Source organism: Bos taurus, chromosome 12 (assembly GCF_002263795.3).
Source record: "Bos taurus isolate L1 Dominette 01449 registration number 42190680 breed Hereford chromosome 12, ARS-UCD2.0, whole genome shotgun sequence".
Lineage (NCBI taxonomy): Eukaryota > Metazoa > Chordata > Mammalia > Artiodactyla > Bovidae > Bos > Bos taurus.
In genome coordinates, this window is record NC_037339.1 from 58,259,133 (window position 1) to 58,403,311 (window position 144,179).

Here is a 144,179-nt window from a genome sequence, read left to right on the forward strand (position 1 = left end):
GATATTTGATTACTCAGTTGCATGAAAATTTATCTTAAACTTATTTTTTAAAAGACTAAAAATAATGAATGCTTACTTAGCGTAGAAAAAATAAACATATATTTCTTATTCCTCATCTTAAAATGATTTGCAGATAATTACTTATTTTATCACTTTATTCTTAAAATTGATTGTAAGTAAAATTAGGAAAGCAACCTTTTAGCTAAACAACTAATATTTTTAGTTTTTTAAGTAATCATAATTTTAAAGTTAAAAATTTTGCTTGTGATTCATTCTGAAGCCTCAGAGACCACTAGGATCAAAAGTTGATGAATATCCAAATGTATAACTACACTAATTGTTTGTAGCCTGCATTATTAGCTCAGATGGGTCAATTATGATGCTCATCAAATCCTAATTTATCATTTTTATCACCCTAGAGACTATTTCTGCACTTCCCTACTGCCTCAGACAGTAAAGAATTTGCCTAAAATGCAGGAGACCCAGGTTCAATCCCTGGGTCAGGAAGATCCCCTGAAGAAGGGAATGGCTACCCATTCCAGTATTCTTGCCTGGGGAATTCCATGGACAGAGGAACCTGGTGGGCTGTGGTCTATGGGGTCTCAGAATTGGACACGGCTGGGCAACTAACACTTTCACTGTATCTATAGAAAGTATACTTATACTGACTGTTACAGATGACTATAACAGCATCTCTACCTCCCCCCAAATTATTTATTCTCTAATCTGACAATGGGATTCCAAAATATAAATATGTGTTATTAAGTATTACAACACTATTAAATTCTCCAAGCCAGGCTTGTGAGCTGTGTACTTCCAGATGTTCAAACTGCATTTAGAAAAGAGAGAGGAACCAGAGATCAAATTGCCAACATGCATTGGATCATCAGAGAAGACAATGGCACCCCACTCCAGTACTCTTGCCTGGAGAATCCATGGACAGAGGAGCCTGGTAGGCTGCTGTTCATGGGGTCGCTAAGAGTCGGACACGACTGAGCGACTTCACTTTCATTTTTCACTTTCATGCATTGGAGAAGGAAATGGCAACCCACTCCAGTATTCTTGCCTGGAGAATCCCAGGGACGACGGAGCCTGGTGGGTTGCCGTCTATGGGGTCGCACAGAGTCAGACACGACTGAAGCGACTTAGCATTGGATCATCAAAAAAGCAAGAGGGTTCAAACATCTACTTCTGTTTTATTGACTATGCCAAAGCCTTTGACTGTGTGGATCACAACAAACTAGAAAATTCTTAAAGAGATGGGAATGCCTGACCACCTGACCTGCCTCCTGAGAAATCTGTATGCAGGTCAAGAAGCAACATTTAGAACTGGACATGGAACAACAGATTGGTTCCAAATTGGGAAAGGAGTACTTCAAGGCTGTATATTGTCACCCTGATTAATTAACTTATATGCAGAGTACATCATGAGAACTCTGGGCTGGATGAAGCACAAGCTGGAAACAAGATTGCTGGGAGAAATATCAATGACCTCAGATATGCAGATGACACCATCCTTATGGCAGAAAGTGAAGAAAGACAAAAGAGCCTCTTGTTGAAAGTGAAAGAAGAGAGTGAAAAAGTTGGCTTAAAGCTCAACATTCAGAAAACCAAGATCATGGCCTCTGGTTCCATTACTTCATGGCAAATAGATGGGGAAACAATGGACACAGTGACAGACTTTATTTTTTGGCCTCCAAAATCACTTCAGATGGTGACTGCAGCCATAAAATTAAAAGACGCTTGCTCCTTGGAAGAAAAGTTATGACCAACCTAGACAGCATATTGAAAAGCAGACATGTTGTTTTGCCAACAAAAGTCCATCTAGTCAAAGCTATGGTTTTTCCATCAGTCATATATGGATGTGAGAGTTGGACTATAAAGAAGGCCGAGCACTGAATAATTGATGCTTTTGAACTGTGATGTTGGAGAAGACTCTTGAGAGTCCCTTGGACTGCAAGGAGATCCAACCAGTCCATCCTAAAGGAAATAAGTCCTAAATATTCACTGGACTGATGCTGAAGCTCCAGTACTTTGACCACCTGATATGAAGAAGGGACTCATTGGAAAAGCCCCTGATGCTGGGAAAGATTGAAAGCGGGAGGAGAAAGGGATGATGGAATTTCATTCCCAAGCACTCCACCCTCATGTCTTAACCATCTCCCCACAGTTTCATCTTCAGATACTATTATATTGGGAATTAAGCTTCAACATTTGGATCTGAGGGGACACAGTCAGTCTAGTCCTAACCTATCTGGAAGAAATATTAAAGACTATGTTGAATTCATTCATACAACCTCTGTACATTCAGTACATCAGTTGTTATATAAGTATTCAGGTAAGTACTGTGGATTCTCAAGCATTCCTGCTGTTATGGAGGAGTTTCTTGAGGAAATCTGTATCTTTAGAATATTCTTTTTTAAAAAGTCTTTATTTATTTATTTGTCTGTGTTGGGTCTTAATTGCAGGACATTGTATCTAGTTTCCTGACCAGGGATTGAACCCAGGCCCCCTGTGGAATCATGGAGTCTTAGCCACTGGGCCACCAGGGAGGTCACTTCTTCGTATTTCTGTAAGACCTCAAATCTAGAACAAAACAATAAGAAAAATATTTCATTTAATATATTCATAAGAATTTCTGTACGTTTATATTCACAGTACATACATATATATAAATATTGCTAAATTCAGTCATAAATGTAGGTTTCTAAAATAATCACATTGGAAGTAATATATTAAGATACCCAGGAAAAATTACATATACATTTATAAAAATTCACTGTATAAAAATAGAGCATTTGAAAAATGTTGAGAATAAATTTTACTTAATGATTCTTAAATTGACAGGTAAAAATATGTCTTAAAATGCTAGAAAAAGTGTGTAGTTTGTCTCTTAAAATTGGCATCAGTTCTACTTTATTCCAGTAATCTGGCAATCAGAGTAACTTTAATATATATAATGTTAAACATTTAAAAACTAAAGGTCAATCAGTTATATATAATGTTAAACATTTAAAAGCTAAAGTTCAGTTATGTTAGTTTTGAAGTAAATATTCCAATAAGTTTTTGAATATTTTATATATTCTTAAAAAACTAAAAAGAAAACAAGTAGAGATTTTTATACTTTTAAACTTAAGAAATAAAATAGGCTTGGCTGTCTTCCCCTATGAATATATATCTATTTTTTCACTTCCCCTTTACTTTTAAGTAAAATATCTATAACTAACCCTCTAATTTCTAGCTTCAATTTATAAAACAGTTATCAAGAATAACCACCTTCATTTTTTAAAACTATATAATAGAAAAATATATTTTCTAAATTACATAGACATTTTCACATAATTAAAATATAAATAAGTACTTAGAGAGAATGAATAACTGCTTTCTCAATGTGGGTCAATATTAAGTCAGGATTTAACACCTGCCTGACATTGTACAGGTTTGCAAATCTGGTGTTATCTGACTTTATAGATCAAACCAGGACTTGTTGTAACTGACAAAGCTTTAATTAGGTTTAGTTTCATGGCCATGTGCCTATTACTCAAATATGTTAACATTTAAAAATTATACCAGTAAGATACTGGCACAACTTCAAGTTCATTTCCCTGCAGTCATTGGAGAGACATAACGAAGAAACAACCAGAATGCTGTCTCAAGTAAAAGTGCATAATACTGTGGGTTGAATATCTACATGAAAATAATAATTTAAGTTTTATTTTGCATGGTAAATGTAAATCAAGAAAATTGCACGTTCAGCAAATGTCAAAGAGATTTGACTTCAGCAAATATTAAAAGAAACAATAACTATCTATGAAGTTACTAAAAGTTAAAAGTACTGGTAAGGAAATATCTAGTTATTTGAATGCAAACTAATATATTAGGAATTATTTCTCAACATTATAGTCATTACAGTTATTATTGTCATGCTATAACGTTTAAAATTAGTAAAAGAAAGAACCTGAATATCTAGAAATATATGATTGAATCAAATATGTATTTGGTCTTCATAGACCAAAGCACTGAAATACTTCTGTCTGTGACAAATGCGCCAAAGCAAAGTATAAAAGGCAATTAGTTAAAAATATGTCTACAAAAAGCAAGTTACTTGTCTTTTGTTTTGTTTTGTTTTATTACATCTTGGTGTCAGCAGACATTTTAGAGGGTAACTGATATTAACTCACTTTTGAGATAAAACCATGCTCCGCAACACCTGTGAAAGATATCTTTCCAGCCTACTTGAGCTTTCCTTCCCTCTTTCACCATCACACCATCATTGCTCCTCTGGGGGATGTTTAATTTTACAAGTCATCAATTCTCATACTACTCTTTGACATCAATACCATGGTGGCATTTCCCTGCACAGATTTGTGAGAAACAATGACTAACATTCATTTACTGGTGTGTACTAATAAACACCTTTTTGGTGGCTTTCTATATCATTACTTTAATTCTTATAACAGTTGCTTGGGAACATAATAATTCCCATTTTTACAGAAAAAGAAGTCTAGGCACAGAGGTGAGACTTGACCAAGGCACAGAACTAGTAAATAGGTGACCTGACTCTGAGCCCAGGCAGACTGTCTCCAATATTTATGTTCTCATAATTTAGATACAGTGTATTTTTATTTAGGTATAACTTTCTATGACCTTAATAAATACTGAATTTTATGAATAATGAGCTGTAATAATATTGGATCTGATACAGAAATACAAAATAAAATGCTCATATTAATTTGATTATTACATGATATGTCTTAAAACAGTGACTGTAAAAAAGATTAATTCTATAAGTAATCTCTTTTTTCCTGATATTAGATCATTTAAACTCAATGTCACTAGGTTATATAGCTCTCAAGTTAAAAAAAATTATGAAATTCACAACTTAAAAAATACATTTGCATATAGAAAATAGTTTATTTGGTCTATGAGTCTTTCAACTTCCACTATGTTAGGGTCAATGGAATATATATATATGAATATATATGTGTATATTTTTTAAAATTTTGATGAATCACTTTTCAAATAAACTAAATGCAAAAATATAAGCAGATTTGTATGAGAAAATATCAGCAAATATCCTAATCAATATAAAAGTTGGATGAACCACATGCTGAAAAAAAAAAATACTGAGGAGTAAATCCATAGGAGGATTGTAATATGCACAGATGGCAGGGGTGGAACTGATTGCTTTCCAGCCAGTACCTGTTCTGGAATGTATGAAGCCATATCTCCAGAATACCTTTAGTATATTAAGTGCTTGCTGCTGGCTGAAAAAAAAATCTATGAATTTCCCTCTTAAAAGAAAATATTACCAGGTACCACTAAGTTAGAGGTTATAGTTGAACAATACAAAGAAAAGTACAGAGACCTTATTTTCGTAAGTAAACTCTATTAATATATGTAAAAAAAAAAAAAAGCTGGAAGCTCTGAATTTAGAATAAGCTGAAGAGGAAGCCAGTGCTTTAGGTTGATGGCCAATAGCCCAGATAGGGAGCGACGTGGGAACATGAACTTCTCTCCCGACTGTTAATTATAATCTATAAACTGGTCCCCTTTGGTTCAAGGTACAGAAACTCAGTCAGGATTGTGTTGGGCACAGATGGTTGAATGATTGACTGCCTACCGTGTTTCTGCCAGTTTGGCGCATCCACCTACTTTTTTGTCCAGGTCTCTCTGAACTGAAAGATTGTATATGAGGAAAAAGACTGTATCACAACATGAAAAATAAAATATTTTTAATACATAGAAAGGGTCACACTGAAAAAAATTGGAAACAGTTTTTAAACTAAATAAAGTAATATATTTTCTTTCTCACATTCTTTATGTTTTAAATCATTATAGATTATGAAAAAAACTAAAGTGTTTATATTCTGAGCTAAGTTTTAACGATTAATCTGTAGACTAACAAACTGCATCCACTTCTGTAATTTTAAAGTTCTGTATTTAAACAAATTCAGGGACATGTAATACCTTTATTAAAATATAGAGTATCCCTTACCAGAAGCAACAGAGATTATGTTTAAAAATTTTATAAATGGTTAAATGTATATATATTTGAATTGATTTAATTTATTCTAGTATAAGGCAATGGCACCCCACTCCAGTACTCTTGCCTGGAAAATCCCATGGACAGAGGAGCCTGGAAGACTGCAGTCCATGGGGTCGCAGAAGGTCGGACACGACTGAGCGACTTCACTTTCACTTTTCACTTTCACGCATTGGAGAAGGAAATGGCAACCCACTCCAGTGTTCTTGCCTGGAGAATCCCAGGGACGGGGGAGCCTGGTGGGCTGCTGTCTATGGGGTCACACAGAGTCAGACACGACTGAAGTGACTTAGCAGCAGTATATTATTTAATGATAGTTTTCCACATAACGTCATAAACCTGAACACAGCATTCTAAGAATATTACTATGAAATTATTAGTCTAATAGTAATGTATTATTTAGAGTAGAATATTGTAATACTTTATAACAAATTAACTTCTATTTATTCAGATGATCAATCAGAATTGAAATTCACTGGCATAGTCTGAATCATATGATAAATAGACCATTTAAATGCAAGTCAAAATCTTGGTTTTGACTGATTTACTTAATGTGGTTGAGAAGAAACTACTGTTAAAAAGATAATGATTATAAAAGCATGTTGAATTTCATGAATGGACAGTGGAATATTATTACCTATATTTTCCAATAAGGATACTGTAGCAGTGAGTTGGTAACCAAAGGTATTTCTATTTCTTGACTGTAATTAGAAAAACATGACTGTTGTGAAATTATTTCACATGTGTGAGCTTTGGCTTACTTTAAGTGTTTAAATACAGCTAACAAGTTGGTTTATAGTGAAAAAAAAAAGTGAAGTCGCTCTGTCGTGTCCGAATCTTTGCGACCCCATGGACAGTGGAGCCTACCAGGCTCCTCTGTCCATGGGATTTTCCAGGCAAGAGTACTGGAGTGGGCTGCCATTTCCTATATCTATATGTTATTTTATAGGATATCATAGTTATGCATTATCTATATTTAATTACATCTCCTTTTATTTATAGACACATTGCAGACTGGGAGTTGGCCTTTTAACTCATTCGTCTATGTATCCAGCCTTTATTTATTGTTCATGGTGTTTTCTCAAATGCATATTGAATTAAGGGCTGAGTGAATATATGTTTTGTAAACTTTGTATTAAAATTATCTTTTATTGTTTTGATGACTTTCCTTACTTTGATGGTACTGCATATTTTTGTCCTTTTATCTTGCATTTCTTGGAGCTTGCTAGTTTATCCTCTGCTGTGGGGATCTTTACAGTACTTCTTAGAGGAGCTGGAACATAGATTGGAAGTCCTGTTCATCTGGAAAGCAGTCTAATTTTCCTCATTTATATGTCACCCTGCATAGTTAAAAAAACAAAAACAAAAAATAGCCTTCAGTATCTTTAGTAAACACTTGTTCAGTATATGGTAAAAAGAACTTCAACACATTAAAATAATTCATAGATCAAAAAAAGGACCCATTAAATTATATTACAACAATTTATTTAACTCCAGTATTGGAGTTCTTCAATATTAGACTGAAGTTCTAACATATTTCTCAATGAAAGTTTTTTTCATACTACTTTTGACTTGAATAGAATATTTAAAATATGGTATTTTGGCTTTTATATCAGTTACTAAGTTTTAATTGATTGACACTACATCTCTTTAAAAAAGAAAAGCGAAGTATGAAAGAAAGTTGCAATGACCTCAGATTCCAGTACTTGCATTTTATCCTCAATCTTGATGACCTAGTTCTTTTTTTATTAACCTTTCAGAATGTCTTTTTAATGCATAAATTAAGAAGATTACATTCAATAATGACTAAAATCTCATCGAGCTAAAAAAATTCAATTAAGCACTCTAACCCTTGATGTTTTAAAATGATCACTGGCATTAAAGTGGTAATATGCTTCTCAGAAATATCATTATGTCCCACTTCAAGCATACAGTGTTCTTTGTAAATTCCAAACTTAGAAGAGTTATGCACGGTAATAAATATGCACTATAAATGAATATACACTGTGAAGACCCAGTAGTAGTATTAAAGTATTGTATATTATTTGTGAGTAGAAAAAATAATTTCTGAAATAGCATTGTCTTCATAATAAAAAATAATTATTCTAAAAGTCATCAGCCTTTCCAAATGTGATACAGGTTATTTTACATGTTTCTACTATGTTCAGATAGGCAAGTATTAATAACTTCAAATATTCAGCTTAATTCCAATATTTTGCTAATTACTAATATAAATCAAACAGTGTTATTTGATTTTCCCTGGATGTAGTCTAAATTTACTTTCTTAAAACACGAATTGAATTATTTGACATGTTGACTATCAATATCACTATGGATGTTTACAATTTTCCTTTTAAATGACCAGTATTGAAACATGTATATTAACATATGTGAAATAGATCACCAGTCCAGGTTCGATGCACGAGACAGGGTGCTCAGGACTGGTGCACTGGGATGACCCTGAGGAATGGGATGGGGAGTGAGGTGGGAGGGGGGTTCAGGATGGGGAACATGTATACACCCATAGCTGATTCATGACAATGTATCCAAAAACCACTACAATATTGTAAAGTAATTAGCCTCCAATTAAATAAATTCATTTTTTAAAGTATTATGAAAGATAATAGTGGCATTTAAACACAAAATAGTCCATGTTAACAATAAACTCACATAGTATATTTAAATTCATATAGAATATTAACAGTAACTATGCAGCTTATATATTTCAGAAAAGTAGAATTCATATTCTACAGAAATAACTCAAATATGTCATGAACTTGTTTTAATAGAAATTCTTTATTGATCAGATGATCAGGTGAATTATCATGATAGATTTTTTAAGTTGAGACACTTGATAAATAATGTTTGTTCTCAGGGAAGGACAGTTAATTTCATTATTATAAATGTTTCCACTGTGTTAAATAAGGGTATATCAAGAATTTCAAAGTGCCCTCTATTTTTTTTAAAGCTCTTACAACATTATGTACTGAACACTTGCATGAAAGCACCCAGATAGTTGTTAAATTCTCGTAAGTCAATCTCACTGAAGATGAACTGTAATAGAGGTACTGTGATTTAAAGAACCAGTGCACCAAGATCATTTTCTAGTCATTGACATATCAGTTATCAAAATATGATAAATCAAGTCAATTTTGGTTTTACAATGGTTGTATATATACATACATTTAGAAACTGAGTTAAAGATTTTGTTGAAAAGCTGATTTGAATTGGCAGTTGCTACCCTTTTAAAACATTCAAACATATTTTGATTTAAAAATCTCAGTAACATATCTCAACAATATGTATCAACTTAGATGCATTATGCTGATCTCTATATCTATTTTCAAACAGTTTCAGTTATTTGGCTTTTTCTTCACCTGTCTCCCTTAACTATTTTTCTAAAACAAAAAATTCAATAAAATAAATCCCAATGAAAGCAGTTATTTTATTTTTTCAGGACTCACTTAGTATGATCTTTAGAAATAACAAGTGCCTTTGAAATCTGATCTAATAAAAGGGTTTCATGCAACATTTGATGTCATCTTTCAAACCACACAGTTCATCTCATGAACATGATATTTCCAATTAAGAACTACATGTTGCAAAAATGATTTGGTTCTCTGCAGCTCTGACTTCCATTAGATATTCAGTTATTAAAATCTGTTGAAGCTTAATTAAATAAACTTAATTAAATTTAGATTAACCCTTTTCAAGAAAGTATTATCTAAGTTACATTAAGTGAAGGGCAAAAGGAACTTTAACATCATCCTAAGGAAGGGTATACTTGAATGCTGCATTTAAGGAGATTACATTATTAAAATTTAAAAGCATACGGTTACAATTAAAAGGTAATCAAGTTCTTAATGTACCTCTCTTAAGAAATTCAGAGCTTCAGGTGGCATTATTATAGAGAGTGCCAAAATGTTTAATTTATTTCTCAGTTAACTCGCTGCCAACAGTTTCAGTGGTGACCTTTGAATACAATATTGGACAGACTTGCATATTCTTTAACACAACATTTAATTGTACAATTGTATGTTCAGAAAGTATTTATTTCAGACTTTTGATCACTATTTAGAAGGAATCATTTCTAACTTTTAGGATTACTGTGTTAAAGGATTATTTTTATTGTTAAAGCAAATAGTTTTGTTGTTAACTGTATTATTCAGATAATGTTGTATTGCCTAAGTACAATAAACTGCAAAGGAACTTTCCATCTTATCATATAGTTATATCCCCAATCATATACAATTTGAGAGAAAGGGTAAAAAATGTAGTTTATAGAAAAACTTGTTAAATAGAAAATACCTGTTAGAAAAAATAGGTCAAACGTATTTGATCTACATACATATTAATCACATCATTTTCTAACATGTATTATATAGACATACTTAGGCCTCTATGAATAATTTCTTTGAGAAAACCAACATAAACATCAGGATAAAAAGAATGCACAGAAAACGTTATTTATTTTATGGTTATTTACTTTAAAGTAAGCAAAGATTTGGACATAACTGAAGCAATGTAGCATGCACACATAATGCATACTCATAGTTAAATAGTTCAAACATTGAATGCAAATTGGGATTAATTGAAAAGTAAATATACCTGTCTTTTATTTACAGACATCATCCAGGGGCAAAAACTGTACCATGTATGTATACCTATGAGGAAAATAATCAAAACTATGAAGACCTAGGGTCTGTCAGGTACTGTAATGTGTAAAAAGGTCAGTTCCAAGGCATTAGGACTATTTGGGGACTGTAGGGAACTAGAAAGTACATGCTTAATCTAGAGAAATAGTGACCGTGATGGACAGATTGCGAGACACATAGCTCATGATGACTTATCTTCTTCTGGTTTTGCAGTTTTCTTTTTCCATCTCATGATAAATCACACAATTTCCTGTTGAAAGAACTCACCAAATTTTTACTGAATATTCATCTCTGTGCAAAAGCATCACTTTGCCAACCAAGGTCTATATAGTCAAAGCTACAGTTTTTCCAGTAGTCATGCACAGATGTGAGAGGTGGATCATAAAGAAGGCTGAGCACCAAAGAATTGATCCTTTTGAACTGTGGTGCTGGAGAAGACTCTTGAGAATCCCTTGGACCGCATGGAGATCAAACCAGTCAATCCTAGAAGAAATCAACCCTAAATATTCATTGGAAGGACTGATGCTGAACTTGAAGCTCCAGTACTTTGGCCACCTGATGCAAAGAGCCGACTCATTGGGAAAGACCCTGAGTCTGGAAAAGATTGAGGGCAGGAGGAGAAGGGGACGACAGAGGATGAGATGGTTTGATGACATCATTGACCCAATGGACATGAATTTGAGCAAACTATGGGAGATAGTGAAGGACAGGGAAACCTGGCATGCTGCAGTTCATGGAGTCACAAAGAGTTGAACACGACTTAGCAACTAAGCAACACAACAACATCTTTGTGCAAGCTTTACTTTAAGAGTTGAGGGTATAGCAGTAACAGAATCTGACCAAGTCTCTTTCCCTCTGGATCTTGAATCTAGTGAGAGAAACATATAATAAATAAAGGAACAATACCAATTATATGATATAATTGGACACATGCCTAACTATTGATAACAATACATTAGGAATATAAAGACTGTATAACAAAATGGTAGGCTTGTTTTAATCAAGGTGGTTTATCATGTAAGAATGCATTGGACACTCAATAATAAAATATTAATTTCAAATTGAATTTGCTAAAAGGGATTTTTTTTTTTTTATTTGCACAAAAAGTGAAATGCAGAATTAAACATTCTGGGTCTGGTGCAAGAATATGTTGCCAACCAAAAGCCATTCTCCATCTCACCTTCTTCCCTGCTTAAATTTCTTGATTTAATCATAAAGTAAATTAAGTTCCCAAAGCCTGAAATCATGAGGAACATTAAGCAATCAAAGGAAATTTTATTCTGGACATTGATTTCATGTAGTTGAGACTATGACTTTTCTTCATGGGGTGTCATTTCAGTGCAAAAGGAGTTGCTCCGAAATGAAACTAGAGCAAAATCTATCTGTTGACAGATCCACATACTTAAAGCTTCTTTCCTCAAAAATGAATGTAAACTAAGAGCCAAAATAGACCAGATATTTAGGAAAAGCACTCAGTATGAAAGACAAAAATATTTTTAAAGGGACAAACTGGAAACAGAAACAATGACATCACAATCTTAAATAACAGTACTGGAATATAGAAGACTATAGATCAATACCTTCAAAATCTGAGAAAAAATCGTTTCCACCTGTGAACTTTAGACACAGTCGAATGATCAAATATGAGGATAAAGTAATTTTCAGTTTTCAAAGTTTTAAAAATTGATTTCTCCTGAATGTTACTCAGGAAACTACTAGAAAATATGCCCCCCAAAATAATGATGTACTTAAAGAATATGGGATATTTTGCTGTTATTCTAGCTATCAAAGTGAAAGCAAAGCGAAAGCAAAAGTTGCTCGGTCATACCTGACTCTTTGTGATCCCATGGACTATACAGTCCATGAAATTCTCCAGGCCAGAATACTGGAGTGGGTAGCCTTTCCCTTCTCCAGGGGATCTTCCCAACACAGGGATTGAATCCAGTCTCTTGCATTGCAGGCAGATTCTTTACCAGCTGAGTCACCAGGGAAGCCCATTCTAGCTATAGTGGAGTTGATTTTTGTGTTTTTTATGATTAATTGATTATCAGGATGGTTTAAATTAAATTTAACTGAATATCTTCTGATGCATATTTAGATATAAGAAAAGGAAATTTGAGAATTACTGGATATATACTACAATTTCTTGTTACTGTTCAGTCACCAAGTTCTGTCCAACTCTTTGTGATGACATGGACTGTAGCAAACCAGGCTCCTCTGTCCTCCATTATCTACCAGAGTTTACTACAACTCATGTTCATACAGTTAGTGATGCTATCTAACCATCTCTTCCTCTGTCACTCCCTTCTTCTTTTGCCTTCAGTCTTTCCCAGCATCAGGGTCCTTTCCAGTGAGTCAGACCTTCACATCAGGTGGCCAAATTATTGGAACTTCAACTCAGCATCGGTTCTTCCAGTGAATAGTCAGGGTTTATTTCCTTTAGGATTAACTTGATTGATCTTACAGTCCAGGGGACTCTCAAGAGTCTTCTCCAACACCACAATTGGAAAGCATCTGTTCTTTGCCACTCAGCTTTCTTTATGGTCCAACTTTCATATCCCTACATGACTATTGGAGAAACCAAGCTTTGATTATACAGACCTTTGTCGGCAAAGTGATATCTCTGGCTTTTAATATGCTGTCTAAGTTTGTCATAGCTTTTCTTCCAAGGAGCAAGTATCTTTACATTTCATGGTTGTAGTCACCAATCACAATGATTTTGGAGCCCAAGAAAATAAAATATGTTCCCACTTCCACTTTCTGCCATGATGTGATGGGACCATGTGACATGATCTTAGTTTTTTTTTAATGTTGAGTTTCAAGCCAATTTATCACTCTCCTATTCTCACCCTCATCAAGAGGCTCTTTAGTTCTCTTCATGCATGCCTTCTAAGTCAACTCAGTTCTGTTTGACTCTTTACAACCCTGTAGACTGCAGCCTTCCAGGCTCCTCTGTCCATGGGACTCCATTCAAGAATGCTGGAGTGGGTTGCATGCCCTCCTCCAGGGGATCTCCCTGACCCAGACATCGAAGCCACATTTCTTAGGTCTCCTACATTGGCAGGTGAGTTCTTTACCATTAGCACCACCTGGAAAGCCCTTAGTTCTCTTCATTTTCTGCCATTAGAGTGGCATCACCTACATATCTGAGGTTGTTGATGTTTTTCTGGGCAATCTTAATTCCAGTTTATGATTCATTCAACGTGGCATTTCACATGATATATAAGTTCACATGCATATAAGTTAAATAAGCAGAATGACAACATACAGCCTTGTCATATTCCTTTAACAATTTTACACAAGTCAGTTGTTCCATATCCAGTTCTAACTGTTGCTACTTGATCTGCATACAGATTTCTCAGGATATAGGTAATTTGGACTGGTATTCCCATCCATTTAAGAATTTTCCACAGTTTGTTGTGATCCACAAAGCCAAAGGTTTAGCATAGTTAATGAAGCAGGAGTAGATGTTTTTCTGGAACTATCTTGCTTTCACTATGACCCAACAAATGTTGGCAGTTTTATCTCTGGTTTCTCTGTTTCTTTGAAACCCAGCTTTTATATCTGGAAGTTCTCGGTTCACATACTGCTGAAGCCTGGCTTGAAAGATTTTGAATATAACCTTGCTAGCATGTGAAATGAGCCCAATTGCAGTTTGAACATTCTTTTGTATTGCCATTCTTTGAAATTGAAATGATAGCTGACCTTTTGAAGTCAGCTCCTGTGTTTTCCAAATGTGGTGATATATTGAGTGCAACACTTTAACAACACAATTTTTAGGATTTGAAATAATTCGGCTAGAATTCCTTCACCTCCACTAACTAGATTTTTTCTTAGTAATGCTTCATAAGACCCACTTGACTTCACATTCCAGGATGTCCAGCTCCAGGTGAATGACCACACCATTTTGGTTTTTTGGTCATTAAAAGTTTTTCTTGTGTAATTCTTCTGTGTATTCTTGTCACCTCTACTGCTTCTGTTAGGTCCTACTGTTTCTATGCTTTTTCATGTCCATCCTTGCATAAAATGCTCACTTGATCTCTCCAGTTTTCTTGAAGAGATCTCTAGTTTTTCTCATTCTATTGTTTTCCTCTATTTCTTTGCATTGTTAATTTATTTTTTTAAATTTTATTTTGTTTTTAACTTTACAATATTGTATTGGTTTTGCCATATATCAAAATGAATCCGCCACAGGTATACATGTATTCCCCATCCTGAACCCTCCTCCCTCCTCCCTCCCCATACCATCCCTCTGGGTCGTCCCAGTGCACCAGCCCCAAGCATCCAGTATTGTACATCAAACCTGGACTGGCGACTCGTTTCATATATGATATACATATTTCAATGCCATTCTCCCAAATCATCCCACCCTCTCCCTCTCCCACAAAGTCCAAAAGACTGTTCTATACATCAGTGTCTCTTTGCATTGTTAATTTAAAAAGGACTTATCTCTCTTTGCTATTCTCTGGAACCTTGCATTCGGTTTGATATCTCTCTCTCTCTCTTTCTTTCACTTCTGTATTCATCAGCTATTTGTAAGTGCTTTGCTTTCTTGCATTTTTTCCCTTTGGAATGGTTTGTTCACTCCCTCTCATCCAGTGTTATAAACCTCTGTCCATAGTTCTTCAGGCACTGTGTCTACCAGATCTAATCCCTTGGACCTCTTCATCACCTCCACTATGTAATAGAAAGGGATTTGACTTAGGTCATACCTGAATGGCCTAGTGGTTTTCCCTGCTTTCTTCCATTTAAGCCTGAATTTTGCATTTGTGGTGGTTTAGTCACTCAGTCGTGTCTGACACTTTGCAACCTCATGTACTGTAGCCCACCAGGCTCCTCTGTCCATGGGATTCTCCAGGCAAGAACATCAGAGTGGGCTGCCCTTTCCTTCTCCAAAATTTTGTATTAAAGGTCTCATTGTCCCAACCACAGTAAACTGTAGGTCTTGTTCTTGCTGACCGTATAGAGCTTCTCCATCTTTGGCTACAAAGAGTGTAATTAATCTGATCTGGATATTGACCATCTGTGATGTCCATGTATATAGTCCTCTCTTGGGTTGTTGGAAAAGGGTGTTTGTTTTGGCTGTGTGTTTCATTTACAAAACTCTGTTAGCCTTGTCCTACTTCATTTTGTACTCCAAGGCCAAACTTGCCTTTTACTCCAGGTATCTCTTGACTTCCTACTTTTGCACTGCAATTTCCTATGATGAAAAGGGCATCTTTTTTGGTGTCAGTTCTATAAAGTCTTGTAGGTCTTCATAGAACCAGTCAACTTTAGCTTCTTCAGCATCAGTGGTTGGGCATAGACTTGGATCACTGTGATGTGAATGAATGGTTTGCCTTGGAAATGGACCGAGATCATCCTGTCATTTGGAAACTGCACACAAGATTGCATTTCAGATTCTTTGTTGACTGTGAGGGTTACTCCATTTCTTCTAAGGGATTCTTGCCCACAGTATTAGATATAATGGTCATCTGCATTAAATTTGTACATTCCTGTCCATTTTTGTTCATTCATTCCTAAGCTATTGATATTTACTCTTGGCATCACCTGCTTGATTATGTCCAATTTATCTTGATTCATAGACCTAATATTCCAGGTTCCTATTGTTCTTTACACCATTGGACTTTACTTTCACCATAAGACACATCCACAACAGAGGGCCGTTTCTGCTTTGGGCCCTCCACTTCATTCTCTTTGAAGCTATTAGTAACTGTTCTCTGCTCTTCCCCAGAAACATATTAGACACATTCTGACCTGGGAGTGGGGGTGGGGCTTGTCTTCAAGTATCATATCTTTTTGCCTTTTCATACTGTACATGGGGTTCTCCAGACAAAATACTGGAGTGAGTTGCCTTTCCCTCCTCCAGTGGACTGCATTTTATCAGAACTCTTCACTAGGCCCCATCCATCTTTTGTGGCCCTGCACCACATGGCTTATATCTTTTGTGGCCCTGCACCACATGGCTTATAGCTTCATTGAGTTATGCAAGCCCCTTTGCCATGACAAAGCTATGATTCATGAAGGGCAGGTTACAATTAGCACTTACTAAATTGAAGGTTCAGTTTATTTCAGGTCAGTGGATACTTATTAAACAAATCATAAATATAATATCCATTTTTGGTAGTTAGAAATGAGAAAACATAAGATAATATTTCTTATATATATGGAGGTCTTCCCCAATGGCTCAGGAGGTAAAGAATCTGCCTGCAATACAGGAGACATAGGAGACATGGGTCAGATACCTGTGTCAGGAAGATCCGCTGGAGGAAGAAAAGGGCAACCCACTCCAGTATTCTTGCCTGAGAAATTGCATGGACAGAAGTTCCTGGTAGGCTATAGTCCACGGGGGTTGCAAAGAGTCAGACACAACTGAATGACTAAGCATGTATATATACATAGAGCTTATTATGATTTGGAGGGATATAAGATATATACATAAAGATATTCAAAACTGGTAATTTTGTAAGCCTTATGTTTTCTAATTTTAAGCAAGAATGAGAATATTTGTGTTGTTTGTTTAAACAGCAATTTCCAAGGCCCACAGTCAAAGATTCTGATTGAGCAAATTTGGGAAAGAGCTCAGAGATTTACTTGGTTATTCTAATTCATATGATTTGTAGAGGAAGTTTGAGGAAAACTGTTTTAAACCTTCTAATGACATAATTGGAGAAGGGAATGGCAACCCACTCCAGTATTCTTGCCTGGGAAATCCCATGGACAGAGGAGCCTGTTGGAAGCGACTTAGTGACTGAACACAAAATAAGATTTTAAAATAAATGAGATCATACTTTATGTACCATTCTGTAATCTGCTTTTTTTTTATTATTGGGCTTCAGTACCCTTCCACATTAGCTTATTTATAGACCTATTTCATTCTTCTTAATGATGACAGAGGATTCCACTGAATGGTTTCTCACTGTTACAAGTAATGCTGCAATAATAGTCTTATGCATAATCTTTAAACACATTTGCAAGTATTAGTGTAGGAATAGTACCTCACAGTAGAACTGCAAGGTCATATAGCATATATGTCTAACATGTTTTAACTTTTGATGAATTGTACTTCCCATTCCACAGATCCCTCCTCAAAGGCTGTACCACAGTTTGGGAGTATATTATGGATATATTTCTATGTAAATTTATGGGATCATTTTTAATGGCTGTATGATAGTACATTGTATGTTTATGCCATAGTTAACTTTTAAAATTTCTTATGATGAGTTTGGGTAAACTCTGGGAGTTGGCGATGGACAGGGAGGCCTGGCATGCTGCAGTCCATGGGGTATCAAAGAGTCAGACACGACTGAGCAACTGAACTGAACCAAATGAAATAATTTATTCATTAGAAAGGGATATTACAATTTAGGAAAACAAATAAGGAAAGCTACAAAGAGGAACAGAAACAGGCTGGTCCAAGTACTGTGGCTATTTGATTTTCAATTCACTTGACACACATTTTTCGTTATAATAAATGTATCATCTTTTCATTTCAAGAAACTGCTACTGGATCATTCAAATAATACAACTTATTTTACTTTGATTACATGCTAACTAAACATTCTTCAAGAGATGGGAATACCAGACCACCTAACCTGCTTCCCAAGAAATCTGTATGCAGGTCAAGAAGCAACAGACATGGAACGACAGACTGGTTCCAAATCAGGAAAGGAGTACATCAAGCCTGTATATTGTCACCCTGCTTATTTAACTTATATCTCTAGTACATCATTGGAAATGCTGGGCTAGATGAACCACAAGCTGGAATCAAGATTGCTGGGAGAAATATCAGTAACCTCGAATATGCAGATGGCACCACCCTTATGGCAGAAAGCCAAGAGGACTATCCTCTTGATGTAAATGAAAGAAGACAGTGAAAAGTTGGCCTAAAACTTAACATTCATAAAACTAAGATCATGGCATCTGGTCCCATCACTTCATGGCAAATACATGGGGAAATAATGGAAACAGTGGGAGACCTTATTTCTGGGGGCTCCAAAATTACTGCAGATGGTGACTGCAGCCATGAAATTAAAAGATGCTTGCTCTTTGGAAGAATGGCTCTGACCAAACTAGACAGCATATTATAAAGCAGAGACATTTCTTTGCCAACAATGGTCTGTCTAGTCAAAGTTATGGTTTTTCCAGTAGTCATGTATAGATGTGAAATTTGGACTATAAAGAAAGCTGAGCACCAAATAATTGATGCTTTTGAACTGTGGTGTTGGAGAAGACACTTGAGAGTCCCTTGGACTGCAAGGAGATCCAACCATTCAATCCTAAAGGAAATCAGTCCTAAATATTCATTGGAAGGACTGATGTTGAAGCTGAAATTCCAATACACTGGCCACCTAATGTGAAGAACTAACTCATTTGAAAAGACTCTGATGCTGGAAAAGATTAAATAAAGGCAGGAGGAGAAGGGGACGACAGAAGATGAGATGGTTGGATGTCATTACCAACTTAATAGACATGAGTTTGAGTAAGCTCCGGTAGTTGCTGATAGACAGGGAAGTCTGGTGTGCTGCAGTCCATGGGTTTGCAAAGAGTCAGACACAACTGAGAGACTGAACTGAACTGAAGAATCATTCAGGTCATTCACCTTCACTTGCCATGGCCTACAGGGAAACAGTATATATATATCCACACTAGTATTCAGACTACTCTACACCTGTGTTGAACACAGTAAATTAAACTATAACACCGATTTTTTATATCCATTTTTTGTGCTTTGTTAATATGAGATGATATGCTTGAATCTAATTAACACTGAAATACTGCAAGATTGTGTTTCTGAACCTCTGAGGTCAAATCCTAGACTTCAGTGAATTCAGTGAATTAAATGTTATGTTTTGAGGCTTCTTGTCATTAAACCAGTTGGGCTGAACTAATGACATCCTTATTGTATCGTTGACTTTTCTTTCCTACTTATCTTAGTGCAAGAGAAAATATACTCACCAGGAAAAGTTAAAGAAGGTCAGAGAGGGCATATGATCATGCTTTAGAAAACTGTATAAAAGTCGTTAAGAATACAAGTAACATGGTAAATAAGCATATAATTATGAAGAAAATAAGTTGAGCAAGCCAGAAAAGAAGAATATGGTAGTGAACCATAAATAAAATAAATTTGTTCAGAACATTGGGTTCATTGAAGGAGAAGGAAAAAGAAAAGGGAAAATTGGATTTTGTATTGTGGTTAGTTTATGGAGTCACTCTAGCACAACAGTAAGAAAATTGTATTCGTTATAGGTATACTCAATATTGTCAAATGTAATAGTGTAGAATTGACCAAAATAACCAGCTAGATCTACCAAATATATGTTTTGATTTAAAAAAAAAAACATTAAAATTGTTTATAAATACCTAGGAAGGGATTTCAATATAGGGAAGTGCTTTTATATTATGCATATTTAAAATGTTATTTGAAGTTATACTTATGTCGTCTCTTTGGTTTCATAGAAATGAGCCCCAGTGAATAACAATGATAATTTAGGAGTTATTCTATCTTATTAGGTAGGCTGAACATTAATACCACATTCCAGCCCCTACTTTATGCCATGGGCATTTGTTTCACCTAAACCTATAGGGTCTATAACTTCTACTCCAGTTCTCATCATCAAGGATATGTTAAGCTGATAATTAAATTACATGTTTATAGTTGTTGCAATGAATATCCCTAACCCAAATTTTTCTTATGTTTGTCTGAAGTCAAAATAACTGTTAATTGTAATTAACAGAAATCCTTTTCCCCATAATATATTTTATACTTGTATTTGTCCTTGATTAGAACACCTTTATCATGGAACACTGAATCAGTGGGCCTCTGGTAACCGCATAACTTCCTTTAGAGACTTCATAAAAATAGGCCTTTGCCTTAAAGAATAATGGAATTTATATCTTAGTACTTTGACATCTTGAGTCCAAAGGAGATAAGAATAATCATTTATTAACCATTTTCCTATTAACAAATAGATGCAAAGATATTATTCTCTTATTTTTCCTCCCAGATGACTTTGAAAATTAAAGTCATAAATAAAGTGAGGGGGAGGAAAAAGATCATATTTTCTACAAAATCCAAAAACAACTCATGCAGAATTTTTGATTGAACTTTGTGCTCACTGTAATGGAGAGATTAATAAAATCATTCCTCATTACTAAGACATGTCAATCCTTTAATACATTTAACTTTTCCATAATATGCTTCTCTTTGACTCAACTGACCTTGTGGCAAATGTCCTCTGTGTGCCTTTTCCTGCATAGCAATTATGGATTTGATAATATAACTGAAATCTTCTCTCATTTTTAATAATAAAATGAAGACTAATAGTACATGGATTCTGAAACAAATATTCATACACTTATCTGTAAATGTTTAGATATAATTATATTTTCTTAACAGGTCTGTGAATTATTTCCCAACTGAAATTAAGTTCTTAATAATACTGCCCTTGTAAAGCATATAATGCCACCAAAGACATCTCTAGTCAGAACTGGGTTATGCCCCATTTAGAAAGACAATAAAAGAACTGAAATTAATATAATTGGATTTGTGAAGTCTTTAATTCCACTAATACCTATTTTCTAATATTTCAACAGACTAGATCTCAATTTTCTAACTGAACCTTTATATTTCACTGTTATTTTACCACTTATATTTGTTATTTTTAAATAGAACAAGGTTAGAAAAAAGAATACAAAATACTAATGTATTGGTAGTCAAAAACTATTGAAATATTTGCATATTTGCTTACATTGAGTGGGCTATATGCATAGGTATAGGTATTATAGATTCTACCCTGCATCATTTTTCTGTAAGTAGTAATGAATTGCAATCACTCCACAATATCCTCTGGGGATTGGTTCCAGGAACACAGAGCTAAATCTGTGGATGCTTAGGTCCATTATAAAAGGGTTCAGGATGGATTTTCTTTTAAAAATTTAAAATAAAAAAAAAAAATTCAGTTCAGTTCAGTTAGTTGCTCAATCGTGTCCCACTCATTGCGACCCCATGGACTGCAGCACATGAGGCTTCTCTGTCTATCACCAATTCCAGAGCTTGTTCAAACTCATGTCCATCGAGTTAGTGATGACATCCAGCCATCTCATCCTCTGTCAATCCTTTCTCCTCCTGCCTTTAATCTTTCCCAGCATCAGGGTCTATTCTAATGAGTCAGTTCTTAGCATCAGATTGAAAAATATTGGAACTTCAGCTGCATCATCAGTCCTTCCAATGAATATGCAAGACTGATTTCCTTTATTTTGGCTGGTTTGATCTCCTTGTAGTCAAAGGGACTCTATAACACCACAATTTAAAGGTATTAATTCTTTGGCACTCAGCTTTCTTTATAGTCTAACTCAGACATCCATAAATGATTCCTGGAATAAACTATAGCTTTGACCAGATGGACCTTTGTCAGCAAAGTAATGTCTCTGCTTTTTAGTGTGCTGTCTAGTCAGGTCACAGCTTTTCTTCCAAGGAGCAAGCGACTTTTAATTTCATGGCTGCAGTTACCATCTGCATTGATTTTGGAGCCCAAGAAAATAGTCTGTCACTGTTTCCATTGTTTCCCCTTCTATCTGCCATGAAGTGATGGGACCAAATGCCATCATCTTTATTTTTTGAATGTTGAGCTTTAAGATAGCTTTTTCACTCTCCTCTTTCACTTTTGTCAAAAGGCTTTTTAGTTCTTTTTCTTGGCTTTCTGCCATAAGAGTGGTGCCATCTGCATATCTGAGGTTATTGATATTTCTCCCAGCAATCTTGATTCCAGCTTGTGCTTCATCCAGCCCAGCATTTCATATGATGTACTCTGCATATAAGTTAAATAAGCAGGGTGACAATATACAGCTTTCATGTCCTCCTTTCCTTATTTGGAACCAGCCCATTGTTCCACGTCCAATTCTAACTGTTGCTTCTTGACTTCCATACAGATTTCTCAGGAGGCAGATCAGGTGGACTGGTATTCCCATCTCTTTTAGAATTTTTCAGTTTGTTGTGATCCACACAGTCAAAGGCTTTGGCATAGTCAATGAAGCCAAAAAGGATGTTTTTCTGGAATTACCTTGCTTTTTCTATAATCCAACAGATGTTGGCAATTTGATCTCTTGTTCTGCTGCCTTTTCTAAATCTGTCTTGAACATATGGAAGTTCTTGGTTCACATTTTTTTTTTTGTATATTATTTTACTTTATTTTATTTATTTTGTTGGCTACAAACTGTTTTTATTTTTTTTTACATTTTTTTTTCTCCTTTGGTTTCTTTTTTTTAATTTTTTTATTTTTTTTGCTTTGCAATATTGTATTGGTTTTTCCATACACACATATTGTTGAAGCCTAGCTTGGAGAATTTTGAGCGTTACTTTGCTAGCATATGAGATGAGTGTAACTGTGTGGTAGTTTTAACATTCTTTGGCATTACTTTTCTTTGGGATTGGAATGAAAACTGACCTTTTCCAGTCCTGTGGCCACTGCTGAGTTTTCCAAATTTATTGGAATATTGAGTGCAGCATCATCTTTTAGGATTTGCAATAACTCAGCTAGAGTTCCATCACCTCCACTAGCTTTGTTTGCAGTGATGCTTCCTAAGGCCCACTTGACTTCACACTCCAGGATATCTGGTTGTATGTGAGTGATCACACCATCGTGATTATCTGGGTCATTAAGATCTTTATTGTATAGTTCTTCTGTGTATTCTTGCCACCTCTTCTTAATATCTTTTGCTTCTGTAAGTTCTGAAACATTTCTATCCTTATTTGTGCCCATCTTTGCATGAAATGTTCCCTTGGTATCTCTTATTTTTTTGAAGAGATATCTAGTCTTTCCCATTCTATTGTTTTCCTCTTATTTCTTTGCATTGATCACTGAGGAAGGTTTTCTTATCTCTCCTTGCTAATCTTTGGAACTCTGTATTCAGTTGGGTATATCTTTTCTTAACTCCTTTGCCTTTCACTTCTCTTCATTTCTCAGCTATTTGTAAGGCCTTGTCTGGCAACCAGTTTGCCTTTTTGCATTTCTCTTTTTGGGTATTGCTTTGATCCCCGCCTCCTATACAATGTCATGAACCTCTATCCATAGTTGTTCAGGCACTCTGTCTACCAGATCTAATCCCTTGAATCTATTTATCACTTCCACTGTATAATCATAGGGATTTGATTTAGGTCATACCTGAATGGTCTTGCGGTTTTCCCTACTTTCTTGAATTTCAGTCTGAATTTGGCAATAAGGAGTTCATGATCTGAGTCACAGTCAGGTCCTGGTCTTGTTTTTGCTGACTGTATAGAGCTTCTCCATCTTCAGCTACAAAGAATATAGTCAATCTGATTTTGATATTGACAATCTGGTGATGTCCATGTGTAGAGTCTTGGCTATTGGAAGAGGGTGTTTGTTATGATCAGTGCATTCTCTTGGCAGAACTCTGTTAGCCTTTGCCGTCCTTCCTTTTGTACTCCAAGGCCAAATGTGACTGTTACTCAATGTATCTCTTGACTTCCTACTTTTGCATTCTAGTCCCCAGTGATGACAAGGACATCTTTTTTGGGTGTCAGTTCTAGAAAGGCTTGTAGGTCTTCATAGAACCATTCAACTCCACTTCTTCAGCATTAGTGATTAGAGCATAGACTTGGATAACTATAATATTGAATGGTTTACCTTGAAAATAAACAGAGATCATTCTGTTGTTTTTGAGATTGCCCCCAATTATTGTCTTTCGGACTCTTTTGTTGTCTATGACAGCTATTCTGTTTTTTCTAAGTGATTCTTGACCACAGTAGTAGATATAATGCTCATCTGAATGCTCATTCTGGTCCATTTTAGTCTCTGAGTCCTAAAGTGTCGATGTTCACTCTTGCCATCTTCTATTTGATCACTTCCAATTTACGTTGATACATTGACCTAACGTTCCGGGTCCCTATGCAATATTGTTCTTTACAGCATCAGACTTTACTTCCATCACCAGTCACATCCACAACTGGGTGCTGTTTTTGTTTTGGCTCTGTCTCTTCATTCTTTCTGGAGTTATTTCTTCAGTAGCATATGGGCACTTACCGACCTGGGGAGTTCATCTCTCAGTGTCCTATCTTTTTGCCTTTTCATAATGTTCATGGGGTTCTTTAAGACAAGAATACTGAAGTGGTTTGCCATTCCCTTCTCCAGTGGACCACATTTAGTCAGAACTCTCTGCCATGACCCGTCCATCTTGGGTAAACCTACAGGGCATGGCTCATAATTTCATTGAGTTATACAAGGCTGTGGTCCATGTGATCAGTTTGGTTAGTTGTCTGTGATTGTGGTTTTCATTATGTCTGCCCTCTGATGAATAAGGATTAGAGGCTTGTGGAAGCTGCCTGATGTGAGGGACTGTGTGTGGGGGGGAATCTGAGTCTGGTTCTGATGGGTGGGGTCATGATCAGTAAATCTTTAATCCAATTTTCTGTTGATGGGTGGGGCTGTGTTCCCTCCTTGTTGTTTGGCCTGAAACCAAACTATGGTAGTGGTAATGGCAGTAATGGCGACCTCCTTCAAAAGGCCTTAGGCCAGTGCTGTTGTATTCAGTATCCCTGAGCCTGAGGCAGGCCACTGTGGACCCACACCTCTGCAGGAGACTCCTGGACACTCACAGCCAAGTCTAGCTCAGTCTTGTGGGGTCACTGCTTCTTTCTTCTGGGTCCTGGTGTGCACAAGGTTTGGTCTGTGCCCCCAAGAGTCTGTTTCCTCAGTCCTGTGGAAGTTCTGTAAATCCCACTGGTCTCCAAAGTCAAATCCATGGGGATTCTCATTCCCTTTTCTGGATCCCCAAGTTGGGAAATCTGTAATGGGTCCTAGAACTCTTGTACCAGTGAGAACTTCTTTGGTATAATTGTTCTCCAGTTAGTGGGTCATCTGCTTGGTGGCTCAGTGGTGGGACTCACACACCATGCCTCTCAGGTCTGTTGCAGCCAGAGCCCCTGTCCACGTGGCAGATTACTGCTGGCTTGTGCCTCTGCAGGAGGCACTCAAACACTCAAAGGTAGGTCTGACTCAGTCTCTGTGGGGTCTCTGGGTCCTGGTGTACACAGATTTTTTGAGCCCTCCGAGCATCTCTGGCAGGTATGGGGTTTGATTCTAAATGTTATTTCTCCCCTCCTACCATCTTGTTGGGATTTATCCTTTGCCCTTGGATATGGGGCTTCTGTTTTTGGTGGGATCCAACATTCTCTTATTGATGGTTGTTGAGCCATGAGTTGCAATTGTGGAGTTCTTGCAGTAGAAAATGAGTACATGTCCTTCTACTCTGCCATCTTTTTACCTTTGTAATTATATAAATTGGCTACATTTATATAGATATATATAGTTAGATATAGTTATATACCTTTAGTTATAGATATAACTATGTTAAGTCACTTCAGTCATGTCCGACTCTGTGCGATCCCATAGACGGCAGCCCACCAGGCTCCCCCATCCCTGGGATTCTCCAGGCAAGAGCACTGGAGTGGGTTGCCATTTCCTTCTCCAATTCATGAAAGTGAAAAGTGAAAGTGAAGTCATTCAGTCGTGTCTGACCCTCAGCGACCCCATGGACTGCAGCCTTCCAGGCTTCTCCGTCCATGGGATTTTCCAGGCAAGAGAACTGGAGTGGGGTGCTGTTGCCTTCTCCAGATATAACTACAGATATAGTTATATACCTTTCCAAATTCAATTTCTTTCCAAGTGGGTCTTAATCTCATAACTCTTTGAATATGTTTTGATTCATCACCTTGAAGTCCTAATCTTCTACTTAGTGAATCAGTTTTTGTTTTTTTTTCATATTCATTGTTTCTTCTGTATATGCCATTTGCCACCAAAATATTGAAAGCTTTCTTACTCATTTTCTTGGGTAATTGCAGCATAGCTTATATACTCTCAGAATAAAGCTCTCCACTGAAAGATACCCTCTGTAGTTTCCACCCCATTGAAGGATTAAAAAAAAAAAAAAGCAATTCTGCAGGTTTGCCAGTTACATGCCAAATTATTTTCACAACATCTTAATTTCAACATGTTGACAAAGTTGACTTAAAGAAATGTGACTTTAAAACTTATATATATACGTGGAATTTTATTTTTATGAGATCTTCCTTACAAATTCAGTTTCTATTTAAATAAGTCCATGTACCTCTAAGGATGTGGTTCAAAGGTATTTTTCAGTTTTTATCTCTCCTATAAAACCCTGTCTTTTCTTATAAAAGAAAAAATAAAGTCCTGAAAGGGGTATTAAGAAATCATTTGATCCCTGCCTGCTTGCCTTGGGAAAATGAAATCCTCTCAGATGAATGTCTGCCTTATCCTTAAAACTCTCCAGGGAAGAAGTCCTCTATCAGCAACCTATTTCTGATTAAAAAAAAAAAAATCCGGTGTCAAAATGATGCCTTCTATTTCCATTTAGATGCTCTTAGGATTTTGTAGTTTAGTCACTAAGTCGTGTCTGACTCTTGGTGATCCCATGGACTGCAACATGCCTGTCCTTCACTATCTTCCAGAGTTTGCTCAAACTCACATCCATTGAGTCAGTGATGCTATCCAACCATCTCATCCTCTGTCATCCCTTTCTCTTCCTGCCTTCAATCATTCCCAGACTTGGGGTCTTTTCCAATGAGTCAGTTCTTCGCATTAGGTGGTTAAAGTATTAACACTTCAGCTTCGGCCTCAGTCCTTCTAATGAATATTCAGAGTTTATTTCCTTTAGGATTGGCTACTTTGATCTCATTACAGTCCAATGGACTCTCAAGTGTCTTCTCCAGGATTTAGCTATTAAAAAATTACTCTGGATGAGTTCCTAAGATCATGACACCAATGCTAATTTCTAATAACATTTCCACTAGTGATTTCTTAATTCTTTATAACGTTTTGAAATTTGGAAGATTACAATCAACTGCTTCTTTTGTATACAGATTGCCTGATTGTTATGAAATACAAGAAATGCAGTGGATATATAAACTAGATGGCAAGTGAATTCAACTTAAAAAGTAACAGGTTACATCCTTTTCATTAAACAAGTGCTTTGGTTGTCTTCTGTGGTCATTATGCTTTCTCAGATAAGCTATTGTAAACATTTTGGTTGCATTCTTTATACTTATGTTGATTACATATCACTGATAATATTCTTCTTGAACCACATTGATTGTATGAACCAATAAAACTAGTAATGTGTGTTTTCCCTAAGATAGGAGCATCCTTGACTATAGATATAAATTCTCTAGAGATGTTTATTGAATAAACCTGAAATTTATATAAAGAAAACAAGGAATAATCATTTCATGAGACATGATTTTGAAAGGCATAGATACATACATAAGAATACCGACATGCACACGTACACATTCACACACAAACACACAATAAAAACAGCCAATTACTAAATATTTCAAAAACTGTAGCCACAGGTATCAGCCTAAGAATAGTCCTGAAAAACAACATATCAAAGTCAATACCTTGGGCTCAAATGAATACTTTAGAATATATAGCCATCATCCATTTTTGAAAGATATACTCTATTTTCTATAACACCATAAAGCAACCTGATTTTATGTGCTTGATGCAGTTCATCAATGACATACATGTTGAACACTGTAGAACTTAATTGTCCTCATTACATTTCCTAATATTCTGTCTATAGGTAGCTCAGGAATTTACCTCATTACTAATTTGAATATAGAGTCTAAGAAAAATAAAATTTAAGCTTTAAATTTTAATTCATAAAATTGATCATAAGGTGGGAGAAATTTTATGTAAGAGTGTTCAGTTGCTCAGAGGTGGCTTGAACAAAAATCTGTGTATAATTCTGACTTTAATTTGTGTTTTATTCCAATCGTATGGCCATATTTGGTTGAGCTTCCCAGGTGGCTTTGTGGTAAGCATATGCCTGCCAACACAGGAGCTGCAGGGGACCTGAGTTTGATCCCTGAGTCTGAAAGACACCCTGGAATAGGAAATTCCACCCCACTCCAATATTCTTGTCTGGAAAGTTACATGGACAGAGAAGCCTGGTGGTCTACAGTCGATAGGGTCACAACATGTCAGACATGACTGAGCATGCACGCAGTATGGCCATATTTAGATACCGCCCCTGGACATAGTCTCAGCAAAAATGCCTGAAAGAAATTATGTTTTCCTGTTTATTCACTTTTTGTTTCTGATGTACAGCAAAGTGATTCAGTTTTTTATATATATATAAATAAATATATAAATATATTTATGTATATTTAAATATACAAACATAAACATATATTTATAAATTTATAATATATTATAATATATAATATAAATATGTATTATAATATAATATAAGTATATTTTATATATTCATAAATATAAATATATTTATATACTTATATATTTATATAAATATATAAATATTTATATATATATTCTGTTTCCTATTCTTTTCCATTATGTTTTAATACAGGAAATTATAGTTCTCTGTGCTATACAATAGGAGCTTGTTGTTTTATCCTTTCTATATGTAATACTTTGCATCTTCTGGCCCCAAACTTCTGATTCAACCTGCCCCCTTCCGTCCCATTGGCAACAAGAACTGTGTTCTCTGTGTCATGACTCTGGTTCTATTTCACAGATAAGTTTATTTGTGCCATGTTTTGGATATTTTAGATTCCACATCAGTAATATCATACGGTGTTTGTCTTTCTCTTTCTGACTTACTTAGATTAGTACAGTAACCTCTCAATCCATCCATGTTGCTGCAAATGGCATTATTTTATTCTTTTTTATGACTGAGTAGTATTGCATTTTATGTATGTACACATATATATGTATATATCTTCTATATCCATTCATATATATATATGTGTACATATACACACACATACATGTCTTCTCAATACATATATCTGTTGACATGTACACACACATTTATATATCTTCTCTATCCTTTCATCTGTTGACAGGTATTTAGGTTGTTTCCACACCTTGGCTATCATAAATAGTGCTATAAATATAAGGATGTGTATAACTTTTCAAATTATAGTTTTGTCCAAATATATGCCCAAGAGTGGGATTGTGGGATCACATGGCAACCCTATTTTTATGAACTCCTCTTTTAAAATATCAGTTCAGATCAGTTCAGTCACTCACCGTGTCTGATTCTTTGCGACCCCATGAATCGCAGCACGCCAGGACTCCCTGTCCATCACCAACTCCCAGAGTCCACCCAAACCCATGTCCATCAAGTCAGTAATGCCATCCAACCATCTCATCCTCTGTCGTCCCCTTCTCCTCCTGCCCCCAATCCCTCCCAGTATCAGGGTCTTTTCCAATGAGTAAACTTCTCTCATGAGGTGGCCAAAATATTGGAATTTCAGCTTTAACATCAGTCCTTCCAGTGAACACCCAGGACTGGTCTCCTTCAGAATGGACTGGTTGGATCTCCTTGCAGTCCAAGGGACTCTTAAGAGTCTTCTTCAACACCACGGTGAAAAGCATCAATACTTTGGCGCCCAGCTTTCTTCACAGTCCAACTCTCACATCCATACATGACCACTGGACAAACCATAGCCTTGACTAGACGGATCTTTGTTGGCAAAGTAATGTCTCTGCTTTTTAATTAATATGCTGTCTAGGTTGGTCATAACTTTCCTTCCAAGGAGGAAGCATCTTTAAATTTCATGGCTGCAATCACCATCCGCAGTAATTTTGGAGCCCAGAAAAATAAAGTCTGCCACTGTTTCCACCGTTTTCCAATCTATTTGCCATGAAGTGATGGGACAAGAGGCCATGATCTTAGTTTTCTGAAAGTTAGGCTCTAAGCCAACTTTTTCACTCTCTTTCACTTTCATCAAGAGGCTCTTTAGTTCCTCTTCACTTACTGCTGTAAGGGTGGTATCATCTGCATATCTGAGGTTATTGATATTTCTCGCGGCAATCTTGATTCCAGCTTGTGCTTCTTCCAGCCCAGTGTTTCTCATAATGTGCTCTCATATAAGTTAAATAAGGACAATGACAATATACAGCCTTGATGTACTCCTTTTGCTACTTGGAACCAGTCTGTTGTTCCATGTCCAGTTCTAACTGTTGCTTCCTGACCTGCATACAGGTTTCTCAAGAGGCAGGTCAGGTGGTCTGCTATTCCCATCTCATTCAGAATTTTCCACAGTTTATTGTCATCCACACAGTCAAAGGCTTTGGCACAGGTAATAAAGCAGAAATAGATGTTTTTCTGGAACTCTCTTGCTTTTTTGATGATCCAGAGGATGTTGGCAATTTGATCTCTGGTTCCTCTGCCTTTTCTAAAACCAGCTTGAACATCAGGAAGTTCATGGTTCACTTATTGCTGAAGCCTGGCTTGGAGAATTTTGAGCATTACTTTACTAGCGTGTGAGATGAGTGCAACTGTACGGTAGTTTGATCATTCTTTGGCATTGCCTTTCTTGGGATTGGAATAAAAATTCCTGTGGCCACTGCTGAGTTTTCCACATTTGTTGGCATATTGAGTGCAGCACTTTCACAGAATCATCTTGCAGGATTTGAAATAGCTTAACTGGAATTCTGTCACCTCCACTAGCTTTGTTCATAGTGATGCTTCCTAAGGCCCACTTGGCTTCACATACCAGGATGTCTGGCTCTAGGTGAGTAATCACACCATCATGATTATCTGGGTCATGAAGATCATTTTTGTACAGTTCTTCTCTGTATTCTTGCCACCTCTTCTTAATATCTTCTGCTTCTGTTAGGTCCATACCATTTCTGTCCTTTATCGAGCCCATCTTTGCATGAAATGTTCCTTTGGTATCTCTAATTTTCTTAAAGAGATCTCTAGTCTTTCCCATTCTGTTGCTTTCCTCTATTTCTTTGCATTGATTCCTGAGGGAGCTTTCTTATCTCTCCTTGCTATTCTTTGGAACTCTGCATTCAGATGTTTATATCTTTCCTTTTCTCCTTTGCTTTTCGCTTCTCTTCTTTTTACAGCTATTTGTAAGGCCTCCTCAGACAGCCATTTTGCTTTTTTTCATTTCTTTTCCATGGGGATGTTCTTGATCCCTTTCTTCTGTACAATGTCACAAACCTCATTCCATAGTTCATCAGGCACTCTATCAGATCTAGTCCCTTAAATCTATTTCTCACTTCCACTGTATAATCATAAGGGATTTGATTTAGGTCATACCTGAATGGTCTAGTGGTTTTCCCTACTTTCTTCAATTTCAGTCTAAATGTGGCAATAAGGAGTTCATGATCTGAGCCACAGTCAGCTCCTGGTCTTGTTTTTCTTGACTGTATGGAGTTTCTCCATCTTTGTCTGCAAAGAATATAATCAATCTGATTTCAGTGTTGACCATCTGGTGATGTCCATGTATAGAGTTTTCTCTTGTGTTATTGGAAGAGGGTGTTTGCTATGACCAGTGCGTTCTCTTGGCAAAACTCTATTAGCCTTTGCCCTGCTTCTTTCTGTACTCCAAGGCCAAATTTGCCTGTTACTCCCGGTGATTCTTGACTTCCTACTTTTGCATTCCAGTCCCCTATAATGAAAAGGACATCTTTTTTGGGTGTTGGTTCTAAAAGGTCGTGTAGGTCTTCATAGAACCGTTCAGCTTCAGCTTCTTCAGTGTTACTGTTGGGGCATTGGCTTGGATTACCGTGGTATTGAATGGTTTGCTTTGGAAATGAACAGAGATCATTCTGTCGTTTTTGAGATTGCATCCAAGTACTGTGTTTCGGACTCTTTTGTTGACCACGATGGCTACTCCATTTCTTCTTAAGTGATTCCTGCCCACAGTAGTAGATATTGTGGTCATCTGAGTTAAATTCACCCATTCCGGTCCATTTTATTTTGCTGATTCCTAGAATGTCGTCGTTCACTCTTGCCATCTCCTATGTGACCACTTCCAATTGGCCTTGATTCATCGACCGTACATTCCAGGTTCCTATGCAATATTGCTCTTTACAGCATCAGACCTTGCTTCTATCACCAGTCACATCCACAACTGGGTATTGTTTTTCTTTTGGCCCCATCCCTTCAATCTTTCTGTAGTTATTTCTCCACTGATCTCCAGTAGCATATTGGGTACTTCCCGACTTCGGGAGTTCCTCTTTCAGTATCCTATCATTTTGCCTGTTCATGGGGTTCTCAAGGAAAGAATACTGAAGTGGTTTGCCATTCCCTTCTCCAGTGGACCACATTCTGTCAGACCTCTCCACCACGACCCTCCCATCTTGGGTGGCCCCACATGGCAGGGCTTAGTTTCATTGAGTTAGACACGGCTGTAGTCCGTGTGATTAGATTGGCTAGTTTTCTTTGATTATGGTTTCAGTGTGTCTGCCCTCTGATGCCCTCTCGCAACACCTACCATCTTATTTGGGTTTCTCTTACCCTGGATGTGGGGTATCTCTTCAGGGCTGCTCCAGCAAAGCACAGCTGCTGCTTCTTACCTTGGATGAGGGGTATCTCATCACAGCCGCCCCTCCTGACCTTGAACGTGGAGTAGCTCCTCTCAGACCTCCTGTGCCTGAGCAGCTGCTGCTCCTTGGAGGTAGGGTTGCTCCTCTCAGCCGCCACCCCTGACCTCAGGAGTGTGGTAACTCCTCTCGGCTGCTGCCTCTGACTTCAGATGTGCTATTTGTTAAATGTCTGTTTTTCAACATTTCATGATTTTTTGTGTGTGATATAAAATTAGAATACTTGGACAACAGGACAATATGAAGATATTTAAGCTATAATAAAAAAGCAGAGTATCATTTATTTATTATTGATAATCTCTAATGCATTAAAGGGTTTTGACTTATTTTTAAAATTTAGGACTTGATAAAAATTGTATTTAAGCATGAAATAGCCTTTTATATTAGGCAAATACAGCAAGAAAGGTATGAGAAATGTAAGGTGCTAAGAAATTCTCAATGTTTTTTCATGAAATCAACTTTGAGATTTTACTGATAGCAAAGTTAAGACTGTTTAAGAAAGGAGTCTCAAGAACAGGCAACAATTTCTTCAGTGATAAAAATTCATTGGTGCCTCAGATTTTCACTCAGAAAGGGTCATGTATCATGTGTAACTTTTCATTTTATGATATGTACCTTTCATTTTCAAACAAAGATGCATTTAAGCATTTATAGAAATGCAATTATGAGACTGCCAAAACCTCCAATTACATCGATATTCTTTATAGCTGATGGGCCTTTCATAGTGTCTTAAATTCGTAAAGTATATCAATTGTAAAGGCATTGGATTTTCATAAAAATCTAAATTTTTCCTAGTAATAAAAGAGAATGAAGTACCAATTTATTACTTTTGTTCACTAAAGAGGGAAGAAATCTTTAAAGTGTTAATCACAGCAAGTACAGTATTCAAAATTGGGGGAAAATGGAAAGAGGGGGGTTCCTCACTTCCTAGGAAGTAATAAGATTAAGACATGAAACTTTCATTTTGATATTTGTTTTCCTTTCAACTATGTAAATTCAGAAAATAAATGAGGAACTGGTATATTGCTGAATAAGCCCATTTTCCTGTTCTTTATATATCTAATTACAAAGTAAACATTGCTTTTCAGTTGTTGACCTCTTCTGTTCATCTACTTGCCTTCTTCCTGAAAAAAACTTTTTTTCATGTATATTAAATTTTTCTATCTGATTATTCAGAATGCACAACCAAGACCAAGTCAGTCTTATACTCAATTTATAAAAAGAAATAATATTAAATATAAAAGATTTTCAATAATTCAATTTTTCAACCACAACTTCTGTAAATTTGAATAAATATTAATTAAATTATAAAATCTATAGAAGTTTAAAAAGTACTCCACTAGATCATACAGGTATGACCTAAATCAAATCCCTTATGACTATACAGTAGAAATGAGAAATAGATTTAAGGGCCTAGATCTGATAGACAGAGTGCCTGATGAACTATGGACAGTGGTTCATGACATACAGGAGACAGGAATCAAGACCATCCCCAAGTAAAAGAAATGCAAAAAACCAAAATGACTGTCTGAGGAGGCCTTACAAATAACTGTGAAAAGAAGGGAAGCAAAAAGCAAAGGAGAAAAGGAAAGATATACCCATTGGAATGCAGAGTTCCAAAGAATAGCAAGGAGGGATAAGAAAGCCTTTCTCAGCAATCAGTGCAAAGAAATAGAGGAAAACAGTAGAATGGGAAAGACTAGAGATCTCTTCAAGAAAATTAGAGATACCAAGGGAATATTTCATGCAAAAATGGGCTCGATAAGGGACAGAAATGACATGGATCTAACAGAAGCAAAAGGTATTAAGAAAGGGGGCAAGAACACTTAGAAAAACTGTACAAAAAATCTTCACGACCCAGATAATCACAATGGTGTGGTCACTCACCTAGAGCCAGACATCCTGGCATGTGAAGTCAAGTGGGCCTTAGGAAGCATCACTATGAACAAAGCTAGTGGAGGTGATGGAATTCCAGTTGAGCTATTTCAAATCCTGCAAGATGATTCTGTGAAAGTGTTGCACTCAATATGCCAGCAAATGTGGAAAACTCAGCAGTGGCCACAGGACTGGAAAAGGTCAGTTTTCGTTCCAATCTCAAAGAAAGGCAATGCCAAAGAATGCTCAAACTACCGCACAATTGCACTCATCTCACACGTTAATAAAGTAATGCTCAAAATTCTCCAAGCCAGGCTTCAGCAATACGTGAACCATGAACTTCCTGAAGTTCAAGCTGGTTTTAGAAAAGGCAGAGGAACCAGACATCAAATTGCCAACATCTGCTGGATCATCAAAAAAGCAAGAGAGTTCCAGAAAAACATCTATTTCTGCTGTATTGACTATACCAAAGCCTTTGACTGTGTGGATCACAATAAACTGTGGAAAATTCTGAACGAGATGGGAATAGCAGACCACCTGACCTGCCTCTTGAGAAACCTGTATGCAGGTCAGGAAGCAACAGTTAGAACTGGACATGGAACAACAGACTTGTTCCAAATAGGAAAAGGAGTACATCAAGGCTGTATATTGTCACCCTGCTTATTTAACTTATATGCAGAGTAGATCATGAGAAACGCTGGGCTGGAGGAAGCACAAGCTGGAATCAAGGTTGCCAGGAGAACTATCAATATCCTCAGATATGCAGATGACATCACTCTTATGGCAGAAAGTGAAGAGAAACTAAACAGCCTCTTGATGAAAATGAAAGAGGAGAGTGAAAAAGTTGGCTTAAAGCCTAACTTTCAGAAAACTAAGATCATGGCATCCGGTCCCATCACTTCATTGCAAATAGATGGGGAAACAGTGGAAACAGTGTCAGACTTTATTTTTCTGGGCTCCAAAATCACTGCCGATGGTGATTTCAGCCATGAAATTAAAAGACGTTTACTCCTTGGAAGGAAAGTTATGACCAACCTAGACAGCATATTCAAAAGCAGAAACATTACTTTGCCAACAAAGGTCTGTCTAGTCAAGGCTATGGTTTTTCCAGTCGTCATGTATGGATGTGAGAGTTGAACTATGAAGAAAGCTGAGTGCCGAAGAATTGATGCTTTTGAACTGTGGTGTTGGAGAAGACTGTTGAGAGTCCCTTGGACTGCAAGGGGATCCAACCAGTCCATTCTAAAGGAGATCAGTCCTGGGTGCTCATTGGAAGGACTGATGTTGAAGCTGAAGCTCTAATACTTTGGCCAGTGAAGAGCTGACTCATTTGAAAAGACCCTGATGCTGGGAAAGATTGAGGGCAGGAGGAGAAGGGGATGACAGAGGATGAGATGGTTGGATGGCATCACCGACTTGATGGACATGAGTCTAAGTGAACTCCAGGAGTTTGTGATGGACAGGGAGGCCTGGCATGCTGTGGTTCATGGGGTCACAAACAGTCAGACACAATTGAGCGACTGAACTGAACTGAACTGAAACAAAGATTATCAAAATGTCATTTGTGCCCCATGATGTAAACATATTTTTAAGGACTAATTCCCACAGATTTATCAGTTGTAAAAATTATTTTTAAAATGTACAATATGTGTTTATCCTTTGCAATATTACAGTTAAGCAAGTACTTCAGTTCAATTACAGAAATAACCCAATTTCCCTATGAAATAGTTATATGTTAAGTTTATTATGAAAAGAGGAAGGATCAAATATGTCTATTTCTATAAATCCAAACAGCAATATATTCGGAGGTTTTTTAAAAAAAAATATTATGATCTATAACTTATTATGTACCTGAATATCAACTCAGAACTTTGAAGTGCTAGTTGCTTATGGTTAGACTGAGAATTCTCTGCAATCAGTGTAGTACCTAGGTACTAAGAATCTCTCATCATAGAGCATTCCTGCTAAAGTGTTTAAAGTACAGATTTAATGCATAGAACTTTGCTTAAGGCTTATGAATATGAGAAAAACCCATTAAGTAGATGACATAGCCTCATTTTTTTACTCAGATGTCATTGTACATTTTGCTATTATTATCCTTTCATCTTTTTGTTTACTTATTTCATATCTTGTGTTTTTTTGATTCCACACTATATTTGCCTTTGACTTGATGAATCTGATTCCACAGCTTCCACTTTTGTGCATATATTACTGATTGCAAAATATATATCTTCCCAACATCTATCTCCCCACTTGTATTTTTAACCAGTTGGTTATCTCCACCTGGTGACCCATCAAAGGGATGAAACTTAGCATCTCCATTATTTGCCTTTTTTTTAATTCCCATTCTCCCTTCTCTAGTTAATAGGGAAAGTGTATAGATTCCAGTATCTCTGAATTCTGGGTACTTATCAAGAAAAACAAAATGTCTGTTTCAAAATACTCCAAAATATCTTCTTAGTCTTCCAACATGGAATCAGTAATACATCTGTCCTACCCTTTCTTTGTTCTAAGTACTAAGCTCAATGAAAGTTCTTACTCTTATACTGTCTATGGAAATGAAGTTTCATTTCAATATCTTTGGCTTGCAGTAGTCTAGATTTGGGCTTCCCAGGGGACACTAATGGTAAAGAATCTGCCTGCCAATATAGAATATGTAAAAGATGCATGTTTGATCCCTGGGTTGAAAGATCTCCTGGAGGAGGGCAACGCAACCCACTCCAGTATTCTTGCCTGGAGAATCCCATGGACAGAGGAGCCTGGTGAGCCACAGTCCATGGAGTTGCAAAGAGAAAGACATGACTGACACGACTAAGCACACATGCATGCAATGTATTATTATCTAGTTATTTACCATACCTTCTTTCTGTCTCCTCTTTAATATATTCTTCACATTGCCAATAGACACCACTCTAGTCTTTTCGCTTATATGATTAAATGTTTTCAAGTCCAAATGCCATTTCATGAGATGCAAGTTCTTTCACAATTTTATCCTAACTACTGACCTCTTTTGATTATTTCCTATAAACTTAACCCCAAATAAACACACAACACGCACAGAGGCATATACATATACATCATCATATGCAGATGCATAAATGCATTTCCCTTACTTCATTCATTTTGGTGTGCTCATCATTCATGAATATATTATACCTCACTGTGATCTCTTTGGCTTTCCACATGCTTCGTTAGGGATATACCCTGTTCTGATTTCCTTCTCTTGCCTTTTCTATCAAGTAAGGTTAATACCTAATGTTGTCTTTGCTTTAAACACTCTTCTTATCTCTGAGGCAGGTTTAACTGTACTTTCTTCTATGATCTTTGAGTGCTTTAGAGTATCACTTATTGCATTGTTTTTGTCATTATACCTGCCTTTTTTCCTTTTGTAGACTTCTAGCAAGGCAGAGACCATGTCTTACTAATGACTGTATCATCATAACCAAGGAAATGATACATTTCCAATGAATGTCAGTCACAGAAATAGAAGAATTAATGAGAATAAACTAATGAGAAATATATAGTTTTGTAGGCAAAAAGATGTCCACTGTCTACCTCTTTAAAAAGAAACATTGTTGTGTTTCCTCCTTTATAAACTATAGAGAATTTTCCAACATGAGACTATACTTGCTTGAATTCCCACATGTGAATGAAAGAATAAGCAGCTTGAATTTAAAACACCAAGCTAATTAGCATTTCATTTGCCCAGAGAGGAAATAAAGGTCCTAGTTCATTCACTGCAACACTGATTTGGCACTCTCCTCATCTCAGGAGTTAATAACAGAAGGGCACAGATTATTAAACAAAGTGATCTCTACCCTGTTTCTCCAGCTCTTTCACATTTATTTTTCACATTAATCCTAAAATATGGTTTCTTTCTCAAAAATTCAATGAAGCTTCTGCCTTGATAAATTGTGTATGTCAGAAATCTTAATTGGAATAAAAGTACACTAGCTAGTTCAAAAAATGATTTTTAAAGGATATTAAGTCAGGAAATCTCTAGAGGAGATAGCAAGTTAGGCATGGGGGGCCCTTAAAAGAGGCTCTACAGCCAGACTTAAAGCCCAAACTTCACCAGAAGACTCATCCCTGAATATCACATTGGCCTGCAATTGGAAATAGACACTTGGCCTTATGGACCTGGGACTGAACTCAGCACCATGGCTTTTACCACTTCTGTTTCTGTAGGACAAAGCCTCCTCGTCTAATCTTGCCAGAAAATGAATTCTGAGTACCACCCATTCATCCTGTCACCTTCAAATCACAGTGTTGAGGAAGCTAGTCTATATGCTGGAACCTACATCATGTACCTGACTCCCCACTGCAAGGCTGGGCTGTATGTACTAATTTCCTATGGCAGCTATTAAAAAGTGATCACAGGTTTAGTGGCTTAAATTAGTATAAATTTATTATATTAAAGTTCTGAAGGTAAAGATGTCCAAAATGGGTCATATTTGGCTAAAATTGAGATGTTTGTAGAGTTCCATTCCTTTTGCATGCTCTAAGAGAGAATCTATTTTCTTGGCTTTTCTGGCTTCCAGTGAAAGAAAGAAAGTTAAGTCGCTCAGTCGTGTCCAACTCTTTGCGACCGCATGGACAGCAGCCTGCACCAGGCTCCTCTGTCCACGGGGTTTTCTAGGCAAGAGTACTGGAGTGGGTTGCCATTGGCTTCCAGAGACCACCCTAATTTCTTGATTCAAGGCAGTCTTTCTCCATCTTCAAAACCAGCAGGTTGGGCCTAAGTCCTTCTTACACTTGCATCTCTTTAGTCTTTTTTCCAATCCCTCTTCCATTTCAAAAGACCCTTCTTGATTATACCAGGTCCACGTTGATAATTCTGGCTAATGTCTCTGCTTTGAGACCAACTGATCAGCAACTTAAGTCCCATCTGCAACCCTAATTACCTTTTGTTATCTAATCTAGCATATTACAGGTTCTGGAGATTAGTATATTAAGGTCTTTGGGAAACCATTGCTCTGCTTTCTGGAGTCCTCCTCTGGCCACCAAAGATTCATTCCCTTCCCACATAAGAAATACATTCATCTCATGCCAATATCCACTAAAGTCTCAGAATCCACAGAATCTGCTTAACATTCAAAATGTCATCAGTCTAAATCTCATCACCTATGTCATTTTAGTTGGGGGAAGATGAAGCTCTGGGTATAAACCATAGTGAAGACAATTTCTTTCCATCTGTTTACCTGTGAACACAAGGAATGTTACCTGGTAGCAAAGTGACATGGTGGGATAGGAATAGGACAACAGTTATAGATGTTCCTGTTCAAAGTGGAAGAAAATGAAGGCCAATGGAATCACCAGTCTAGAACAATTTCAAATCCAGTTGGGTGAATTTTATTTAAAGGCCTGGAAATAATCCTCTTTGATTCTTAAGTATATTCTCTGAATCATTCTTCCTTTTTGATCAATGCTAGCATGTACTTGCAGCTGAGAAGTTTTATTCATCTGAATTCTTGCATGGCAGAATTCTTGCATGACAGAATTTGAAGGCTGGGGTCCAACAACCTTCTTTCATTGTGTCCTCTTTCAGCTTCCTTTAATACCAGCTGACAGTGTTCTGATGACACCGTACTCAAGGATTTTCTGTTTGTCTAGTATGTTTCATTTGTTACATAGTGCTTTGTAAGTATATGTGTATGATGTATGCATGAATGTATATATGATATTATTTAGGAGGTTCCTGCAGAGATCATTAGCAGCTTAGGGTGGTTGGCTAGACAAGTTCAAAATTTGAAGAACAGGTAGACTCCAGGGCATAGGCTGAAGTTGCTGTCCACAGATAGAATGTCTTCTTCTTCCATAAGCCTTAGATCTGCTTTTAGACCTTACAACTGATTGAATCAGGCCACATAGATTATCTAGGATAATCCCCCTTACTTAAAGTCAATTGATTATGGAATTGAATGACATCTGCAAAATATCTTCAAAGAGACACCTAGATTAGTGTTTGGATAGGGACTGATAGTGTTCCTGAGTTGACAAAACAAAAAGACAGGCATACTGGGCAGGTATGTTTTCTGGTTTCTACCCTGAGTATCCAGAAACATGAGAGAAGAAAATTCTCTGGAAAGATGTGCAAAAGTTGCTGAGGGCTTAAAAGACATGACATATGACCACTATGAAAATTCACAATTCATGTGATTTCCACCCCCCAGATTTCCTTTGAACCTGTCAAAGACACATTCTTCCCTTACTTGTGTTAATTTTTTATACCAATATTAATGTTATAATCCATTTTACTTTTCAATTTTACTTTCTTTTCACTTTGTTACATTTTAGTCTTAATCAGTTCCTTTCTTCTCTCCCTACCAGCATGTATTCAAAATGCTATTTCTCTATCAAAATTTATTTCCTAGGATGGCACATTTCTTCTTTTTTTTTTTTTTTAAATTGCCCTCTGCCACACATCAGGAGTCCCAAATTCCATTTTTATTGTGTCCATGAGGTATTGAGCTTTATAACTTTAAAATCAATAGAGTCAAATATCATACAAATGACCTCTGCATATCATGATGGAAATGGTCACAGTAGATGAGACACTAATAGCTGGGATCCTGCCAACTAAAATTAGGTTTAATTTGAGAAGAAAAAAGCATGAATCAAAGCAGAACAAAAAATATTTGATCTTGTCTTATTCTTCAATCCAAGTATATTCATCATTGAAAAAGTGCTTCGGATCAATGTAACACTTTATAAAATAATTACACTTTCCTTCAAAGACTAAATACTGTTATTTTGAACACTGTCAAATTTCACATATCTATACTAGATACCTTCATAAGTTTCTTTATAGAGCGTAAGTGAAACGACATTGAATATTTTGAGTTAAGTGGCTTATGTGTGTTCAGCTTTGTTATTCACAAGGTCAAAGGTGACATAGTCTCCTTTATGCTTCCTTGAAACTAGGGTATATATAATTTTTAATATCTGTTCTAGTGGTGAACTTTGTAAGAGAAATAGATTAAAAATTACTATTCTCTAGAAAGAAAGAATGTAAAATGAATAAAAATTATTTAGGTGAAATTGGTTCTATGATTGAATCTTATGAGAGTCTACTAGTGAATCTTAAATTGTATTTTATGAAGCTTGAACTTCCTAATTTCAGAGGTAAGAAGTTATATTCAGAAATTTAAAAATATCTTTCTAAATCCCTCAGCAGAATTCTAGTTCTAGTGGGTACATTCAGCGGTTCATGGAAAGTGTTAAGGAGAACAATAACCACAGTAATAACAACAAATACACAACTTACATTTTCAAGAAAACTAGGATCAGAAAGAACAATCTATAGGCAGCAAATGTATTCCAATGTTGCCCAAAGCAGAGGTCTTGAACAACCCATGAGACGCCTATATGAGAATGTGCACAAAGTGAGTAGAAATCTATAAAAGAGGACTAGACATTCTAAGTCCAGAAATTGTTGGAGATGCAAAAACATCCAAACTCGTGGTATGCACAATATTAAATCACATACGATGTTGGGTTCCATTACTGTGAGATTAATGAGATAACTGAATTGAGACTACACAGTGGCTGTTTGGGCTCTCAGGTGTCTGGGCTAGGCAGTTCAAATCCAACCTGGTGCAGCTGGTTTTAGCGTCATGTGGTGACAATTCTCTACCTTAGTTTAAATATCAATGGGAAAATGTCCAGAGTACTGGTTATTTCAGGAATATTTCCAGTTGCAGGTGTGCTCAGTCACTAAGTCATGTTCTACTCTTTCCAACTCCATGGACTGTAGCCCACCAGGCTCCTCTGCCCATGGGATTTCCCAGACAAGAATACTGAAGTGGGTTCCCATTTACTTCTCCAGGGGATCTTCCTGGCTCAGGAACTGAACCTGTACCTCCTGTGTTTCCTGCATTGGCAGATGGATTCTTTACCACTGAACCATGTGGGAAGCCTATATTTCCAGTTAGTTGATGCCTATTCTGTATACTCAAAATGTAGAAAAACTGAGGAAGAAGAATAATGTGATTACGGCTACACACCCTCCATGTCCCACTTTGAGATGGGAATGACTCCCATGGCCCCATGGATTCTCAGTATGTCCACCATTCTATCTTCTTTCCCATCTAAGAGAATATCAAATATCAGTTATATCCAATTTAGAATAAACATGCATAGCAAGTAGATACTAATATCCCATCATATTATAATTTGCATTATTAGGACATATAATTGCAAGATTTTACTATATCAACTTCCAGAAAGAGAGGGACCTATCAGAAGATGACATTAGAATTAGAATAAATATTGAATAGGGCAGAATTTCTATAGAAACAGAAGATTTAGAAATTGGGATGAGGGTTTATTTCCCAGAGGTAGCAGATATGATGAATTCCAGCAAATAGAACTGCCTTAAATGAGGGCATATACTGCAATACCAATGCTTTGAGATGTAGGAATATCAGAACTATTAGTGCAAGATTTCTTTTAGGAGGTCTTTGAGAGCCAAAAGTGCTGTAATTGTAAACCCTTTGCAGAAACAAAAAGAAAATAGTTAACTATGAAAGCTTGGGAAACCACTCCAGATCAGTCCTATGGCTGCTGCCCAGAACTGTACCAGTAATAGTTCATGAAAATTCATCGAATGAAAATTCACTGGCTGCAGTGACTAACAACACAAATAACAAATTCCACTTTTAAACAGCAATACAGTAAGAAAGCTGAAAATGGTAACCATAATGTCACATAGTTGATAAAATTGTGATTTAATATTCCAACATGAGCTAAAAATACATTTAATAAAGTATTTTCTGTTTTAAAGAAAGAATAAGAACAAAAAATGCAGAAATACAGGAACACAGAGAAAAGATGGCATAAAAGATTAGACTGTGAAATTGGAGCTGTCAAAACCCTAGAAAGATATAAAAGGGAAAAGACTTGACTATATCATAAATAAAGAAGTATATCAAGAATACATTGATACACACTATAACTGGATCCAAAATTTTATGTCAAAATTCTATTTTCTGTATATTAGAAGAAAACACAGATGAATACCTTTGTAACCTCAGAGTATCAAGGTCTTTCCAGCTGTGACTTACAATTCAGGAGCCATAAAAGAACAAATTAATTAGCCAAAACATCTGCAGAAATACCTGAAGCAAAAGCAAAACACAAGAAACATTAATGAAACAGGTTCAAGGTGAGAGGATGACCCCTCCTGCTGGTACATTTGTTTTCTGGAAAACACATGGGGCCCGTGTTTTGTTCTTGTGATACTCTGAAACATGAGCATAACAGAATGTCAGATGTCAGTGCAGGATGAAAAAGAAGTCTTTCCCTGTTTATTAATACAAAACTGTAAGTCACATGGTATTCTTGAGAAGCCATGAGGGTCAAAACAGGTGTGAATCTGGAATGTCAACTGCTCATTGGGCTCGGCTTGGAATCTGCCTGCAATGCAGGAGACACAGAAGACACAGGGTTTGATCCCTGGGTTAGGAAGATCCCCTGGACTGGGAAATGGCAATTCACCAGTGAGGTGCTCAGGATGCCCCCTAGGACTTACAGCATGGGAGAGGAGCATCCTCACACAACCATCTGAAATTCAGTATGTGAGGACTGTAAGATGCAAGCAGTTTAATTGCTGTGCCCCTGTGGTAGAAAACACTGGTGCCTAATAGCCATCAGTTCAGACCACAAGGCTCCTCACTGTCCATGTCTTATCTATTGATGAATCTCAAAATGAGATATCAGGAAGCAACAGAAGTAAAATCTGAGATTATGCTATTAATCAAAAACTCTCCAACATATACTTTCAAGTTGAAAGACAACAGATATTTTCCAACATTGAACTAAAGGGTCAAATGTTGCCCACCTCTATCTCATGATGCTTATCTCACCTGTAAAGAGTGTTTTAGTCACAGAGAAGGGCAAGTTTACTGTGACCTGAGCTTTTTTTTTCTACTTCCACTTGGGGCATTGGAGAGCTTTCAAAATGAAAACTCTCTCAGTTTAGTTTTAAAGAGTCAGAGAGAAGCAAACCTTCTCTTTTCACCATTGACTATTCAGTCTACAGATTTCAGAGTTTCTGTACCCATAACGTGAATAGGATTAAAATCTAAATCTCCTGAGCTCACACACTGCCTATAATATGAGATGGCATCTCAAAAATGCTGGAGTTGGTAGCTGTTAATATCACTTATTCCTCAGTGCCCCCTCCATATTCATTACACAACCCAATATTCATTCAGGATAAAAGTGAGAGGCAGAAACTCCCTCCTTTTTGAGACTTAGCATTGAAAATCATATAGTATAGCTTCTGAGATATGTTAGTCAAAGCCCAGCTTCTAAGAAGAGAACATAAACCCCATTGAGAGACATGTCAGTCATCTTACAAGAAAAGTGTATGTGTGAGATTGAGTGAACATATTAATGCAGCCATCTGTAGAGCATGTAATCTTCAATTTGTCACACTCTCCTTCCAGGCAAGGAGGGCCCAGTCCTTAGAAACATAATGGCTTTTCTCTCCTGTTCAAGGGTAGGGAAAATTATTTTATTCATTCTCTTACAAGAATGAACAAAATGTTTCCTCTTAAGTGAAAATTGTATATTCATATCCAGTTGGAGGTATATAAACTTATTTCTGCCAGATTCGTCAATGGGAATATTTTAACAAGGTTCCTACCAGGAATTCAGATTGTGGATTTAGCATTTCTGATAGGTTTATTATGATATATAGTAAGTATATATTTGGTGTTTAGCCTATCTCTGACAGAGAGCCAATACTGTTGGAATTTCCTAAGTGATGAGAGGTATAAAAGTGTCTTTTGTTACAAAAATAAATAAGTTAAAGAAAAAGAAAGGGAATGGCTGTGAATTTCAGAGATACTGCCACTATTCTCAGAAAGAAGCAGCACAGGCCTGAGTGTGCTCTGGGGAGGACGTGGAAGACGAGAGTTGCTGACAGGCAAATGGGAAGCTGGAAGATCTAGAAATTCACATGAGTTCGAAGGAGGCACATGATGACAAAGGCACCAACAAGATATATTAATGGTTAATCGTTTATCACAGTTCCAGTGGCAAAATGTTATTAGCTAAATTCAGAACTGCATCTACATAAAAGGACTAAACCAAATTTCAGTCCTGCAAACTGTATCTCAGGTCCAACACAGATTCAGATCCTATAACAAGGTGTGTCCAAAATAATATATTACAAAAGGTATTGATATGTAAAGGGTTTCTAAACAATGGAGTACAAAAAGTCCAACAACCCTGTTAAAAGTGTGTGTGTGTGTGTGTGTGAGCCTGTGCTCAGTTGTGTCTGACTCTGCAACCACATGGACTGTAGCCCAGCAGGCTCCTCCATCCATGGGATTCTCCAGGCAAGAATCCTGGAGTGGACTGCCATTTCCTCATCCAGGGGATCTTCCTGACCCAGGGATCAGGGTCTCCTGAGTCTCCTGCATTGTAGGCAGAGTCTTTACTGAGCAACCAGGGAGGCCCGTTAAAAAGGGACTAAAGATAATGGGGAGGGAGGTGGTTGGGGGAGTCAGGATGGGGAACATATGTGCACCCATGGCTGATTCATGCCAACATATGGCAAAAACCACTTCAATATTGTAAAGTGATTAGCCTCCAATTAAAATGAAATAAATAAAAGAGACCAAAGATATACACCAAAACTTAAGAGAAAATGTCATGAAAGTAATTCTTAACCTTATGAAAAAATATTCAGTATTTCTTCTAATCAGAAAATTTTTAAAAATTGGGACATTATTTTTTATTTATAGTCATAAAAATCTAAACATAGCATGTCCTGAGAGGAACTTGAGGCAATAATTTCTTTAATTCACTGCTAATAAGGATGCAAAACACATAATAGAGGGACAATTTGTCAAATCTTGCACATTTACCACCTGACCTAGAAACTCCAACTCCAAAATTCCTTACCAAATGCATTGTACAAAATAAGGGCACATGGCTATTCACTGCAGCAATACAGTGAATAGCAGTGGATGTGAAAATATTCAGATTTCCATCAATAGAGGTCTGAGATGGTTGGAGGGCATTACTGGATCAATGGACATGAGATTGAGCAAATTACGGGAGATGGTGAAGGACAGGGAGGACTGGCATGCTGCAGTCCATGGAGTTACAAAGAGTGGGGCATGATTGAGCAAATAAACAACAAGAGGTCTGTTGGGTTAAATCACAGTACAAAATGGAGTGACTATTTTTGGTCTAAGAAGTGAAATTCTCAAAGATCAACTTTGTGAGGTAAGAAGAGCTTTGACCCACATGATGATTATTTATGAATGAAAATGAAAAATCCCTATCTAAGCATCCAGTTTTTTTCTTTTCTTTACATATAAATCTATTTGTGATTATAGTTAGACACTGATATCTTACACCCTAAACCAAAAATAGATATTAAACCAGAGATAGATTTTTTGATTTCTGGAAGTTGCTTTTGTATTTCAGTACACAGATGTATTTCTAAGTTAATAATAGTCACATAATTTAAGAATTATACAGCATAGCAATGAGGATACTCTCAACTGAGTATTCACATTAGAACAGAAAGGTAAAAAATCAGGACCATTCTTTACTCCTCCCAATATGTAGAAGATGTCTGACTCAATCCTACAGTTTTGACTCCTGGGAACTACCTTTCCACTGACATTTAAAAAAAAGATACTTGGTTTTTAACAAAATATTAGCCATAAATAAACCAAAAGGTTCGATGCACAGTACTAGATGCTTGGGGCTGGTGCACTGGGACGACCCAGAGGGAGGGGAGGGGAGGGAGGAGGGAGGAGGGTTCAGGATGGGGAATGCGGGTATACCTGTGGGGGATTCATTTCAATATTTGGCAAAACTAATACAATATTGTAAAGTTTAAAAATAAAATAAAATTTAAAAATATAAATAAATAAATTAAAAAAGATACTTGGTTTTTAACAAAATATTAGCCATAAATAAACCAAAATTATTTTTCTAAGCTTTTGGATAAAATGGATATTTTTATGGATATATTTTATCCAAATATTCAAATGGATATTTGGATAAAATTATTTATCCAAAATAATTGCATACAATTTACATTTATACAAAACTGGGAACAATAACAGAGAATCACTAACAAAGAAACACATTTCTAATAAACCTCCATAAATCTTATCATGGATATAAATTCAGTCACCTGCTATATTTTAAGTTTAAAATGTTCTAATGTGTGTATCATCATGTATCTGTGGTAGTATATTATTGACTCAAACTCTCTTCCCTGTAAGAGGCCTGAGAGGACACATCCTTTCTGTGACAGACAACTTACAATGCCTTCCGGGAGGTAGGGTAATTCACTATTCCAAGGACTTCACATCGACCATGTGACTAGTTTTGGCCAATGTGAGCAAACATAGTTATGCAATGGCCACACAAGATGTGGATATTATATGCTTATACCAGCTCTTACTCTTCTGTTTGTCTACAGAGTATTCACGTACTATACAGATATTGCTCCTTTTCCTATGTTTCGAAATAAAGAGACATGTCAGTCATACCCAAAATAGAGCAGAGCTGCAGCCTGGAACAGTCTTAGCCCTGAAAACCAGGAATTGCCTGGAGCAAAGCTGTAGCCAACCCACAGCTACATACTGTGCACATGATAATTAAATACTCATTTCAAACTACTGTGATTGGAGGATTCTTCTCCATTATAGGGAAGTTTCAGATTTCCTTGGTGGATCAGACATAAAGAATCTGCCTGTAACGCAGGAGACCCAGAGATCCTTGGGTTCGGAAGATCCCTGGAGATGGAAATGACAACCCACTCTAGTGTTCTTGAATGGAGAATTCCATGGACAGAGGAGGTTAGCAGGCTACAGTCCATGTGGTTGCAGAGTCAGACATGACTGAGCAACTAACACTTTCACTTTTTCATTTTCAACATAGTGAAGTTTAGTAAATACTATACTGCATTCCATGAGAAAAATTAAATACTATTTTAAAAACTATTTTCTTTGAGTTTTATTTCATCATAATAGTTATGCATATTTGCTGCATATTTTAATGTAATTTTTTCCATTTCTCTTAAATTTTAATATGAACCCCATACATTCAATAACCATTTATCAATTAATTTCTGATATGTGATCACTGCATTCTGTTTGAAGTTTTTCATTCTTTTCAATAATATTATTTGGAAAATAAAATAACAATCATAATAATAGTTTGTATACTGGAACAATAAAGGGGTTGTATTAAATAATGAAAAACAACTGCTTAACAAATTCAATTAAATATACTTTACCACCATGCAAGACTTGAGCTGACAAAATTTATTAACTTTTCTAAAAATGACATTGACTCAATTACAAAAGAATGTTGGTCTAATGTGGATTTATACAGAAGCAGAATCATGAAAGGGAATATATTTTAAAACATTATTAACTTTTCTAAAAATGACATTGACTCAATTACAAAAGAATGTTGGTCTAATGTGGATTTATACAGAAGCAGAATCATGAAAGGGAATATATTTTAAAACATTGCCTAGAGAGAAAGAACACTGTAGTTTACGGATGTTCAATATTTCAGTCAATAATTTAGTCCATGTATTTTGTGGAATTGAGTATATTATGCCATTTTGGCTCAAAACCATTAAATAATTAATTGATATAACATATCTGCCCATGGTTCTGATTACTGTACACAGAAAGTCACCTTTATAAAAATATTGGGATCCAGGGTAGGGCCATCTAGAGGGACAGACTTCACTGTATCTGCAGACATATTTTCTGGACCCTGGGTCACTTACAATTATTTTTTTGCTTGTTTTTTTTTTAAAAATCAAATAAAATTGAACTTGGTTAATGTGATTTCTTTATTCTCTCAAAGATAGAACTGTTTTCAGTGGTTAATTCTGAATCCAGTAAATTCAGTAATGCAGTTATTTCAGGTGCTATTTAAGGAACATGGAATAGATTCGTGAGAAAAGCACAAAAATGTCTGCCCATGTCGAATTTGTAAATTCACCATGGTAATGCCATACTCTGGGTTTTCTTGGATATAGCCTATTGGCTTTCTCTTTTTGGCAGTCTCTACACTTTCCATCGGCTATAATTCCCATCTGTGTTGTTAGTGGAAAAATGGTTTTAATCATCCAACTCATCTCATGCCGGGAAGCCTGCTGGAAAGTGTCAATGGATATGCATTTTCCTATAATCCTAAATTTTGTCTTGTACTAGCCAAACACTTCAAAGTTTGAAATCAGATGGTACCAAATCAGTCAGGGATTGTCTCTAAAATATGTTCTGTATCTAGAAAAGCTTGTCCAGTTATTTTTTTATTGTATTTACTCCCAGATTTAGTACTCTTTCTATTTGAACTCGTCATAGAAAAAGGGTAGTGTAAGTGTCCGCATATCCCTGATAATCTGCAATTTGGATATTCGTTGGATTTCTTTTTAATTGTCTTCAGGATCCTTGCAAAAAAAAACAATATGTAGACAGGCATCACTCTGCAAGTATTTACTGAGATTCCATTGTAAGTACTACTAAGTATAGCCTACCAAGAATCAAAATTGTGCAGAAACCATTGAGGGCACTGATGATAAAAAATTAAGTTAAGCAAATGGGCCAAACAGCAATGAAGTTTATAAGAAATGTGTTTTGAATTAAATGGATCTATCTGGAATCCTGGTTCTGATGTTGAAATATCTTTGCAAATCTGCAAGTCACATCAGCTTTCCAAGTTTTGATTTCTGTAGTCAAAGAATGAAATACCATTACCTATAATCCTGAGAATTAGGATTTTAAAATGCATCCAGAATTTTGGTACACGATAGCAGTTTGATAGCTTTAGAAAGCACTTATTATTAGAATAAAAATATCACCTGCTTCTTCACTACACATTCACAAAAGCACTCTGGGTGTGTTTTGGTATGTGTGTGTGTTTTATATGTGTATATGAAAGACATTTACATAGCAAAATAAGAAAACAAGAGATTTAAGTACCATAAAAGTTCAGGATAGAAACCTAAAATAGGGTGAGCTAGTGTCAACTTAAAAAATAGTCACAACCTTAAAGTTGAGAGTTATGTTTGATTCGGTTAGAATTTTTAGGATGTCAAGACTGGGAGATAACACTTCAAGTAACCAGGACAGAACTGCTCTGAGGAGGGGTAGTGAGAAGTCAGATTATGTAGAAGTTTTGTAACAAAGGCCAGGTAGCGGAGAAGGCAATGGCACCCCACTCCAGTACTCTTGCCTGGAAAATCCCATGGACGGTGGAGCCTGGTAGGCTGTAGTCCATGGGGTCGCTAAGAGTCGGACATGACTGAGCGACTTCCCTTTCACTTTTCACTTTCATGCATTGGAGAAGGAAATGGCAACCCACTCCAGTATTCTTGCCTGGAGAATCCCAGGGATGGGGGAGCCTGGTAGGCTTCTGTCTATGGGGTCGCACAGAGTCAGACACGACTGAAGTGACTTAGCAGCAGTAGCAGTAGCAGCCTGAACATCAAAAGATTATTGGTAACTAAAGAAAACCAGATACCCCAAGTTAAGGAATTCAGTGTTTTTCTGTGTGTGGAAGATGCAAGAGTCTGGGCTTATTGAAATCATTCCTTTCCTATATATCTCAACTATCCTGGGTCAGTTTCTTGAGTTTTACACAAACCTGAGCCCCTTGGGGCTCATCATAGGGAGTGGCTACAGTATTCTCCTGATGGCTGGTATTCTTCTCCTTCCTAAGTGCCCTTAGGGCTCACCACCTCACATTGAATTGCTGATTGTGACATTCTTGTTTATTGATATGGCAGGAAATATTTCATTTCTCAGTAGTTAGTGGAAACTGCCCAGAAGTAGTATAGATTTTGAACATGAAAGACACGTCTTTCAGATGAAATTATATACATGAATAACTATTGATTCCAGTTTTAGTAATAGGGTCATATTATAGTGCTATGCATTAGAAGAGAATGTTGAAAGACAAGGGAATCCTTTTTTGAATTTTCTTAATAAATTTAAAGATTCTCTATTCTTCCCCATCCCCAGTGGAGTTGGGATAAAATTGACACATTTTTCTATAAGGTTAAAATGTACACTGTTATGATTTGACTTAAATACATTATGAAATGATTACCACAATTTAGTAAACATCCATCGTTCCATATAGGTACAAAATTAAAGAAATAGAAAGAATATATGTCATTTCCTTGTGATGAGAACAGGCTCCCTGTTCTGATGTAATTGAGGAATACTACTGATTTCTAAGTTTGGAAGGACATGATTGAACAATGACAAAAGCTCAGCTTCTCTGTACACCAGTGCCAAATGGAATTTCAGAGACAAAATTTTGGGTGACATAGAAAAGGATAGCTTTATTACTTTGCCAGGAAAAGGCGGGGCAGAGTGAGCTCTTGCCTCACAAAAACTGTGCGTCCTCACTTGGAGAGGGTATTGGAAAGCTTTATAGTAATGGTTCAGAGAGGGCGTGGTCAGCCCGTGGAGAGTCTTCTGATTGACTGGTGGTGAGGTAAGTAGGAGTCAGCATCATTAACTCTCAGGTGGACGACATAGCCATACCCTTGTTAATTTCTCCCACCTAGAGGGGATTTTGGAGAAGGAAATGGCAACCCACTCCAGTATTCTTGCCTGGAGAATCCCCACGGACAGAGGAGCATGGTAGGGTACAGTCCATGGGGTCGCAAAGAGTTGGACACGACTGAGCGACTTCACGAGAAGGGATTTCGGAGAAGGCAATGGCAACCCACTCCAGTACTCTTGCCTGGAAAATCCCATGGGCGGAAGAGCCTGGTAGGCTGCAGTCCATGGGGTTGCGACGAGTCGGACATGACTGAGCGACTTCACTTTCACTTTTCATTTTCCTGCATTGGAGAAGGAAATGGCAGCCCACTCCAGTGTTCTTGCCTGGAGAATCCCAGGGATGGGGGAGCCTGGTGGACTGCCGTCTATCTGGTCGGACAGAGTTGGACACGACTGAAGCGACTTAGCAGCAGCAGAGGGGATTTCAATATCTGCAAAACAGTGCAAAAATATTGTGTCTCTTATGGGGAACCAGGACCTTATCCCAAGGCTTCTCTTGATTATTTATTTCCCCCTCATCTCTTATCCTCTCCCTTTCCTAATTAACAACTGATTGAATCTCTCCATTGTAGTTCAGGGAAGGTCATGAAGACTGAATGAAGGCTGTTTTCTATAATCATAGGAATGAGGGACACAGAAGAGGTTTGTGCCTGGAACCTCATGGGGCCCTGCTATATATCATGATGACTTCAGAACAAAATATACATCTATGTCTTTGTCCAGATTTTCTACAAGTGGAATGATTTACCTTGTCACTTGTGGACGTCTGTTAGCTTTGTTTGAGATCTTGTCTGCAGGCCCTTATAACTCATCTGATAAACATTTGAAGCAAAAATATGAGGTAGGGAGTGATAAAAGACATCTGAAACACTTAAATTCCTCACTAATATTTTGTACTTTGAAGTGTTAAAATGCACATATCAAGTACACTTCTTTTCCTTGAACAGCCCTGTGAGTCTAGTAAGACAGGTGTCCCTTTGCATTTTTATGGTTTAGGGCAACCAACACACGTGATTAAGTAGGTGGCCCAGCTTTACACATTTTATACTGGGAAGAATACGGGAGAGAATTTTCCTGCTGCACAAAGTGAAAGGCCTCTCTCTGTGGGTAGAAATTAATTGTACTGCTCCTAAAGAAGAGGCATCTCAGAGAGTGCCTGAAATTCTGGCAACAAAACCCAATTCCCACATCCCATTTTCACTTTACAGGGAGGAGATTCCCTTGGGGCAAAGGACAGAGTACTGTTCACATTTTAAAGCTTCTCTCACTGCTATTATAATCCCAGAGTATCTTGTGACTGAGCTATGCACACTAACAGAGCGCTGTTTCGAACCAAAAATTTTAAAAGATGTTATTTTCCATAGTTTTTATAGTTGTTACTTGCTTGCTTTTGTTTTTAAGGAAATCCATGAATGCTATTGCAAGCACAGTCAAGGGAATAATTGTTCTGATATTCTGAAGGGAACTTTATTTTCTTTTTTTTTTTTTTTTTTAGCATCACTGCCACTTTCAAACAAGCTGTAGGGAATAAAACAAACAAAAGAAAAACTTAAATTATAGCTTTTTCACATTATCTCTAATTTGTTATGAAGCAAGAAATGTTCTTGTTTTTTTATATTCTCATTATAAACACACTGAAACATAAAATTTATTGTAGCTCTATCATTTCAATATGTTTGGGAGAAACTCAGTTCAGCGCTTGTTAAGTTTTCTTTTGACCACTTGCTAATATTGCTCCCTTAATAATTTAAAGAAAAGTATTTATAAATTCAGGCTTCCCAGGTGGCGCTAGTGGTAAAGAACCATTCTGCTGATGCAGGAGATACAGGTTCAATCCCTGGATCAGGAAGATCCCTTGGAGGAGAGCAACCCACTCAAGCATTCTTGCTTGGAGAATCCCATGGATAGAGGAACATGGTGGGCTGAGGTCCATGGGGTCACAAAGAGTCAGACACGACTAAAGTGACTTAGCACACAGCATGCATGTGTTAATAAATTCATTAATAAATTCAAATCCATAAATTCAAATGGATTTGGGAAGATCATCTTTGATTTGTGTATACTACTACTAAGTCACTTCAGTCATGTCCAACTCTGTGCCACCCCATAGATGGCAGCCCACCAGGCTGAGAATCCTGGGATTCTCCAGGCAAGAATCCCGTCCCTGGGATTCTCCAGGCAAGAACACTGGAGTGGGTTGCCATTTCCTTCTCCAATGATGAAAGTGAAAAGTGAAAGGGAAGTTGCTCAGTCGTGTCCGACCCTCAGCGACCCCATGGACTGCAGCCTTCCAGGCTCCTCCATCCATGGGATTTTCCAGGCAAGAGTACTGGTGTGGGGTGCCATTGCCTTCTCTGATAGAAAATATTTTTATTCCCTGTATTATAATAAGAAATCATTGGATTAATTTTGAAAAATCGTACTTTAAAACTAGTAAAGGCCAGCAGATACAAAGAAACCTAAAAAGAAACTCTAGTCAGTTAACACTTCCCAGATGAAGCAAAGGATGAGAGGTTTTAATTCTTGAATCTAGAGACTAATCTAGCCTGTCACAAAAAATGACCAAACTTTTGACAACTTCTAGAAGTTTTGTGGTTTCAGCTCTTTCATGTAAGTTATGTTCCATTTTGAGTTCCATATAATTGTGTATTATCAGCATCGTTTACTAAAAGGAGTATTATTTTTCTTCATTTGTTTATCTTGGCACCTGTATTAAAAATCAGCTGACCATATAAATGTGGGTCTATATTGGGAAAGGTCATGGAGAGGATGTGACAGACAGTTGACACAGAAGTTGAGTGAGTGAAGTGGCTCGTTCGTGTCCGACTCTTTGCGACCCCATGGACTGTAGCCTACCAGGCTTCTCTGTCCGTGGGATTTTCCAGGCAAGAGTACTGGAGTGGGTTGCCATTTCCTTCTCCAGGACGATATCACTAAGTTCTGGCAATTTTGCCTGGCCAGTGTCTTTCCAATCCATACAATTCTCTCCTTCTCAGCTGCCACCACCCCAGTCCAAAACATCATCAACCTTCCCTGGACTTATGCAACAGTGTCTTTAATGATCTTCCAGTTTCTACTCTTGCTCCCTCTACAATCTGTTCTCCACATGATAGCCATTGAACTAAAAATGCAAATCTGATCATTTCACTTCCCTCCTTAACCCTTCAAAATGTACCCTGCTTTTATAATAAAACCTGAAAGCCTTATCGTGTCCATGGACACAGAAGTTAGACCCGGGCAATTAGAAGCACATCACCACCTAACCTGTCCTTGGAATGTGCATTCTGCCCACAGTGGGAGCCCTTTTCCAGGAAGCGGCCTTGAAAGAGCAGTGTGCTGTTGTTCAGTCGCTATGTCGTGTGTGACACCTCTTTTGTGACCCCATGGACTATAGCCCACCAGGCTCTTCTATCCTTTGGGATTCTCCAGGAAAGGGTATTGGAGTGGGTTGCCATTTCCTTCTCTGAGTGTGTTGTTGAGACTATCAATTGGTATGCAGGAGTAAACCCAATTAAAGCTCTTGTATAAACTCTTACTCATCAGGGAGATAGGTGGGGTGAAGTGATTGACTCATTTTCTGGCCTCCCAAGACAAACTTGTATGCCAGTTCCTTTGCTTATTAAAACTACCACCCTCCAGTCTGGAGTAATCTGCCTTTTTCTTTGATTTCTCACTGCCCCTCATGCATAAGGATCAGCTTCATATTTTACCTGGGAAGCTTCCCAGATTTCGAACCAACAGTCTATTTTACATGCATTACTGTATTCTATTGATTTTAATGTCTACTCTTTTGTCAGTATCCTCATTTAACATTGCTTTATTGTATAAGTATTGAAATTAGGTAATGCAAATTCCTCAACCAGTATTTCTCCATTTGTTAAGGTCTTCTTTAAATTTCCTTGGCAATGTTTTGCAGGTTTTGGAGTTCAAGTTCTGCACATTTTTCATTAAATTTATTGTGAACTTCTTTTTAAAGTCATTACAGATGGAGGCTCTTATTTTGTTCTGTGTTCAATCTTGTTATTCATTTATCAAATGTGTAGTTCAATCTTCTCTTTCATTCTTGAAATTTTTAGTGATTATATTCTCTGTTTTATTTTAAATAACAAAGCTACATTTTTATCCATCTCTTCACCTTTTTAAGCAGCATATTTGTCTTATTTGATTAATGTCTGCATTTTATTTTATTTCTACTGGCTACATTGTGATTGATTTATTCTTCATGTTATTTCTAGCTTCATGTTCTAGGGACATAGATCACTGAATTTTAAACTTTTCTTTAAATTTAAAAGAACATAAATACCTAATATGAACATTGAAATTTTATCCAAGTATTGCTTTAATAGACCAAAATAATTTGATATGTGCTGTTTTTATCATTGTTCAAAATATTTTTAATGATTTTCTTTGACACATAATTTATTTAGAAATCAGAATGTACTTCTGATTTCAGAATTATTTTATTTTGCTGATATCTAAATTACTATTGTTTTATGTTTAGAGCTCTTTCTCTCTGGTGTATTCTTTAATATACTGAGACTTACTTCATGACTGGCATATATTCTGTCCTACTGCTAGTGCGATGATGTGTGCTTGAAGAGAATGTCAATTTGTAAAGTCTGTAGTTTGGGAGTTTGGTGTTCCATAAATGTTAATTATGGTCTGTGATTGATTGTATCATTCAGATTTTCTGTGTCCATACTGAAATTATGTCAAGTTACTATATCAGTTACTAAGAGGGGGAAGTTAATGTCATTCACTGTGATTTTACTGTCAGTGTTCACTCTATATACTTAAAATTTCTGACATTAAATACAAATACATTTATAATTGTTATAACTTCCTAATATGTTAACCATTTATCAATAGTGAGTATTATTTTTGCATTAATGTTTGTTTTAGTTTGTTTTGTTTTTTGGGCTTTTAGCATTTCAGCCAGACTCTCATGCCTGTGTTTTCCTGAGCATGATATATATTTTATAGCTCATTATTTTTACCTGTCTGTGTCAATATATTGTAAGTTCATTTCTTATAGGCAGTGTATAGTTGCATATTCTTTTTCTTAGGCAGTCTAGCAATTTCTGTCTTTATTAGGGAGTTTAATACATTTAATTAATGTTTGCTGATATGGTTATTTTAAGGTCTGCTGTCTTGTTTGTTTTTTGTTTCTTTCTTTTGTTTTCTTATTCTGTCTTCCTTTGGTTTCTCAGTTTGTCTTTTCCTGTCTACATGTATGCTAATGACTATTTTACTGTCTACATGTATGCTAATGACTATTGTTAATATTCAATTTTTATTAATTAGGTTTCTAGCCATATCTTTTGTAGAAGGCAATGGCACCCCACTCCAGTACTCTTGCCTGGAAAATCCCATGGATGGAGGAGCCTGGTGGGCTGCAGTCCATGGGGTCACTGAGGGTCGGACACGACTGAGCAACTTCCCTTTCACTTTTCACTTTCATCATTGGAGAAGGAAATGGCAACCCACTCCAGTGTTCTTGCCTGGAGAATCCCAGGGATGGGGAAGCATGGTGGGCTGCCGTCTATCGGGTCACACAGAGTTGGACACAACTGAAGCGACTTAGCAGCAGCAGCCACATCTTTTATAATATGTTTTAGTAGTTTCCTTGGATATTAAAATATTTATTGTTGACATCACAATTTATTAGCATTAGTATTAAATTATATTAGGCTATATATTGAAAATTCACAATCATGTATTTCCTTTTTTCTCTCTGAAGTGTTACATAGCGTGTATATATATTTTTCATCATTGTAAACCCATAGGCCTTAATTTTAAAAAGAACTAAATATAACAAAATTATACATAGTCCTTTATATTTATGAGTACATGTATATTGTCATCCAGCTTATTTAATTTATATATAGAGTACATCATGAGATATGCTGGGTTGGATGAAGCACAAGCTGGAATCTAGATTGCTGGGAGAAATATCAATGACCTCAGATATGCAGATGACACCGCCCTTATGGCAAAAAGCGAAGAACTAAAGAATCTCTTAATGAAAGTGAAAGAGGAGAGTCAAAAAGTTGGCTTAAACCTCAACATTCAGAAAACTAAGATCATAGTATCTGGCTCCATCACTTCATGGCAAATAGATGGAGAAACAATGGAAACAGTCAGCAACTTTAATTTTTTGGGTTCCAAAATCACTGCAAATGGTGACTTGCTGCCATGAAATTGAAAGACACTTGCTCCTTGGAAGAAAAGTTATGACCAACCTAGACAGCATATTAAAAAGCAGAGACATTACTTTGCTAACAAAGGTCCATCTAGTCAAAGCTTTGGTTTTTCCAGTAGTCATGTATGGATGTGAGAGTTGGACTATAAAGAAAGCTAAGCATCAAAGAATTGATGCTTTTGAACTGTGATGTTGGAGAAGACTCTTGAGAGTTCCTTGGACTGCAAGGAGATCCAACCAGTCCATCCTAAAGGAAATCAGTCCTGAATATTCATTGGGAGGGCTGATGCTGAAGCTGAAACTCCAATGCTTCAGCCACCTCATGTGAAGAACTGACTCATTTGAAAAGACCCTGATGCTGGGAAAGATTGAGGGCGGTAGGAGAAGGGGATGACAGAGGATGAGATGGTTGGATAGGATAACCAACTCAATGGACATGAGTCTGCGTAAACTTTGGGAGTTGGTAATGGACAGGGAGGCCTGGCATGCTGCAGTCCATGAGGTCATAAAGAGTCGGACAGGGCAGAGCAACTGAACTGAACCTAAGTGAACATGTGCACAACAAGCTTTGCTCTTCATTTGTTTATATATATCACAGTTGTGATCTAATGTAATTTCATTTCAGCCTCAAAAATTTACTTTAGAGTGTATCTGTAGTATAGGTATACTGGTGATAATTTTTTTTAATATTTACTTATTTACTTACCTACATACTTGTAATTTCTTCAAGATGATAGAGCAACTAAACATTATGAATTATTTATATTCCATTTCCCTTGATTAGCTCTATATTTGTTTCATTTCAATGATTACTCTGGATCATATATTACTCTGCAGTATTTAATCTTAAGTCACAGAAGTCTAATACAAATTAATTTAATTAACTATTACCAGGTAATACAAGTAACTCAGAAAAATTATCAGCTAGCAAATCCTATTTTTACTTAAGATAAATCTCTGTTTTAACCATGTAACATTATGGGGAAATAAAATAGAAGAGTCAGTCTTTAAAAATATTTGGAACAAAAACTCTAATTTTGTTGACTGTTTAATATTAATAGATGATATGAGAGGTAAGAAAAGAATAAATTATGGAGAAGATGGAAAATGATCAAACTCAGTAAAAAGAAAAAAAGGCTAAAGAGAGTAGGACAAAAGTAAATATCACAAAATACACAGGGGAAAAAAACATGGGAAATTATAAGAAATAATATACCTTATATCTCAAATAAAAATATTTTATATTTTTCTATATTGAGATATTCAGTTGGAAAATGACACATACTCTGCTTACATCTAAACAGAAATACGTTTCCATTATATGCCTACAAGCCTGTATTTTTCTGTGATGACATTTATAATATCTTTTCTGACAATTTAAACAACTTGACCAAAATAAAAATTAGGTAAGCTAAGTTAAATTGAAATATTATACCCTTAAACTATAGATGACATAATCCTAGAATTAAGAAATAGATACAAGAGATGAGATGGAAGTCACTAAGATCCACAGTTTCATAAGACACCACAATATTCAATTCAAACCTTATGGTAGATTTAACAGCCTAAGCTGAAATATATTTATAATAATGAAAAAATATCATACTGTATTTTACTTTTATAATAGTTTGAATTTTTTCTTAACTAAATTGTATTTATTTGTTGCTTTCCCATGTAGTAAACTTGGAATTTTTCTCATCTTTATGATAAAATTTCTAAAAATGCAAATTTCAACTTAGTACAAAAAGTGTTCGGTTTCTGTTATTAACCATATGTGGGTTATTAGTTAAGGGAATTGGTGGCTGTACTGTTTTCTTCTTTAGATAGTCTCTTTTATATCACAAAGTTTATAAATCTTGAATATACGTTTTATGGAATCTTTTCAGGTAGAATTTCTGTTTAGAATCTGATAACAAAGGCTACTTACATGATTTGGAAGAGGGAATTGAAAAGGAAACCACTGTTGTTCTTGAGCCATTGGGGTAGGCGTGGTTTGAGGATAGAAGGCTAAAGCCTTGTTTGCTGGCAACTTTGTTTGGAGTCTACCTGCTCATTAGGCGCCTCACTGCTTTGCACAGATCAGATCATTAACAGATGTGTCCTCTGATTCCTGCAACCCCTGTGCCTTTAGATTTGTTGAAGCTAGTGGAGATCTTCCCTAACTCTTGCTTTCAAAATCCTAGCAGTGATTTTGTAAAGTCTCTCCATTAGTGCATGCTAAGTCGCTTAGTCATGTCTGACTTTTTGCAACCCCGTGTGTTGTACCCAACCAGGCTCCTCTGTCCATGGGATTCTCCAGGCACGAATACTGGAGTGCGTTGTCATTCCCTTTTCCAGGGGACCTTCCTGACCCAGGGATTGAACCTTGGTCTCCTGCATTGTAGGCAGATTCTTTACCATCTGAGCCACCAGGGAAGCCCTTCTTCTTTAGAGGAGACAGCAAACAACTGCTGCTGCTGCTGCTGCTGCTAAGTCACGTCAGCTGTGTCTGACTCTGTGTGACCCCATAGACGGCAGCCCACCAGGCTCCCATCCCTGGGATTCTCCAGGCAAGAACACTGGAGTGGGTTGCCATTTCCTCCTCCAGTGCATGAAAGGGAAAAGTGAAAGTGAAGTCGCTCAGTCGTGTCCGACTCTTCTCGACCCCTTGGACTATAGCCTACCAGGCTCCTCTGTCCATGGGATTTCCCAAGCAAGAGTACTGGAGTGGGTTGCCATTGCCTTCTCTGCAAACAACTGGAAAAGAGACAAAAAACTGCTCTGGTTGCCAAGTAACCCAACAGAGAATATCCCAGTTCTTTGCTACTCTTTATTGCAATTCTTTTGTTTTGTTTGATTTCCTACAAGCTGCTCTCCAGTTTTCAATCACACCAAGCTCTATCACATGCCTTTGTCCCTGACTATCACACCACCTTGCTGTCATCAAAGTGAGCAATGACTTCTTCATTACTAAATTCAGTGATCAGTGATTATTGTTCATCTCACTTGACAGTTCAACTCCCTTTGACCTACTTATTTTACTTGACTTCCAAAATACTATATTTTCTTAGTTTTTCTTCTATCTCATTAGCTGCTCCTTTTAAATCTCTTTGGCTGTTTCGACTATTCAACCAGTGTTCCAAATTTCTCCCCAGGGTTCTCTTTTCTATGTATTTTGACTGTCTTGATGATCTCATCCCATCTCATAATTTTATTTATTTATGTATTTTGACTGTACTGCATGGCTCATGGGTTCTTAGTTCCTCAACTAGGAGTCAATCCCATGCCTCTTGAAGTGAAAGTGTGGAGTCTTAATCACTGGACCTCAAGGGAATTCCCCCGTTGCATAATTTTAAATCTGTCTATAATGGTTATTTATATTTCTTTCCAAAAATTCTCAACTTACTTTGTATACATAAATGCCTACTGGAGATATCTACTCAAATACCTTTCATGAAAAGATGCCTCTATGTTTAAAACATATCTTGAATCCAACCACCTTTTACACTCTTCACTTTGACCCCCTGGTCTTAGCCACTATTTTTTCACTTGAATTACCACAATGGGTAGTATATCCCCCTGCTTCCAGTTTTATCTTCCATGGTCTATTGTAAACACAGGCCAGCCAAACTGGTTTTAATCATAGTGCAAATTGTGTTTCTTTTGTAGTCAAGACCTCCATGGCCCTTTGTTCAGCACAAATAAAACCTTAAATCCTCATAATCTCCCCAAATCCTTTCCCCACCAATTACATATCTATTTTTCTCCCTGAATTCCATTGTAATCACAATGCCCTGCCTTTTATCCCCTTTTGCCAATCATACAGGAAATTCTATCTTTATGACTGTATAATTCCTTTTAGTATCATTAGTCATCGCAAATCCACAGTGCCAATGTCTTTTCTCAGGTTCTTAAATGTTTTGCCTGGATTGTTATAAATCTCCAATTTCTTTTCTAATCTCTAGATTTTTGTTATTGCAATCAATGTATACCTTACATGCCATAATGATCTTCCTAAATTATAAATCTGATCTGGTAAAGCCACTGTTCAAAAACATCAAATTATATTCCACACATTTGAAGAAAGTCAGCATATTTTTTACAGTTGAGTCTCTTCAGCTCTATAACCTTTTTTTTTTTTTTTTGACCATTATGCTGATTTCTTCATTCATAGAATATATTCTATAATTTCACACTTCAAGACTTCTGCCTAAGTTACTGCTCTTGCTGGAAGCCTTCCTTATTTCTCAGTTTTCATCTTTCTCACTTTGGCCTAGATCAATTTATTATTTAACTGATTATCTAAGAAGCCTTTTTGAGTTATCCAGTACCCCTGAGAAGCATTTAAACTTGTGTTGATGGTATTAACAATGATCTCCTTAGAAGATAAGGACCTTTTTTAAAAAAAAGTAATCACAATCCTTAATATTACATAGAGTTTTCCTAAGAAATTAAATGACCTAAATAGTGTGTCATCTTGTCAATTTCCCCATTTGCAGCATAGTGATAATATTTAGCCTGTCTGCCTTCACCACTGATAGACATAAGTAAGATGTGTCAGGGGAGTTCATAGATTTCCCAGTTCTGTCTCGCCACAGCAAAAATGTAAAGCAAGGGATGGAGCAGTGTTACAGCTCAGTTTTATTTGGCAAGCAAAGGGAAATACATCTTCCAGGCGTGAGGACTGGCCTACCCAAAAGACACAAAGAGAAGAGAGGCCCTGGCTCAATTTTAGCTCCTCTTTGTATCCGTTTTTTTTATCCTCCCCCTGGTCCTGCCCTATGTAAACTGGGATGGCTAGGAGGGCTGTTGAACTGAAGTTCTCACTCCGGTCCTTGGACCTTCCTTTGTTCTCTTTTCATAGGCTTTTTCCTTTCTTTGTCTTTTAACCACCACCATTATGGACTCCTTTTTCCTATTTTAACTCCCTAACAGATGCATGTGCTATACTTTCTCAACTGGTAAGCTTGATAAAAATGTCAGTGCTATTCCCTGAGATGTCCCTTTCCTGAAGAAACCTCTGTTGATATTGGAAAGCTATAGCAGAATCATGAAGGGGAGTTTTTTCTTGAATTTTTGAACATAGACGGAAAAGGGTAAGTTTGTTAGTGTATTTTTGATTGACAAAAGCCATTCCTGGTGTTGCTATCTAGCATAATACCTCAAGATTTATCCAAGTTCTCACAAATGACAGCATTTCTATTTTTAAGGCTCAATAATATTACATTGTACATATATACAACATATTTTCTTTGTCCATTTTTCCACTAATGAACACTTAGATTGCTTCCATGTTTTGGCTACTGTGAATAATGCAACAGTAAACGTGTGAGAGTGAAAATATCTTTTTGAGTTAGTGATTTCTGTTTCTTTCAGATAAATAGCCTGAAATGTAATTGGTAGATCATATATTAATTCTATTGTTTACTTTTTTGAGGAACCTCCATACTGTTTTGCATCATGGCTGCTCCAATTAACATTTCCATCAACAATGAAAAAGGGTTCCCTTATCTCCACAGCTTTACCAACACTTGTTATTTCTTCCCTTATTGAGAATAGCCATTCTAACAGCTATGAGGAGATAACATTATATTTTCAACTTGAATTTCCCTCTGTTTTAGTGATGTATAGCATGTTTTCAAGTACCCGTTGCCCATCTTTATCTTCTTTGGAAAAATATCTGTTCATCCTCTGCCCATTGTTTAATTGGATTGTTTGCTTTTGTGCTATTGAATTGAGTTCTTAATGTATTTTGAATATTAATGCCTTATTGAATACATGATTTGCCAGTATTTTCTCCTGTTTCATAAGCTTTTTCATGTTGATTATGGTTTCTTTTTGCTGTGCAGAAACTTTTTAGTTTGATGTAATCCAACTGGTTTACTTGTGGGGTTTTTTATCTTGCTTTTAGTGTCAAATCCAAAAAAAAAAAATCACCAAGACTGTAGTCAAGGAGCTAATTATCTGTTTTCTTCTAGGAGTTTTACAGTTTCAAGTCTCATGTTCTAATCTTTAATCCATTTTGAGTTAATTTTTGTATAAATAGTGGACCATTTTAATTTTTTTCTCTGTCCAGTCTTCCCAACACAACTTGTAGAAGACACTGCTCTTTCCCCAAAGCATATTCTTGGTTTTTTTGTTGTAAATTAATAAACCATATATGTGTGGGTTTATTTCTGGAGTTTCTTTTCTGTTCTCTTTTGTCCACTGATCTCTTCAGTTCAATTCAGTTGCTCAGTTGTGTCTGACTCTTTGTAACCCCCATGGACTGCAGCACGCCAGGCCTCCCTGTCCATCATTAACTCCTGGAGCTTACTCAAACTCATGTCCATCGGGTCAGTGATGCAATCCAACAATCTCATCTCTGTCATCCCTTTCTCCTCCCGCCTTCAGTCTTTCCCAGCATCAGGGTCTTTTCAAATAAGTCAGTTCTTTGCATTAGGTGGCCAAAGCATTGGAGTTTCAGCTTCAGCATCAGTCTTTCCAATGAATATTCAGGACTGATTTCCTTTAGGATTGACTGGTTGGATCTCCTTGCTGTCCAAAGTACTCTGGAGTTTTCTCCAAACACCACAGTTCAAAAGCATCAATTCTTTGGTGCTCAGCTTTCTTTATAGTCCAACTCTCATATCTGTACATGACTACAGAAAAAACCATACTTTGATTAGATGGACTTTTGCTAGCAAAATAATGTCTCTGCTTTTTAATATACTGTCTAAGTTGGTCATAGTTTTTCTTCCAAGGAGCAGGTGTCTTTTAATTTAATGGCTGCAGTCACCATCTGCAGTGATTTTGGGGTCCCCCAAAATAAAGTCTCTCACTGTTTCCATTGTTTCTCCATCTATTTGCCATGAAGTGATGGGACCAGGTACCATGATCTTAGTTTTCTGAAGGTTGAGTTTTAAGCCAATTTTTTCACTCTCCTCTTTCCCTTTCATCAAAATTCTCCTTAGTTCTTCCTCATTTTCTGCCATAAGAGTGGTGTCATCTGCATATCTGAGGTTATTGATATTTCTCCCAGCAATCTTATTCCAGCTTGTGCTTTATCCAGCCTGGCATTTTGCATTATCTCTATGTCTGTATGTCTGTATTTATACCATTACCATGTTTTTTTTGATTCCTATATCTTTAAAATCCAGTTTAAGATCAGTAAGTGTGATGCCCCCAGCTATATTCTTATTTCTCAACATTGACTGACTATATGGGTTTTTTGTGGTTCCATACAACTTTTAGAATTGTTTTATTTATGTGAAAAGTGCCATTGAAATTCTGATAGGAATTATACTGAATTTGTAGATTTCTTTGGGTAGTATGGAAAACAGTATTGATTCTTCCACTCTATGAGCATGAATATATTTTTTCATGAGGTTTTTTTCAATTTATTTCATCAGTGTCTTGAATTTTTCAGTTGTACATGTCTTTTGCTTACATTTTGAAAAAAATGATTTATACACATATTTTAAACATTAAAAGATGCTTACTCCTTGGAAGAAAAGTTATGACCAACCTAGATAGCATATTCAGAGAAGGTAATGGCACCCCACTCCAGTAATCTTGCCTGGAAAATCCCATGGATGGAGGACCCTGGTAGGCTGAAGTCCATGGGGTCACTAAGAGTTGGACACGACTGAGTGATTTCACTTTTACTTTTCACTTTCATGCATTGGAGAAGGAAATGGCAACCCACTCCAGTGTTCTTGCCTGGAGAATCCCAGGGACGGGGGAGCCTGGTGGGCTGCCGTCTATCGGGTCACACAGAGTCAGACACGACTGAAGCAACTTAGCAGATAGCATATTGAAAAGCAGCGACATTACTTTGCCAATCAAGGTTCGTCTAGTCAAGGCTATGGTTTTTCCAGTGGTCATGTATGGATGTGAGAGTTGGACTGTGAAGAAAACGGAGTGCCGAAGAATTGATGCTTTTGAACTGTGGTGTTGAAGAAGACTCTTGAGAGTCTCTTGGTCTGAAATAAGATCCAAACAGTCCATTCTAAAGGAGACCAGCCCTGGGATTTCTTTGGAAGGAATGATGCTAAAGCTGAAACTCCAGTACTTTGGCCACCTCATGCGAAGAGTTGACTCATTGGAAAAGACTCTGATGCTGGGAGGGATTGGGGGCAGGAGGAGAAGGGGACGACAGAGGATGAGATGGCTGGATGGCATCACTGACTCAATGGACATGAGTCTGAATGAACTCTGGGAGTTGGTGATGGATGGGGAGGCCTGGCGTGCTGTGATTCATGGGGTTGCAAAGAATCAGACACGACTGAGTGACTAAACTGAACTGAATATTATTTAAAAGAAATATTATCTATTAATATGAAAAGAATGTCCATTAAAAATTCCAATGATGATTACTGCTGTGAAACCTCATTCTTGGAATTGACCAAGAATTCCTAAGCTTTGCCAATATCTGATGGTTACTTTGACCCTTGGTTTGAGGATCTCATTGTCTGGTAACTCTAAATGGTGATAGATTAATATATTCAGATTATGTGAGAAGATATGTAGAGGAATTCATTTGAGAGATGAAAAATGGGAGAAAATGTCAACCCTCTCATTATTTTTAAGAAGGAAAGTGCCCCAGAAATAGCTAACTATAAAACAATATTGATAAGTATTAGTACTTGTATTTTTTTGTGCACTGAAAAATAAAACATAACAAGCAATAAATTCAAATTATGCATATTCCTGAAAATCTTTCAGAATATGGGCAATGAAGAAAAAGACTATACCTCTGTCAAAAGAATTTTGAGAACTTATAAAATAATTTATTTTATATTGCTTTCTCTCATTGAATTTAATTTTTATGATTCTTAGATTACATTTTAAACTCTTATTAAATCAGACTTGGAAAATTGCGTGAATAAAAATTATACTTTGTTACAATTTTTACTGAGTAATATTCTATTTTTGCTATAGAATTTAGGTAAAGAATAAATATTTTATTTGACAGTTTGTCACAAAGTCTCTGAAAATTTAGAAAATTAGATTTAAAGTTGACAAAATAACTTCAAAAATGACTTTTAAGGCTTTGTGTATATATATTATTTCCCTTTCTTAAAAGCAGTTAAAAAGAAAATGCTTTTCTGCTCATCATTTTTATGACATGTATGGGAAATATTTTGAAATTTCTTTCCTTCCATTTGAAATAGTAATAATGGAGAGAGGAATAATACTGTTTATACATGGCTCAACCACAGATTTGTGCTTGTAATTTTTGATTGAATATCACATCATAGGTCAAGTGCTAAAAGTGTGAATATTAGTGAAAATTTAAAGTTACAGGATTTCCACTTTTATTAGGATCAAATACGCCAAATTATACAATGAGTTTGGCAAATACAATGATTTCAGATGGACAGTCAGTGATTTAGGGGGGTATAATGCATCTGCTCTTATAGCAACACTTTAACCCCTACAATGTGCATTAAATATTCTAATGTAACTGTAACTTTGAACTATATACTCATGCCTTACAAGCCATATATGTGTGTTTAGTCGCTCAGTGGTGTCTGACTCTGTGACCCTATGGGGATTCTTCAGGCAAGAATACTGGAGTGAATTGCCATGCCCCACTCCAGGAGATCTTCCCAACCCAGGGATAGAACCCAGGTCTCCTGCACTGCAGGCAGATTCTTTACTGTCTGAATCATGAGGGAAGCCCAAATATGTATTTACGTGTAAAACGATGTGAAATCAAACCTGGCCCATAGGAAAAAGACTTTGATATCACAGGTATTTCTGTGAACCAACGTTATTTTGCAATTAAATGCCAAAGGAAGTAAAATAAACTTTCATTATCACTCATTCCCATGACAAAACCTATGTTAAAAGTGTTTTTTAGCATAGATTTCTTTAACATAGGTTTTGTGTTTTTTATAAGACCTTATATAATGGACATCATATCACCGACTCAATGGACATGAATCTGAGCAAACTTCGGGAGATAGTGAAGGACAGAGGAGGTTGGTGTGCTACAATCCATGGTGTTATAAAGAGTTGGACATGACTTAGTGAGTGAACAAGAATAAGAACAAATATAATGAAGTTTTATATTTGCTATCAATCATGCAAGTGTTTAAAATTCAAAGTAATATAAAAAGAATGTCATAGACCATGAACTGTCCAAAGTTTATCAGTATGTAAAAATCTTGTTATTATATGATGCTGTTACAATATTCATAGTTAATTTCCAAATAGGAAATATATTGAGTTTACAGAAAGAAAATAACTTGTTTCTTCAAAATTTAATGATGGTTTCCTGCAGCATGTTAAATGTGAATGATGCTGAAAAGGAGGCATATAATAATTTGAGAAAGGTAGTTGAAGATATACCTTGTGAACAAAGAGCCAGACCCGCTACATTTATTGACTTGCTTAAATGAGGAGATGACAGAGAAAAAAGTTTTTCTCATACTCATATGATTTAGATAATATGCTCATGGATACAAAATCTGTCTTTAACATTTCCTAGCTTTGTAAGCTTGGACAAAGAAACTGTTCTTTACCTGGAAAATAGGGAAAGATTTATCTAAAATATACTCATAAGGAAAAGGTGACTTAAAAATCCAACTTGGAAAGCTATGTATATTTAAATTTTCTTTCCCCTTAATTATTTTTGAAATTATTTAGAATTAAGATATAATTCATACCCCATAAAATTTATTCTTTGAAAGCATACATTTAGTTGCAATTTTTAGTATTTTCATAAAGTTGTACAACTGTCACTACTAATTCCAAAATATTTCATCACCCTAAAAAGAGATGCTACCCATTAAGAGTTACCCAATTCACCTTTCCATGACCCTGGCAACTCCCAAGCTACTTCCTATATCTCTGAATTTGTGTGTTTTGTACATATCCAATTAGTTGAACTCAAATCTATGTAGTTCCAGGAAAAATCATCTCTATCAATTTCAGGGAGATACAATCAACTTTAGCTGCATTTTATTGATAGTTATTTTTAATACATATTTTATTGAGATATAATTGACATTTGTAATATTGTCCTGGATTCAGGTGTACAGTATATGATTTGATATATGTGATACATTGTGAAATGATTATCACAAGTTTATTTTTTTATATTATATATGCCTACATATATGATGTATTATATGGAAGTGTAGCTGATTGACAGTTTGATTGTTTCAGGTACACAGCAGAGTGACTCAATGAAACATATACACGTATCCATTCTCTCCCAAATATCCCTCCCATCCAGGACTCCACATAACATTCAGCAGAGTTCCCTGTGCTATACAATAGGTCCTTTTTGGTTATCCATTTAAAATATAGTAGTATGTACATGTTGACCTCAAACTCCCTAACTATCCCATCCCCCTTCCTTTCCCTCATGGTAACCATAAATTTTTATTTAAGTCTATAAATCTGTTTTATAAGTAAGTTTGTTTGTATTATTTCTTTGTAGAGTCCCACATATAAAGGATATTATACAATATTTCTCTGAGTTACATTACTCAGTATGACAATCTGTAGGACCACCTATGTTGCTACAAATGGTATTATTTCATTATTTTTTTTATTGCTGGATAATATTTTGTTGTATATAGATACCACATCTTCCTTATCTGGATATATGCCCAGAAGAGGGCTTACAAGGTTATATTTTAGTTTTTTAAGCAACTTCCATACTGTTTTCCATAGCGGGCTGTACCGATTTCCATTTCCACCAACAGTGCAGGAGAGTTAACTTAATTGTGAAATTTGCATATATGTGTTCCTATGTCTGCTTAAAAACTGTCAACCTATGATTTTTTTTATTATTAAACTACATATATGGTTAATTCATTGTCTTGGGTTGGCTTTTATTGATAGGAGGAGTTTACCATGAATTTTTGAACAATTTTTATTTTTGTTTTCTCTCTTAATAAAGTTTATGAGAAAGTGTGAATAGAGAAAAATATCTGGTTCTTTACATCTCGGTTAATGTATTTTACAGTACTCTTAATTTTAATTGATAAAATGTCCTGCTATTAAATTCTATTAAATTAACATTTCCTCATAATCCCTGGTGTTTTCTGCAGTCCAGTGTTGTTTGGAAAATATCTGCTATGCTTATTCTTGTTTCTTTATAGATTAGCTATCTTTGTTCCCAATAAACCATTAGAAATAGTGGACATGTTTTTTAAATGTGATTTTTAAAGATCACATTTGGCACCTGTTTTTAGGTCAAAGGGGCTCGATGAGTGCCTAACATAATTAATGAAAATAGAAAGATATCAGAGTATAATCAACATATATCTCAAATACAATGCAATACATGTGAGAGACTATATATATATATATATATATATATACACACACACACACACACACATACATATAATAGAATATGTAGAGAGAGAAAGAGAGAGAAAAAATATGTATATATATATATAGAGTCAGAGACAGGGAAAGAGAAGATGAACAGAGATATGGAAAAAACATATATAAAATACAGATTAGATTTTTAACCTAAATTCTAAATTGTCTGATGAGCATGATGTCATATGAGTTGATCTAGGAAGAATATAGATAGATGGAAAACACATTCAAGAAAATGTATACTTAATAAGAAGATTGGAAACATGATCAGGAGCCTGATTATAAATAGTTATTTTACAACATGATAAGAATTTTAAGTGTCGCGGAAATTCACTGAAGGTGTCATCATGGGACTAACACATTCAGAAGTGTTCTTAAAATAGATCACACTGGGTGAGCAGACAAGCTGAAAGCAAACTCAGGGAGAGAAGAAGGGGATGTATTGTGATAACCCTTGTGAGAAATCATGACTTGGAATTAAGCGTTGGGGAACAAAACCGAAATGGAGAGAAGTGAATGTATTTCAGATAGAAGAGGAGGGATAGACTGGACCTGGGATACATAGAATCTAGAGAATAAATGAAAATGATAACAATGACTAAGTAATCAACATGGAATCCGGGGCTAAACAGGATACAAAAACAATGGCTTACAAGTTTGAAGAATGAGAAATAGGGTAGGTGGTTTGAAAAAAAAAAAAAAAACAAATTAAATCCTGAGTTATCTTAATTTTGAAATAGCTGATAGAAATTCAAGTTTTAGAAGTCATGTCTGAGGACCAGGTGTGATCAGTTTATTATTTACTGAAAACAGTAACATCTAAATTGAAATAGAAAAGATATGTAGGAATTATTCAAACACAGTTACTCTTTAGCCTAACATACTAGACTCCTTGTAAACAGCTTTCTCTGTCTCTTTCAAGCCTATCTCCAAACGGTCATTTTTTTGATTCTTCTGTTCTATCAATATTGATTTATTCAATCTTCTTTCAGAATTAATTGCTATATGCTACCTTCACCTACATTTAATCTGCCATTCTAATGAGAGTATTAATAAATCATTTACTGGGGTGGTTATCAGTTATGTATTTAATATATTATTACTAATCTCCTGGTGATGGCTTAGTTTCTAAGTCATGTCCAACTCCTGTGAACCCATGGACTATAGCCCACCAGGGTACGCTGTCTGTGGGATTTTTCAGGCAAGAATACTGGAGTGGGTTGCCATTTCCTTCTTTAGCGGATCTTCCCAATCCAGGTATCAAACCCCCATCTCCTGCACTGCAGGCAGATTCTTTATCAACTGAGCCACCAAAATAGAATGGAATGATTGTATAACCTCCAAGACATTTTCTAATATATATGTATATAGTCTATAAATATGTAATTTGTCAATATTTTAAGTTGTGAGAGTACAAAATATATATTTGTGATTTATTTTCAAGTCATTGTAATTGTTACATTTCAGAAGCTTAAGTCTTCAAGTAGCTTGTGTCCTGAAGCTATACACTTCACTCTTGCTTTGCTAATGCTAATCCTAGATACTTACCACATGAGTTTACCAATAAGATAAAAGCATATCAGATTAAGAATGAACAAAATAGTATTGGAATGTGAGTATTTAATGACATGGTGGCTAGCATTATCTCTGTCTTGCTAGCAAATTTCTAACATTTACTTTAGCCAAAGGATAAAGCAATGCGTTTCCGTAAACTAAAGGCTGGTCTGCTTATGGTAGCATGTAAACTGTGTACAATGTCTTCATTTTTTCATAAGTCACCAGTCATACCTTGCTTCCTTCATCACCCTTCCTTCAGCACCCTTTATTCAGTGGTGAAGGTGACTGTCTCACTGATTGATAGTCCCATCAATTGGAATTCAATTTTTTGCACTTCTGTAAATTCTCCTAGATTATTTCATATTTTCTATAGAGAGAATTTATTTTGCCTCTACTAAACAACTAAGGAGGGACAGTACACCTTCCACCAATCAGGATGGAAATGATTAATCTAGGTTTTAGGCTTTGCACTGGCTATTAAATTGTCAAACCACCCTTATTCCCAGCTTCTCTCAATTGCAAAGCCAGCCTGCTTTCCCTGAACACTGTCTCCCACCAAGTCCCCCCGCCCCGCCCCACCCCCACTATTTGTATCCACTGAAGTGAAGGTTTTCTCCTTGCCCACAAGAGCTTATACAAATTGGTGTTTCTAAGCCTCTCAGCTACCACTTTCCAGTTTGCAAATCCTTGACATAAACCCAGGGCAGAATAAAAGGCTCACTACCTTTGAATTTTCTCCTTTCTAGCCACTTGCCACACAACTCCTTTTGTTCCTAATGTTTTCCAGAAACTTATACCTACTATATTTTGTTTTGTTTTTTCTTCTTTCTAGTTTTTCAGTGCAAGATATTCTGAAAAAAATCATTTCTCTAATTGGAAAATTGTACCTATGAATCTTTACACCTAAACATTTCATATAATTAGAGCTACATTGTAATCATTATGTTTCACAGGTTTAATCCAGTTTGGGAGGTTGGCAACTCTCAGAGTTCTTAGCCTTGCTCTATGTGAGTTTGACTTTATCAAAAGGAATTAACTACAATCCAACATAAATATTCATTTATCATAAGGGAGATTAAGAGGCACAATGCAGTCACTGTGGATCCGCAGGAATTCTGAACTACATCTGGGCATGTATTTCCAGGTTAATCTATCCCATGGGAAAGAAATATTGCATGAATAGACCTAGTTTCTGCTTCATTGATATGTTTCCCCAAGTCCATTGATTTAAGGATTCAATTGATTCAGGAATCAAGGATTCATTGATTGCTACCTCAGGGATATTCCTTTTACTTTTTTCTCCACAAATAATCTCTTAGATAACCTTTTCTATGTTTACAATGCTCTAATTCTTGGGTACCAAGACTAATTGAACACTTTGGTATTAAAATAAGTAGAAAGTTATTATCTACAGAAATCTGTAATTAGATTAACAGGTTTCTGGATTTCACATAAAAATGTTTAATATTCACCTTAACATTGGCATATAAAATTTATATGAGTTCAGCATTTTTAAAACATGGCTTTACATTCCTTAACCAAAAATGTTATAGATAAAATGTTATGGCATTGAGACAAATGATTCTATTTTGATCAACATTTTACACTCTATCCTGGGATATCTGGAACACCATATACTTAGAAGGAAAGTTCCATCACTAGTTCCATCATTTCAAGTTTTGAATAGAAGCATATCAGTGAAGAAGAATGAATGTTGATTTAGTATTGTTGGCAGATCCTCTGGGAAATTTGTTGTTCATTTTTCTCATTTGTTACTTTTGAAAAAATTGCCTATGAAAAGATAAATAGCTTTCTCTGGTTGATTTCTATTCATAAAATATTTAGGAACCACGAGACCTTTTTACAGTCTGAATAATTTCCCATGTGTTTCAGCCCTGCTGAAGGCTTGGGCTCTTCACCAACAAAACTCATTTATCAAATGTGAGGACTTCCTATATGTTTCTACTGTAGTTATCCTGCTTCTTTCTCATTGTTGTATCTTGGGAATGTTAGGTGACAGATCAGTTATCTTTGTAAACATAGGTCCTCAGGTCAAGAAATGAAGCATCTGAACAATTACATCTGTAATGATGTAGATTATAAAATTCTGAATTTTGAACCTGATGTCAGGATTGTGGTTGTTGTTCAGTCACTAAGTCATGTCTGATCTATGCAACTCCACAGACTGTAGTCCGCCAGGCTCCTCTGTCCATGGGATTTTTCAGGCAAGAATACTGGTGTGGGCTGCCATTTCTTGCTCCAGGGGATCTTCCCAGACCAGGGTTTGAACCTGCATCTCCTGCATCGGCAGGCAGAATCTGTACCATCTGAGCCACCAGGGAAGCACCATGATTATATATGTCTTTAAAACTTCCTTAGATAAACTGCCCATAATTGGAATGCACAAGAAGCATGAGTTTTGGGGACTTTGAGGTGGAAAATGATAAACTGGTTTCTGAAATTGTCCCCCTCCAAGTATCCCATGCCCCATTCAATATGACTTTATAGTTCTTTGAAATGGTATCTGTTTTCCACTGGAAATGAATCTGGGCTGACTTTATGATTGCTTTTACCAGTATGATGTGTTGGAAGTGGTAGAATATCAATGAGTCTTGTAAGTCTAAGCCGAGAAGACCTTGCATGTTACACCATTCTCTAGGATATACACCATGCCATGAGAACAAGACCAGCTGGCCAACTTCCACATGTGGATGATACCATTGTAGATTAGCCAGCCCACACTATTCTTAACCCTAATGCCTGGGTGAGCACAGCTGAGTCCAGAGAACACTGCAACCATCAGCTGAACTAACTGGGCTTCTAGGTTTATTATTAATAAAAATAGTAAATGCTTCTTTTTAGAGCTACCAGTTTCAGGAGTAGTTTCTTATGCAGCAGTAATAATTAATACACATTCATCCTATTATTATTCTCAGAACTTTCAGTTCAGTTCAGTCACTCAATTGTGTCCGACTCTTTGCGACCCCATGAATCGCAGCATGCCAGGCCTCCCTGTCCATCACCAACTTCTGGAGTTCACCCAGACTCACGTCCATTGAGTCAGTGATGCCATCTCATCCTCTGTCATCCCCTTCTCCTCCTGCCCTCAAATCCCTCCCAGCATCAGAGTCTTTTCCAATGAGTCAACTCTTCTCATGAGTTGGCCAAAGTACTGGAGTTTCAGCTTTAGCATCATTCCTTCCAAAGAAATCCCAGGGCTGATCTCCTTCAGCATGGACTGGTTGGATCTCCTTGCAGTCCAAGGGACTCTCAAGAGTCTTCTCCAACACCACAGTTCAAAAGCATCAAATCTTCAGCGTTCAGCCTTCTTCACAGTCCAACTCTCACATCCATACATGACCACAGGAAAAACCATAGCCTTGAGTTATTTTAAATATTTGAAGAGTCTACATCATCCAGGTTTTGTGAAATGAGAAAATTTCGTTGTCCTATGCTCAAACTCATTAGGGATTTATGTTAGGTTGAAAAATCAACTTCAGTGCAACATCTGACATATTCTTTGCTTTTTATTCCAGATCTTCTCACTTGTAAGTTCTTAATTTTTCGGGCATTATCTCCACATAATTTTACATGTACATTATAATTAATCACCATTTCTTTTTTTGGCATATAAAAATGTTTTCTTTATAGATCTCACAAACTTTAAGAAAATCCTCCATTTGTCAGACATTATTTGTGCATCTTATATGCAAGCTTAGATTAAGATTCTCCACTTAGTCAATATCAGACCTGACTCTTTCAATTCCATCTTTTTTTGTTGGCCATCTGTTGCTTTTCACTCTTTTTGGCAGTTAATTTTATACATAACATAATTTGCATCTGGAGATTTTATTACATATTCTTGATGAGTCACTCTAGTTTGTCCTATTGACATTCTCCTAAAACACTAGCCACATGCTATTCCTCATAATGAAGCAAAGCCTGACTCATGAAAAGTAAATAGTAAATAAAATAAACTCATCATTGCTTTTAAAGTGAAAATGGATATACAGCTACTTATAAATAGTTCATTCATTTTGTGTCAGACAATTTTCTAGCATGATTTTTGTGTCATATATAATAGTGCAAAATGGCTTCCAAAATTTGTAGTTTAGTTTCCACATAAAGGTTTTATTTTATATAATATAATAAATTAGTTGCCTTACTGTGCTGTTTGCAACCTGTATGATCACTGATGTAGTGAGTCCTACAGACAGATATTGAGAGATTAGTTTGTATTTATCCTCCACTTCTGTTATTTCAACCAAAGCAACTCTTTAAAAGTATTAAATCAAGCCTCTCTGTCTCTCTCTCTCACACACACACACACACCATATTAAAAATACAATGTGGTACAAACTGTTTGACTTTGATCTCTGATGTATGGTGGTTTCATAGTAAAAGCATTTTATCTTAGTAAATGACCATTCAGATAAAGAGTACACTAGACTATTTTTAGCCTCTTTTGGGGCTTCTCTGTGGCTCAGATGGTAAAGAATATGCCAGAACCTCAAATTTCATCCCTGGATCGAGAAGATCCCCTGGAGGAGGAAATGCTCATCCCTCCAATATTCTTGCCTGAAAAATTTCATGGACAGAGGAGCCTGGTGGACTACAGTCCATGGGGTATCAAAGAGTCCAACACAATTGAACAACTGAGCATGCATGCATTCATGCAAATGTATTAAATGGAAGAAGGAATATTATGCTCTTAAACTGTAAGGTGTGCCATCTGACCTCCCCATCTACCATCCTCTCTCTTATTTACTCGATTCTAGTGACACACCAGACTCTCCTCTGTTCCTTGAATATGCCAGGTGCAACCTCACCGTAGGCCCATTTCACTGGCTGTTACTTCCTGTCCCGAAAATCCATGGGTTTAAATATCTCACCTACTACTTCCATGTATGTATGTTTTTCAGTATTAATACTGCAGTGCTTATTCTTTATGAAAATATTCTGAGCAAAAATGATCTGTGTTACAAAGATGTAACCAATATATTTTCTGAGTCATCAACTCAGCATCAGAGTTTTGGTGGAAATATTAAATCCCTGTATTTTTCTTGAAAAGAAAATATTACCAAAGAAAGGTGATTTTATTTTCAGTCCTTAAAATATATTTTTCAACATTTCTTGCATTTAGTTCATGTAGGGCTTCCCTTGTAGCTTAGCTGGTAAAGAATCCGCCTGCAACACAGGAAATCTGGGTTCGATCCCTGGGTTGGGAAGATCCCCTGGAGAAGGGAAAGGCTACCCACTCCAGTATTCTGGCCTGAATTCCAGAATGCCATGGAGAATTCCATGAATCCATGGGGTCGCAAAGAGTTGGACAAGGCTAAGCTTCTTTCACTTAGTTCATGTAAGAAGAATTAAACTTCATTTATAAATTAGTCAAGAAAATTTAATGCAGTATGTAAATTTTATTTGGTAAGAAGAAACATTCTGTCTCCATAAAATAGTATTTAACAGTAAAATCTATCAAAGTTGCTCTAACAGAGATTAATATAATACATCATAAAAGAATAAGAGAGGAAGGTGGGGTGGGTTGTTAGATTACAACTATGTCGTGGAGGTCCTGCTAATTGATCACATGGCTTTAATTACCCTTTCCCAACATAGTGACAATCTATATTTTGCAGCTATTGAAATTTAAATTAGCAAATACAATGGAATGTTTTCTTTTAATCAAGCCCCAACTTAGAAATCATAAATTCAAATATGTGGTGAAACAAAAACTCAAATACTCGATTCTCTGATTTTCATCATGCATCCTTTTAGCATACTCGGTAAATCTATAATTCCTGATGTTGCATCTTAGAATATCCCTTGTTTTAACATCACTCAAGTAATTTCTACATCGTCTAATTTCATTTTTTTCTTTTGTTTCTCATGACTATATTCCATGGTTTGTAACATTACATATTTCAGGGGTGTGTGTGTGTGTGAGAGACATTTACTGATCAGCAAATAGATGGAAATGTGGAAACGGTGGCAGATTTTATTTTCTTGGGCTCCAAAATCACTGTGGATGGTGACTGCAGCATGAAATTAAGACACTTTCTTCTTGGAATAAAAGCTATGGAAAACCTAGACAGTATATTAAAAAGAAGTGATATCATTTTGCTTACAAAGATCCATATAGTCAAAGCTATGGTTTTTCCAGTAGTCACATATGGATGTAAGAATTTGACCATAAAGAAGGCTGAATGCTGAAGAATTGATGCTTTTGAACTGTGGTGTTAGAGAAGACTCTTTTTTTTTTTTTTTGAGCAAGTATATATTTATATTGTTTTATTTTTTTCTTTTTTTTTTTCTAATTTTATTTTATTTTTAAACTTTACATAATTGTATTAGTTTTGCCAAATATCATAATGAATTTGAGAGTCCCTTGGATAGCAGGGAGATCAAACTAGTCAATCCTAAAGGAAATCAACCCTGTATATCCATCAGAAGAAGTGATGCTGCAGCTGAAAGTCCAATACGTTGGCCACCTGATGCAAAGAACCGACTCATTGTAAAAGATCCTGATGCTGGGAAAGATTGAGGGCAAGAGGAGAAGGGGATGACAGAGGATGAGATTGTTGGATATCATCACTGATACAATGGACAGGAGTTTGAGCAAACTCCTGGAAATAGTAAAGGACAGGGAAGCCTCGTGAGCTACAGTTCATGGGGTCACAAAGAGTCAGACATGACTTAGCAACAGAACAACAATGACAACATACAATTTTTCCACGACTTTGTGTCTAAGCCTAGTTCTTTAGAGATGCAGAAGGAAATCAATGACAAAAATATTTAGGTCTGTCTGTTACTCTAGAAGACTTGGTACAGAAGTGTATTCCTGGGAATAGGATGGTGTCATAACAAAACATGACAAATGGCATGGCATTGAGTTAAATAAGCATGCAGGCTTCAAGAGGTTGTATTCAAAGAATGGATTCACAGTGATCCATGATAGGCAGCATTGCAATATTGTTAAAACTGTTGACTAAAATAACTCAGAATGCATATCATGCCCTAATGGACTCCTAACCAAGAATAGTGGTATCATTTGGTGGTTTCTGAATGCTGCATTTAGTAAGATAATTCATATAAGGCATAAGAAATCTAAGAAAATAAATTGGCTGATTTTCAAACAGGAACTGATGTATAGAACAGTCTTTTTGGACTCTGTGGGAGAGGGAGAGGGTGGGATGATTTGGGAGAATGGCATTGAAATATGTATAATATCATATATGAAACGAGTCGCCAGTCCAGGTTCGATGCACAATACTGGATGCTTGGGGCTGGTGCACTGGGATGACCCAGAGGGATGGTATGGGGAGGGAGGAGGGAGGAGGGTGCAGGATGGGGAACACATGTATACCTGTGGCGGATTCATTTTGATATATGGTAAAACCAATACAATATTGTAAAGTTAAAAAATTAAATTAAATTAAAAAAAAAAGATCCAGAAATTTTTAGGTAGTGATGGTTTTACAGATTCAAATACTAAAGTCTAACATGTATGAAAGGAAAAAAAGTAATTTTATTTTATTTGCCTCAGTAGCAAGAATTCTTGAGTTATGCTTTTGCACCAATTTTAAAACCCTTCACTGTATTTTGGTAGTATGAAGTAAATCCTTTCAATTGGAAAAACTGCTGATGGAAAGTCAGTGGTATCCTGGATAACAGAAGGCTACGCTTAATGCCACTACTTCCTGTATTCCATTCAGTCTTCAACTACTGTCATCTGACCTTTCTGCTCACTGCTCCAAAGCCAAACATCTTCAGGACGTTGTTATGTGCTCCATCATTATCTCTAACACACATCTCTCAGGCTTATACTATTTGACCTCTTGTCAATACTGACAGTCTTGCTTAAGTACTTCATAATGTCTTTTTTTTTTTAATCTCATAACTCAATATTCTTTTGGTTTAACTCTTAGCCATGGCCCTTTTCTGCCAATTCTCTTTGCCATTGCACCTATGTTACTCCTTTTGTGGTTATCCCACAGTCCTTGACTTTGTTTTTTTTTCAGTCTCAATTCATTTTGCTGTCAATTTTCAATGATTCTGTTGCTATACCTCTAACTCAGAGATTCTCTTATCAGCTGTGTCCAGTCTACTAGTGAATGCATCAATTATAGTCTTCATTTCTGAAAAATGGTGGGAGTTTTGTTTTCATTTTTTTAATCTTTTTTATTTCCTTTAGGTTTTTTTTTGTTTGTTTGTTTTACCCCTTAGTATTTTCATCTTTCTGGTTACATTGCCCATCTGTTCTTGCATGCTGTCTACATTTCCATTAGAACCTTTAGCATGTTAATTCACAGAGGTTTTGAACTCCCAGTGTTACAATTCCAGCATCCCTTCTACATCTGTTCTGATGCTTGCTGTTCAAATCATGTTTGCCTTATGGCATGCCTTGTAATGTTTTCCTGAAGGCTGGACATGATGTACCCACTATGCAGAGTCCTCAGCCACTGCCATTACCACTGCCACTAAAAACTGCAGTAAGTTGATTATATGGGTGTATTGACTGTTCAGTGTAGATCTTAAAACTTAACCAAGTGTACAATTCAAGAAACATCTAGAGGGTGGTTGTCTCTCACTGCAAGGATGAGGAAATGTATTTTCTGTGTCAGATGAAAAATTTTAAATATGCTCCTTACCTGAGATTATGACAAAATGAAATGTTCTGCAAAAGTAATTTTTATAGATGACTGATTTCTTTCTCTTGATGTGTGAAAAGTTTGAAAAAATGCCAAGTAAAATATTGAAGTGTCATCTTGTTGAATTTAGAGACACTTTTCCCTTCCTCAATAGAATACATTAAATATAATATGCTTTCTCATGATGACTCAAGGTAATATCAACAAATGTTAATGAGTTATGGTTGTGCCATGATGTTCATTGGTGCTAATGAGGTACACAGAGGATTTTTTTTTCCTTATTTTTTTAACTTTGCAAGACTATAGATTCAAACTATTTTCCTTTTTAAAAGTAGTGGAGATAACATTTCTCTGATCTTTTGGATATGGCCATGAAAAGCACACAGTGCTCTCTCCCTGCCTTTTATATTTCATTAACACCTGCTGTCTTACTCAACTTCTAATGTAAAGGTAAAGTATACTGTGTTCAAAGAAAACAAATAACTATGCTATGAAAATTCTAATATTAGAGCAGCTATATCATACGTATGACAGAAATCAAATATGTATACATGTGTATCATTTTGTTTATTTCTTTTTCTGGAACTTTAAAAACTTACCTGTGGCCCCTGTGATCTCCTTCTGAGTTGTTTGTACTTGTGAACTGGAGAAGTGACAACCAGGATATGAGGTCTTATTACATTAGTGTTAATACTGGACACACGTAATAGTGTCTGGATGACCGCAGTGTTACTTAAAGCCACCAATGAAAATATTTTGTGTGATTTCTCCATGAAATTTTAGGTCTAAATTTTGCACAAAAAATCATGTGAAAGGTATTGTAAAATAACAATAAATTATAACTTTGAACTAGATTTTGTCTACAAAGCAATAGCCCTTATTGTTGTGTTCAGTTGCTAAGTCATATCCGACTCTTTTCAACCCCGTGGTTTGTAGCAGGCCAGGCTCCCCTGTGCTTCGGTATCCAGAGTTTCTTAGATTCATATCCATTGATTCAGTGATTCTATCTAACCATCTCATCCTCTGCTGCCTTCTTCTCCTTTTGCCTTCAATCTTTCCCAGTACCAAATACCACTTATAACAGCTTCAAAATAATTTAAAATCCAAAAATTTAAAAACCAGACTGCACCTCAGCTGAAAATCCTATTGTTATGTGACTACCCAATAGCTTTATTTTCATATTTTTAATCAAGAAACTTATGAAATGTAGTACTACAGAGAAGATTGTTCAGATTAATGTTCTGCTTTATTATGTTTTTAAATGATGCTGTTTATATATGTGGCACTTGATAATAGCTGAATACTAGCAAATCAAATTTTAATATGATCTAAAGTTTGTGATATAAAAAATATAGTGCAAATTTCAAAATGAGAAATGATTGTTAAAGCCAGAATTCTGTAGAGATAAGAGGCAGAAGTGGGAAAACAGTTTGCACATTATTTCTATCCCAAATATTTAGAAGTTATAAGACTCTGCACAACTCTTTGAAGCACTTTTTATTATGTAATTCATTGTAGAACTTGTGAAATCCAATAAGAACATCAACATGGCAGGTGATTTAAATTTGAAAAAATCTGCACAGCCGTATTTCTGCAGGGTAAAGTTGATGTCTCCTCATGTTTAACTTGAAATCTTCAGAGGGCCTAGCATATTTTATGCAATCAGAAACTTTTAAGGAGATTAATGTATGCTAAGTTTAAAGATGGTCTAAGTGTTTTCAAAACATAAAGGAAAACTGGAGTTTACATTTTATTTTCCAAATTAAGATAATATAATTTCTTTCCTTGTGTATTCTTTAGTCTCTATAATCAAACAGCTACAGAAATTTAATCTTTTTATCTTGAATTGTATGGACTATTGGGGCTTCCCAGGTGCGCTAGTGGTAAAAACCTGCCTTCCAGTTCAGGAGACATAAGAGACATGAGTTCAATCCCTGGGTTGGGAAGAACACCTAGAGGAGGGCACGGCTACCCATTTTAGTATTCTTGTCTGGAATCCATTTGGACAGAGGAACCTGACTGGCTACAGTCCATAGGGTCACATAGAGTTGCACACCACTCAATATGCCAGCAAATTTGGAAAACTCAGCAGTGGTCACAGGACTGGAAAAGGTCAGTTTTCATTCCAATCCCAAAGAAAGGCAATGCCAAAGAATGCTCAAACTACCGCACAATTGCACTCATCTCACACGCTAGTAAAGTAATGCTCAAAATTCTCCAAGCCAGGCTTCAGCAATATGTGAACCGTGAACTTCCTGATGTTCAAGCTGGTTTTCGAAAAGGAAGAGGAACCAGAGATCAAATTGCCAACATCCGCTGGATCATCAAAAAAGCAAGAGAGTTCCAGAAAAACATCTATTTCTGCTTTATTGACTATGCCAAAGCATTTGACTGTGTGGATCACAATCAACTGTGGAAAATTCTTCAAGAGATGGGAATACCAGACCACCTGATCTGCCTCTTGAGAAATTTGTATGCAGGTCAGGAAGCAACAGTTATAACTAGACATGGAACAAAAGACTGGTTCCAAATAGGAAAATGAGTTCATCAAGGCTGTATATTGTCACCCTGTTTATTTAACTTATATGCAGAGTACATCATGAGAAACGCTGGACTGGAAGAAACACAAACTGGAATCAAATTTGCCAGGAGAAATATCAATAACCTCATATATGCAGATGATACCACCCTTATGGCAGAAAGTGAAGAGGAACTAAAAAGCCTCTTGATGAAAGTGAAAGTGGAGAGTGAAAAAGGTGGCTTAAAGCTCAACATTCAGAAAATGAAGATCATGGCATCCGGTCCCATCACTTCATGGGAAATAGATGGGGAAACAGTGGAAACAGTGTCAGACTTTATTTTTCTGGGCTCCAAAATCACTACAGATGGTGACTGCAGCCATGAAATTAAAAGACGCTTACTCCTTGGAAGGAAAGTTATGACCAACCTAGATAGCATATTCAAAAGCAGAGACATTACTTTGCCAACAAAGGTTCGTCTAGTCAAGGCTATGGTTTTTCCAGTTGTCATGTATGGATGTGAGAGTTGGACTGTGAAGAAGGCTGAGCGCCAAAGAATTGATGCTTGTGAACTGTGGTGTTGGAGAAGACTCTTGAGAGTCCCTTGGACTGCAAGGAGATCCAACCAGTCCATTCTGAAGGAGATCAGCCCTGGGATTTCTTTGGAAGGAATGATGCTAAAGCTGAAACTCCAGTACTTTGGCCACCTCATGAGAAGTGTTGACTCATTGGAAAAGACCCTGATGCTGGGAGGGATTAGGGGCAGGAGGAGAAGGGGATGACAGAGGATGAGATGGCTGGATGGCATCACTGACTCGATGGACGTGAGTCTCAGTGAACTCCGGGAGTTGGTGATGGACAGGGAAGCCTGGTGTGCTGCGATTCATGGGGTCGCAAAAAGTCGGACACAACTGAGCAACTGATCTGAAGTGACTTAGCCTGCATACTTATGTACTGTTAATTTGCTTTTTTATATATATATACATTTATTCCACTTGGACATAACTTTTTCATGTCTTTTTCCAATGTGCACCTGTCTAAAAGGTCAACACTTGCACTGTTACAACACTGAGCACCTGTAACTGTTGCCCAGTGAAAAATATAAACCCCAGTCTTATGTAACTGTCCATCAAGGTAAAGAAAGAATAAAAATATATGGCACAGAAATAATACCTAGAAGCTTTATGAAAGAAAGATACAAAAAACAAGTTACTTATTCTTAATTATGTAGTTAAATGTGGAAAAGTATAGAATATTTGCTTAGTCAAGAACTACTGTGATCAACTGTTCAAAATGAACCAGAACAGTATCATACAACTTTAGTTTCAAAATTTTTTTTTAATTAATTTTATTTTATTTTTAAACCTTACATAATTGTATTAGTTTTGCCAAATATCAAAATGAATCCACCACAGGTATACATGTGTTCCCCATCCTGAACCCTCCTCCCTCCTCCCTCCCCATACCATCCCTCTGGGTCCTCCCAGTGAACCAGCCCCAAGCATCCAGCATCGTGCATTGAACCTGGACTGGCATCTCGTTTCATACATGACATTTCACATGTTTCAATGCCATTCTCCCAAATCTTCCCACCCTCTCCCTCTCCCACAGAGTCCATAAGACTGTTCTATACATCAGTGTCTATTTTGCTGTCTCGTATACAGGGTTATCGTTACCATCTTTCTAAATTCCATATATATGCGTTAGTATACTGTATTGGTGTTTTTCCTTCTGGCTTACTTCACTCTGTATAATAGGCTCCAGTTTCATCCACCTCATTAGGACTGATTCAAATGTATTCTTTTTAATGCTGAGTAATACTCCATTGTGTATATGTACCACAGCTTTCTTATCCATTCATCTGCTGATGGACATCTAGGTTGCTTCCATGTCCTGGCTATTATAAACAGTGCTGCGATGAACATTGGGGTACACGTGTCTCTTTCCCTTCTGGTTTCCTCAGTGTGTATGCCCAGCAGTGGGATTGCTGGATCATAAGGCAGTTCTATTTCCAGTTTTTTAAGGAATCTCCACACTGTTCTCCATAGTGGCTGTACTAGTTTGCATTCCCACCAACAGTGTAAGAGGGTTCCCTTTTCTCCACACCCTCTCCAGCATTTATTATTTGTAGACTTTTGGATCACAGCCATTCTGACTGGTGTGAAATGGTACCTCATAGTGGTTTTGATTTGCATTTCTCTGATAATGAGTGATGTTGAGCATCTTTTCATGTGTTTGTTAGCCATTTGTATGTCTTCTTTGGAGAAATGTCTATTTAGATCTTTGGCCCATTTTTTGATTGGGTCATTTATTTTTCTGGAGTTGAGCTGTAGGAGTTGCTTGTATATTTTTGAGATTAGTTGTTTGTCGGTTGCTTCATTTGCTATTATTTTCTCCCATTCTGAAGGCTGTCTTTTCACCTTGCTAATAGTTTCCTTTGATGTGCAGAAGCTTTTAAGTTTAATTAGGTCCCATTTGTTTATTTTTGCTTTTATTTCCAATATTGTGGGAGGTGGGTCATAGAGGATCCTGCTGTGATGTATGTCAGAGAGTGTTTTGCCTATGTTCTCCTCTAGGAGTTTTATAGTTTCTGGTCTTACGTTGAGATCTTTAATCCATTTTGAGTTTATTTTTGTGCATGGTGTTAGAAAGTGTTCTAGTTTCATTCTTTTACAAGTGGTTGACCAGATTTCCCTGCACCACTTGTTAAAGAGATTGTCTTTAATCCATTGTATATTCTTGCCTCCTTTGTCAAAGATAAGGTGTCCATATGTGCGTGGATTTATCTCTGGGCTTTCTATTTTGTTCCATTGATCTATATTTCTGTCTTTGTGCCAGTACCATACTGTCTTGATAACTGTGGCTTTGTAGTAGAGCCTGAAGTCAGGTAGGTTGATTCCTCCAGTTCCATTTTTCTTTCTCAAGATCGCTTTGGCTATTCGAGGTTTTTTGTATTTCCATACAAATTGTGAAATTATTTGTTCTAGCTCTGTGAAGAATACTGTTGGTAGCTTGATAGGGTTTAAATTTATTGTTTTCAAGCTTATGGAACTGCTTTGGATTGCTGCTGTAATCCTTAGGAAAACTGTGTGTGTGCATTCAGTCACTCAGTCATGTCTGACTGCAATGCCATGGACTGCAAGCCTACCAGGCTCCTCTGTCCTGGTGGGTTTTTTCCCAGGCAAGGTCCTGGGATGGGTTGCCATTTTCTCCTCCAGGGGATCTTCCCAACACAAGGACCAAATCCACATATACTGTGTCTCTTGCATTGGCAGGTAAATGCTTTACCACTGAGCCACCTGGTAGATTTAATTATTAGATTCCTTCACTTCAGTTCAGTCACTCAGTCGTGTCGGACACTTTGTGACCCCATTAACAGCAGGCCTCCATTTCCAGCTGCCAGAGTCTACCCAAACCCATGTCCACTGATTCAGTGATGCCATCCAACCATCTCATCCTCTGTCATCCCCTTCTCCTCCTGCCCTCAATCTTTCCCAGCATCAGAATCTTCTCAAATGAGTCAGCTCTTCCCATCAGGCAGCCAAAGTATTGGAATTTCATCTTCAGCATCAGTCCTTCCAAGGAAAACCCAAGCCTGATCTACTTTAGGATGGACTGGTTGGATCTCCTTGCAGTCCCAGGGACTCTCAAAAGTCTTCTCCAACACCACAGTTCACAAGCATCAATTCTTCGGTGCTCAGCTTTCTTTATAGTCCAACTCTCACATCCATACATGACCACTGGAAAAACCATAGCCTTGACTAGATAGACCTTTGTTGACAAAGTGATGTCTCTGCTTTTTAATATGCTGTCTAGGTTGGTCATAACTTTCCTTCCAAGGTGTAAGCATCTTTTAATTTCATGCCTGCAAACACCATCTGCAGTGATTTTGGAGCCCAGAAAAATAAAGTCTGACACTGTTTCCACTGTTTCCCCATCTATTTCCCATGAAGTGATGGGACCAGATGCCATGATCTTCGTTTTCTGAATGTTGAGCTTTAAGCCAACTTTTTCACTCTCCTCTTTCACTTTCATCAAGAGGCTCTTTAGTTCTTCACTTTCTGCCATAAGGGTGGTATTATCTGCATATCTGAGGTTATTGATATTTCTCCTGGAAATCTTGATTCCAGCTTATTCTTCTTCCAGCCCAGCATTTCTCATGATGTACTCTGCATAGAAGTTAAATAAGCAGGGTGACAATATACAGCCTTGACGTACTCATTTTCCTATTTGGAACCAGTCTGTTGTTCCATGTCCAGTTCTAACTGTTGCTTCCTGACCTGCATATAGGTTTCTCAAGAGGCAGGTCAGGTGGTCTGGTATTTCCATTTCTTTTAGAATTTTCAACAGTTTATTGTGATCCACACAGTGAAAGTCTTTAGCATAGTCAATAAGACAGAAATAGATGTTTTTCTGGAACTCTCTTGCTGTTTCGATGATCCAGCGGATGTTGGCAATTTGATCTCTGGTTCCTCTGCCTTTTCTAAAACCAGCTTGAACATCTGGAAGTTCACGGTTCACATATTGCTGAAGCCTGGCTTGGAGAATTTTGAGCATTACTTTACTAGCATGTGAGATGAGTGCAATTGTGCAGTAGTTTGAGCATTCTTTGGCATTGCCTTTCTTTGGGATTGGAATGAAAACTGACCTTTTCCAGTCCTGTGACCACTGCTGAGTTTTCTAAATTTGAGTGAAGCACTTTCTGAGCATCATCTTTCAGGATTTGAAATAGCTCAACTGGAATTCCATCATCTCCACTAGCTTTGTTCATAGTGATGCTTTCTAAGACCCACTTGACTTCACATTCCAGGATGTCTAGCTCGAGGTGAGTGATCACACCATAGTGATTATCTTGGTCATGAAGATCTTTTTTCTACAGTTCTTCTGTGTATTCTTGCCACATCTTAATATCTTCAGCTTCTGTTAGGTCCATACCATTTCTGTCCTTTATCGAGCCCATCTTTGCATGAAATGTTCCCTTGGTATCTCTAATTTTCTTGAAGAGATCTCTAGTCTTTCCTATTCTGTTGCTTTCCTCTATTTCTTTGCACTGATCGCTGAGGAAGGCTTTCTTATCTCTTCTTGCTATTCTTTGGAACTCTGCATTCAAATGGATATATCTTTCCTTTTCTCCTTTGCTTTTCACTTCTCTTCTTTTCACAGCTATTTGTAAGGCTTCCTCAGACAGCCATTTTGCTTTCTTTGCATTTCTTTTTCTTGTGGTTGTTCTTGATCCCTGTCTCCTGTACAATGTCACGAACCTCCATCCTTAGATTCATTAGATACAACCTGTTAGTGTTAATTTATCCAGTATTTATTGAGCACGAATCTTGCAATTAGAACTGGGTCAAACTTTGGGAAGACATATCATAAACAGTCCTACATACAAACAGCTGATCACATCATAAGGGGAGTAAGATATGCTCTGAAGAGTGTCTTCAAAAGTTGCAGGTTGTGTTTGAATAATTAGATATGAGTTCAAGTTCATGGAATCCTAGGGAGAAGCTTTAGCTGAATTTTCATTAGGTTGGCTTTGGGTAAAAATTCATGACAGGTGAGCATTTATGAATTGAGTCTTAATTATGACTGTGACTGAAGTTTGGCCAAGAGTTGCTTGCATTTCACTACTTGAGGTCAATATATGCACATGAGAGTTCAATGACAGTTTAGATATGTCTGTTGTAACAAGTTTTCACTGTGTATTAGAAAATTCTTGAGTAATATTCATACTAATGAAAACAGAAATCATCTGAAATTTTGGTGATAATTTTTTTCAAAAGAAGATATTTTTCATGCATATGAATAAAGAACACTTTAGAATTAGAGACTATAGTGACATAATTTTATCTCTATAGATTGTTGTTGTTCAGTCACTCAGTTGTGTTCGGCTCTTTGTGACCCTATGAACTGCAGCATGCCAGGATTCCCTGTCCTTCACGATCTCCTGGAGCTTGCTCAAACTCATGTCCACTGAGTCAGTGATGCCATTCAACCATTTCATCCTCTGTCCTCCCCTTCCCCTCCTGCCTTCAATCTTTCCCAGCATCAGGTTCTTTTCTAACGAGTCAGTTCTTCACATCAGGTGGCCAAGGCATTGGAGTTTCAGCATCAGCCCTTCTAATGAATATTCAGGACTGATTTCCTTTAGGATGGACTGGTTTGATCTCCTTGCAGTCCAGGGGACTCTTAAGAGTCTTTTCTACCACCACAGCTCAAACGCATGAAGTCTTTGGCGTTCAGTATTCTTTATGGTCCAACTCTCACATCCATACATGACTACCGGAAAAACCACAGCTTTGACTAGACGGACTTTTGTCAGCAATGTAATGTTTCCACTTTTTAATATTCTGTCTAGATTTGCCGTAACTTTTCTTCCAAGGGGGAAGCGTCTTAATTTCATGGGGGCTGTCACTGTCTGCAGCAATTTTGCAGCCCAAGCAGATAAAATCTGACACTATTTCCATAGTTTTACTTAAAACTATCATTTAAAAGTGACATGTAATAAAACTATAAAAGATGGTGGTTTGGTCTTTCATATAACAGTTAAAATAAAAAAGAATGCATGTGATTTGGGTAAAAATATATTATAAATATATATATATGCATATATTATGAGGAACTGAATATAATTTAGATTTCTAACTTATGGAAAAATATTAAATATAACTTCCACAGGTGGAATATCATACGTATTCAAGATTTGCCTAATTATTTTGACTAACTTTGCAAGATTGGGTTGTGAAATTATATTATGCTTTTTTTTTTTTTCTTTTTCCAAATTGGCTTGTTTAAAGACTCAAGAATGTACTTAGAATAGAATGATTTCAAAGTTTAATTTAAACCTTTCATTAGAGAATGTTGCTTTATTCAAATTTAGTGGACTATAATTTTTTAAATGTATGTAATTTTTTAAATATGATAAAATTGTAATTAATTTTATTTCATATAAAATAAACTTGCTAAAAGTGCACAATAGAGTTTAGTTGTATTCTTCTATTGTGACACCCTATAATGCAAAGGGCTTCCCTGGTGGCTAAGATGGTAAAGAATCTGCTTGCAATATGGGAAACCCAGGGTCAGTCCTTGAGTCAGGATGATCTTCTGGAGAAGGAAATGGCAGCTGTTCCAGTATTCTTGCCTGGGAAATCCCATGGACAGGGGAGCCTGGTGGACTCCAATCCATGGGGTTGCAAAGAGGTGGACACAAATGAGCAAATATCACATACTGGAAAAAAGACAATGCATGCTGGAGAACTGATTTATAAACAAACCACAGGAGGCCTAAGTTTGATCTGTTTGATAAGGCAATGGCAACCCACCCCAGTACTCTTGCCTGGAAAATCCCATGGACGGAGGGGCCTGGTGGGCTGCAGTCCATGGGGTTGCTAGGAGTCGGACACGACTGAGCGACTTCACTTTCATTTTCACTTTCATGCATTGGAGAAGGAAATGGCAACCCACTCCAGTGTTCTTGCCTGGAGAATCCCAGGGACAGGGGAGCCTGGTGGGCTGCCATCTATGGGGTGGCACAGAGTTGGACAAGACTGAAGCGACTTAGCAGCAGCAGCAGCATATCTAATCTGTATTTTATTAAATTAAACTTTTTTTAAATTTTTATTTAATTTTTAAACTGTACATAATTGTATTAGTTTTGCCAAATAAATTAAACTTTTTAACATTTTAAGATGTAAAGTTTAGTTGTACATGTTCTTAGAATTGTAGCAGGCTTTTAAAAATTTTATTTTAATTGGAGAATAATAATTGCTTTTCAATGTTGTGTTGATTTCTGCCCTACAATAAAGTGTATCAGCCATAAGTATACATATATCCCCTCCTTCTTCAACCTCCCCAATCCCACCCATCTAGGTTGTCATGGAACACTGGGCTGGGTTTGCTTTTGTTTTTTTAAGATTCCCTCACTTGGTTTAGCTACATTTTATCCAGAAACAAGAGTATATTTTATGTATGTTCTATTTCTTGTTCCATCCACTTTATTAAGTCAAAATATCAAAGTAAGAAAATGAGTTTAACATGATCAAATAGTAAGATAAACTTAATTATATAGAGAAATATATTTCTCATTATAAATTAAATTCATTCTACATTTGGCTATAATATTTCACATTCAAAACAGATTTCTGCAATTTCAAATCTCTGTGTAGCACATAAAATTGAGTTGAAAATAAACATTAAGGAGATACAATTTTAAATACTGTAATCTTTATAAATCACCTATGACAAAGATTTTGTTGTTGTTTTTCCATCTAAATGGCCAATTAAGATGGTGTGTGACACATTATGGAATGAATACACATTTCTGAGATAGTCCAAAATTGAAGTCATTATCATGTCGTTTGGATGTGATACACTTTCACATTTGGATGTGTCTTTCCTGGTGATTCAGATGATAAAGAATCTGCCTGCAATCCAGGAAACCCAGGTTCTATCCCTGGGTTGGAAAGATTCCCTGGAGAAAGGAATGGCTACCCACTCCAATGTTCCTGCCTGCAGAACTCCATGGAGGAGGAGCCTGGCTGGCTATAGTCCATAGGGTGGCAAAGAGTCAGACACAACTGAGGGACTAACACGTCCACTTCCACACTATGAACAGTAAGATAAACCAAAAGCTTTGGTCACATCTAAACATGATGCAAATGAACTTATTTACAAATCAGAGATTCATAGTCTTAGAGAATGAATTTATGGTTGCGAGGGCAGGGGGTGGGGAAATGTTAGGATAATTAGGTAGTTTGGGATGGAAAGGTGCATACTGCTATATTGTAAGTGACTAAACAGGGGCTTCCCTGGTGATTCAGTGGTAAAAGTCTCCACCTTCCAATGCAGGAGGCATGGGTTTGATTCCTGATCCAGGCAGATCAATCCCACATGCCTCGGAGCAGCTAAGCCCATGTGCCACAACTGTTGAGCCTGTGTTCTAGAGCCCAAGAGCCACAACTACAGAAGCCCACACACCCTAGAGCCTGTGCTCTGCAACAGGAGCAGCCATCTCAATGAAAAGGCCACGGACCACAGCCAGAGAGTGGTCCCCCTCACTGCAGCCAGCGAAAAGTCCTAGCGGCAACAAAGACCCTGCACAGTCGAAAAGAAATAGAATGGATTAAAGAAAAGAATGTGGCAAAAAAATATATTAAATAAAATGGATGACCAACAAGGACCTACTGAACAGCACCGGGGACTCTGTTCAAAGTTATGTGGCAGCCTGGATGGGAGAGGAATTTGGGGAGAAGGGATACATGAATAGTATGATTGATTCCGTTTGCTGTCTTCACCTGAAACTATCACAGCATTATTAATTGGCTATACTCCAGTAGAAAAGAAAAAGTTTAATAATAAAAAAAAATAAAATAAACGCAATTGAAAAAATCCGCTTTTCATAAGAGAAAGCCAGTTTGAATTTTTTAAGTGATTGTCATGAAATTAACTTTCAAGTACTCTCAGATTTCCTTTGAAAACAAAAGTTGTCAGTGCTTCAGTTTGTCTCTTTCTCTCTCTTGTGAAGAAGTGAAGTAATTGAGGAAACAACCTGATTTTGTTCTATGCCCAGAATTTAACTTCCTGGCTAATGTTCTATGCACAGCTGCCAAGGATGTAGCTAAAGAAAAAACACAAGGAAAATTGAAAAGTAAATCAATTGTTGATATTTTTAAGAATTTTCATGATAATTAAAAAATCATTTGTGCATGATATCAGTGTTGCAGTTAAAGAAAATGATAGGATAATTATAATATTCAATGTGTATCATTTGTATTATATAAAATTATATGTATTATATGTTATATATATACATGACACATAATAAATACATATATATATATATATATACATATATACACACATACACACATGGGTTTCCCTGGTGCCTCAGTAGTTAAAAAAAAAAAAAATCCACCTGCAATTCAGGAGACACGCAGGAAACATGAGTTCAATCCCTGGGTCAGGAAGATTGCCTAGAGAAACAAAGGGCAACCCACTCCTGTATTCTTGCCTGGGAAATCACATGGACAGAGGAGCCTGGTGGGCTACAGTCCATGGGGTTATAAAATAGTTGGAAATAACTTGGCGACTAAAAAGCAACAACATGTACACGTGAGTGTGCATATAATTATGATATATAAGCTCATGTGTTTAAGTTTCCTAGCTACAAGTGAATATGCTTCCATAGACTAATTATCATTTAAACAGGATCTAGATTGACTAACAAGAGACACTGAAAATGAAAAGTTTTATGCCATAGTAGTAAATACTAAAATTCACACCAGAACATGGGAAACCTCTTTATATTGAGAGTGTTTACGTGCTTAAAAGCCCTATTAGTTCTGCCCTCCAATTTTAATACTGGATTCTGAGAACCATGAAGGTTAATGATTCATGATCATCAACTAAGCATTCTCAGAATAGGACTGGAATTTGTATTTCTTTATTCCAAAAGTGTGTCTCATTTTATTACACAACTGTGTCATTGTATTGGAAACAGATTTATGTAGAAGAGCATGGGCATCTTTAATTGAGTGTGGAGTGGGTACTTTGATGGAGAACTGTATGCCAGTTACGTCACCTCCATTCACATTCATGTAAGTTGTTTTGAAAATTCTTACAGATTTATTGAGGTATAATTGATATACAAGAAATTGCATTTGTTGAATGTATACAGTTTGACAGAATCTAGCATATGCAGCCATGAAAACATCGCAACAATCAATCCCAATGTTGCCTTTGGTTCTTTTCCATTTGCATCTTCCCATCTCTCTGTGCATGCTATCTCCAGTCAACTGCTGATCTGCTCTCTGATACTGTAGATAGCTCTTATTTCCTAATTTTATATATATGGAATGATACAGTATATATACTTCTTTCACTCTGCAAAACTGTAAAGATTCACCTATGTTCCTATGCTGCATCATTTCTTCACTCCATTTTTCCTTTTTTGCTGAATAGTGTTCCAAGGATATACAGTGTTTGTATTTACAAAGTGATACATGTTTGTTGTGTCCCACTTTTTACTAAAACATAAAACATTTGAGTAAGAGTACATGATTTGTCACATACTTTTATTTATTCTGGAAGTAGGTGTATGTTTGAATAAGAGGTATATGTTTGACTTAAAGTAATGTTTTCCCAACTCGTTGCTCCAATTTTTATATTCGGACTGCCAGTTTATGATGATTGCAGCTGCTGATACTAACCATTTTTTATTGTTCTGTCTTAGTCATTCTAAGAGGTATGGAGTATCTTGCTGATTTTTAAAATTTGTATATTCTTTATAACTCTTGATGTTGAGGATTTGCTTATTAGACAGCATAATAGCTATCTAGGTACAATATCTGTTCAAATATTCTGCCCATTTGTTAATTGAGTTACTTCTTTCTCCTAACTATTGAGCTATGTGAGTTTTTCACTTTTGTTTTCTGTTTTTTTAATTCTGGATTTCCATCCCTATCAGACAGATGATTTAAAAGTAATTTCTTCCAATTTTTATTGTCCTTTCATTCTTGATGCAGTATCTTTTAAAGAACAGAAGTTGTGAATTTTGATGAAATGCTGTTTACCTGTATTATTTTAAATGACTGTTAGTGTCATATCTAAGAAACCTTTCCCTAATCTAAGTTCAGAATGGTTTTTGCTTGTTTTCATCTAGCCATTTTAGAATGTTATGTTTTCCATTTGGTCTGTGATATATTATGACTTAACTTTTGTTCGTGGTAAATTCATTAAGAGTTCATCTTAATGTTTAATAGCATTGAGTAGCATTATGAAAGTGAAAGAGGAGAGTGAAAAAGTTGGCTTAAAGCTCAACATTCAGAAAACTAAGATTATGGCATTTGGTCCCGTCACTCCATGGCAAATAGATGGGGAAAGAGTGGAAACAGTGGCTGACTTTATTATTTTGGGTTCCAAAATCACCACAGATGGTGATTGCAGCCATGAAATGAAAAGACACTTACTCCTTGGAAGGAAAGTTATGACAAACCTAGACAGCATATTCAAAAGCAGAGACATTACTTTGCCAACAAAGGTCTGTCTAGTCAAGGCTATGGTTTTCCTGTAGGCATGTATGGATGTGAGAGTTGGACTATAAAGAAAGCTGAACGCTGAAGAATTAATGCTTTTGAACTGTGGTGTTGGAGCAGATTCTTGAGAGTCCTTTGGCCTGCAAGGAGATCCAACAATTCCATCCTAAGGGAGATCAGGCCTGGGTGTTCATTGGAAGGACTGATGTTGAAGGTGAAACTCCAATACTTTGGCCACCTGATGCAAAGAGCTGACTCATTTGAAAAGACCCTGATGCTGTGAAAGACTGAGGGCAGGAGGAGAAGGGGATGACAGAGGATGAAATGGTTGGATGGCATCACCGACTCAATGGACATGGGTTTGGGTGGATTCCAAGAGTTGGTTGTGGACAGGGAGGGCTGGCTTTCTGTGGTTCATGGGGTCACAAAGAGCTGGACACGACTGAGCGACTGAACTGAACTGAGTAGCATTTATTAATGAAGCCATCTGGGCCTGGGGTTTTCTTCCTGCAAAAGTTTTAAACTATATATTTAATTTCTTTAATGGATATAAAGCTATTATTTTATTTTTTTTTTGAAGAAAGTTTTCTAAATCTTGTGTTTAAGGAATTTATTTCCTTTAAATTATTGTTTGCTCTTATACAGTTATCCATAACATTCCTTTATTATTATCTTAATATCTGTAAAATCTGTAGTGATTTAATATGTATACATTATGATATTGGTAATGTGTGACATGTCTGTTTTAGCTTTGATCAGTTTGGGTAAAGTTTATTGGTTTAATTGTTAATTCCAAAGCCCGTACCAGCCTTTCCCTGGTCATGTGTGATGGCTTTCTAATTTCACTCATACATGCAGTTAGTTGCTTTTGAATTCTCTAGTCTTTAAAGTCTAGCTCCTGAAAAGGGAAAAATATAAGACAACTGATGGATACCTACTATATACATGGGGAGTTCTATTTAAGCACTGTTCAGTTCAGTCACTCAGTCATGTGTGACTCTTTGCAACCCCATGGACTGAAGCACGACAGGCTTCCCTATCCATCACCAAATCCTGGCCTTGCTCAAACTCATACCCATCAAGTCAGTGATGCCATCCAACCAGCTCATCCTCTTTCATCCCCTTCTCCTTCTGCCCTCAATCTTTCCTAGCATCAGGGTCTTTTCTAATGAGCTGGTTCTTCACATCAGGTGGCCAAAGTATTGAAGTGTCAACTTCAGCATCAGTCCTTCCAAAGAATATTCAAGACTGATCTCCTTTAGAATTGACTGGTTGGATCTCCTTGCAGTCCAAGGGACTCTCAAGAGTCTTCTCCATCACCACAGCTCAAAAGCATGAATTCTTTGGTGTTCAGTTTTCTTTGTGGTCCAACTCTCACATCCATACATGACTACTGGAAAACTATAGCTTTTACTAGACGGACCTTTGTTGGCAAAGTAATGTCTCTGCTTTTTAATATGCTGTCTAGGTTAGTCATATCTTTTCTTCCAAGGACCAAGGATCTTTTAATTTCATGGCTGCAGTCACCATCTGCAGTGATTTTGGAGCCCAAGAAAATAAAGTCTCTCACTGTTTCCATTGTTTCTCCATCTATTTGCCATGCGGTATCCTAATATATATGAGAGGGAAATCTAAAAGAAAGGGATATATGTATATGTACGGCAGATTCACTTTGCTATGCAGTAGACATTAATGCAGCATTGTAAAGCAACTATACTGCAATAAAAAATAATTAATGAAAACAGTGACGGTGTTGGAAGGGAAACATGCTGGCCTTTAAATTGCCTGGGAATGACTTGAGCTGGTGAGGATGGGGCTTGCAACAATGAAGGAAAGGTGCCACGTCATCTGCACTCCTCAAGTCAGAAGCAGTATGCAGTGACAGAGCACAGACCCCTGGTATTTCAAGGTCAGGGTAATTTTTGCATCAGTAACACATGCATAGCTACCTGCCACAGGGATAAGACATGGGAGACAGGTAGCTGGTGCAGAGCTAAGAGCTCACATTAACAGAAATTAGTCACAATTCACCCATCCAGCCTTCTTCTAGAACTTGCAAGCCTTCAGTAGACTTCAGAGTACCAAAATAGTAACACCAGACAGATCCTTCCAGTCCAATTATTGTCTCCAGACGGAGACAGGTTCCTGGTGCTTCTTACTCTGCCATATTGCCAGTTCCTCTTCTATGATAGTCAATTTTAAATCAGGGTTTTTTTTTCCCTAAAAGTCTTTAAAATCACATATAATAAGATTCAAATTCTGATTCTGACACTCGGTAATGTGATAATGATGAACAAAGTACTTAAATTCTTTGAACTCCATTTTTAACTTATAAAATTATGCTATTATCATTAATCTGGAACACATTTATTGAATTAAAGTATTTAAAATTTTTAAAACAGCTGACTAGTGTCTGACATATCAAGGGCTTCCCTGGTGGCTCAGACGGTAAAGAATCTGCCTGCACCAGAGTATCCAGAGACCTAGGAATCGATACCTGGATCATGAAGATCCTGTGGAGAAGGGAATGGCTATCCACTCCAGTATTCTTGCCTGGAGAACTTCATAGACAGAGGAACTTGGCAGGCTGTTTTTCATGGGATCGCAAAGAGTCAGACGCAAACTAGTTGACTAGTGTCTGACATATAGAAATCACTAATTTAATGATAACCCTTATGATGAGAGGCAGAGGAACCAGAGATCAAATTGCCAACATCTGCTGGATCATCAAAAAAGCAAGAGAGTTCCAGAAAAAAATTTATTTCTACTTTATTGACTATGCCAAAGCCTTTGACTGTGTGGATCACAATAAACTGTGGAAAATTCTGAAAGAAATGGGAATACCAGAATGCCTGACCTGCCTCTTGAGAAACCTATATGCATGTCAGGAAGCAACAGTTAGAACTGGACATGGAACAACAGATTGGTTCCAAATAGGTAAAGGAGTACGTCAAGGTTGTATATTGTCACCCCGCTTATTTAACTTATACGCAGAGTACATCATGAGAAACGCTGGGCTGGAAGAAGCACAAGCTGGAATCAAGATTGCCAGGAGAAGTATCAATAACCTCAGATATGCAGATTACACCACGCTTATGGCAGAAAGTGAAGAGGAACTCAAAAGCCTCTTGATGAAAGTGAAAGAGGAGAGTGGAAAAGTTGGCTTAAAGCTCAACATTCAGAAAACTAAGATTATGGCATCTGGTCCCATCACTTCATGGCAAATAGATGGGGAAACAGTGGAAACAGTGGCTGACTTTATTTTGGGGGGCTCCAAAATCACCACAGATGGTGATTGCAGCCATGAAATTAAAAGACGCTTACTCCTTGGAAGAAAAGGTATGACCAACCTAGACAGCATGTTAAAAAGCAGAGACATTACTTTGCCAACAAAGGTCCATCTAGTCAAGGCTATGGCTTTTCCAGTGGTCATGTATGGATGTGAGAGTTGGACTATAAAGAAAGCTGAGCACCGAAGAATTGATGCTTTTCAACTGTGGTGTTGGAGAAGACTCTTGAGAGTCCCTGGGACTGCAAGGAGATCCAACGAGTCCATCCTAAAGGAGATCAGGCCTGGGTATTCATTGGAAGGACTGATGTTGAAGCTGAAACTCCAATACTTTGGCCACCTGAGGCAAAGAGCTGACTCATTTGAAGAGACCCTGATGCTGGGAAAGATTGAGGGCAGAAGGAGAAGTGGACGACAGAGGATGAGATATTGGATGGCATCACCGACTCAATGGACATGAGTTTGGGTGGACTCCGGGAGTTTGTGATGGCCAGGGAGGCCTGGTAGCTGCAGTTCATGGGGTCGCAAAGAGTCTGAACTTATGATGAGATTATTTTTACACATTAAAAAAACTTAAATTTAATATACCACAAGGCATTTACAATAAACTGTAGCAAAATCTAGGAAAATATAAGTCCTGGAAAGGGTCAGTTTTTAAGGGCCTATATAAAGATTCTATTTATAATGAGAGTGTTAAAATTTCATTAAAATATTAATCTTTTTCTGTAAGTCTCCTTTCCTATTGATTTGAATGTATAGCTGGCATTAAACTCTGTGGAATTTTGTACACTGTAAGATAAGTGTGGGAGAAATTTCTTTGAATAATATTTTACTTATCTGTCACCTTCACAGATATCTCTAGATAAATCATGGGACACCTCTTGTCTTAGAGTAACTTGGCAGAAGAATTACATTGCATTACTTTTTCTCTGATTTTGAAACATGATACAGTTGAAAGGAAATAGATAACATTGTTAGTTATATCTTGAGTAACATACATTGAGTCAACTGTTACTTGCTTAGTTCTCTTCTACCAATCATTATTATAATCTGCTTTGAATATAAAATAAGAAGTGATTGTATTAAGCAAATAAACTATAGTTACAAGTATCAGTATGAAATAATATCTTATCTTTAAAATTATTCTAAACAGGAGAAATGGGATGTATCATACTGGGATATGTGAGTTATTTCTTGAAAGTAATGGAGATATATTTTTCTAAACTAATAATTAGTGGTATTAGCTGTCTTATATCACATTTGTTAATAAGGACATAAAGGGAATGAACATTAATTACCTATCCATGGTGAAAAGAAAAACAGAATTCTTTATTGTAAGAGAGTGAGCTATGTATATGTGACTAATGATGTTTTTCACCTTTAAGAAAAAAAATGCTCTCTGATCTCAGTTTTTTTTTTCTTTTAAATTTTATTTTATTTTTAAACTTTACATAATTGTATTAGTTTTGCCAAATATCAAAATGAATCCGCCACAGGCATACATGTGTTCCCCATCCTGAACCCTCCTCCCTCCTCCTTCCCCATACCATCCCTCTGGGTCATCCCAGTGCACCAGCCCCAAGCATCCAGTATCGCGCATCGAACCTGGACTGGCAACTCGTGTCTTACATGATATTCTACATGTTTCAATGTCACTCTCCCAAATCTTCCCACCCTCTCCCTCTCCCACAGAGTCCATAAGACTGTTCTATACATCAGTGTCTCTTTCGCTATCTCGTACACCAGGTTATTGTTACCATCTTTCTAAATTCCATATATATGCATTAGTATACTGTATTTATGTTTTTCCTTCTGGCTTACTTCACTCTGTATAATAGGCTCCAGTTTCATCCACCTCATTAGAACTGATTCAAGTGTATTCTTTTTAATGGCTGAGTAATACTCCATTGTGTATATGTACCACTGCTTTCTTATCCATTCATCTGCTGATGGACATCTAGGTTGCTTCCATGTCCTGGCTATTATAAACAGTGCTGCGATGAACATTGGGGTACACGTGTCTCTTTCCCTTCTGGTTTCCTCAGTGTGTATGCCCAGCAGTGGGATTGCTGGATCATAAGGCAGTTCTATTTCCAGTGTTTTAAGGAATCTCCACACTGTTCTCCATAGTGGCTGTACTAGTTTGCATTCCCACCAACAGTGTAAGAGGGTTCCCTTTTCTCCACACCCTCTCCAGCATTTATTATTTGTAGACTTTTGGATCACAGCCATTCTGACTGGTGTGAAATGGTACCTCATAGTGGTTTTGATTTGCATTTCTCTGATAATGAGTGATGTTGAGCATCTTTTCATGTGTTTGTTAGCCATCTGTATGTCTTCTTTGGAGAAATGTCTATTTAGTTCTTTGGCCCATTTTTTGATTGGGTCATTTATTTTTCTGGAGTTGAGCTGTAGGAGTTGCTTGTATATTTTTGAGATTAGTTGTTTGTCAGTTGCTTCATTTGCTATTATTTTCTCCCATTCTGAAGGCTGTCTTTTCACCTTGCTAATAGTTTCCTTTGATGTGCAGAAGCTTTTAAGGTTAATTAGGTCCCATTTGTTTATTTTTGCTTTTATTTCCAATATTCTGGGAGGTGGGTCATAGAGGATCCTGCTGTGATGTATGTCAGAGAGTGTTTTGCCTATGTTCTCCTCTAGGAGTTTTATAGTTTCTGGTCTTACGTTGAGATCTTTAATCCATTTTGAGTTTATTTTTGTATATGGTGTTAGAAAGTGTTCTAGTTTCATTCTTTTACAAGTGGTTGACCAGTTTTCCCAGCACCACTTGTTAAAGAGATTGTCTTTAATCCATTGTATATTCTTGCCTCCTTTGTCAAAGATAAGGTGTCCATATGTGCGTGGATTTATCTCTGGGCTTTCTATTTTGTTCCATTGATCTATATTTCTGTCTTTGTGCCAGTACCATACTGTCTTGATAACTGTGGCTTTGTAGTAGAGCCTGAAGTCAGGCAGGTTGATTCCTCCAGTTCCATTCTTCTTTCTCAAGATCACTTTGGCTATTCGAGGTTTTTTGTTTTTCCATACAAATTGTGAAATTATTTGTTCTAGCTCTGTGAAGAATACTGTTGGTAGCTTGATAGGGATTGCGTTGAATCTATAAATTGCTTTGGGTAGTATACTCATTTTCACTATATTGATTCTTCCAATCCATGAACATGGTATATTTCTCCATCTATTAGTGTCCTCTTTGATTTCTTTCACCAGTGTTTTATAGTTTTCTATATATAGGTCTTTAGTTTCTTTAGGTAGATATATTCCTAAGTATTTTATTCTTTCCTTTGCAATGGTGAATGGAATTGTTTCCTTAATTTCTCTCTCTGTTTTCTCATTATTAGTGTATAGGAATGCAAGGGATTTCTGTGTGTTGATTTTATATCCTGCAACTTTACTATAGTCATTGATTATTTCTAGTAATTTTCTGGTGGAATCTTTAGGGTTTTCTATGTAGAGGATCATGTCATCTGCAAATAGTGAGAGTTTTACTTCTTCTTTTCCAATTTGGATTCCTTTTATTTCTTTTTCTGCTCTGATTGCTGTGGCCAAAACTTCCAAAACTATGTTGAATAGTAATGGTGAAAGTGGGCACCCTTGTCTTGTTCCTGACTTTAGAGGAAATGCTTCCAATTTTTCACCATTGAGGATAATGTTTGCTGTGGGTTTGTCATATATAGCTTTTATTATGTTGAGGTATGTTCCTTCTATTCCTGCTTTCTGGAGAGTTTTTATCATAAATGGATGTTGAATTTTGTCAAAGGCTTTCTCTGCATCTATTGAGATAATCATATGGTTTTTATTTTTCAATTTGTTAATGTGGTGTATTACGTTGATTGATTTGCGGATATTGAAGAATCCTTGCATCCCTGGGATAAAGCCCACTTGATCATGGTGTATGATCTTTTTAATGTGTTGTTGGATTCTGATTGCTAGAATTTTGTTAAGGATTTTTGCATCTATGTTCATCAGTGATATTGGCCTGTAGTTTTCTTTTTTTGTGATCTTTGTCAGGTTTTGGTATTAGGGTGATGATGGCCTCATAGAATGAGTTTGGAAGTTTACCTTCATCTGCAATTTTTTGGAAGAGTTTGAGCAGGATAGGTGTCAGCTCTTCTCTAAATTTTTGGTAGAATTCAGCTGTGAAGCCGTCTGGACCGGGGCTTTTGTTTGCTGGAAGATTTTTGATTACAGATTCAATTTCCTTGCTTGTGATGGGTCTGTTAAGATTTTCTATTTCTTCCTGGTCCAGTTTTGGAAAGTTGTACTTTTCTAAGAATTTGTCCATTTCTTCCACGTTGTCCATTTTATTGGCATATAATTGTTGATAGTAGTCACTTATGATCCTTTGTATTTCTGTGTTGTCTGTTGTGATCTCTCCATTTTCGTTTCTAATTTTGTTGATTTGATTTTTCTCCCTTTGTTTCTTGATGAGTCTGGCTAATGGTTTGTCAATTTTATTTATCCTTTCAAAGAACCAGCTTTTGGTTTTGTTGATTTTTGCTATGGTCTCTTTTGTTTCTTTTGCATTTATTTCTGCTCTAATTTTTAAGATTTCTTTCCTTCTACTACCCCTGGGGTTCTTCATTTCTTCCTTTTCTAGTTGCTTTAGGTATAGAGTTAGGTTATTTATTTGACTTTTTTCTTGTTTCTTGAGGTGTGCCTGTATTGCTATGAACTTTCCCCTTAGGACTGCTTTTACTGTGTCCCACAGGTTTTGGGTTGTTGTGTTTTCATTTTCATTCATTTCTATGCAAATTAACAAGGAAACACAAACTTTAAACGATACAATAGACCAGTTAGACGTAATTGATATCTATAGGACATTTCATCCCAAAACAATGAATTTCACCTTTTTCTCAAGCGCACATGGAACCTTCTCCAGGATAGATCACATCCTGGGCCATAAAGCTAGCCTTGGTAAATTCAAAAAAATAGAAATCATCCCAAGCATTTTTTCTGACCACAATGCAGTAAGATTAGATCTCAATTACAGGAGAAAAACTATTAAAAAATCCAACATATGGAGGCTGAACAACACGCTGCTGAATAACCAACAAATCACAGAAGAAATCAAAAAAGAAATCAAAATTTGCATAGAAACGAATGAAAATGATCTCAGTTTTTAAATGTAGTTACGTGATAATAAACTTTTTAAAGGTTTATCTCTTCTAGGAGAACCATTTTAAAAAAAGCAAAAATCTTTTTGTTGCTTTTGTTAGATCAGGAAGTGACAAATATTGGAATTTCTATTTTTCCCCTTCCATACCGGTTGTATTTGGAATTTTATCAACATGCTTTCACAATTGCTGATTATTTACCCTGGTGAATCTTGTCTGTTCCCAAGCACATTGCAAGAACTCTTCATGTCTGATACTGTTCTTTTCTACTATTTGCTTTTTCCATGTCTCGACTTTCTGTTGAAATTCATCATTTGTTCACATGGATTATCCATTTTTTGAACTTTAATGTTTACAATACTTTTATTTAATTCTCTAGCTAAAATTCCCACACCTAAGTATTCCTTGGATTTCTTCTATTGACTATTTGGTCTCCTCTCTTATGCGTGGTTTCTAATGACTTCTGTGATATATGTCTTATATTTTTACTATGTAGTGGACATTTTATTTAATAGCACATTGGAGAGTCAAAAATATTTACCCTTACAAAGGGAGAAGTTTTTTTTTTTTATTTGAAGTATAGTGATTTACAATGTTATATTAATTATTGCTGTACAGGTGATTCAGATATATATATATATATATATGTATATATATGTGTGTGTGTCTGTGTCTGTGTGCATATATATATATGAATATAGAAGAGAGCAAATAGTCAGTGGAAGAAATACCAAGTATACTTAGCTGTTGGAATTTTAGCCAGAATTAAAATTATTATAAACATGAAAGTGCAAAAAATGGACAATACATGTGAACAAACAAATTTCAACAGAAAACTGAGACATGGAAAAAGCAAATGCTAGAAGAGAACAGTATCAGAAATGAATTGTTCTTGCAATGGTTAGGAGCAGACAAGATTTACCAGACTACCACACAATTGCACTCATTTCATATACTAGCAAAGTAATGCTCAAAATTCTTCAAGCCAGGCTTCAACAGTATGTGAACCGAGAACTTCCAGATGTACAAGCTGGATTTAGAAAAGGCAGAGGAACCAGAGATCAAATTGCCAACATCCATTTGATCATCGAAAAAGCAAGAGAATTCAAAAAACCATCTATCTCTGCTTCATTTACTACACTAAAGCCTTTGACTGTGTGGATCACAACAAACTGTGGAAAATTCTGAAAGAGATGGCAGTTCCAGACTACCTTACCTACCTTCTGAGAAACCTGTATGTAGGTCAAGAAGCAATAGTTAGAACCAGACATGAAACAACGGACTGGTTCCAAATTGGGAAAGGAGTACGTCAAGGCTGTATATTGTCACCCTGCTTATTTAACTTATACACAGAGTACATCATGTGAAATGCTGGGCTGGAGGAATCACAAGCTGGAATCAAGATTGCCAGGAGAAATATCAATAACCTCAGATATGCAGATGACACCACCCTTGTGGCAGAAAGTGAAGAGGAACTAAACAGCCTCTTATTAAAGGTGAAAGAGGAGAGTGAAAAAGCTGGTTTAAAACTCAGCATTCATAAAACTAAGATCATGGCATGTGGTCCCATCACTTCATGGCAAATAGATGGAGAAAAAAATGGAAATACTGGCAGATTTTATTTTCTTGGGCTCCAAAATTACTGCAGATGGTGACTGCAGCTATGAAATTAAAAGATTCTTGCTCGTTGGAAGAAAAGCTATGAGAAAACTAGACAGCATACTAAAAAGCAGAGACTTCACTTTGCTGACAAAGGTCCATGTACTCAAAGCTCTGTTTTTTCCAGTAGTCATGTATGGATGTGAGAGTTATAGAAGGCTGAGTGCTGAGGAATTGATGCTTTTAAACTGTGGTATTGGAGAAGACTCTTGAGAGTCCCTTGGAGTTGAAGGAGATCAAAGAATCAATCCTAAAGAAAATGAGTCCTGAATATTCATAGGAAGTACTGATGCTGATGCTGAAGCTCCAGTGTTTTGACCACATGATGCAAAGAGCTGACTCATTGGAAAAGACTCTGATACTGGGAAAGATTCAAGACGGGGGAGAAGGGGATGACAGACGACGAGATGATTGGATGGCATCACCAACTCAATGGACATGAGTTTGAACAAGCTCCTAGAGTTGGTGAAGGACAGGAAAGCTTGGCATGCTGCTGTCCCTGGGGTCATAAAGAGTTGACTGTGACTGAGTAGTGAACAGCTAAAGATATATGCATATCTATATCTATATCTCTACTCTTTTTTAACATTCTTTTCCATTATGGTTTATCACAGGACATTGAATATAGTCCTCTGTGCTATACAGTAGGGCCTTGTGGTTTATCCATCCTATATAAAAATGCTTACATCTGCTAGGCCAAACTCCCACTGAATCTCTCCTCCTAGGCAACTACTAGCCTGTTCTCTGTGTCTATGATTCTGTTTCTGTTTCACAGATAGGTTCATTTCTGTCACATATTAGAGTCCACATATGAGTGATATCAGTGGTATTTGTCTTTCCCTTTATGATTTCATTTAGCATGGTAATCTCTAGTTGCATTCATGTTACTGAAAATGGCATTATTTTGATTTTTTATAGCTGAATAGTAATCCATTGTGTATATGTACCATGTCTTTTTTATCCATTCATTGCTGGTGGATATTTAGGCTGTTTCCATGTCTTGGCAATTTTGAATCATGATGAATGTATGGGTACATGTACCTTTTTGAATTATAGTTTTGTCTGAATACATGCCCCGGAGTGAGCTTTCTGAATCATATAGTCATTCTATTTATATTTTTTTGAGAAACCTCCATACTGCTTTCCCCAGTGGCTACATGAACTTACATTCCTACCAATAGTATTGGCAGTGTCTTTTCTCCACACCCTCTCCAGCATTTATTATTTATAGGGATTTTAATTATCATCATTCTGACTGGTGTGAGATGGTACATCATTGTAGTCTTGATTGGCATTTCTCTAATAATTAGCAATGTTAAGCATCTTTTCTGGTGCCTATTGGCCATCTGTATGTCTTATTTGAAAAAATGTCTATTTAGGTCTTCTTCCTATTTTTCAATTGGGTTTTTGTTGTTGTTGTTGTTATTGAGTTGTATAAGCTGTTTCTATATTTTGGAAATTAGGCTCTTGTCAGTTGATTTGTTTGCAAATATTTTCTAAAGTAAGCAGTTTTTCTTCTCTCAGGCAAATTGAGTGAGGAATTGAGTCAATATAATCTTTAATAAAGTTAACGATTTAAGTTAATCTGTGAGTTTGTTGTCTGTTTAGCTATTTTCAGTGCATCATTGGCTTCAAATGTTTTGAGTGTGGAATCAAGACTCCCCCTGCAGAGAAATCCACAGCGCTGTAGACTTTTATAGTCAACACACATCCCTCTGAAACATTTGAGTATTCTTTCTGTTTTATAGCCTATCTTTCAGCTGTTTTTAGCACCAGGAAATTTTCTTTGCCCTCAAATCCAAACGCCAGTTATATTCACTCTGTAAGATCTTGCTTTCTTGTGGTCCCCTCTAGACTTCAGAATGGAGCTGTAGTGTACTCAGTGAATTTCTGGGATGTCCCAACTCTCAGCCATCTCATATTATGCTATTTCCAGACTGGGTTAAACAAGGCACCAAACGCTTCAGGGACCTCTTTCGTCAAATCTCCTTTCTGATCTCAGCTTTCTGCATTACCACCCCATATACTTGTTGAAGGCCTGTGGGTCTCATATTGCCATGAAGTGTTCACTAAACTTTTTCTAGTTTCTCTTTATGGTCATTCATATAGTTTTGTCTTTTTATTTCTACACTACCAGAGATGAGTCTTTTCCAGATGATGGGCTTGTGTCTTGCTAGAATTTACTTTTATGTTTCTTTGCATTCTCATCTTTTGGTGGATTTTTTTTCAAATGTAATTTTGTAGCTAATCATGCTTTTTGTTTTTAGTGAGATTGAAGCAACAGTGCCTGGTAATATTTCAACCAGAACTAGAAATTCTAGTATCTTCAGTTTTATTTTTCCTCCTATAAATTAGTAAATTACAGTTATTTATAGAAAATAAATATGTGAGAGTTGAATTATAAAGAAAGTTGAGTTCCAAATAATTGATGCTTTTGAACTGTGGTATTGGAGAAGACTCTTGAGAATCCCTTGGACAGCAAGGAGGTCCAACCAGTCAATCCTAAAGGAAATCAGTCCTGAATATTCATTGGAAGGACTGATGCTGAAGCTGAAACTCCAATACTTTGGCTACCTGATGCGAAGAACTAGGCAAAGACCCTGATGCTGGGAAAGACTGAAGGTGGGAGGAGAAGGGGATGACAGAAAATGAGATGGTTGGATGGCATCACTGACCCAATGGACATGAGTTTGAGAAAACTCCAGGAGTTGGTTGTCGACAGGGAGGCCTGGTGTGCTGCGGTCCATGGAGTCACCAAGAGTCGGACACTACTGAGCAACTGAACTGAACTGAACTGATGGAAGATAAAATATATTACATTTTTTAGTAAGTGTGTGTATAACAAAGTCAAACTTTATGATGGTAACATACATTATATTTATTTACTCTAAGACTGTTCCTTCATTTCTAATTGCTGAGTCTACATTGTGATCTTTTTTTTGATTAGTGACTAGGAACTATATTTCTCTTCTGCTTCATAAAAACTTTCACAGTGTAGCATATAGAACAGAACTAGTGAATGCTTATTTGTGAATAACACTAGAGTGCAATTTTAATGTTATAACTTTGTAGTAATGTTTTTGATAAAATACAGTTACAGTCATTTTTGTGTGAATACAATTAATCTAGAAAGAGGAACACAAATGAGTCAATAATACTCATTATTCATGTGATTACCTTTAAAATAATGTGCTGTCTTAATCTTGTGTTTATTCAGCAATGTTTTCCTTTCTTCATGTTTTTAGATACAGAGAGTTTAATGCTATACATAAGTGTTGCATCTCATTTTATCAATACTCATATTCCATTCCCAATACAATTTTGAAATTATTTTAAGGCCATTGAAGACATGAAGTTGAATAATTATGCTGCAGGTAATATTTAGGTATTTTTCTTAAATTTATTTTTATCCATTAATTAGTGATAGCAATTTTTCCTCTAATATAAATAGTAGCTATATTTCAATTCCCTGGGTTTTGACAATAGCTGTTCTTTGCTTTTCTAAACCAAGAACGCAATTCTTATGGTTGACTCAAATGGTTTCAGAGAACTGTGGTAGTAAATCTTTTACAAAATAGAGTATGACAATATGGCGAGCTTATTTCATTAACAAAGTGGGCATGACATTTACATAAAGTCTAATTCTTCAATGTATTAGAGCAAGAGACTCTTGAAGTCTATATTATATTTTAACATTCTCAACATCTCGATTTGGATGGGCCAGGCTACTTTACAAATATAATGGGGAAAAAAAAAAAAAAGCCAGTATAACATGTATGTACTCCTTGGGTTACAGCATTAACATCTATGCTTCTGTTTTGTATTTGAGGTGAAATTAGGACAAATATAATGTTTTGTTATTCATTTTATTATTCAACTTGAAATAAATCTTAGTTTATGTATGCTTAATTAACTATTTTCAGAGGCCCATAGCTAAAACCTAAGGATCTCTACCAGATTGTTTTACACAGGTCTGTTTTACACAGATTGTGTGTGTTAGTTACTCAGTCATGTCTGACTCTTTGCAACCCTATCTACTATGGTCTGCCAGGTTCTGTCCATGGGAGTCTCCAGGTAAGAGTACTGGAGTGAGTTGCCATTTCCTTCTCCAATTACATCATATTACTAGCCAGAAATCTTTGCAAAATTAGTAATTTTTATGTTTATAAGATTACATCAAAATGTATGTTTTGTTGACTTTAATGAAAAAGGAATAAATCTGGAAAATAAAACTAATAGAAAGGAAAAAAATATTAACTTGTTTGCTTTTAAAATTATAGGAGTATATTTCTAGAGAGATAAAAAAACTCCCATAGAGGGAACATTTCTTTTCTTTTAAATTTCCTTTTCCACTAGAAATTCAAGTGCTAATGCTGTCAGCTTCGAAAGCAAGGTCAAATCTGATGCAATTTGCAATGAATGTGCTACTAACTTTAAAACAGTTGAAGAAAGGAGTATATAGCTGATGACTGCAATCTATAACACAATTGATTTTTGCAACCTTATTTCTTTGTGCACTTAACTGTCCAACTTTGCTATATGGTCTTTTATCATGTAATTCCAGCTTTTGTGACAAAAGCAATAATTCATTATTTTGTGTGATTCAACATTTTACTGGATTATAATTTTTTCTTGAAGACAGTTACAAGAGGTAATGTTTATTTTTCTTAATTATATATTTTTGGAAAAGTCCTTATAAATGAAGTAGTTTTGTCTGATTTCTTTTTCCATGAATTTGTTTCATACAAGTGCACAATAATAATTAGTGCTAAAATATTTAAATTTTAGATTATTCCTTTAAATTACTAATTCATTAGTTCTTACAGCAAGCTTGCAAGTCAAGGACAAAGATAATTGGTAATGCAGTCATAGATTATAATCACTACAAGTAGATAATTATTTTATTCAAAATTTTCTGAGAACGAAGATACAGAATTCTGCTTTTTTTTTTCTTTCTTGCTACTAATAAAACTGGCCCCAAAAAATTGATGACAAAGTAAGATTAGGGAGGGATGTCAGGATGATGGGTGAATAAAACATCCCTTGCCCGTATCTCTCCCCTGACATCAATTTAGCACACTTCATAGTCAAACATGCCTTTGAGAACTTCCCTGGTGGTCTAGTGGTTAAGACATGGGTTAGCCAGTTCAGGAGACATGGGTTCAATCCCTGGTCCAGGAAGATCCCACATACCTCAGGGCAACAAAGACCATGCTACAACTACTGAAGCCCACACACCTAGAGCCCATGCTATGCAACAAGAGAAACCACCTCAATGAGAAGCCCCTGCACTGCATCTAGAGAGTAGCTCCCACTACCACAACTAGAGAAAGCCCACATGCAGCAACAAAGACACTGTGCAACCAAAAATAAATAAAATTTAAAAAAAAAATTTAAGAAAGTCCCTTTGAGGGAGTTGTATGGATCCAGCACCATATGCCAAGGGACCCAGAGGAGTTTTGCCCCTCCATGCATCAAATAATGCATGGGGAAACTTTGGAGCCTGGCTCTGGGCCCTGAAGTGCTTCTGGCTTTGGACCCTGAAGTGATCCATGAACTGGTTCCAGCCCCTCTCAGCTACAGTCCAGGAGGCCCTGGAAACCACTGACTTAATGCCATCACCCAAGATGAGAGAGCCTTTGTGATAGTCCAGGAATCCAGTGGACAATTCTAGCACAAATTTGGAGCAAAAATATATATACATATATATGAAATTAGACTTATTGGAGTGAATAAGAACAGCTTAAATTTACCTATGTCTTGTAACTCCCAAAGCAAAACAGCTCAAAAGAGCTCTTTTTGGCCTGTTATTTTTTTCTATGGAGGAAAGTGAGAGTATGTGAGTGAGTGACCAACCACTTCTCTAGCTAGGCAGGGCACAGTGGCAGGCACCTGTTTTTCTTTCACCCTATCCAGAGTTCTGAGTCAGGAGTGCATGATTACAGGGTGGTGAGCAGCAGGGAGAACAGTGGGCAAAACGTGCAAAGGAAGGTGACAATGGCATGTGGATCCTGTTTATCTGCATCACGGACTCTATCAGGAGGCCCACATGTGAGCTTTGGGGTAGCTCACCTGTAGATCCCTAACTGCCCAATGGGAGCCCCCCGCCTCTGTGTGCCACTCTCATGCCCCATGGCCAGCTAGCTCCCTGTGTGCACTCACAATGGTGCTAAGAGCAAAACTTGGCAAATGGCTAGTGAGCACGTGCAGAAAGCCAGCATGAATCTGTAGACCAGAGAGAAATCACAAACTTGAACATTTATTACTGTTCTTGGCAAAACAAAGTGGAGGCTGTTGGCACCCAACTTGCTGAATTGTAGGATGGTGAGAAGATATACACATAAGAATTTTACGACAAGAGAAGGCAAAAGTGTGGACCAGGCCTATCCATAGAAGATCTGAGAAAGCATTAGAATCCTTAGCAGACAAATGGAAGATATTTCTCTCCTGAAGTCAGACAGTAGAGACTGGAGGAGGTGGCTGCTATTTCAAATGCAAAAACAGAAACACCAAACTTCAAGAACATGCAAAATCAAGCAAACATGACACCAGCAAAATTTTCCAGTATCCTACCTCAATTCATGAAGGTGCTACAATTTACTTAATAAAGAATTCAAAATTGCTGTTTTAAGATAACTCATTGAACTACAAGACAATACATAAAGACAATTCAATGAAATCAGTCCCACTTCTGGTTTTAAATCCAAAGGAAATGAAATCAAGATCATGAAGAGATATCTACACTCATATTCTTGGCAGCATCATTATAACCAAGCTATGGATACAACCTAAGTGTTCTTTGAGGAATTAATGCATAAGAACAGGTGGGTTATTTGACAATGGGATACTACTCAGCATGGAAAGAAGGACCTATTACCATTTATGTCAACATGGATAGAACTTGAAAGCATTATGTTAAATAAAGTAAGCCAGACAGAGAAAGACAATTACTGTATTAGATTACTTATATGAGGAATCTCAAAAAGCTGAACACAGAGAAACAGGGAGTCCAGTGGTGGTTTTCAGGGGCTGGAGATTTAGGAAATGGGGAGATGTTGGTCAAAGAGTACAAGTTTTCAATTATAAGATGAGTAAGTTCTGAGGACCAAATCCATGGCAGTGACTATGATTAACAATACACCATTATATAATGGCACCCCACTCCAGTACTCTTGCCTGGAAAATCCCATGGACAGAGGAGCCTGGTGGGCTGCAGTCCACGGGATGGCTAAAGAGTCAGACATGACTGAGCGACTTCACTTTCACTTTTCACTTTCCTGCACTGGAGAAGGCAATGGCAACCCACTCCAGTGTTCTTGCCTGGGGAATCCCAAGGACGGGGGAGCCTGGTGGGCTGCCATCTACGGGGTCGCACAGAGTCAGACACAACTGAAGTGACTTAGCAGCAGCATTATATACTTAAGAGTTTTTGAGAGCAGGTTTTAAATATTTCACCACACACAAATGTGTAATTATGTGAGGTAATGAAAGTGTTAACAAACCCTATGTGGGAATTCATTTTGCAATATTAAATGTATCAAGTCATTATATACACCTTAAAGTCACATAATGTTATATGTCAAATATATCTCAATAAAGCTGGAAGAATCATGTAGAATTTATGAAGAAAATCAAGAAGTAAAAGATAAGAATAAAAGTATGAATTTTTTTCAGTAGTGAAAATTTAAAATATGTAATTAGTAAAATAATAGAACTAAATGCTGTGAATAAAAACCAAATATTCCTTGACTTATCTATGAATGCTCAGTCACTTCAGTCATGTCCGATTCTTTGTAACCTTATGGATTATAGCCCACCAGGCTCATCTGTCCATGGGATTCTCCAGGCAAGAATACTGGAGTGGGTTTCCATGCCCTCCTCTGGGGGATCTTCTCGACCCAGGGACTGAACTTGTGTCTCCTGTGTCTAAAGCATTGAAGACAGATTCTTTACCTGTAGAAAGCACTAATAAAGGAAACTAAAGTGAACTGATAAAATAGGTTAGGTATGTCCGTGAAATATATGCTTGCTTTATGAGAGTTCGCTCATGGAAGATTGCTGAGTAGAAAGTTCCAGGAATCAACTCCAGCAATGAAAAAAATGTGAGCTGTCAAGAGCCATGAGAAGCAAACATTACAGATCTCTGAAGTATAATTGAACACTGACAGTATTATCAGGAAAAGGTGGTAAATTTTGGTGGATTTTGGCCTTTTCCTAGGGACTATCATCTCCCTTCTTCCAACCTTTTGACAGGGAGGTGTAGTAATGGAGGGCTGAATTCCTGGTGTGGATTCCTGGTGAGAGTTAGGCAGTAAGAACCTTATCCTCCAAAGCCTGGTGTGGGAAGGGAGGATTTTGGCTTGCCTGCTAGTTTACTGAAGAATCTGTATGAAAGAAGGCCATCTTTGCTCTTGCCTCTTGAGGCTGAAGTAACTTCCAAGGTTGCATCTGTGGAGTGAACTTAACACAACACATATTTTTCCTTTATTTTCTTATGGGATTAAAATTTTCAAGGAAATCTGTCAAGTCACTGGTTGGCTGCAGAGATAATGGAATTGAGACTTCGGTGACCATAGAGACAAGAAATATTGTCTTTGAAAAAATAGTTTCAGAATATCTCTAAATAAAAGACAAATTCACTCCCCCAACTATGCCCACCACTCCACCAACGAGTAATATTGGCAGTCCTGGGGAAGGAATATAATCTAGAGAGAGTTAAAAGTTCTACCATGTAAACAGAGAAATAAAGGGAATATGCAGTTCTAGCTATTATTATTTTTCCTAGTTTCAAAGAAGTGAGAAATATAATATGTAATTTTTTGAAAAAAAGAAAATAAAAATACACATATCAAGTACTATACCATCCTATATGGATATTGTTTGAGAATTCTTCTTGCTGTCTATGTTCCTATGGTCTGAGCTTAAACCCCTATAGCCCACTACAGTTTACTGTAGTAATAAATGGCTTACAAAGCTTTCTGCTCTTAACCCTATGTTAAGAGTAGACCAAATTAATATCTCTGTCTGGAATGGTTCTTGAAATCTAAATTTGCAGTTTGCTTTTTGTGCCAGGAAAGATGCATATTTCATTCTCATTAAAATCCTTCTACAGAATATACCAACACCATTTAGTGACTCTGAGTGATTTTCTAGGAGAGAAAAAAATAAAACCAAAATAAAAGAACAGGAAGGACAAAGGAAGACATCCCTGACACCAGTGTGCTATCTGAACAAGTCTTCTCAGGAAGCCGACTTTGGGGGAAGATGTGGCATTGTCCCTCAAGATGTCTAAGACTGTCAAGAAGCTGCCCAGGAAATTTCTTAAGTTTAAAAGAGGAAATAAAATGTTTATGATTCTTGGTAAAAACTTTTGACTAAGAGACTGATAAGAATTTAATGTATCTTTTTAGCAAAAAACAAGGAGAACTTTGAAAATAAGTAAAAATGAATTTTGCCCTTAAGAATTGCATTAATCTGAACACAGATTCCCAAGATATATTTTACAGGGATTCTCTGAGATTCTTTTAGTAGCTGCATTAAATCAAAACTACAAAAAAAAAAAAAAAAAAGTATGAGACATTATTATTACTATTTTGACATTTTGCATGTTGTTTCAAGACAACGGTATGTAAAACTACTGATATCCAGTATAAATCAAGATGGTGGCACCCAACTATACCAGAAGTCATTTTATTTTTCACTGCTACAAATATCTGTATAGTCAAAGTGATGGTTTTTCCAGTAGTCATGTACAGATGTAAGAGCTGGACCATATAGAAGGCTGAGCGCTGAAGAACTGATGCATTTGAATTATGGTGCTAGAGAAGACTTTTGAGAGTCCCTTGGACAGTAAGGAGACCAAACTGGTCAATCCCAAAGGAAATCAACCTTGAATATTCATTGAAAGGACTGATGCTGAAGCTCCAATTCTTTGGCCACCTGATGCTAAGAGACAGCTCATTGGAAAAGACCCTGATGCTGGGAAAGATTAAGGGCAGGAGAAGAAGGGGGTGACAGAAGATCAGATGGCTGGATGGCATCACCAATTCAGTGGACATGAGTTGGAGCAACCTTCAGTACATGATGAAGAACAGGGAAGCCTGGCACGCTACAGTTTATGGGGTTGCAGAGTCAGACACAACTTATTGACTGAACAACAACATGCTTTCGGTAAAGAAAACTTCTGGTTTCACTGATTGCCCCTAAGTAGGAAAATCACTAATTTTATTAATTCATGACTCATGGTTACATATCTCTTTAATTTTCTGTTTATTGAAAAAAGGAAGCACATATATTGTAATTCTGCTCAATATCAAAGTAAAATGTTTTTGCTCATTTAGAGTGACTCATGATTGAATCATAAGATGAACTAACCATTTTTGCATGAAAAATCATTTTTAATTCAATAATATCCCTTACAGGGATTGTACCAACTTAATGCCTTTTTAAATTAAAAAATCATGACAGTAGCATATAATTTCTCTGGAGGAGGGCATGGCAACCCACTCCAGTATTCTTGCCTGGGGAATCTCATGGACAGAGGAACCTGGTGGGCCCCCTTCCATGGGGTTGCAGAATCAGACATGACTGAAGCCACTAAGCACAGACATATAAGTCAAAATCTTATTCCAGGATATTAATGTAAAACTTTTTATATGAATATGTAGCATTAATTTTTTACATATATATATGAAAAGTTTGGGTTATATTATTAATATAGAAGTTTTCATTTTTCAGTAGTATAAGAGAATGATCCAATTTTAAACTGTGCTTATTTTGTAAACCTAATTCTCAGCCTTACCTTATGAACCCCAATTAAAAGCATGGCATCTCTGTGTAGGAGTGCCTTAGCTCTCTTTTTCCTAGTCAGTATTCATATTCATAAACTTGCAAAGCTTCTGTGTGTGTGTGTATATATGTGTATATTGTTGTTAGTGGATACAGATCGGTCTTTGCTGCCAACTATGATTGCTGTCTGATATCTCAATTGCAATCCAACTCTTCTCTCCTTCAACCTAGGTTAGTATTTTCTAGACTAGACTACATACAATCATTTGAAATTTTGAAAAAGACACTTGTGGAAATAGCTTTTTCTTTTAAAAGGAAAATAAAGACTTTGGCTTTTTCTCTGTAGTAAGACAAAGCTCATTTAGGATGAAAATCAAGTTCCTTCATAAACTAGGTTCTGCTGACATTTCCACTTGCTTTCCTAACACTGCAATTCACACTAGAACTCCCTTGTCCCAGGGGATAAGTTCCACCCACCAGTGGATGCCTGAAACCTCAGATAATACTGAACCCTATAAATACTATATTTTTTCTTATACATATATACCTATGATGAAACTGAATTTATAAACTTAGAACAGTAAGAGATTGACAACAGCTAATAGTGAAATAAAACAATTATAACAATAGAGGGTGGGAAGATTTGGGAGAATGGCATTGAAACATGTAAAATACCATGTATGAAACGAGATGCCAGTCCAGGTTCGATGCACGATACTGGATGCTTGGGGCTAGAGCACTGGGACGACCCAGAGGGATGGTATGGGGAGGGAGGAGGAAGGAGGGGAACACATGTATACCGGTGGCGGATTCATTTTGATAATTGGCAAAACTAATACAATTATGTAAAGTTTAAAAATAAAATTTAAAAAAAAAAGAAAGTGAAAGTGAAAAAAAACAAACAATATACTCTAATAAAAGTTATATGCATGTCTTCTCTCTTTCTCAGAATATCTTATTGTACACATTTTTAGGCATACTTTGTTTTACTGCGCTCTGCAGACATTGTTTTTTTTTTTTACAAACAAAGTTTGTGGTAACCCTACATCAAGTAAGTCTACTGATGCCATGTTCCCAACAACTTTTGTTCACTTCTCGTACTTGTGTCACAGATGATAGTTTTTGCAATATTTCGAACTTTTCAGTATTATTTGTTATGGTGATCTGTGATATTTGCTGTCACTGCTATTACTTGCTGAAGGCTCAGATAATGCTTAGAATTTTTTTAACAAAAAAAGTAGTTTTTAATTAAGTCATTTACATTGTCATTTTAGACATAATGCAATTTTTCGCTTAGTAGACTATAGTATAGAATAAACATGATTTTTATGTGCACTGGGAAACCAAAAAATTCATATGACTCACTTTATTATGATATTTACTCTTTTGTGGTAGTCTGAAACCAAGCCAACAGCATCTCCAAGGTGGGCCTGGAATCCCCTTTCCATCTTAACTAAGCACTTTTCACGCACTGTGGCTGTAACTTTCACAGTTTGAGGTATAACAAAACTTCCTTTTTTCCTGTTCCACCATTTTAGGAATAGAAGATTGTTCTTATCCCAACTCTTAACAACTTTGGCATATATTTGCTGTTTTTCCTAAGTAGCAAAATATTTACCTTTTCACTTAAAGGAAACAGTTCCTAACTTTGCTTTGGCCTTTCTGAATTACCAGCATCACAATCCCTGTGCTTTGGGGACATTATCAAATAAAAGTGTTACTTGAACATAAGCACTGTCATATCCTGAGAGGTGACCTGACAACTGAGTCAGCTACTAACTGACCAGTACGTGGTGTCTGACCAGTAGGTGGTGTCTGCTGGACAAATGGATGATTCACAGTCCTACGGGTGGGGTGGGGACAAAACAAGACGCAAGACAGCAGGAGGCTACATCAAACTACTCTGAATACATGCAGTTAAAAACTTACAAATTTTTCATTAAATAATTAGGGACTGAAGGTGACCAAAAGTAACAGAAATTGAATCTGGGTCTCTCCTGGGAACTGCAGGCAGATTCTTTACCATCAAAGCACCAAGGAAGCCCAACCTTGGAACATGAAACCACAAATAAGAGCACAACTTTGTATTTTTAACACACTGATCATTTTGTTTTGCTTTTCAAATATGTGATTGTTCTTTCTACCTCTGCTTTTTCCTATTGGCTATGTTCTTTAACTAAAATATATCTGCTGCTTTATTTTTTTTTCCCTTATGTTTCATTTGGATACTTCCTTTTATCTTTAAGCTCTCAGTTTAAATGTATAACATTTATCTTACTTGATAATCACATGAAAGTGAATGTGTTAATCTCTCAGTTGTGTCCAATTCTTTGTGACCCCATTGGCTGTATCCCACTAGGCTCCTTTGTCTAAGGAATTCTCCAGACAAGAATACTGGAGTGGGTAGCTATTCCCTTCTCCAGAGGATCTTCCCAAGACAGGGATCAAACCCATGTCCCCTGTATTGCAGGCAGATTCTTTACTGTCTGGGCCACCAGGTAATACACTCCATAAAATTGATATTTTACCAAACATATTTTACAGGTGAGCAAGAAGTTGTCCAAATAAACTTAAGGTCACGAAACTGTTGGGTTAGCATGTGACAGTTCAAAATCCTCTTGCTTTTAAGAAATTAAACATAATATCCTTAAGAAGTTTCATAATCTTCTAAAAGCATGATTTTGATGGTTATCTCAGTTTAACATTTTATTTTTAACAAAAATATAGATAAGAAGAGATTGCCTTGAATACAAGTAACCCACTCTTTTCCTATTTTTATGCTAGAAATTGTTTTATGAAACTTTATCATGAAAGTTTCCATTCAAGTATGATTATTGAACTATAGAATTAAAGTTCAATTTCTCATTTGCCCATTGAGAATTCTTTTCACAAAGTACACAGATACAAATCCCATACTTTTTAAATTTGGGAAGATGTATGCAATGAACTGAATAAGTACAAATAGCTAAATGCTTTCTTATGAAGTAATAATGATTCCAGTGCTTAATGTGTAAGTCAAACATTATCTTTGGCACAGAATTATAAAGTAGTTGTTCCTGTTTCATTTTGATTACTTTTGAAATGAAGAAGCCACGTGGAATTTACACTTTTAGGAAAGATATGTTCATATTGTTTCCTGTGATAATACCTCCTGGGAGTGCTTTATATATATATATTTTTTTCTAACTTTGATTTTTTTGGAGTATAGTTGATTTACAAAGTTGTGTTAGTTTCAGTTGTACAGCACAGTGATTCAGTTATACATATATATTCATTTTTTAAGGTTCTTTTTTCATACAGGTTATCACAGAGTATTGAGCAGAGTTCCCTGTGCTATATAGTAAGCTGTTGTTGGTTATCTATCTTAAATATGGTAGTGCATATATGTTCATCCCAAGCTCCTGATTCATCCCTCCCTCCCACATATTTCCCCTTTGGTAACCTAAATTTGTTTTTGATATCTGTATGTCTGTTTCTGTTTTGTGAATAAGTTAGTTTGTACCACTTTTTTAAAAAATTAGATTCCACAAGTGAGTGATGATATTTGTTTTTCTCTGACTTCACTGAGTGTGATAATCTCTGCTTGCATCCTTTTTGCTGCAAATGGCATCATTTTGTTCTTTTCTATGGCTGTCATGTTCCACTGCATATATGTACCATATCTTCTTTATCCATTCCATGGTCGATGGACATTTAGGTTGGGTCCATATCTTAGCTATTGTAAATAATGCTGCAGTGAGTCTGAAAAAGAGCCTAGGTGGGTAGAGTATTCTTAGTTGTAGGTATTTCCCTTTCATCACTTTAAATGTATTGTGACCCTTCCTAGGAGTACTTTAAAATGCCATGTAATCACTAAGCCTCGTGAAAAGTAGTATAGACATCAAATTGATCTGTTAATCTATTTTTTATAAACATTTTGACAAGATTAATTATTATATACTATACTATGCAAATGTATTTTATCATTATCTGTCAGATTAGAAGTCTTTAGACAAAAAGATATATAATATAATCAATGTACTACAATTCTGAAAGGGTCAAATTCACTTATTCATTCAATAATTAGTTTTCATCGAATATGCACCAGGCATTGTTCTAGAAACTGGAGGAAAGGCAAGTGTCATTCAAATGCCTGTCCTTTGAGAACTTACATTATCTTGGAAGGAGAGGGATAATAAGCAAATAATAACATTGCACTGTATGTTTGAAAATTGCTATGAGAGTAGAACTTAGAAGTTTTCATCACATGAAAATAAAATTTATAACTATATGTGATGGTGGAAGTTAACTAGAAATATTTGCTGATCTTTTCACAATTTATACAAATATAGATTCATTATGTTGAAATCAATATACCTGAAACTAATATAATGTTATGTATCAATTATATCTTAAGTATGAAAAAAGCATTTGGTTAATTCTGTAATTAGTTACTATATTACCTTTGTATTTTTGAAGATATACCATCAAAATTAGTGTTACATTATTGAAATATTTTTAAATTGATGAATTAGAAGCCTATTGAAAAAAATTGAAAAAATTTATTGCGATAACCATAAAAGTAAAAATGAAAAAAGACAATTAATTGAATAAAATCTACATTTAAATTTGATGAAGAAAGTTTCTTTCCAGCACTAAAATATATAATGACATATATGTTAGTAATGATTGCTTTATCTTCTTACTCTTCTTTTAAAACTTCTTAAAAAAATTTAATCATTCTTTCATGTCCATGAATAAGACTATTCTGAACTCAGCTTTTTTCTTCTTATATATTATCTACCTAATCAGATCAGATCAGATCAGTCACTCAGTCATGTCCAACTCTTTGTAACCCCGTGAATCACAGCATGCCAGGCCTCCCCATCCATCACCAACTCCTGGAGTTCACTCAGACTCACGTCCATCGAGTCAGTGATGCCATCCAGCCATCTCATCCTCTGTTGTCCCCTTCTCCTCCTGCCCCCAATCCCTCCCAACATCCGAGTCTTTTCCAATGAGTCAACTCTTCGCATGAGGTGGCCAAAGTACTGGAGTTTCAGCTTTGGCATCATTCCTTCCAAAGAACACCCAGGGTTGATCTCCTTTAGAATGGACTCGTTGGATCTCCTTGCAGTCCAAGGGACTCTCAAGAGTCTTCTCCAACACCACAGTTCAAAAGCATCAATTCTTCAGCGCTCAGCCTTCTTCACAGTCCAACTCTCACATCCATACATGACCACAGGAAAAACCATAGCCTTGACCAGACGAACCTTTGTTGGCAAAGTAATGTCTCTGCTTTTGAATATGCTATCTAGGTTGGTCATAACTTTCCTTCCAAGGAGCAAGCGTTTTTTAATTTCATGGCTGCAGTTACCATCTGCAGTGATTTTGGAGCCCAGAAAAATAAAGTCTGACACTGTTTCCACTGTTTCCCCATCTATTTCCCATGAAGTGATGGGGCCGGATGCCATGATCTTCGTTTTCTGAATGTTGAGCTTTAAGCCAACTTTTTCACTCTCCACTTAATATAGTACAACAAAATTTTCTTTGTTACTCATTATACCTCTACTATTAAAAATCCCTATTTAGTCTTTCTTTTTTTGAGGCAAATTTAAATATCTTTGTGTTGGTAGGATCTTTGCAGGTAATAAACCACTTGGATTAAAATGACTTAATCACTAAAGTTGTATCATCGTTTCACTTAAATAGTATGTTTTGAGATAGGCAATTCCAGGGGAGATACCACCTACCCTGCATATCTTTGAAAGCATCAAAGATCTGTGGTGTTTATTTCCTTCTTGCTCTTCTATTCTTGACTATTGGCTCTTTGTCTCTTGTTGCTTTATGGGCAAAAGAGGTCATGACAACAAAACCATAGCACCACTGAATTCAAGGCAGCAAGAAAGAATAGGATTTTGTGTCTATCTCTTTCTTGGGTGTAATATTCTTCAAATAAAATGTCTTCTTAGTACTCTAGAATTGGGATAGATGTCCTTTACAGCAATCATTGGCTAAGGTTTGTCAACTACAAATTTGAACTTACCAGTTTCATCGCCAACGACTAAACAGCAAGGGCATTTGCCATCTGCCTCTGCAGAGATTGAACCCTGTGTTGTTGCAGCTGGTGACCTTCAACACCCTCCGAGGGAGTAGAGGGAGCAATCTATACTCCAGGGGATCTGGCGGGACAGGTCTTTAGAGAGTTGGATGTTTTTTTCTGTTGTTCAGTCACTCGGTCATGTCTGACTTTTTGCAACCCCATAGACTGCAGCATGCCAGGATTTCCTGTCCTTCACCATCTCCCAGAGATGGTGCTTGCTCAAACTCAAGTCCATTGAGTCGGTGATGCCATCCAATCATCTCATCCTCTGTTTTCAATCTTCCCCGGCATCAGCGTCTTTTCAGATGAGTCGGCTCTTCACATCAGGTGGCCAAAGAATTGGTGCTTCAGCTTCAACATCAGTCCTTCCCATGAATATTCAAGACTGATTTCCTTTAGGATGGACTGGTTGGATCTCCTTGTAGGCCAGGGGACTCTCAAGAGTCTTCTCCAACACCACACTTCAAAAGCATTAATTCTTTGGTACTCAGCTGTCTTTATGGTCCAACTCTCACATCCATACATGACTACTGGAAAAACCATAGCTTTGACTAGATGGACATTTGTCAACAAAGTACTGGCTCTGCTTTTGAATATGCTATCTAGGTTGGTCATAGCTTTTCTTCCAAGGAACAAGAGTCTTTTAATTTCATGGCTGCAGTCACCATCTGCAGTGATTTTGGAATCCAAGAAAATAAAGTTTGTCACTGTTTCCATTGTTTCCCCTCCTATTTGCCGTGAAGTGATGAGACTGATTGCTATGATCTTCGGTTTTTGAGTGTTGAATTTTAAGCCAGTTTTTTCACTCTCCTCTTTCACTTTCATCAAGAGGATCTTTAGTTCCTTTTCACTTTCTGCCATAAGGGTGGTGACATCTGCATATCTGAGGTTATTGATATTTCTCCCAGAAATTTTTATTCCAGTTTGCACTTCATCCAGCCCAGTGTTTCTCATGATGTACTCTGCATATAAGTTAAATAAGCAGTGTGACGACATACAGCTTTTACTTACTCCTTTCCCAAATTGGAACCAGTCTGTTCCATGTTTGGTTCTAACTGTTGTTTCTTGACCTGCATACTTGCGTAGATTTCTCAGGAGGCATGTAAGGTGATATGGTATTCCCATCTCTTTAAGAAATTTCCACAGTTTGTTGTGATCCACACAGTCAAAGGCTTTAGTGTAGTCAATGAAGCAGAAGTAGAAGCTTTTCTGGAATTCTCTTACTTTTTCTGTGATCCAGTGGATGTCGGCAATTTGATCTCTGGTCCTCTGCCTTTTGAAATCCAGCTTGAACATCTGGGAATTCTTGGTTCACATTACTGTTGAAGCCTCACTTGGAGAATTTTGAGCATTACTTTGCTAGCATGTGAAATGAGGGCAATTGTGTGGTAGTTTGACTATTCTTTGGCATTTTCCTTCTTTGAGATTGGAATGAAAATTGACCTTTTCCAGTCCTGTGGCCACTCCTGCATTTTCCATATTTGCTGGCATACTGACTGCAGCACTTTAACAGCATCATCTTTTAGGGTTTGAAATAGCTCATCTGGATTTTTTTTTTTTAAATACAAGCATTTATTCAATTAATTATAAAACAGTATAAAAAGGGATGTACAATCACACCAAAGTTCATCCAGAATACCTCTTTATAAATTATGAGATTGATAACGCTAACAAGGCACCTGCTTCTTTATAAATTAGTGCTACCTGTTCATTTTATAATGAGATTAAGCCTTCACATGTGTTAACTTCAGATGTGAGTCTGTTCTTGGTGGTTCAGAAGTTTACATGATTTCGGATGTCGTTAATTTGCTTCACCATTTCTCTTATGTGCTCGCCCTCCTCCTTCAGGATGGACTGAATGCATTTTCGCTGGTAGGCGCTGAGAGTAATGGTGGGCTTTTGAGGACTCAGTACCTTTTCCATCTTTCGTTGTTGATAGTCTTTTTTCATAGTAACCTGTTTGATGGCATTTCCCAAATGTCTAAGTTGATCAGGTATCAGCTGTAATTCTTTCTTCATGTCTCTCTCACTGTCAGAGAGGACTGGGAGCTGAGAGTGAAAACTGTGAAGTACTTTTTTCATCCTGTTCATGATGTCTTCCTGTTTTTCCTTGGCTTCCTCGTATTTGTCGGCTAAGCACTCAGCCATTTCCCATAGACTTTTCCTCTCCTCTCGACAATAATCGTTTGAAATAGCTCGTAGGTGAGTGATCACACTATCGTGGTTATCTGGGTCAGTTAGATCTTTTTTGCGTAGGTCTTCTGTGTATTCTTGTCATCTCTTCTTAATATCTTCTGCCTCTGTTAGGTCCATACCATTTCTGTCCTTTTATTGTGTCCATCTTTGCATGAAAGATATACACATCTCAGTGCAGAGTTCCAAAGAATAGAAATGAGAGATAAGAAAGCCTTTCTAAGTGAACTATGCAAAGAAATAGAGGAAAACATTAGAATGAGAAAGACTAGAGATCTCTTCAAGAAAATTAGAGATACCAAGGGAACATTTCATGCAAAGTTGGATGTTTTTAGGAACAGACTTTATGATCTCACTCCTTGCATCTCCTCATATCTAGGAAAGCACTAAATCCTTTCATTGTGACATCAGATCCTCATTACTAGCAGAAAATCTTTTGTAAAATGAGTGCTTAAGGTATGAAACTCACCCTTCTCCAAAATCTTATATATTGACCTTCCTCCCACTGCTTTTTGGAGCAGTCTCTCAGAGCTATCTGGGATTCTGCCTCCCAGACTGAACTCCTCATTTTGCCCCAAATAAAACTTAACTTGCAACCTTCAAGTTACGCACCTTTTTTAGTCAGCAGTATAATGCAGTAAACACTCTTCACTTAGTTTAGAAAATGAACTTCATTAGAGATATGTAAGAGATTTAAGGGAGGGGCCCACTTTTACTGAAAATATTGTACCAAACAGAGTTGTGTATCCTTAAATGTAAAAGGAAAAGAGATACAAATAGTGTATTACTACAACAGTATCTGATACATTTTTTAAAAAATCAGACATTTCAAACAAAGTAGTGAAACTGCCCAAAGGCAACATTAAATTTCATTAGAATTTGGTAAGGGGAACGTTTGGTTCAACATTTGCATTGTTCCAATTTACTGAGACTTCTAAACTGTTTGGCTATCATATTTATATCTAAATCAGATTCCTCCTGAGTTCCAGCTATCATTCCTTATTTTGTGTCCCAATCATTGAAGCAATTTGAAACTTGCCAGTGATGAAGCAATTACTCATCTCTCCCATCCATAAATTTTATGGTGTTTTTAGGATAATTGTCTGTCTGACTCTATAAAAACATGATCATCCTTATATATCCTTTAAAATTTTTCTTTATTACTATATATTACTTTAAGCATATAGTAAATTTGTTTTATAAGCTGGTTCATAGCTCATTTTTATGAATGCTGTAAGTCTTCAAACATATGATTAGTTTTCTGATTATAGTGTTTAGGTATACTAATATATTTTCAAGTAAAGAAAAATATCATTATATAAAAATAAAGGCCAAGCTAAGTTAAAATGTCCACAAAGTAAGAGGTACCTTGTGTTTTTTGTGATTTTTTGCCATGATTTAAGGTAATATCACAGCCTTCCCTAGTGGCTCAGAGGGTAAAGCGTCTGCCTGCAATGCTGGAGAATCAGGTTCCATCCCTGGGTCAGGAAGACCCCCTGGAGAAGGAAATGGCAACCCACTCCAGTACTCTTGCCTGGAAAATCTTATGGAGAGAAGCCTGGTAGGCTACAGTCCATGGGGTTGCAAAGAGTCGGACACGACTGAGCGACTTCACTTCAAGGTAATATCTATACAGTGCCAAGGGTACTAGACATTGGAATGGAAAAAGATAATGCAAAATGTTTTACAGTTTCAAACATTTTAATGCCATCTATTATACATGCTTCACTCAATCTGATTTTTTTAAATCTTTCTCAATTTTATCTTATCAACTGGTTAAATCTGGTGATTGAGACTCAACTGGCACAGTCTCTGACTCTGGCTCTGAAATGACAAGAGTGTTCTGCATTGGATATAGGCTCAAAATCATTCCCAGTGCTAAGGCAGGAGGGGAGAAAGAACACATGTGGGTTTGAAGATATTTTGTGTGCATGGCAGAAGATAATGAGTAACTAACTCTCTAGATACATAGAATGAAATATCAATCCATGTTAAGGTAAAAACTGTGGGTTTTAAGAAATGAGATAGAAATGAAATTCTGAGATTTTTCTGAAAATATTAGAACACGTTAATACCATTTCCCTTTCTTGTTTCTGAAACTAAATTTTAAACCATAGTATCAGTGTCATGCATTTAATTTTTTAACATTTTATTATTCTTGAAATATCTCTAAAACTGTATAAGGCATAAAAAGGATATATTATATTTAATTATGTTTATAATTTGAAAGGGCTTCCCAGGTGGCACAGTGGTAAATCATCCGCCTACCAATGCAGGAGACATAAGAGATATGGGTCGGGAAGATACCCTGAAAAAGGATATGGCAACCCACTCCAGGAGTCTTACCTGGAAAATCCCATGGACAGAGGAACCTGGTGGGCTCCAGTCCATGGTGTTGAAAAGAGTCAGACATGGTCAACCATGCCACACACGTGAATAATTTGAAAAGAACACAGAACCATAGATTGAGATAATTATATTTGTTCAAGGAAAGAAAATAGATATCTGGGTAGACTGGGATTTCTCTCACAGATAAAGATGAAGTAAAGATCATTGATTCACTTCATGCATTCATTTTCCTAAGTATTAATGCATTTACAAAACCTGGTCAGCTAATGTTGGCACATGAGTTGGTTTCATAAGGGATGGAGGCTAGATTCTAGGGGCAGATGCTTTCATTTCTTTGTTGTCTAACAGTGACTGGTGCTATCTTGCATAGACCAGCACTGTTACAGGAGATGAATGATGGGTCTCATATATTGTCAGTTCTTGAAGATACTTCTTAGGACTGCTTTTCTTATGCCCTGAGACAATAGATGCAAAGAGGTTTTCTTTTTCAGAAAAATCATTACACAAGGCTGTTAAAGGGGATAGATATAATCAAGTTGCTAAGACTTAGTGTTTAATACCATCTATTAACTTAGTATATTTTTAGAATCCGGCAATGGCACCCCACTCCAGTACTCTTGCCTGGAAAATCCCATGGACGGAGGAGCCTGGTAGGCTGCAGTCCATGGGGTCGCTAAGAGTCAGACACGACTGAGTGACTTCACTTTCACTTTCATGCATTGGAGAAGGAAATGGCAACCCACTCCAGTGTTCTTGCCTGGAGAATCCCAGGGACGGTGGAGCCTGGTGGCTGCCATCTATGGGGTTGCACAGAGTCGGACACAACTGATGCGACTTAGCAGCAGCAGAATCCCCAAAATTTGAAAATTCCAGTTGAGAACTAAAATGGGATGATTTAGAGAGAAAGTAAGATAGTGTCTTGCCTCACTTTACTCTCTGATTCACCTAACCATCCAGAACATGAGCAGTGAAAGATTAGACATTACAAGATGCTAACTATTTAAAAAGTATGAAAAAATCTTAACTGAATGAACAAAGCTCAGAGAAAAAAAGCAAACTTCTGTCCGTGGTAGTTGTAGCGTTGTACCTTTTTGGTAACATAGGGTCAGCTTCAATGAGGGAAAGAACCTTGAAAACACGTAGGTGAAATGAAACAACCAACACAACGTTAAGAGGGCTTTTAGGTTTCCTTCTCTCTTATAAACAATAAGATCCTCCTAGCCCTCTCCAGGAGAAGGCAATGGCACCCCACTCCAGTACTTTTGCCTGGAAAATCCCATGGACGGAGGAGCCTTGTAGGCTGCAGTCCATGGGGTCGCTAAGAGTCGGACACGACGGAGCGACTTCATTGTCACTTTTCACTTTCATGCATTGGAGAAGGAAATGGCAACCCACTCCAGTGTTCTTGCCTGGAGGATCTCAGGGATGGGGGGAGCCTGGTGGGCTGCCATCTCTGGGGTCGCATAGAGTTGGACATGACTGAAGCGACTTAGCAGCAGCAGCAGCCCTCTCCATCAATACCCTGGGAGTTCGGTTCACTGAAAAAAATAGCGGTAGGTTCTACAATGAGAGTATTTTTAAAAGTCATTCTCAAGAATGTAATAATCGTATGTAGTAAATACATATGATTTACTTTTGCAGTGTACTCATTGTAAAGCTATACTGAAACATAATGCCCTTGACATGGCACATACTGCATTAAGACTGAACTGTATTTCCTTCAGATTTGCATGTAAAGTAGTTTGTAATATTTTCTAGACTTGGAAATGTGTCATAATTGTTTATCTCCAAGGAACTCTGGACTCAAACATAGTGTGATAAGATAAAACAGTTAGCCAATAATTACCCATCATTTTTGCTTAACTGTATTTTTTTTTTTTTGGACACAATGCCCCAATATATTTTCAGGCAATCTAAAAATAAAGGCTAATTTGTACTAACTTATAACAGATCTTCATGGTGTCTGATCAGAATTTCTATCAGACATTGAAATGTTAATTTCAATAGCTTTTTTTTCTATAAAAAGATAAAGGAAAAAAGAGGGCCAAAGCAGAATACACAGAGTGCATTGATATATATTTGTTTCTTTGTGTGTCAAGTGCACAGTCCACGTTGGTTTCCACTTTAGGACATTCTGATGCTATGTGCCTGTAAAGCATAACGTATCATGCAGTTTCCCATGGATATAATCCTTGCCTTAAGGGTTTACAGCTTGAACATTCAGAACTATCCAAGCAGTACAATTCAGACATATGCAGCTTAGCAAGCTGACTGGTCAAAAAACTGGCACTGAACTCTTAGTTAAATTCCTGTGTCAGCACGTTTGGGCACAGGCGAAAACAAGGATGATCTGTTCGATGCCTGTGACATAACCAATGTACTGCCAGTGAAAGACAAATAGATTTCTGCAGAGTTTTGTAATATTAAGCACTGTTAAACTGAATGAATAAAGAATTAGTAAAATTTCAGCATCCCTCTACTTAACATGGTTTATTTTTTACATAACAAGTTGTAATAGAGAGAAGTATTTCTTTGGAAGGAATGATGCTAAAGTTGAAACTCCAGTACTTTGGCCACCTCATGCGAAGAGTTGACTCATTGGAAAAGACTCTGATGCTGGGAGGGATTGAGGGCAGGAGGAGAAGGGGACGACAGAGGATGAGATGGCTGGATGGCATCACTGACTCGATGGACGTGGGTCTCAGTGAACTCCAGGAGTTGGTAATGGACAGGGAGGCCTGGCGTGCTGCAATTCATGGGGTCGCAAAGAGTCGGACATGACTGAGCGACTGAACTGAACTGAACTATTTATATGGCTCTGCCTTCCTTTCCAAATCTACGTACTTTGACTCTTGAAAAATGTCACTATAGACTTTTTATTCATGCAAATCTTTTACTCAAAGCCCTTCAGGTTGTCTCTTAGAAGGTACCAAAATTTGAGTGTTCGAGAAATGTATTAAGACTAGTCATAAATACATAAACATGAGTTGATTGTCCCAAATATTTTGCTACAAAATAAATTTCTAAATTATATATTGATTCATCTTCATATTTTTCTTTTCACACTAAAGTCTTTTATGCATATGTGTGCTTAACAGAGCCTATGAGACATCCCTTTTCCTAGCAGCCAAAGAGTGTGGAGTGAGTTTATGGTATCCTCCTTGGGCATTCTCACCTGTTAATGTGAGAGGGGTATTCTCTAAACATGTTGACAGCAGAGAGAGAGGGAGGGAAGGAGAGTAGAGGAGAGTGAGAGGGGGAATGAAAGGGAGAGAAGCTATGAGACAGAGAGATCTATAATTTCTTATTTTACAAATGACAAACTGAAGACAAGGACTCTTGTTGAAATGCAGTTTTTTTGATAGCTATGTTAGTGCTCTAGGATAATTGGTATTATGATTACTCTTTTTATTAGTTCTGCAATAGAGACTTCTTATAATATTTCTATATGAATATGTAAGTAAATGGATCTGGACTTAATCAAACAGACTAATGCTGATTCTGTTTTCATGTCAAATCTATTTACATTGAGAAAATGTATTTTCTAGATGTGGAAAGAAGACTTAGAATGAGGAGGTCAGAAATTCAATCTCTTGGGTCAACATCAGAGAACAAAATGCAACACAGGAAACTTGATTCTGATCAAGATGCTTTGTCAAAGCATCTGGGAAGGCTAGTCAAAGGGGAAATACTAAATATGCTTTCATAATTAACATATACAGATGACCTCAATTTATTTTTACTCATTTATTTTTGCCTGTGCTTGGTCTTTGTAACTGCTCATGGGCTTTCTGTAGTTGCAGAGAGCCTGAGGCTGCTCTCTGGTTGTGGTGCTTGGCCTTCTCATTGCAATGGCTTCTCTGGTTATGGAGCACCGCTCTAGAGCAAATGTGCTTCAGTAATTTTGACACAAAGACTTAGTTGCCCTGTGGCGTGTGGGATCTTAGTTCCCAGACCAGGGATCAAACCCATGTCCCCTGCAGTGGCAGGTGGATTCTCAACCACTGGACCACCAGAGAAGTCCCTTAGTTTCTTAAAGAATTGCCCATTAATTAGGATAATATTTTCTCACTTCTATTGGGAAAAAATGGAATTTAAGAAAATTTTAAATTGTAAAAAGTGAGATATAGTAGATTGACATAAATTAAAAGTAATTTTTGAATTCACCACTATTTTTACCAACTAGAAGATAGTATTTATGTCATAAACATATGTATATGTTCATGTCTATTGTTTTTCTATATTTTAATAGTTGTTTGCCATTAATATATACTGTTGTTTATGTAGTAGATATAACAAAAACATTTTAAAAGTTATTTTGCTACACAAGTTGGCAAAGTGTGTTTTTAAATTTTATTTATTTATTTTTGGCTGTGCTGGGTCTGCATGAGCTTTCTCTAGGTCCAGCAGGTGGGGGCTACTCTCTAATTGTGCTGTGCAGGCTTCTCCTTGCAGTGGCTTCTCTTGTGAAGCACTGGCTCTGGTGCATCAGGCTTCAGTAGTTGTGGCTCATAGGCTGAGTAGTTCCAATGCCAGGGCTCTAGATCGTGGGCTCAGTGGCTGTGCTGTAAGGTCTTAGTTGTTCCATGGCTTGTGGGATCTTCCTGTATCAGGGATCGAATGCATGTCTCCTGTGTTAGGCAGGCAGATTCTTTACCACTGAGCCACCAGGGAAGTCTCAGGCAAAGTGGTTTGAAAAGAAGTTCATTTACAACTTCATATTAACTGTTAAGGGAAATGCAAGATATGATACATTGATGCAGAGAGGTTCATTAATCTATTTTTGCCAACAAACTAGTCTGTTTTTGTATTATAAACCATAATAAATATAGTAACAAGTACTTCAGTGTTGCTGCTGCTGCTGCTGCTGCTAAGTCGCTTCAGTCATGTCCAACTCTGTGCAACCCCATAGACGGCAGCCCACCAGGCTCCCCCGTCCCTGGGATTCTCCAGGCAAGAACACTGGAGTGGGTATTATATGTGTCTAAATTTACTCTCACTTTGTTTTTATCCTAATATTTTAAAATAGAATTGTGTTTTTGGTCATTAATGGTTCTAACTATCTAAATGTTAAAGTCATAAAAAGTATTTAATATCACTTCAAAAATAGAAGTATGACTGAGAAAAAGTCAATTTAATGCCTTTAGAATGACTGTGTTTTGATGTTTTAGTATCCTTCTCAAATCATTATTCATGATCACATTTCATCTTTTGTCTAACCCTTCAGCTTTTTTTCCTGATGCCTACAATTACTGTTGTATTAGAAACATAGGTGTAAGAGTCACCATACTTATTTGGCACTTTGTATGGTGTCAAGAACTTTGAGAATAACTACAGGTTAATATGACATGCTGAACATCACATTTTCCTTGTCCTCATTATTAGGGATTTAGAGAACTTGTGAATTGGAGAAGGCAATGGCAACCTACTCCAGTACTCTTGCCTAGAAAATCCCATGGATGGAGGAGCCTAGAAGGCTGCAGTCCATGGGGTCACTGAGGGTCACACACAACTGAGCCACTTCCCTTTCACTTTTCACTTTCATGCATTGGAGAAGGAAATGGCAACCCACTCCAGTGTTCTTGCCTGGAGAATCCCAGGGATGGGGGAGCCTGGAGGGCTCCCCCATCTATGGGGTCATACAGAGTCAGACATGACTGAAGTGACTTAGCAGCAGCAGAGAACTTGTGAATAGCTTTCCCGCAGAGTCCTTAAACATGAAGGACACAAAAAGCAGGCATTTCTGATAAACACATATCAGTAGGATACCATTTGAGAATGTGTCAGCAACGGGTTTTCTATCAGCTTGCTAAGAATTGCACAAGTTTACCTCCTCCCTTCCACCATTCCCCAAGTTTTCATCCCCACCACAGATACAACTGAACCATCATCACAAGCCTGGGCCTAAAAGCAAATATTCCTTACTGCATGGAAGAGGATGAAGCAGGATTCCTGCAGGTAGACTGGCTGCCTAAAGAATTGAGTGCAAAAGTAGCTGAACCACAAGAAAATGTATATCCTCTCACATTTGAGGTGATTTTGAATATTTTGTATGAAGTCCCCATTCCTCTTAACCAGGGAAACTTGAAGAGCTGATTCCTTTGAAACTGATACTACAGAGATAGGTGTTTCTGTAACAAAAGCAAGGCACAAAGCCATTGTGAATTCTTCATGTTGGGATTAGAAAGGAAGCGCTTCCCATCTACATTCATTTTGTTATTCAAATACTGTTTTGGACACATCTTTCTCCTCTCCTGCAGTTCATGCCTCTCCAGATGAAGGCAAGAACAAACTATAAAGCCTTGCCTTGGCACCTGAGGTGTTCAATTGTGGTAAGACAGCCTCTTTAGAGTTGTGAAAATGTGTTTCTAAAATGAATAGCTGTGTGTCCTTCTGTGTCCTTCTAGAGTATGGATTTTGCTTTTTCCATCTCATAACATGCCAATTTACATACATTTTAAATTAGGCTAAATGTTTTTTTTTTTGTAGTGCTGTTTTATTGCAAATGGTTTTTTGTCTTTCCTATTTTCTTCTGCCTTTGAAAGATTTCTCTCTCAGGAATTTGCAAGAGGAATGCAGACTTTTGTGCAGACTTCTATGGGGAGCTTCCCAGCTCTGTGCTCTAGGGCAGAAACATCACCAGTGACCAGAAAAGCTCAGGTTTCCCACACTTTGGTAGAGATTTAGAGGAGGGTGACAGTGCTGCTACCATGAAAAACTTGTATAACCCAGCAACCACCCCAGATATGTTCTCTGAAGAGACTTTGACTTCTCTCTTTGATATAATTCCTGTAAGCCTACAATGTACTAGGTAAAATGCAACATGTTGGGGTTTAAAAGGAAAAAATAATTAAAATATAGTCTTTGGATTTAGAGAGCTCATGTCTAATAGGAGATACAGAAAAGCAAATTAACTATCATAAGTCAATAAGATAAATGTTACCATGGTGGAAACAGAGAAAAAATTTTGTGGCTTAAAAAGTACTAATCTTAATACACAAAAATGTTTACTAATTTATCATAAACATTGTGTGTGTGTGTGTGCATGTGCTCAGTTGCTGAATTGCGTCTGACTCTGCAGTCCTAGGGACTGTAGCCTTCCAGTCTGCCCATGGAATTTTCCAGACAAGAATACTGGAGCAGGTTACCATTTCCTACTCCAAGGGGCCTATCTTCTCAGCCTAGAGATTGAACCTACCTCTCTTGCATCTCCTGTTTGGCAGGTAGATTTTTTTTTTTTTTTTTTACCAGTAGCACCACCTGGCCTTTACTCATATTGGTGCTTGATTTGAATGGATTCATCCAGTTTCTTACCAGTAGTTTCATATATCATTAGCTCTAGGTAATGTTCAGTCAGTTCAAACCACAGTTCTATTTCAACAAAAAAATTGGTACTTGTTACCCATGCCCATCCAAATAGGATTTAGACTGACTGAATGACCTTTGCCACATTGTCTTCACTATGCTTTTCAAAGGATCCATTGTTTTGCTTACATAAGGACAAAGATGGCATAGGCAATGAATGGGAAGATTTTCATTAATTTGCATCTTTCTAGGGAAAATGGTAAATAATAGAACTTATCAATAACAGCAAAAAGTAGAGAAGAAAAATGACGAAGGCATTTTAATTAATATGAAAACAGAGACATGTGAAGGAGAAAGAAAATTAAAGTTTAAACTGGAAGAGAAGTAATTTAAATTTGAGAAATTGAATTCAAAAGTGTTTTTTTTTTTTTATAGCAAGCCTCCTCTAGTCCTCCAAGAACATAAAAGTAACTAAAACCAACCCTTCTGAAAGCTGATGTGAATCAAGAAGCCAATTAAAAAACAAAGTCAAACATTTAAAAGAGAAAGCAATTTGGACACAACTAAATAGAAGAGTCAAGCAATTAATAGTTTTGATAACAAAAGTAAGACTAACAGAGGGGGAAGTCAAATAAGTTAAACTGTAAATAACTTCATAAACAAAAGCCAAGTTCTAATTCTGTTGCAGGCAGGATGTCCTTGAAAAATATTTAGCGATCATGCTACTTATTATTTCTGAAAACTAGTGTGGGGAAGTTGTTTTTGCTTTTAGTTGGCTTCTGAAAGGATAAAGTTATCTTTCTCACTGAAATGTAAGCTCTAAGAAGACAAAGATTCTTCTGCTTCAACTCATTGCTATAGCCACGATTTTTCAGTAGTTTTTAACATATTCTAGGTACTGTGGAAAATTCTTCAAGAGATGAGAATACCAGACCACCTTACCCATCTCTAAGAAATCTGTATGCAGTTCAAGCAGCAACAGTTAGAACCAGACATAGAACAATGGACCGGTTCCATATTGGGAAAGTAGTAAGATGAGACTGTACCTTGTCATCCTGCTTACTTAACTTATATGCAGAGCACATCATGTGAGATGCTGTGCTGGATGAAGCACAAGCTGGCATCAAGATGGCCTGGAGAAATATCAATAACCTCAGATATGAAGATGACACCACCCTTAGGGCAGAAAACAAAGAAGAAGAAAAGGGCCTCTTGATGAATGTGAAAGAAGAGAGTGAAAAAGTTGGCTTAAAACTCAACTTTCAAAAAACTAAGCTCATGGCATCTGGTCCCATCACTTCCTGGCAAATCTCTGGGGAAACAATGGAAACAGTGACAGACTTTATTTTCTTGGGCTCCAAAATCACTGCAGATGGTGACTGCAGCCTTGAAATTAAAAGATGCTTTCTCTTTGGAAAAAAAGCTATGACCAACCGAGACAGCATATTAAAAAGCAGAGACATTACTTTGCCAACAGAAGTTCATCTAGTTAAAGCTATGGTTTTTCCAGTAGTCATGTATGGACATGAGAGTAGGACCATGAAGAAAGCTGAGCATTGAAGAACTGATGCTTTTGAAGTGTGGTGTTGGAGAAGACTTTTGAGAGTCCCTTGGATTGCAAGGAGATCCAATCAGTCCATTGTAAAGGAAATCAGTCCTAAATATTCATTGGAAGGACTGATGCTAAAGCTGAAGCTCCAGTACTTTGGCCACCTGATACAAAGAACTGAATCATTGGAAAAGACCTTGATGCTGGGAAAGATTGAAGGCAGGAGAAGAAGGGGACTACAGAGGATGAGATGGTTGGATGTCATTACTGATTCAGTGAACACGAGATTAGCTAGCTCTGGGAGTAGGTGGTGGTGGGCAAGCCTAGAGTGCTTCAGTCCATGGGGCCGCAAAGAGTCAGACATGAGTGAGTGACTGAACTGAACTGAAGGCACTGAGATATATTTTTAGAATTAATATTGATGAACTTGTGGCAAAATAATTTAATGAAATATCCATGTATGTTTTATTCTACTTCAGATACATAGAAGGGTAGTATTAAGGAAATTAAAAGTGAAATTTATTTCAGTCTCTCAATCAACTCCTGATTCCATCCCAAAGGAAAAGAGTGGTTTAAGATAGTAAATAATTAAATAGTTTTGTTGAATAAATCCTAAACTTTTAAAGGGAAAAACGTATATTTTTCATAATAAGGTAGAGATTCTAGGTCTTGCAGCTAAAGAAGCATGGGAATTTGTATTACCTTCCCTCAATACATGGACATTTTGATGAAGACAGGGAAGAACACAGGATTTAGAATATGACTAGATTTGTAGATCCTTGTCTGTCTCCCAGTAGGAGGCTCTAAAAAGTAACAAAATCCCAGAAAGGAATGGATCTGGGGTTCCCATTAGCTGAAGGGTGAATCCTATGAACTTCCAGATGTTCAAGCTGGTTTTAGAAAAGGCAGAGGAACCAGAGACCAAATTGCCAACATCAGCTGGATCATCAAAACGGCAAGAGAGTTCCAGAAAAACATCTATTTCTGCTTTATTCACTATGCCAAAGCCTTTGACTGTCTAGATCACAATAAACTGTGGAAAATTCTGAAAGAGATGAGAATACCAGACCACCTGACCTACCTCTTGAGAAACATATATGCACGTCAGGAAGCAACAGTTAGAACTGGACATGGAACAACAGACTGGTTCCAAATAGGAAAAGGAGTACGTCAAGGCTGTATATTGTCACCCTGCTTATTTAACTTCTATGCAGAATACATCATGAGAAACGGGCTGGAGGAAGCACAAGCTGGAATCAAGACTGCCGGGAGAAATATCAGTAACCTCAGATATGCAAATGACACCACCCTTATGGCAGAAAGTGAAGAACTACAGGGCCTCTTGATGAAAGTGAAAGAGGAGAGTGAAAAAGTGGGCTTAAAACTCAACATTCAGAAAACTAAGCTCATGGCCTCTGGTCCCATCACTTCATAGGAAACAGATGGGCAAACAGTGGAAACAGTGTCAGACTTTATTTTTTGGGGCTCCAAAATCACTGCAGATGGTGACTGCAGCCATGAAATTAAAAGACACTTACTCCTTGGAAGGAAAGTTATGACCAATCTAGATAGCATATTCAAAAGCAGAAACATTAGTTTGCCAAGTTTTTCCTGTGGTCATGTATGGATGTGAGAGTTGGACTGTGAAGAAAGCTGAGCACTGAAGAATTGATGCTTTTGAAGTGTGGTGTTGGAGAAGACTCTTGAGAGTCTCTTGGACTGCAAGGAGATCCAACCAGTCCATCCTAAAGGAGATCAGTCCTGAGTGTTCATTGGAAGGACTAATGCTGAAGCTGAAACTCCAATACTTTGGCCACCTCATGCGAAGAGTTGACTCATTGGAAAAGACTCTGATGCTGGGAGGGATTGGGGGTAGGAGGAGAAGGGGATGACAGAGGATGAGATGGCTGGATGGCATCACCAACTCGATGGATGTGAGTTTGAGTGAACTCTGGGAGTTGGTGTTGGACCAGGAGGCCTGGCGTGCTGTGATTCATGGGGTCACAAAGAGTCGGACACGACTGAGGGACTGAACTGAACTGAAATCCAGGAAACCAAAGATCTCAGCAGCAGCAAACTGAAATTCCCACTCTGACCATATGATTGGAGCAGTGTAAAATTTGGTTCAGTGAATAAACAATTATTTCAACCAAGATACCGGTTTAAAAAAAAAAAAACACAAAGGTTTCATTAACCTCATTGATTAGGTTAATTAATTCCTGGTGTCTCAGACAGTAAAGAATCTGCCTGCAACACAGGAGACCAGAGTTCAATCCCAGGGTCCAGAAGATCCCCTGGATAAGGAAATGGTTTCCCACTCCAGTATTCTTGCCTAGAGAATCCCTTGGACGGAGCAGTCTGGTGGGATACAGTCCATGGAGTTGCAAACAGTTGGACACAACTGAGCGACTAACACATGTACACATGTGATCTCAGAGTATTCCACCTATGTAGCCATTCTTGCAGTTCAGATTTTACTTTCATTTGTGTAACTTGATTATTAATAACTGTCTCTATGGTTAGAATGCAAATTTTATGAAGGCAGATGTCAGACTTTTCTCTCTCTTCTACACCATAGAAATTTAATAATGAAAGTAGAGTGGATGAATGTGCCCAGTAATATATATATAATATAAATATATATTTATATTTATAAATATATAAATATTTGTGTAAATATATACATATACACAAGCTTGCCAAGAGTCATATATGAAAAAAAGTAATTCCTCTCAGAAATATTTTATAAAGAAACTCATACTAGGTGTATGGATTAAACATTATGATCAAATTATCAAATTAAGATAAAACACTGAAGAGAATGCAAGAAATATATTTCATAGGAAAGATGAGGGTTGGCAAAGTCCATGACCACTGGTAAACTTCAGGAATGCCTGAGGCCTTTCCAACTGGGCAGTCAGATATGTGCTTCCCATGTTCTCTCTCTTGGTGGTATAGCATTGTTTTAGAAAGTCCAGTCCTCAAAGAACTAAAAGATATGTATTTTTTTCTGTTTTAAATCATTTACACTGAGTTAAAGAATAAAATTTAAAGTCAGTCTCTTAAAACTACGGGCTAACTCAGTAAATTTCAGCACATTAAGAAACTTCAGTGTTGGCTCAAGTGTGTGTGTGTGTGTGTGTGTGATAGTCACTCATTTGCCAACTCTTTGCAACCCCATAAACTGTAGTCCACTAGGCTCCTCTGTCCATGGAATTCTCCAGGCAAGAATACTGGAGTGGGTTGCCATGCCCTTCTCCAGGGGATCTTCCCAACCCAAGGACAGAACCTGGGTCTCTTGCATTGAAAGCAGATTCTTTACCATTTGAGCTACCTGGGAATCCAGGAGGTCAAGAGAAGTACTCAGATGATGAGTTCTTCTCTTGCCCCTTTGTTATTTCCTCAGCCAAATACACCAGGAGAGTTTTCACAGAAGCAAAGGTATGAGCAGAGTTTCTGGTGTGTCCTTCTGGCTTGACTCCCTCTGAAAGTGTTATAGCACAGATTATGTGATTATACTTTTCAATGCCACCTTATCTACATTGGAGGTTCTTCCAAAAAAGAAAGTGTTGGCAATTTAATAGGCATTTAATGCATTCAGACAGTAATACATTTTGAGTTTATGCAGCAGTTAGTGAGAAGGAACTTGTTTCATTGTTTCTCCTTATTGGTTAACTCTATCTATTATATCTTGTTTATGTGAATTGTATTTGTCCAGTAAGACCTGGTTTTAAATCCCAATTCTATGTAAATATAAACGTATCAGCAATTTATTTAACCCTTCATTGCTTTAGTTTCCTACCTGCTATAAAGGACATAATAATGGTCTTTTGAATAAAACATAGCTCTGAGAACTAAACTAAATTTTATTACAGAGTGTGTCACATAAGAGGTGGTCAAGAAATGATAAGCAAAAGTGATAGTGGTAAGGGATTCAGTTCAGTTCAGTTCAGTTCAGTCGCTCAGTCGTGTACGACTCTTTGCGACCCCATGAATCGCAGCACACCAGGCCTCCCTGTCCATCACCAACTCCCGGAGTTCACCCAGACTCACATCCATCGAGTCAGTGATGCCATCCAGCCATCTCATCCTCTGTCGTCCCCTTCTCTTCTTGCCCCCAATCCCTCCCAGCATCAGGGTCTTTTCCAATGAGTCAAGTCTTCGCATGAGGTGGCCAAAGTACTGGAGTTTCAGCTTCAGCATCATTCCCTCCAAGGAAATCCCAGGACTGTTCTCCTTTAGAATGGACTGGTTGGATCTCCTTGCAGTCCAAGGGACTCTCAAGAGTCTTCTCCAACACCACAGTTCAAAAGCATCAATTCTTCAGCGCTCAGCCTTCTTCACAGTCCAAAATTAATCACCCACCTATTATATTCCTGGGTTTTTTCTTATGTATTTAAAATGATTATTTGGATTTAAATCCATTGTCAATGGCAATGCAGTCTGTAATTTTCTCTTTAATTTAAGCCTGACTGTTTCATTTGAACAAATTTGGCATCATTGCATTTATTTTTATCTATTCCCTTTTATTACTTGAAGTTTATTTCCACAGGTATGAGAAACCCTCTGCTTTTACATTCTTCATTTTGAAGGATATTGAGTTGAAAAACAGATGGGTGGAGTTAGATAATATGGGGATATTTAAAAGCAGGTTTTTTTCTGCCAGAAGGGCCTTTGAAAGTATTTTTTCCCACAATGCTTTGAACAGTTTCAGGATACTTGAGAAAATATGTTGGTGTCACCAAATTTCATAAAATATCTTAAAAAAAAAAAGAACAAAGAAAAAAAAATGCTATCTAACAATGATTAAAGGTTAATTAACCATGTGTTTGAGCTTCCCAGGTAATACTAGTGGTAAAGAACTTGTCTGCCAATGCAGGAGACATTAAGAGAGGTGGGTTCGATCCATGGATTAGGAAGGTCCCCTGGAGGAAGGCATAGCAACCCTGACCAGTATTCTTGCCTGGAGAATACCCATGGACAGAGGAGCCTGGTGGGATGCACTCTATAGGATAGCAAAGAGTCTGACAACGACTGAAGCAACTCAGGACGTGCGCACAACCATGTATTTATTGACTGCTTAGTCTATTAGTCAATGTTCCAAACTTGTTATAGACACAGGGACTATCGTGATGTAGATTAAAAATCTTGGATTTCACAGAAGAGAAATATGCGTTGAATGTTCCCCATCTCCTTTCCAGGTTCATACTCCACCATTTCCCATGCAGCCCTGAACTTCAGGAAGCCAATTTTAAGACAACATGGATGGACTCCTTTGTCCTCCTGTTCTTTGTTGTGTTAAGTCAGTTGGATGCTGTGGAAGATCTGCGCTGGAGCAAAGAGAGTTCAGTGTGTTTTCTACCACAGTTCTCTCTGTGACAAGCTGCCTGCTATGAGGTAGCCCTCCTGTTCTTCACCCAAGACCACTTGCCATCCTCTGATTCAGTCTGTGGGTCCCTTCACTTCGAGTCAGTAAGTCTTCCAACTAACTGTTGATGTTGCCCAAATGTTTCACGCTCTTTGTTGGTTTTCCTTAACTGAGCCCTGCAAATTAAATCACTTTACTAAACAAACTTCAGTGTAATAAAAAGTAAATAAATAAAAATAAGGGAAGCAGGAGGAAGGAATGTGCTGCCCAGCTTAATCAGGTAATAAACGTATTACTTAGACTGAGACCCTCTACTCAGATGCTCCGTCAGAGAAAGCTTTCTTGGCACAATTGCTGGGAATGCGGTTAGCAGACAGCCTTGACCTCTTTGGTTCCTGCAACGGCCTTATTTGCAGTGTTCTTTCTTTGCCTGAGAACATGCCTCTTGCTGTTTGAGCCTGGGGTGATGTCAGCCACAGGCAGGATAAATCTGAAAGGCCGTTCTTGTTCTCGAGTTTCCCTGTAAGGTTAGAAGAGGCTGTTACTGTACCCATTCTGCATCTGCAGTGTCTCCCTCTGCCCATTTCTCTTTCTTTCTGTTCCTTCCATGTTGCTGATCACACGTGGTGCTGGTTTAGTCGTTAAGTCATGTTTGGACTCTTTGGACCCCATGGACTGTAGCCCACCAGGCTCCTCTGACCATGGGATTTCCCAGGCAACAATACTGGAGTGGGTTGCTATTTCCTTCTCCAGGGGATCTTCCTGACCCAGGGATTGAACTCAGACAGGTCTCCTGCATTGCAGGTAGATTCTTTACTGACTGAGCTACTAGGGAAGCCTGCTGATCACTTGCTGCTACTACTGCTGCTAAGTCGCTTCACTCGTGTCTGACTCTGTGCGACCCCATAGACGGCAGCCCACCAGGCTCCCCCGTCCCTGGGATTCTCCAGGCAAGAACGCTGGAGTGGGTTGCCATTTCCTTCTCCAATGAATCACTTAGGTCCTCCCAATAAATACCCTGGATGTCAAACTCTGCTAGAGTATGCCTATTAGAATTTCACTCTCCACTCTATTTTTTCTTCCCTATTATACATGGTATTTTTAATGAAGGGGGTCAAAAATTGAATTTCAAAACATTTTATTGGGTAACTAATGAAACTTTAGGACAAGTAGCAGTAATAATTCAGGCAAAACAATCATATAAAATATAAAGTGGCCTCCGGTTTGTGTACTTTTCATACCATTTTTATTATAACATGTTACCTTTAATTTTGCCACTGGAAAAAGCAAGTAAAAGATTTTGCAAAGAAAAAGCAATTGCAGGGAAGTGTTATGGGTGCCACATGGTGATGCAGCTTTATGTTTACAAACATATGTACATATGGAAACCCAGAAATGCACCTGTCAACTAACTACATATTGCAATGTGACCCAAATATAAGAAATGATTCAGTTGCATTGATGATCAACTTGATGTCCTCTGACATTTTTATTTTTGTTCCGTCTCTTTGAAAAGGTGTCCTATTTTTCAATTTTTATGACATGAACAATTTCTTTTATTGCTTCTCACAGTGAAGGGGAAAAAAAGGATGAATCAACTGATTAGATAATTTTAAAAAAATTTTAATATATTCTTTTAATTTTTACAATGTATATATTTATACATTCATATTGTAAATAAATCAACTCAAAAATTTCTCTCTAATATACCTAGATGTTCCATAGATTGTCATAAGGTCATCATTATATGACCTTTAATTTCTTATCATATTCTCAAACAAACATATACTGAACAAAGTAACTTGGAAATGGTTTCTTTGCAAGACTCCAGGCCATGACATTTTCCCATTGTTGAATGGGGTATTTTAGCTCCACAGTAACTAAAGCCCTTTGGAAGAGTTTTATAGAGAGCTCATTAGGACCTTTCCTACACTTCTCAGACTTCCTGCAAGATGAGAAAATAAACTCAAACATCTTTCTTTGAAGTCTCACATGGTCAGGAAATTGATTTCTTGTAGAAGAATATACTTCTAATTGAGACACATGACAATTCCATCTTTCTGTCTAGACTTTATAAGAGAAAGCTAGACATTAATCAAAGATATTCTTTTATGATGATTCATAAGAGTTCAGCAGCATTTCTCTGTCCCTTTTTGTGATGGAGGTGATGCATTCCCATTTCCCCAGAATCAAATGAAGAAGGCACAAGTGAGCCCATTTAGAAAGACAGAGAATTGTTGCAAGAATGTAGATCTGCATGATACTTTCTCCAATGCAAACACTCAAAGCCCCACTCTACCCTGGTGTAAATGAAGCAGCAGAACATTATAAAGAAGCATGTCCTGTGTCCTCCTGCCATTTGGGGAACAGAGAAGAGACTGCTTTTCACTTAAGAGATGTGCAAAGATTATAGGCAGACTGGAACAGCTGGCAGTGACTTAGCTGGACGAGAGCAGGAAGCAGTTTCAAACTGCATTTCTCTGTGTACAGGGCAAGAGTGTCTATTGCTTCATTTTTGACTGCAGTGTCTTAAAAGAACCTCACCAAGAGACCTGGAGCAGAAAATGACTGGTAGTGTACCATCAGAGGAAGGAGTGGAGCAGTTATCACAAAAGTTCAGTTTGAATTTAC